This window comes from Phocoena sinus, chromosome 5 (genome assembly GCF_008692025.1).
Source record: "Phocoena sinus isolate mPhoSin1 chromosome 5, mPhoSin1.pri, whole genome shotgun sequence".
Lineage (NCBI taxonomy): Eukaryota > Metazoa > Chordata > Mammalia > Artiodactyla > Phocoenidae > Phocoena > Phocoena sinus.
Genome location: NC_045767.1, coordinates 73,225,078 through 73,369,256, shown reverse-complemented (window position 1 = coordinate 73,369,256; position 144,179 = coordinate 73,225,078). Strand labels below are relative to the sequence as shown.

General features: G+C 41.5%; 3 protein-coding genes and 1 pseudogene across 4 annotated transcripts; 3 read left to right on the top strand and 1 right to left on the bottom strand.

Moving 5' to 3' along the window:
• Nucleotides 1-49,134: 49,134 nt before the first annotated feature.
• Nucleotides 49,135-79,180, bottom strand: SPATA18 (spermatogenesis associated 18). The gene is made up of 13 exons (XM_032631979.1): nt 79,094-79,180; nt 71,540-71,645; nt 71,305-71,420; nt 69,773-69,885; nt 64,732-64,827; nt 62,871-63,125; nt 60,909-61,191; nt 59,249-59,407; nt 58,243-58,418; nt 55,650-55,773; nt 53,763-53,846; nt 51,100-51,145; nt 49,135-49,199 (listed from the first exon to the last, which is right to left on the bottom strand). The coding sequence occupies exons 1-13, from the start codon at nt 79,178-79,180 to the stop codon at nt 49,135-49,137; spliced, it is 1,710 nt and encodes a 569-aa protein (XP_032487870.1).
• Nucleotides 79,181-87,102: 7,922 nt separating this feature from the next.
• SGCB (sarcoglycan beta) lies at nt 87,103-109,442 on the top strand. Its single transcript, XM_032632950.1, has 6 exons — nt 87,103-87,195; nt 93,989-94,198; nt 100,946-101,131; nt 101,788-101,979; nt 102,313-102,444; nt 105,995-109,442. The coding sequence occupies exons 1-6, from the start codon at nt 87,130-87,132 to the stop codon at nt 106,196-106,198; spliced, it is 990 nt and encodes a 329-aa protein (XP_032488841.1). The 5' UTR covers nt 87,103-87,129; the 3' UTR covers nt 106,199-109,442.
• On the top strand, nt 109,367-135,806 carry LRRC66 (leucine rich repeat containing 66). 2 transcript variants are annotated; one of them, XM_032632949.1, is made up of 5 exons: nt 109,367-109,849; nt 112,598-113,098; nt 120,920-121,089; nt 127,794-127,983; nt 129,500-135,806. In XM_032632949.1, exons 1-5 carry the CDS (start codon nt 109,405-109,407, stop codon nt 131,224-131,226), a joined length of 3,033 nt encoding a protein of 1,010 aa, XP_032488840.1. In that variant the 5' UTR covers nt 109,367-109,404; the 3' UTR covers nt 131,227-135,806. The 2 variants fall into 2 exon arrangements, with proteins under 2 accessions (XP_032488840.1, XP_032488839.1); XM_032632948.1 differs by having other exon boundaries at nt 127,791-127,983.
• On the top strand, nt 123,802-124,519 carry LOC116754489 (annotated as a pseudogene).
• Nucleotides 135,807-144,179: the final 8,373 nt, after the last annotated feature.

The window sequence follows — 144,179 nt, the reverse complement described above, 5'->3', positions numbered from 1 at the left end:
TCTGGGGCAAAACAGGAAGGGCAAGAGGGTTCCGCAGACTTGAATGGACCACAGACAAACCCAGCAGGTACTCAGAAAAGAAAAACAACATCTCTCCCCTCTGACCAAGTCGCATTGCAGTCCTGGGAAGGCAGCCATCGTTTAGCAAGCACTCTCTCTCCCTAGGCTCTCCTTGGAGAAGGATCAAACCCTCAGCTAGGGAGCCCCGTGTCTGTGACCCCAGAGACCTCGAACGATCGTTTCCGTTTGTGCCTGGTGTTGTCACAGATGCTGCTGGCTCCCTTGCTGACTCTGGCTCAAGGACCCATTGCCATCCCTCCAGAATGACTTCCCTTTGGGGTCCCTTTCCAGGTTCTCTCAACTCTGGTTCCTGAAACAGCCTTTTGGTTTGTGGTCTTCCATTTTTCAGTAGCTGAAGGAGACACTGTCAGGAGGTGCAAGGAAATATGTTGTGGAAAGGAGCTGCTTTTTACTCGCCTCGGCCAGCATGAAGCCAGAAAAAGAAGCGTTCTTTGCATGGCTTCACTCTGGGTCAATGTGGGCCAGAGGGAAGCAGTGGAGTAGGCTCTTCTGTGGCCAAGGACAGAGGAAGCTGTCTAAAATCAATATATGGAGTTGTCTCACACCATCAGTTCTCACTTTCAATATTTTAACCAGACTTTCTGCCCCTTTCCTTCTCTGCCTGCCCTTTCAGCTGGAGAGCACCGTGGATTTCACAGAACAGCGAGCATCTGAGAAATATTGGGACTTAAGGAAGTGGTAAATTATGCAGATGCTGTTGATAAACGGGGTCTCTAAAGCCAGCTGTCTGTCGCTATGCCAAAGCCTTGACTCAAACCAATGGTCATAGCTCTTACAGCCAGCAGGAACCCCGGAGACCATCAAGTACAGACACCCTTCTTACAGATGAGGCAGAGAGAGTAAAGGTGCTTAAGTGTCTTGTCCAGGGTCATTCAGCTGCAATTGGCAGAGCCAGGATGCTGAGCCAGGTCTTTTGACTGGAGGTCCTATGTTGTTGCCATGATCCACATATGAAGTGACTGCAAATGCAACGACACTTGCAGCCATGAGCAACTGGCTGTCCATAGGCTGGGATTTTGTGAAAGGATTGCTGCACCCTTCTTTGAGCTAGCCTCAGCAACGGAAATGTCATACACACACACACACACACACACACACACACACACACACACACACACACACCCTATGTACAGTGCCTTTTCAGTCCTCAAGTCAGAAGGCAAACCCTGGACTTCCCGGTGGCTCAGTGGTTAAGAATCTGCCTGCTAACCCAGGGGACACAGGTTTGAGCCCCGGTCCGGGAAGATCCCACATGCCGCGGAGCAACTAAGCCCATGCGCCACAACTACTGAGCCTGCGAGCCACAACTACTGCACCCGTGTGCCGCAACTACTGAAACCCGCACACCTAGAGCCGGTGCTCCGCAACAACAGAAGCCACCAATGAGAAGCCCACGCACCACGACGATGAGTAGCCCCTGCTCGCCACAACTAGAGAAAAGCCCACGCACAGCAACAGAGACCCAACACAGCCAAAAATAAATAAATTTATAAAAAACAAACAAACAAACCCTTAAGCCTTTGGGCTTCTAACAAGTTGTGCACAACCTTCCCTAGCCAGTAATTGGGAGGTTTCTATAATATCAAACAATATATCAGCCATTCATTTGTCTAAGACAGTGAAAATTTTGACCAATCCGAAAAAGTTACCTTTACACGTAACTCCATTGTAATTGCTCAAAGGTGTTCTCAGGTTTTGAGAATTTCAGATGGTCTAATAAATACTTCTTGCTGTTTATCTTTTGACTTTGGTGACTCCCAGATGAGCCTTGTCCAAAAAGAAAAAAAAAAGATTTAGGGAAAGGAAAAATTATGGACTTTCAGCTAAAAGGCTGGATTTAAAAGTTTTATTTGGCTCACATCGTGTTTGGCCTGGGAAGCAAGGGTTTTCCCTCAATTCTGGTCTAGAATTACATGTCTTACCATTTTTCCAGATATCTCATCTTTTCTTACAGATGTCACTATAATAATAAATTTGTTGGAGTAAGACATAGGACTGGCTGGGAAAGGTCAAAGGGCACAGAGAATCCCATTTCTTGAGCAACAATCTGGTCAGGGATGGTCACTTACTCTTCATACATTGGTAGCTGGCAGTCAGTGCTGGCTGTGAGCTGAGACTCCCACTTACAAGGGAACTAGAAATTCATCATTTTCCTAGCTCCCAAGGAAAAAGCGGGGCTCTGCTGCCATTGAATAAGGGGAGTTCCAGTATCACCCACAGATGCTGTAGGCAAAATAAAATCAGATCTTACCAATCCACTACAGTCTTCCCTGCTGATGACCCTTTCTCAGATATGAAAGTTACCTGCCACGAGGGAAATGAGCTGTCATCCACCCCAGAGAGGCATTTCCTCTCTCTCCTTGTACTCAAAGCATTACTTGGATGGCAACGTTGGTGGACTGGCAGTTGGAGGATGAAGGGGAGAGGAACAGGTCAGTGGTCTGTGCAATTATCACCACCATCACTCTCTCAGCCAGCACTGATTGTCACTGGGTCCGCACAGGACCTTTGGCGACAGCGCCCTCCTTGATAAAAGCAGCCTCAAGGCTCAGAGGCTCAAGACCTCTCTGAGAAGGACCCCGTCTCTGAGTGCGTCTGACGACATTTTACTGATTATGTGATGAGGAACTAGGGAGCCGGGTGTCCTGTCTTCTGGCTCCTGGACACACCAGAGTAGTCTATGCACTGTGGCTCTACACTTACCTTTCCATTTTTACCTCTCTTCCCTCCTCCATGCAATCCAGTTAGAGAATCAAATCTTAAATCAACCAATCTGTACCTGGATAGGAAGGAGGGGTAGGTACAATCTAATGGTGTCATGATTTATCTGTTTTCTAAGTCTTAAAGCACTTTATTTCAACTTAAAAATATATGTGTACCATTTAAATTGTATACTATATATTGTATATTAAATATATAATACATAATCATAAAAATAGAAAAAAACATATAAATATACAAGGTATTTGTCAATGTGTAGTGCCAAGGCCTTTTCTTTTGGTGTGAGTACATTATTTGATGATCTGTAAAATCTGTCTGACACCAGCCATACCCATAATTCATTGCCTGACATTCCCAACTTCAATTTTTTAAAGATGAACAGAAATTTAAAGACACTTCCATATCAGTTAAAGAATAAAATTTTTCTGAATTTCTATTACTTTTTTTCCAGCCCTTGTCTAACACATGTAGTTATAGCTTATCTTTAGTTTGTGGCAATGAATATTTTGTGAGGTCTACAACAGTGGTCATAAAATAAATAGAACCATAACATCTTCTATCACTGATTTCATGTGTGATCATGTTTCATTTAACATTTGTAACTTTTGTTCTCTCTGAGAAAGGCACACTATAAAATGGGGAGAGAAATTCAAATAAAAACTGGTACACAAATGTTCACAGCAACACTGTTAAAAATAGCTAAAAGGTGCAAATTACCCTAATGTCCATCCACTGACGAATGGATAAACAAAATGTGGTCTGGCCACATGAGGGAATATTATTCAGCCATAAAAAATGAAATACTGATACATGCTATAACATGGAGGGGCCTCAAAAATACTATACTAAAAAGAAGCTAGACACGAAAGGTCATGTATTTTACGATTCCATTTATATGGTATATGCAAAATAGGTAAAGCCATAGAGACAGGAAGCAGCTTAGTGGTCGTCAGAGGCTTGGAAGAAGGGTGATGGGGGAGAGACTGCTTAAGGGGCACAGGGTTTCCTTTCAGGGTGATAAAATATTTGGGGACTAGATAGAGGAGGGGATTACACAACATTGTGAATGTACTAAATGCCACCGAGTTGTACACTTTTAAATGGTTCATTTTAGGTTATGTGAATTTTAACTCAATACAGAAAAAGAATGGGAGAGAGGGAATAGGTCCTAAGAACTTAGGAATAGGTGTCCCCCAGCACACACCCACTTTCACTCATGTGGTACACGTACATGTACATACATGAGTGATGTCCGTGACCTAGGGCTTCCTTAGCAGTGGGTCCTTCTGCCTTCCCAGAGGTTACTGCACAGTTACTCCGTCTTTCTGTACCAGGGGCCTGTTGATCTCTCAGACCCTTAGCACTGTAACCATCTTATGAGCGTCAGTTTCTCCCACCCAGACTCAATCCCATTCTCCTCTCCTCAAAGTCTGCACTAAAGGGACTGCCAGGATCCAGCCTTGATTGGCCATTTGGGACACTCTCCTGAGATGACCCCAAGAGATCTCACTGGGCCATTTCCCGCTCCATGAAAGTGACCAGGGACGTAAACTGCATATCCCTCCACCATTTGCATTCACTGAAGGAGCACAGATGGGCCACATCTGGAGATGAACACACCAACTGCTTCTCCCAAAACGTAGATGTCGTAAGCTAAGCCCTGATGGTGCTGCATACATTAGCCACACTGCCGTGCCTGGAATGTGCATCTCAGGATTGGGTGGGCTCAGCGACCTCTGACTGAAGCTGCCAAATGTTCCACAAGAAGAGGAAGAAAAAGAGCTCCAATGGGACAGCTGAGCTCTGAACAGGAGTTTCTCCCATCCTCATCTCTGGGAGCCCTGCATAAAGCAGATCCTGCCCTGGGAGCCCACCATGAGATGCGGTAAGCCTCGGAGAGGAGGATTGAGGCTAACAGAAAGCAAATGTCTTCTTTGGCAACATCCACAGCTGACGTCAGTGTATTTTTCTCTCCATTGTTAATGAAAAAAAGGCTATAAGAAGACAGCTCTGTGGAACACGCTAAATACAAAAATGTTCTGTTTGAGTCTGATCATTTGCACTTCCTATGATAAGCAACATATGGCAGCAACCCTATTGTGTGAATGTACTAAATTAACAATTTAAAGATCTTTTCCACAAAAGTTTATCTGCTGGGGAAGAAAATGGCGAAGGACTAAAACAAAAAGAATGACTCCAGCAAAGACACAAATATATGTTTGAATGTACGTAATGAGCTTGATTCTGTCTGTAACCTGGTGTCCCCAGATTCCCTAGGTTTCTGGTGTTACCCTTTAACATCCAAATGAAATGGCTGGAACCTCCATCCCACGTGCTGTGGGAAAGACTCTAACCCCTGCCAGGAATTGCTTGGGGGGCAGGGGGAGATTTTCATTCTGTAGACCTGTCCAGGCTGAGCCTTCTTTCCGGCCATCACATTCAGCTCTACAGAGGTCGCCCTCTCTCACTGTCCTATTTCATGCCTTGCTGAACACAACCCAATGCACTTTGTCCCCCAGAGAATCACGAACCCAGGGTTGTTGTACACCGCCTGTTTTGACTAAAAGTTGGGGACATAGGAGGAACTGACAACACAGTAAGGTAAATGGCAACAAATAAAACTGTATTAGACATCCCTTGGTTGTTCCCTGGGATAGGGAATTTTTTCCTGCTGGTCATGGTCTGTCCCCCAGACTGCAGCTTGGCACCAACGTCTTGCCTTCCTCTACCCTCCTGAGACCCTTTTCCTATGAACTCGAGTTCCCAGCTTCAACCGTCCTAAATAGTGCTTATTTTCGGACGTAATGCCGTTACCTACCACATCGCACGCATGCGCGCACACACACACACTCTAAACTATTCTCTGGGTCTAACTTTGCATCTCCAAATACCCCCAGTTAGTGTGCTCAACTAAACAAAGGATCTCCGCCTCCAAATCTCCACCTCTTGATAGCAGAAAACCCTCACAGAAGCTTCCAAGTTCCAGGATTTCCATCACCAACCTATATCACAGGTTATACCATTGGAGGGAGGGACAGGGTCAGTTTTTTGAACTGTGCAGGGAAAGGTGCAGGGGGGGTTTGCCTATTCAAAACTGGAATCATATTTGAGGGAAAGGGATGAAATAGATACTAGGTAGGCAACCAGTAGTTTCCCCTAGTTTTCTACCTCAGATCTTTGTAAATGGGGTAGGTGTGTGTGAATAATAACAGATTTGTTCCCCTTAGCTAGAACAAGTCTGGAAATATCGTGGGAGCATATTGCTCTGGAATCAAAGGAGATTTTATGGGCAATAGAAATGGATCATGCAGAAATATTAAGGAATCTCTAAACAGATCAAACAAGCTCCAAAACCCTGCATTCAAGCTAACATATGGAATGATGTTTATGCCTCAAGCTTGAGAAATAATGTGCTGTTTAACTCAATATGGAGGTGTACGATGAGAGTAACAATAATGAATTTGTGTGAATTGTGAACAGTAGTGAATTTGTAGTTTTTCAAAACTGCATTCTAATGTGTTGTCTCATTTGATCGTGCTTAAGTGTGCTACAACTAAGGGAATCATTCTGCCAGTTTAATTTTTAAAATATTTCATTTTCATTGATTAAGCCACCATTTTATGGAGATATTCAGCCTCCTCAAGTGCATTCTGACTTCAAGAAGCTGGTTAAGACTGCCCTGAGAGCCATGAGGAAGAAGCGATGGTTGATGATTTCAATCTGTAAAAAGGAAGAAAGATCAACCATTTTTATAGTTCTTCCTAGAGGAATCGCATTAAAACTAAATAATCTGGGCTTCCCTGGGGGCGCAGTGATTGAGAGTCCGCCTGCCGATGCAGTGGACGCGGGTTCGTGCCCCGGTCTGGGAAGATCCCACATGCCGCGGAGCGGCTGGGCCCGTGAGCCATGGCCGCCGAGCCTGCGCGTCTGGAGCCTGTGCTCCGCAATGGGAGAGGCCACAATAGTGAGAGGCCCGCGTACCGCAAAAAAAAAAAAAAAAAAAAAAAAAAAAATAATCTTATGTGAGTACTGGCAACAATTTTTCCTCTTCACGAAAGAGTTGCTGCTTCTGAAATTTGGGGGAAAGTCATAAAATATCTATTAATTAGTTTTATTTTTAAATATTACTTAATCAATCTAAAATGTTTTTAAATTATTGATTCCCAATATAGCCAAGCCAATCTTTTACCTTTAGCCAAAAAAAAAAAAAAAAAAAAATCAGATTAAAATTCATTAGAAACATCCAACTGAACAGAAATTGTTTATGAATATGATGCCACAGAAAATAGTAATCTCAGGGTCCTCCTACAGAAAATCCACAGTTCAACAGCTATATCTAACTTTCAATACATCAAATACATCAGTTTGTCAGAATGAAATTCTCAGAATACACATTTATGTCCTTTGAAGTATAGCAAATCCCTTTAGAATGTTTATTATACCTGTTGAAGGACATTTACACTAAAACAGGTCAAAAATTTAAATTCAGAAAGTCAAAAAATACCATGAATTTGTAATAGCCTAAGACAAATTTGGCTACCTAGAGTTCGTGGGATGTGCTCTGTAAGTTAGCTTCCATCTGTGTACGCTGTGAACACATTAAAATTTCCACAAAAGCAAATAATTTTGACATCTCCAATTCATGCATTCTCTTGAAAACTCATGACTCTAGCAGATCCAAGGAAAGAAACCACTGAGAAAAGGCTGTAATAATTTTAGGGAGAACATTTTACAGTTTGTGTTTCACTTCAATTATCTCTTTGCTTCTTGTGGATGTTTGATTTATTACTGCTGTCAAGAAAACTCCTCAGTTTCTAGTAAGAAGCTGAAGAAAGGCTGAGACGTCCACATCCCAGATGTCCAAGGTTCCAGACACATGGCATCTGTGCAAATATGAGTGATAAAGCTCTGGTTTCCAATCTTAGTTGATGAAAATCAAGCTTTCAATTTTTCCTATCCCTCTAGTGGTTATATTCCTTTTGAACTTTATATTTTAAAGTTTAAAACTCCAGGAATATTGTAAACCAATGAGCCAAAGACTTTATTTGAAGAAATAAAATTATTTTTAAAAGTATCATTCTTTTTAAAAGTATCACATAATAACAATACCCCAAATCTCTGTGAAGCAGATTTAGGAAAACAATCAAAATCTCAAATAACCCCAAATCTCCAGAGATAAACACACTTTTCTCAGGAAGGGAAAGACAGAAACACTGGAAAGCAAATCTATATTCAAAAAGTTTCAATCTGAAGCATTCAGGCTAATGAAATCTCAGAGGCTTATTCAGAAAACTTTATATCTACTAATAATTATAGCCATCAAGTTTCCAGAAGGTATACAATTTTGCATTTTGTCAGAAGTTTTCAGGTTTGTACATATTCTTGGGAATACTTAGTCTCAGTCTTACTTTGGGGGTCTTTTGGGGAGACTGGTTGGAGACCAATAAATATGTATCCTAAGGGGTTTTACAAGTGGTTCTGGGCTCTCCTTGTGCCTGTACTGGACACTGTTAGCTCCCTGCACAGAATCTTTCTTCCTTCTTCCTTCCTACCAACTTAGGTTGAGCTCCTGCAGTAGCAGACCCTGAGGCAGGGATTTGTGGGCTAGGAGTTTGTTTGAGAGGTGATATGAGGAAACACTGGTAGGAGTGTGAGGACGCGACACAGGAAGGGAAGGGAAGGGAAGGAAGTAAATACAGTGTGTTGATGAGCCGATTATCACTGTGAGCAACGAACTCGGTACCCTTGGGGACCTAAAGGAGATGGTGGAACACACTTAAGAGTTTTCCCTCCAAGGGACAACATAAATTCTCATCCATTGGTGACTGAGTGCTGCTTCCAGGAGAATCAATTCCTCAGCACTTTTCAGTCTGCCCCCACATGCAAGCCAAACACGTTCTTGTGAAATCCCTCAGATAGAGCAAATCCCAGAGAAATCCCTCCGAGAGAGAGAGAGAGAGAGAGAGAGAGAGAGAGAGAGAGAGAGAGAGAGAGAGAGAGAGTAACAGACACTTGCCTAGGAAGTTATCAGCATGCATCAAAAATGGTGCCTAACAAGATGAGGGCAGGTATCAGTCATCTCTGCTACACTAAGCAAATACCAATTTTGTCCAGATATCCACTGCTCCCCAAAACACTCTTGCCTCAGGAGAATGAGGCACCCATAGCTTTAAGGATGACTGAGACTGATATAAAATAATCTCATTTACATTTACAGTGATTTCAGAAATGGACCTGAAATTTATGGCAATTAAGTTATGGTTAGAGGTCGTCAGAAAGGAAGAAAGATTCTAGGGAAAGTTTCTTTCTGTTAAAACAGACTGTTAAAAGTACATTGCCTCTCTTTTTCCAGGGACAATGTCACATCTTGTGGTGAGTGCTGGAGCTGCTGCAGCCATTTTGCCACTTAATTGAGGAGGAAGCCAGCATTGAGAAGAGTTGTAAAGAACCTGTTCCTGACATTATTGGGCACATGAATCCACCGAGCCTGAATCCTGTCTTACTTCTGCACAGCTATTAATGAGGTATTTCCTTATGTTTAGGCCAATGTGTTTTAAGTTTTCTGTTTCTTGCTGCAAAAAGAATCTTCAACAATATTACCTATAGACTGAACAGGTAATATGAATTACTCATATAATTTCTACTACTTCCAGTGCTGTTGAGATTGAAAAATATTCATTCACAACTGTTACTAAAGTATTGAGAATACCTATCCCATTTATTTCCTCAACCAAGAGCTAATAAAAATACCACAATTTGTAAGAGGGTTCATATAAATTCTTTATCTTAAAGAAGGATCCTTGCACTTGAAAAAATAAAAAACCATGGCTGAAGATAATGAGAAATACGCTATTTTATGGTTACAAAAGACCAACCCATTCTTAACATTTATATAGACTTTATCATTTATAAAACATTTTCATACCCATGCTCTTGCTTTTACAGCAAAGTTGTAAAGAAGTTTAAGCTAGCATTTTTATCATTCCCAAGTTATAAACATGTATAGACATGAGGAAAGTGGGGCTCCAGGGTGGTAAGTGACCTGTTCATTGCCTTACAACTCTTAGGAACTTACTTACTCCAAGTCTCAAACCCAGCTCCTCTGATTAGAAGTACCAGGTGTGTTCTTAGCTGTGAAGCCTGATAGCTAGTGAAACCTTATGCATTCCATCCTCTGTCCTTACTGGCCAGAAAAATCCCCTACCGCTTTTAGTTAAGGAGGATGAGATCTATTAAGAAGTAAGACACCAGAATAGAAGTATACAGTACAAATGAATTTCCAAGCACTTCTGGTAAACAATTATGCTTAAAAGGGCTGCTTTGAGGAACACTGAACTGTTCAAAAGCCATCAACTTGCTTTCTGGAAATCATGTAGAGGGGGAAATGTCATGAAATTTTTCAAACAAACAAAAAACTTATACTTAAAAAGAGATAGTTTTCCTTGATTTAGGCTCACCCTGGGTTTACACTTCTGCATTGTTCTATATACTTTAATTCATTTGGTTTTATTCCCATTTTATAATTCAAAGAGTACGCACAACATGAAAAACTAAGAAAATAGTTTTTTGATTTTTTTTAAATGCTTATAATAACATAAAAGAAGGCATGAATATATGAAAGCACAGAGCGTGTTCCTGGATAGGAAGACAATATGGTTAAGAAGTCAATGCTCATTCAATTAATATATACATTTAATGTAATTTCCTTTGAAATCTCAATGGGATTTGTCTTTGTCAAAATAATTCTAAAGTTTTTATCAGTCAGGCTTAAGTTGAATTCTGATTAATAGAAAATCCCAAATAACAGTGGCAAAAACAAACTTAGACTATTTTTCTCTCAAGTAGGCAGAACCCCTAGGTAAGAGGCATAGGGTTGACCTAACCCTTCTTGTATCTGGGGATTTGGCCCTTTTCACCTTATTACTCTGTCATTCCCAGTGCGTGGCTTCCCCTCGGGTCCAGGATGGCTGCTCAAACTTCAGCGGTGACTGTCTGCAGGAGGAAAAAGGAAGAGGGGGCAGGGCGTGTTCCTTTCCTTCAGAACTCTCTCCAGAAATTGAACACACCACTTCTACTTAAAATCCATTGGCCAGATATCAATCATACAGCCACATTTATCTTCCAGGGAGGTTTGGGACTGTAGTCATTATTCTTGGCAGCAGGTACTCACCTAAAACCTGAGGGTTTTATTAGTATGAAAGAAGGTGAGAGTGGGTTTTTAAAAATATTTTATCTTTTATTATTATTGGGGTTTTTTTGGCATGGCATGTGGGATCTTAGTTCCCCAATCTGGGATCGGACCGCACCCCCTGCAGTGAAAGTGTGGAGTCTTAACCACTGGACCACCAAGGAAGTCCCAAAAATGGGTTTTGAAGGACTGTTAGCAATGTCTAGGTACAAATTAAATTATTAAATTATACCTACTGAAGAATTAAATAACAGATAAATTGATCAAAATATAAATCTCAAGAGTTTGTAAGAATTTAGTATATGATTTTTAAAAGGCAGTGGAAATTAAACTCCAGAGGAAAAATTCCAGCATATGGGATGGGGAGAAAAGGGTTACTACTTTTAATATTTAAAGAGCCCTTAAAAATTAGTGATGGTGGGCTTCCCTGGTGGCACAGTGGTTGAGAGTCCACCTGCCGATACAGGGGACACGGGTTCGTGCCCCGGTCCGGGAAGATCCCACATGCCACGGAGCGGCTGGGCCCGTGAGCCATGGCCGCTGAGCCTGCGCGTCTGGAGCCTGTGCTCCGCAGTGGGAGAGGCCACAACAGTGAGAGGCCCGTATACCGCAAAAACAAAACAAAACAAAACAAACAAACAAAAAAAATTAGTGATGGCACTATTTACAGATGAATCAACAGATGAATGGATAAAGAAGATGTGGTACATATATACAATGGAATATTAGTCATAAAAAAGAATGAAATAATGCCATTTGCAGCAACATGGATGGACCTAGAGATTATCATACTAAATGAAGTAAGTCAGAAAGAGAAAGACAAATAACCATATGATGTCTCTTATATGTGGAATCTAAAATATGACATAAATGAATGTCCATGAAATGGACACAGACTCACAGATATAGAGAACAGATTTGTGGTTGCCAAGGAGGGGGTGGAGGAGGGAAGAATTAGGAGTTTGGGATTAGGAGATGCAAAGTATTATATATAGAATGGATAAACAACAAGGTCCTACTGTAGAGCACAGGGAACTATATTCAATATCCTGTAATAAACCATAATGGAAAAGAATATGAAAATATATATATATTTATAATATATATACTTTTTCATATTCTTTTCATATTCATAAAGTATATAAAAAGTATATGTATATCTGAATCACTTTGCTGTATAGCAGAAACTAACACAACATTGTAAATCAACCATACTTCAATAAATAAATTTTTTTAAAATTACTGATGGCAGACCTCCACTTCCAGCTGATATGGAATAACAAGGACTAGATTTACCCTCTTACATGAAACAACTAAAACCCTGGACAGATATATGGTGCAGCAGTTTCCAGGACATTAGACATGAGGTAACAGTGATCCTTGGGAGACAAGAAACCAGCATGATAGGTTCTAAAATTGCCCCAGATTATTCCCTTGCTAGAGTTTCCAGGCTGCAGCAGGGTGGGGGAAACAGAGTAGAGCCCACAGATACCCTGGGTGAAGGAGGAAAAGGTGAGAGACCAGGGAGACCAAGGAAGCTGGAGTTCACAGGGCAGAGGACCTGAGAAAAAGAGGTACACAGAGGAGTCCAGAGATGTGTAGAAGTGTCCCCTCAAGTATCAGCAGAGTACTGATCAGTGTATGTGTTTGAGGAAACATCTGAGGCTACCCAAAAGGATTTCAGGGAATAGTTCCCAGAGCTCACAGAGGCAGGAGTGAGTGCCCACTCTTGCCAGCTACACTGAAAAATCTCATAATTCATGGAGCACCAAGTAGAGTTCTCCAAAGGGGCTTGCCTCAACGGTGATAAATAATGAACCCTAGAATAAACGATGCTCTCGTCCCTCCTAACAAATCTTATAAGCAAGACCAAAAGCTTCAAACTGTTTCCAATTAACTAAACTGCGTCTCAAAACAAAGCTTAAGAATGTTCACAGGAATATAAAAGTATCCAGCACCAACTGAATTAAAATCCACACTATCTGGCATCTAATAAAATGACCAGATATGCAAAGAAGTAGAAAAGTATAACCCATGGTGAGGAAAAAGAAATCAATCAATCAAAATTGACTCAGAACTGACACAGATGTGTGATGAGCAGACAAATACATTGATTATAAATACAATTATAAATACAATTATATAACTGTGTTCCATATGTCCGAAAGCCCGAGGAAAGACAGAATATGTTAAGCGGAGACATGGAAGATAATTTTAGAAAATCAAAATTCTAGAGATGAAAACTAAAATGCCTGAGATGGAAAATACACTGGATGAGATTCATGGTATATTAAATATTGCAGAAGAAAATATGAGTAACCATGGAGACACGACCCAAAATGAAAACTATAAAGCCACCAATCCAAGGCTCAACGAGCGTCAAGCACAAGAAATAAAACTTTACCAAGACACATCATAATAAAATTACTGAAAACCAATAGCAAAGAGAAAACTCTTAAAAGCAGACCTGACCCTTCAGGGCGGCAGCCCAAAGAAATCTGGCTGTCCGCCTGGCAGACTAAAATAGGTGACTCTGCTTCTGCCCCACCTGTGACAGGAACCAGAGAACAGGAATGACTTTAGCCAAGCTTCTGAGAGACCTTTAAAAACGCTAACTGCTCAGAGCAGAGCATCTTGTGTGGTTCATTCTGAATGTGTTGATGGATACGTGCTCATTAAGAGCAAGTCTTTGATGTGGGCTGATCTTGAGTTTACATTTGTTCATAATCTAGATCCAGTTTTATATTTAGATACATGAATGTTTTGGTCACTTTTTAGATAATATTTATTTCATTTGCAGTTTGTGAAAAGTCATTCGGAGGAGACAGCGGCAAGAATAGCAAACACAGACTTGATACAGATGTGTAACGTGTTTCCCCATCTGTTTAAGGTAAGTCTCTCCAAAGCATAAAAGTTTTCCTCCTTTCCCCTTGAAGGAGAACGATTGGGTTTGTCAGTATCTGGAGTGGAAGAGTTTTCTTTTCTTCTGGCGATGCCAAAAGAAATAGATAGCAGATGCGCCCGAAGGCTCAGGTGTTGCAATAAAACCTCTCTCCATGCCCAAGGCAGCAGCTGGATTGACTTTGGCCTGGACGTCGCCTCTGGACTTGGGTCAGGGATCCAGAAGAGAGGCCACGCCCTCTGAGTGCCGGCAGCTCCAGAGGCCCAGAAGAGGTAACACTGCTGGGTCTCGCCTGCTCGGGGGCCACATTGCTCTTCTACACCCTGCCCTAGCTCTCCTTCCTCAACCTCCAGCCAAGGGAGGAAAAGAAAGAGTCACAGAAGGGCCTCCCAGGAGTAAGAGCCACACGCATTCCCATTCATATGAGTTGGAAAGATGCCCCGCTTTCTCCCCTGCTAACCCCAGGGACCAAGAACAACCTATAAACACTTTTATGAAAATTTTCCTTTGGCCTTCAGTCTCTCACAGGCCCCACTGATTTCTGGTTGAGAGTGGAGCCCCAAATCCAAGCACTAGCTGTTTCACTTTGATTTTTTATTCATTCATTCAGTAAATATTTATTGAGCACCTAATGTGAGTCAAGAACTCTACTGGGAATTCAAGATGTGCAAAATCTGATATGCTCCCTCCCCTCATGGAGCTTATAGTCCAGTGCGAGAAAAATGCGTGAATCAAACTATTGCACAAGATGATGGAAAATGGCAACAGTGACAGGTACACTACAAATGTGTGTGGTGGTGTGAGAGGAGTTGACCAAGGGTGAGTGGGGATAAGACCAATATGGTGTATGTGCTTATTATACAAATGAGTACTTTATAATACATGGTTATTATATTTAAGTGGAAATTGTGGCACATACGGTTTACCTAAAACCTTGTAACTTTGAGTGGTGTGATAACAGAATAGCATAGTAAGAGATTTGTAGTCAGAAGACATGAGTTTGCGTTCTAGCTCTCTGTCAGATGTGTGCTCACAGACAAGTTTTGAGCTCCTCTTTCGCTATGTGTAAAAGGGAAATAATACTACCTATTCCTCCTAACTTACAGATTTCTTGAAGAAATAAATAAGATGGCATATGTAAAAGCAGCTGTAAACTCTATATAGATATAGGAAGATTCATTTTATCTTTATCAATGAGGCATACGTCCCCTGGCTTTGTTATTATCTAGGGACAGCATGTTGAGGTGATAAATTAGGGCTTTTCTCTTCCAGATTTTAGGATACCAGTACTAGCCCAGCATCCTTTAACATGAAGCTGATTTTCCTTTTTTTTTTTTTAATTAATTAATTTATTTATTTTTGGCTGCGTTGGGTCTTCGTTGCTGCACACGGGCTTTCTTTAGTTGTGGTGAGCGCGGGCTACTCTTCCTTGCAGTGTGCAGACTTCTCATTGTGGTGGCTTCTCTTGTTGCAGAGCACGGGCTCTAGGCGCACGGGCTTCAGTAGTTGTGGCACATGGGTTCAGTAGTTGTGGCTCACAGGCTCCAGAGCTCAGGCTCAGTAGTTGCGGCACACGGGCTTAGTTGCTCTGCAGCATATGGGAATTTCGCGGACCAGGGCACGAACCCGTGTCCCCTGCATTGGCAGGCAGATTCTTAACCACTGCACAACAAGGGAAGCCCCTGCTTTTCCTTTATGTAGCCCATAAAATCTGAATCCTTGGGGAAGGCCTGACTTTGTCATATGGCTCGAAACCAAAAGATGGGGAAGATGGGGCCAAAGGCAGTCAGGGAGCATGGAGACTTGGTGTCCCTTTACAGCGTCACCGCTTGCCAGGAGGGCAGGTGTGGAGTCCCCTGGGGCCCAGGTGAGGGTCTGAGACTCTGGAAGAGGAGGTGCAGGAGTAGAGGGGAACGTGAACACCAGGCAGGTCCCAGCTGGGAAATAAAATGGGTCAAACCAGGAGCACTTCTTACTCACAAATCAAAGGGAAAGTCTCGGTGGGCAAGTCACCAGGAGCGTGCTGGCCGCCCGTCAAAGGAAAAACGGAAAGGCTTATAGACTTCCATGAAAACACATGCCCAGGGCTTCCCTGGTAGCACAGTGGTTGAGAGTCCGCCTGCCGATGCAGGGGACACGGGTCCGTGCCCCGGTCCGGGAAGATCCGGCATGCCGCGGAGCGGCTGGGCCCGTGAGCCACGGCCGCTGAGCCTGCGCGTCCGGAGCCTGTGCTCCGCAACGGGAGAGGCCACAACAGTGAGAGGCCCGTGTACCGCAAAAAAAAAGAGAGAGAAAAAAACACATGCCCAGAAGTAAGCAGAGTTGTTTTCCCTGATGAGAAGATGGGAGAAGGAGGCAGTGCTGCCTCTGACCCCTCAGGAGCATCTCACTCATTGTAGCACATTCTGCAGGGCAACAGTGTCTCATCACACATGGCTTGCAGCTCCAAGCATAACAGCTCATACTTGTTGTAAGATTTTAACTGAATCAAACTCAAGGTGAACAAAAAGAAATCAATTCATAACTGTTTTCTGAGCACACAACATGTACAACGAACTCTGTCGAGCGTGTCCAAGGTGAGACTGTAAAGAAAGGAGGATGTAACATATTTTATTTGATACGTTGTTCATTGATTTATACCTTATTTATAATTTTTCAGTATTTAGACATATGGTACAGGGTCTCCATCTGTACCCTTACCACAAGTCCTGCAATGGTGAAGAGAAAGCTTGGCCTCAGAGAATTATTTTAAGTAGCACCATGATAAATTAGTGCTAGCGAGAGAAGTTCCACAATCTAGCAGGCTTACTAATTGCGTCCTTAATGTATATTGGTGAATTAAGTGTTTAGAAGCCAATATTTATGATAGCCTTTTTCTGACAAAATGCCCATTAACAGAATGAGAATTTATAGAAAGTACTTTTTCTTTTAAAATATTTAGGTATTCAATAAAGGTTTCTTGATATCGCCATTAAAAAAAAAAAAAGCAAAGAAAAGGCTCGGCCTTTGGTGCTAGAGGCAGAGAAACAGGCAAGCCCTCACCAGATCATTTGGGGCACAGTTTGCCAAAATTCTCTACCTGCTTAATGCCCCTGCTGCCCACGCTCTAAACCTCATTCTCTCACCTTGCCAGCAATTGCCTTTCAGCAATGTTCTCTTTTGCTTAAATCGGTCAGAATTCATTTCGGTGGCATGCAACTAAGTACACTAAATGCAGAAAAGACTCTTCAGCGACCTGTGAGTTAGCTGAATGGCACGGAACCATCTCAATAAAATAAAGCCCCTTCATCTGCTAGCAGCTTCTATTCAGGATCCTGATTCTCAGTTTATGAAAGCTGTAGCCTTTCCAGGGCTCGCATGATCCAGGGAGAGTAAACTGCTCTCTGAAATCACAGCCACAGTCAGAGGCCTCTGGGGATTGTAACCTGCACAGCTGTGGGTCTGGGAAATATTGTTCTGGCTGTTTCCAGCTAAGGCCTTAAGCCTGAGTCACCTTTGGGACTTATATGCAAAGGATCTCTCTCCAGTCACAGGTTCAGACATCCCATCTCTGGGAGGTCTCAAAAGTGAAAAGTTGGAGATACTTAGACCCAGAAGAAAAAAACAATTGATAAGAGCGTACCATGCCTTGGCAGGGCCTCTCTCACCCAGATTTCAACTAAGGTCTTCCCCATCTTGTGCCATGATCCCAAATACATTAGGGATCCCTATCTTACGGCATTATAAACTCTTCTAGAACTGTACATAAAAACACACACACTCTTAAATACACCCCACTCCACACACACACACACACACACACGCACATACATTTTATTTACATAAGAGGAAGGCAAAGACCATCAGGAGAGTCGCCCATATGTTCATTGTGATTATTGATTAGTGGTAAGATTATAGGTGATTTTTTTTCTCCGCTTATTTGTACTTCCTACCTTTTCAACAATAAACAGATTGTATTTATGTAAAATTCAAGAAGCATGAAAAAGAGAAAAGGGAAAAGGGAGGAGTTCAAATCCTAAAACGGAGAGTTTACGATTTACACGTGAGCACTGGATGAACACTCACGAGTCTCCTCAACTGATAAACTCGGGCAAAATCTTATTAGTTCCATTAGTTGAGAACTTCAGCATTCTAACAGACTCAAAGTTGCCCTGGAATCACCCCCTTGATTATGTGTCAATATTTCCCTCAAAAACACATTTAATAATCTTGTCTCTGTCATTGTGCCAGTTGTGTTGGCTTGCACGTGTTTTCATTCTATGGAGCTTTATTGAGGATTCCTGGAAGCATTATAAACATGCATCACTCGATCTCCCATACAGAAGCCTTTTTTTCTCTCTTCTCACTCTTCATTAACCTGAAGAATATGAGAGGCCCTTTGTCTTCAGCTAGAAATTACTTATCAGGTTGCAGAACAAGCAGAGGATCCTCACTTGGCGTGTTCTCACCTAAAGTTTGGAAGCTAACTTGAAATTCAGGCCTCAGTCTTCCTTCCATTCAACTTCAGGGGCATCCTCATGGCTCTCAGAGAGATTTTTTTCTCCCCTTCTATTTCAAAGAAGTTTGTAATCATTTGCCAAAGCTAATATGTTTATGATGGAAACATACGATAAGTTCTCAACCTAAATTTGCCTCATTGTTTGTAGGGACAAAAAGTCAAGATGCCAAATAAGCTGGTATTCTATACTAAAAGGAAATCTGAAATCAGTCTCTACAGTTATGGAGCCTATGGAGTTCTCCATGTGGGGCTCAGAGGGAGAATGAGAAGTCCAGAAGAATAAGTATCTGCAGAAGGTGGGCACAGGAAGAGGCAAATCATTTTTCACAGTTTCATTTAAGCAGCAAGAGCTAGATGTAGGAAGTATGGGAGGAGACTGGTTACAAGCATGATTCTGGCAATCAAACAGATATGGATGCAAATCCCAATCCCACCATACATCAGCCTTAGGATCTTGAAGAAACTACTTCATCTCTCTGTGCCCGGACTTCCTCATCTATAAAAGGGGAATTCTAATAGTATCTGTTTCAGAGTTCTTTTTTTTCCTGTTTGCTTTTACATCTTTGTTTTGTTCTGTTTTATTTTTAAGAATGCACTAAGACATACCACATAGAGTACCAAGCACCATGTCCAGATCGTAGTTCTCAATGAACATTGGTCTTTCAAACTCTATCTGGGGGATACTTCCAGTCGTCATGGATTAACAGGAATCAGGTTTACCCTCCTGCCTAGACAACTTAAAAACCAGACAAAATTTTTTTTCTTTTTTTTTTTTTTTTTTTTTTTTGCGGTACGCGGGCCTCTCACTGCTGTGGCCTCTCCCGTTGCGGAGCACAGGTTTGGGACGCGCAGGCTTAGCGGCCATGGCTCACGGGCCCAGCCGCTCCGCGGCATGTGGGATCTTCCCAGACCGGGGCACGAACCTGTGTCCCCTGCATCGGCAGGCGGACTCTCAACCACTGCATCACCAGGGAAGCCCCCAGACAAAATTTTTGAAGCAAAAATTTCAAGACATTGGACACAAAGCAACAAAGGACAATGATCCCTAATTTGATTATTCCAATCAAATTTCCCAGCTGTTTTTTTTTTGTTGTTGTTGTTAAAATTTACAAACTGATTCTCAAATTCACATAGAAACAACTTTGACAAAGAAAAATAAACTTGGAAGACTTCTACTATGTTACTTTAAGACTTATTTAAAAGCTACAGTAATTAAAACTGTATGTTATTGGTGTCCAAGTAAACAAAGATCAATGTAACAAAATATAGAGTACAGAAATAGACCTACACATGTATGGTCAACTGTTTTTTTCTACAAAGGCACAAGGGAAATTCAGTCTGGAAAGAATAGTATTTTCAACAGATATTTTGGGGTCAAGTGGATATCCATATGCCAAAAAAAAAGCTAACTTGAATTCATATCAGATCTCACACCAAATACAGAAATTAACTCAAAATGGATCGTAGATCCAAGTGTAAAACCTAAAACTAAAATTTCTAGAAGAATACCTAGGAAAAAATATTTGTAACCATGAGTTAGGCAACAATTTCTTAGGTAACATCAAAAGCAAGAGCCTTAAATGAATAAAAATGTATAACTTTTTTTTGATCTGCATCAAAATTAGGAATGTCTCCCTTTGAAAGACACTGTTATGAGAATAAAAAGAAAATGCACAGATTAAGAGAAAATATTTGCAAATCATATATTTGATAAAGAGTTTACATCCACAATTTGTAAAGAATCTTCAAAACTAAATAGTAAAAAAATAAGCAATCAAATAAAAAGTCAACAAAAAAACCAAGAAACTTCATCAAAGAAGATATATGAATGCAAAAAAAGAAAGAAGAGCATATCCTCAGCATCATTTGTCATTAGTGAAATGTGAATTAAAACCACAATGAGATACCACCACTACGTACCTACTAGAGTAAGAAAGACTGACCTTACCAAGAGTTGGTAAGAATATGGAGCAACCAAAACTCTCATACACTGCTCAAGGAATGTAAGATGGTATAACATTTTGGAAAGTAGTTTGTTAGTTTCTTAAAAATTTAACCATCCAGCTACCATATGACCCAGACGTCTCACGCCTAAGTGTTTACCCAAGAGAAATGAAAGCATATGTTCACAACAAAGACTTGTACACAAATGTTTATAGCGTTATTTGTAATAGCCCAAGACTGGAAACAATCCAAATGTCTAATAAGTGAATGGATAAACAAATTGTGGTATATCCATACAATGGTATACTACTCAGCAATAAAAAGGAATGCACTATTGATACACACAAAGGATGAATCACAAAATAATTATACTGAGTAAAATAAGCTATACAAATAAAAGAGAGAGAGAGAAAGATGCTGTATGATTCCATATATATAAAACTCTAGAAATTTAAATGAATTTATGACAGAAAGCAGATAATTGGTTGCCTGGGGGCATGGAGAGTGCTGTGATGGAGGGATTATAAAGGAGCACAAGGACACTTTGGGGATTTGTAGACATGTTTATTATTTTGATTGTAATGATAGTCTCATGGGGATTTACATATGTCAAAAACTCATCAAAAGAGGGAAGAGCTATGGGGATATATGTATATGTATAGCTGATTCACTTGGTTGTAAAGCAGAAACTAACACACCATTGTAAAGCAATTATACTCCAATAAAGATGTTAAAAAATTTAAAAATTTTTAAATATGAAGCAACATAATAAAGAAAAAAACACTCATCAAATTGTACACTTTAAATAACTTTGTTCATAGTTAGTTATATCTCAATGAAGTTTTTTTTTAAACTCGTCTAATCATTTTTTAAGAGTCTGTCTGTGAAACGATGACTGTGCGGTTTATTCACTGTAGCATTATTTTTAATAGAAAATTGAGAACAATCCATACCATTAATAAAGTTCTGGATAGATATGTTATGGTGCATCCATATATTAAAATATATATGGAAAGATCTCCAAGATGCTCTGATAAGGGCAAAAGGCAAGGTCAGAAGATTCTTCTAGAGCTCTGATCTTGAGTAGACATTCACACTCCCTTCCACGAGTACTGAATGGGGAAGTCTGGAGGCTCCAGAATACTAGGGAACTATATTCAAGTGTTTATTTAAAGAAGCCAATTGATTTGGGATCCTGACTTTTGTCCTCTGCAATTTAAATTAAAAGTTTATATTTACATGTGTGTGTTTAAATGTTAGAGATAAGAATCTGTATTCATTACCAATATATTCGATATATTATATATTTGCTCATATATATATAAAGATATTCTAGAAGGATTCCAAAAAGTGGGAAACCATGGAAAAGAAATAGGCAGATGGGGGAATAAGTACAGCAAGGAGCTTTTAAAAATTAACTTGATAATCTATATCAAAATCTTTCTGAATCTTTAAAAAAATAGAAAAATTCTGCCTAGGGACTGAGGAAAAGGAGAATTTCTAATGATAACTCTGAAAAGGTATATTTATTCAGAAATCTGGAACTAAGACCTCACAGCTTCCTCATCCAAGAGAAAAAGTACATAAAATAACTAGACTTCAAAGATGCAGAATCTTTTTTGGGACTTTCCCCCCTAGTTTCTTAGACCTTTTACTGAATTTCACAAAGCTTATTTCAGTTCCAGTTTTCTGATATATCCTGCTGAATTTTTAGTCTTGTAATACCTTAGTAAAATGGATTAAAAGTGCCAACAACTTCATAGTTATTGGTATATTCCTAATAATGACCAATATTCAAGACGTTTATCTGTTCTTCTCTTTTTCTGTTTTTCCGCCTCTTGCCAGCTCCTGTCTTACTTTCCTGTAGGTCAGATATTAAACAGTCAATGTCAAAAGTTACTTGCAGGCAAATAAGGAAATAAAATCATTGTTATTTTTTCAAACAATTGTTTAGTTCCAGAATCCATACGAAAATGAGTGGTTAACTGTGCTTAACCTTATTAAATGAAAAAAGAAAGGATATTGCAAGCATCACACACACAAAAATAAAGGAATTATTAAATCTCATTTATAGTACCATGAAATCTATACAATTCAGCTGAAAAACATTTGCCCACGGATGGCTGCCTCATTGTGAGCAGATGTTGCCTTCAAAGAATTTTAGACAACAGTGGGTGAAGAGCTTTCCAAATACAATTTAAATGTATACATCTATATTTATATGTTACCCAATGTCCAGTGGCATAGATACATTTTTTTATCTGGGATTCAATTTCTTCATGATTGCCTTAATCTGTGTAATAAGTTTCAAGTAATTGTGACCTTCACCATATCCCAAAACTAAAAGGATTTGGCAAGAAATAAATAAAAGTTTGGTTTTTCTCTTCATTCATCACTCATCAAGGTTATTATTTGCTATTTCTTTGGCTCAACATCTGTTTTATTGGAAAGACATGTGTGATGTAGAGAAAATTAAACCAGGATTATTTCCTGGCAATCAACAACCAAGAGTGAATACTAAATTTGTTGGTCGCTAAAGCCTTAAAGAGTATTTGGAGGAAAGAGTATTTCTTTCTCTCATTTCATTTACAGTGGAAAATCAAAAAGTGGATTCTGGAGGAATCAACTCCTGATGGTTTTTTTTTTTTTATGTTTTTATTTTCTCTGTGAATCTAGTGGAGATTGCACATTTCAGCAGAGATGGCCAATACACTGAGTTTTATAAAGGGACAGTTCTGAGTTTATTTTCTTAAATGGATTTATACTTCATATATAGTCCCCCTTTTGCTTTTAAGAAAACAAATGTCATTGGCTTTTCCCCATGTAGGAAAGTGTATAAGCTTATTCTGTACATAGGTTTTTTCTGAAACCTGGTTTCTATAACTTGGTTCCAGAGCCAGCTTCATGGGTGTGTGATCTGTCCAGTAACACAGGGCCCCTCACTCTGAAGGGCCCAATGCTTGAGTTAATGCTCTGCTGTCACCATCTTAGTTCTCTTAATAATTAGAACAAGGGACCTCACATTTTCATCTTGAGCTGGGCCCCCCAAATGATGTAGCAGGCACGCTCAGTCCATGTAAACAATCATCAAAGTTCTAGTGAAAGAGTATCCTGGGCCTTACGAAGTAAAATAGAGGACACTTATTGAGCATTAGGTGCTGTTCTAAGAACTTTATGGCTATTAATTAATTTGAGCCTTAAGAAAACCACTACAGGGTACGTGTGATCGTTGGCCTCATTTTACAGATGCAGAAACTGAAACACAGAGGTTCATGAAATTAATCACTTGCTGAGTAAATTGAGGGGCCAGAATTAGATCCCAGACAGCCTAACTCCAGAGCCTGCTATGTTAAAAGTAGTGAGAGCAGTTAAAGAGCATTTCAGAATAATGTGGCTTCCATAACAGAGTGCCAATCTTGTTTTGTGCCTCTATTTCCCATTTTGCTACTTTCAGACTTTATCTGGGTAACCAGTATGCTGTAGATGTTTGATTTAGCAGAATTTGTAGGATTGCCCCCATTTCTTTGATCCATGAGGTATCCCACCTGGAAGTATATCCACAGACCAAAAGATCACATTCTAATTCTTTTGGGAGCATCCATGTTACCATCAAAACACCTGGGGTGTTTAAGGTTAACTTCCTAATTCACATATTTGCTAATCCAGAAGATATTCTTACTTTTTACTTCTTATTTAAGATGGACTCAGTTCTTTGGCTGAACTAAGAATGCATATTGCCCCATAAAACTTGCTTCAGCAGACTTCTAATTAGTTTGCCTTCTGTCAGCAATGGGGAAACCAGCTTCTGGACACTAATATTTTTCCGGCAGGGAAGGTAATAAAATCTGGCAGTCAGCAACTATGAATAAAAACAAAGAAAGCAGAAAGGAAGTCCCATTTTGTGAGACATGGCAACGCAAGGCCAAAACATCCATGTGGTAAGTGATTTACTTAAAAGTATTTTCTAACAAAGAAAAGAAGACGTAACATAAATACCTCACTGGAGGGAACATGATTGAAGGTGATAAAAAAGATTGCCAACATACACCCAGTGAAGGCAATGAGAAGAGTTTAGCCTGGTGGCTATGAGCTCTATAGCCTTAAGACCCGGCTTTAAATCCTGGCTTTATCACTTAATAGAAAGTGAAATCTTAGACAAGGTTTTCTTTTTTTTTGGCTGTGTTGGGTCTTCTTTGCTGCACGGTCTTTCTCTAGTTGCCGCGAGCAGGGGCTACTCTTCATTGCAGTGCGTGGGCTTCTCATTGCGGTGGCTTCTCTTGTTGTGGCATGGGGGCTCTAGGGCACTCGGTCTTCAGTAGTTGTGACACGCGGGCTTCAGTAGTTGTAGCTAGAGGGGTCTAGAATTCAGGCTCAGTAGCTGTGGTGCACGGGCTTAGTTGCTCCATGGCATGTGGGATCTTCCTGGACCAGGGCTCGAACCCATCTCCCCTGCATTGGCAGGTGGATTCTTAACCACTGCACCACCAGGGAAGTCCTGGCAAGGTTTTCTTTTATGTAAAATGAACACCTACTATGTGCCAAGAGTTGTGCAAGTGTCAGGAAAAAAAAAGCAACCCAACATGGTGCCTGTTTTTAAGACATTTCCATCTAGAGTGATACTATAGTAGAATACTACTATTGCACATATATACAATAAGTATAGAAGATGGTGAGTTCCAGCATCACTCAGTATTCCACCTCTCTGAGGAACTGGTTATAACCTTACCGAGGGTTAATAGAACGACTTGCACTGGGATGTCCATTTCTGGCTTCTGAGACCTCACTTCCAATGACACAAAGAGCTCATTCTGCTCAAGCACTCCTCAGGAGTGCTTACCAGGGCAGTGGTAGACCTGACACTGGGCTTCAGCAGCTAATGGTGTTTAGGGTTCTTCCCTTGAAGCACCTGAAGTACGGGGTTCATGAAGATGATGTTAAATATTCTCTTAGGGCTAAGACCATAAATTCAACTACAAAACTGGAACATTTTCAACCCTGTTTCCCCATAATGTGAGTGTTTGGGGGTTTTTTAAAGTAGTTTTCCAGTAAATTGTACACTGCTTGTCCACAGAAGTAAACAGCAGCCCAAGGACAGATGATGAGCACCCATGGCCTTCGGTGCATAAGTTGTAAGAACACTTCCCCTTCAAATGTCACCGAATTTCTACAGCCAAGTTAAGCACCATATGTGTGCCACATTTATTCCCAAGGTAGCTGTTACTCTTATTGCCCCCAGCAAAGGTTATGAGTCATGTTTGGGTGACTCAAGTCTTCATAAATTGTGCTAAGTGGAGTCAAATTTTCTTTTTCCTATGTGATTGAGCAACAAAAATCACTGTTCTTGATAACACAAACATGAGTGTTATGACATATGTTCACAGGGCCTCGAATAGGTTAATAGGCCCCTTTCAGAACATCTCCCATATTTGAAGGTCCATATTTTTTCCAGCACAGACTTGGGTACGAGGCTTGAGTGATTTTTGTATTCCCTTGGTCTCTCCGCATTAAAATCTTAGGCTCTGGTCAAGTTCAGCTTTCCAATCCAAACCTCCAGCTAGATAAAAGAAAATGTGCTAGAGATGTAGCTAACCAAATCTGGAAAAGGGGTCTTAGGAGTGTGGATGAGGGGTGACCTCACTGGGATGGGTAAGAAGAAAATCTTCTTTATCATCGGTTTGGTGGATGTCTGGAAAACAAAACGGCTGCAGTTATTCCCCTCCCTGCATCCAGGCCCTCTGCAATGTGATGCTGCAGCCCCTGCCATCATCAAGATGCAGCCTGTTTCCCCAGTCCTTGGATCTGACCTGGCCTTGTAACTTGCTTTGGCCAATAGAATGTGGAAGAAGTGACAGTGTACAAGGACCTGCACTCTCCCCCTCTCCTTGACCTTGTGAACAAACCTGGGCAAACCTGCTAGAGAATGAAAGACCACTTGGTCCATGGTCAGCTGACTTGATTTACCAACTGTAATCCCAGCTGGTACCTATGGTACACATGGTACAGGGTCCAAGAGCCCCATGTGACAAAGTCCAGCCAAGATGAGCTTATTGATCTGCAGCTGACTGTGTACAGGCATGAGCAAGCCCAGTTGACAACAACCAACCCTGGCCCAAATCATCAGAACCACACAGGTGCCCCACTGACTTGTGGGCAATAATATGTAGTTATTATCTTAAACTACGGAGGTTTGTTGTGGCTTGGTATACAGCAGTAACTACCTGATACAAGCATAATCACCATAATCACCTACATCATCAATAACCATCATTCATTTTCACATTTTTTTCCATACACCTTCTCATCCCACCCCCAGTTTCCCTTGTTATTAACATCTGACATTAGTGTGGCACATGTGTTACAATGATGAGCTAATATTAATACATTATTATTAACTAAAGTCCATAGTTACATTAGGGTTCACTGTATTGCACCTTCTACGAGTTTTGACTAATGTATGATGACGTGTATTTCCCATTATGGTATCATACAGGATAATTTCACTGCCCTGAAAATCCCCTGTGCTCCTATTCATTCCTCCTTTCCTCCCCCACTGAGTCGCTGGCAACCACTGACCTTTTTACTGTCTCCATAGTTTTGTCTTTTCCAGAATGTCATGTAGCTGGAATCATACAGTATGTAGCCTTTTCAGATTGGCTCATTTGAACAGTTTCTATTTGTCTTGCACTGTGTTACTTTTCCTAAATGATCTCATTTAACCCCGTAGGGTGCTATTATTATGCTTAGTTTACAGAGGAGAGAACTGAACTCACAGATGTGTTAATTGGCCCAAGGACACACAGCTAATAAGTGCTGGGGCTCCAGAAACTCCATCCTTTCTGGTTTTCGAGCCTAAACTCTTAATTATTACAGGAAAAGTTGCAAAGTGGTGGTCCAGAGGCCACATTCAGCCTACGGTTTTGTTTCATCTGGCTCACCTGCTGTTTTAAATACCAGAAAATTTCAGCTTTTCTTTTAAATATTGTAGGGTATGGCAATTTTAGGCCTGAGTTCTCACACTGCAGCTGTCTCAGCTTGGACTGGGTGGTTTAAACAACATTTGTTCCTCACAGTTCCGGAGGCCAGAAGTCCGAGATCAATCAAGGGGCCAGCAGGCTGAGAAGTGAGAGCTCTCTTCCTTGTAAGGAGGATGGTCTGCCTAAAGGATGACAATTTCACTCAACCAAACACCTTGATGGATTCTGGTCCTGGGAAAATGGGCCTGGAGGTACACTGGGAATAGAGGCTGGAGGGAACAGAGCTAGAGGAGCATGGAGTCCCTATGGGTACCTTGGGCCATATGCTGGTGAAGGAGAAAGAAAGGAAATTGAGAGAGAGGAAGAGCTAGCAAAGTGGCATGAAGCCTAGGCATTATATGGTGTGGCAGAGCTAGTGAGAGGTGCTGGTGGTGATAGGTGTCTTAAAACATCTAAGACCAAGTGCTGGCAAGGATGTGGAGAAATTGAAACCCTTGCACACTTTAGTGGGAACTCAGAACGGTACAGTTACTATAGAAAGCAATATGGAAGTTCTCAAAAATTAAAAAATAGAACTACCATATGACCCAGCAATCCCACTTCTGGGTATATATCCAAAAGAATTGAAATCAGGATCTCAAAGAGATATCTATACCCCCATGTTCACTGCAGCATGATTGACAATAGCCAAGATATAGAGACAGCCCAAATGGCCAGATGAATGGATAAAGAAACTGTTTTATATATATATATATATATATATATATATACACACACACACACACACACATACATAATGGAATATTATTCAGCCATAAAAAACAAAGGAAATCCCACCATTTGTGACAACATGGATGAAACTAGAGGACATTACGCTAAGTGAAATAAGCCAATCATAGGACAAATGTGCATGATGCCACCTATGTGAGGTATCTAAAAATAGTTAAAATTTTAAATCAACTATACTCCAATAGAAATTTTTTTTTAAAAAGTAGTCAACCTCACAGAAACCAAGAATAGAATGGTAGCTGTCAGGGGCTAGGGAAGAGGGAAATGGAGAATTGTTTCTCAAAAGGTATAAAGTTTCTGTTATGCAAGATGAATAAGTTCTAGATATCTGCTGTACAGTACAGTATCTATAGCTAACGACATGGTATTGTGCACTTTCAAATTATGTTAATAGGATAGATCTCATGAAGTATTCCTACCAGAAAAAATAAAATGCAAAAGAACAAAGGAAATTTTTGGAGGTGAAACATATTTAGTACCTTGTTTGTGGTGATGATATCACAGGTGTATGCATATGTCCAAATTCATCAAGATATGTACATTAAATGTATGCAATTTTTTGTATATCAATTATACCCCAATAAAATTTAAAAAAAAGAATAAAACTATTTAATATGCAATTTCACACTGATTACTGTGCAGTGTGGTGTTATGGAACTCCCTCATACTAATTCATAGACCTTTAGTGAAAGTTCTACTACAGTCCACATCTGTGTATTCACAATTGTTTGGGGGAGAGACATCAAGAGGAAGATTCTAAGTTTGGAGTAAAATGGGGCAAAGAAAATAGAAATAACACTAAGATTCAGAATGTAAAACAAGACTTCAGAGGACACAGGAAATCAGAAGGAGAGACAATGAATTTCAGAATGTTGGGTGGACATTGAACTTTAGCTGAGGTCTTTATTTGTGGGCTCAGGCTATTTCTGTCTAGATCATAAGGGCTCAGGAGACTTCAGATGATATATGAGTTACACAACCATTGTGTTTAATCAAGAATTTCCCACTGAAATCTCCCAGCTGGTTCCATTTGCCCTGCCCCAGGCAAATGCAAACCACAGGTATTTGACTCTAGCTGGGGAACAGAGTGTCCGGACAGAATAAATGCATGGGCCTTGATAGTGTATTTTCCCAACAATCTCTGCAATTAAAGAAGTTTGTAATCCAAGATTTGAATAAGTAGTTGTATGAGAGAAGATGGAATCTGTTTGAGGTTTCTAGATGAAGTATAAATAACAGAAATCCTTAAATTGCACTGAGTTTTTTACTTTTAAAAGTATGTCTTCAGAGTACAGGACATTTTGCCATGTTGACCTAGTGGAAATTTTTATCCCAAGCTCTTGATACTAAAGACTATTTCTGCTCATGGAACATTCTCCAGGATAGATCATATCTTGGGTCACAAATCAAGCCTTGGTAAATTTAAGAAAATTGAAATTGTATCAAATATCTTTTCCGACCACAACGCTATGAGACTAGATATCAATTACAGGAAAAAATCTGTAAAAAATACAAACACATGGAGGCTAAACAATACACTACTAAATAACCAAGAGATCACTGAAGAAATCAAAGAGGAAATAAAAAAATACCTAGAAACAAATGACAATGAAAACATGATGACCCAAAACCTATGGGATGCAGCAAAAGCAGTTCTAAGAGGGAAGTTTATAGCAATAAAATCCTACCTCAAGAAACAAGAAACATTCAAATTAAAAAACCTAACCTTACACTAAAACAATTAGAGAAAGAAGAACAAAAAACCCCAAAGTTAGCAGAAGGAAAGAAATCATAAAGATCAGATCAGAAATAAATGAAAAAAATGAAGGAAACAAGAGCAAAGATCAATAAAACTAAGAACTAGTTCTTTGAGAAGATAAACAAAATTGATAAACTATTAGCCAGACTGGTCAAGAAAAAAAGGGAGAAGACTCAAATCAATAGAATTAGAAATGAAAAAGGAAAAGTAACAACTGACACTGTAGAAATACAGAGGATCATGAGAGGTTACTACAAGCAACTATATGCCAATAAAATGGACAACCTGGAAGAAATGGACAAATTCTTAGAAAAGCACAACCTTCTGAGACTGAACCAGGAAGAAATATAAACAGACCAATCAAAAGCACTGAAATTGAGACTGTGATTAAAAATCTTCCAAAAAACAAAAGTCCAGGACCAGATGGCTTCACAGGAAAATTCTATCAAACATTTAGAGAAGAGCTAACACCTATCCTTCTCTAACTCTTCCAAAATATAGCAGAGGGAGGAACACTCCCAAACTCATTCTATGAAGCCACCATCACCCTGATACCAAAACCAGACAAAGATGTCACAGAGAAGAACTTTACAGGCCAATATCACTGATAAACATAAATGCAAAAATCCTCAGCAAAATACTAGCAAACAGAATCCAACAGCACATTTAAAGGATCATACACCATGATCAAGTGGGGTGTAACCCAGGAATGCAAGGATTCTTCAATATACACAAATCAATCAATGTGATACACCATATTAACAACTTGAAGGAGAAAAACCATATGATCATCTCAATAGATGCAGAAAATGCTTTTGACAAAATTTAACACCCATTTATGATAAAAACTCTTCAGAAAGTAGGCATAGAGGGAACTTACCTCAACATAATAAAGGCTATATATGACAAACCCACAGCCAACATCGTTCTCAATGGTGAAAAACTGAAACCATTTTCACTAAGATCATGAACAAGACAAGGTTGCCCACTCTAACCACTATTATTCAACATAGTTTTGGAGATTTTAGCTACAGCAATCAGAGAAGAAAAAGAAATAAAAGGAATCCAAACCAGAAAAGAAGAAATAAAGCTGTCACTGTTTGCAGATGGCATGATACTATACTTACAGAATCCTAAAGATGCTACCAGAAAACTACTAGAGCTAATCAATCAATCTGGTAATGTAGCAGGATACAAAATTAATGCACAGAAATCTCTTGCATTCCTATATACTAATGATGAAAAACCTGAAAGAGAAATTAAGGAAACACTCCCATTTACCACTGCAACAAAAAGAATAAAATACCTAGGAATAAACCTACCTAAGGAGACAAAAGACCTGTATGCAGAAAACCATAAGACACTGATGAAAGAAATTAAAGATAGTACAAACAGATAGAGAGATATACCATGTTCTTGGATTGGAAGAATCAAAGTTGTGAAAATAACTATACTACTCAAAGCAATCTACAGATTCAATGCAATCACTATCAAACTACCAATGGCATTTATCACAGAACTAGGACAAAAAATTTCACAATTTGTATGGAAACACAAAAGACCCCGAATAGCCAAAGCAATCTTGAGAAAGAAAAACGGAGCTGGAGGAATCAGGCTCCCTGACTTCAGACTACACTACAAGGCTAGAGTAATCAAGACAGTATGGTACTGGCACAGAAACAGAAATATAGATCAATGGAAAAGGATAGAAAGCCCAGAGATAAACCCACACACCTATGGTCACCTTATTTTTGATAAAGGAGGCGAGAGTATACAATGGAGAAAAGACAGTGGTGCTGGGAAAACTGGACAGCTACATGTAAAAGAGTGAAATTAGAACACTCCCTAACACCATACACAGAAATAAACTCCAAATGGATTAAAGACCTAAATGTAAGGCCAGACACTATAAAACTCTTAGAGGAAAACATAGGCACAACACTCTATGACATAAATCACAGCAAGATCCTTTTTGACCCACCTCCCAGAGAAATAGAAATAAAAACAAAAATAAACAAATGGGACCTAATGAAACTTCACAGCTTTTGCACAGCAAAGGAAAACATAAACAAGACGAAAAGACAACCCTTAGAATGGGAGAAAATATTTGCAAATGAAGCAACTGACAAAGGATTAATCTCCAAAATTTACAATTAGCTCATGCAGCTCAATATCAAAAAAACAAACAACCCAAACCAAAAATGGGCAGAAGACCTAAATAGACATTTCTCCAAGGAAGATATACAGATTGGCAACAAACACATGAAAGGGTGCTCAACATCACTAATCATTAGAGAAAGGCAAATCAAAGCTACAATTAGATATCACCTCACACCAGTCAGAATGGGCATCATCAGAAAATCTACAAACAATAAATGCTGGAGAGGACGTGGAGAAAAGGGAACACTCTTGCACTGTTGGCGGGAATGTAAATGGATACAGCCACTATGGAGAACAGTATGGTATGGAGGTTCCTTAAAAAACTAAAACTAAAACTAGAACTACCATATGACCCAGCAATCCCACTACTGGGCATATACCCTGAGAAAACCATAATTCAAAAAACGTCATGTACCACAATGTTCATTGCAACTCTATTTACAGTAGCCAGGACATGGAAGCAACCTAAGTGTCCATCAATAGATGAATGGATAAAGAAGATGTGCCACATATATACAATGGACTATTACTCAGCCATAAAAAGAAACGAAATTGAGTTATCTGTACTGAGGTAGATGCACCTAGAGTCTGTCATACAGAGTGAAGTAAGTCAGAAAGAGAAAAGCAAATACCGTATGCTAACACATATATATGGAATCTAAAAAAAAAAAAAAAAAAAATGGTTCTGAAGAACCTAGGAGCAGGACAGGAATAAAGACACAGACATAGAGAATGGACTTGAGGACACGGGGAGGGGGAAGGGTAAGCTGGGACGAAGTGAGAGAGTGGCATGGACATATATACACTACCAAATGTAAAACAGATAGCTAGTGGGAAGCAGCTGCATAACACAGGGAGATCAGCTCTGTGCTTTGCGACCACCTAGAGGGGTGGGTCAGGGAGGGTGGGAGGGAGACGCAAGAGGGAGGGGATATGGGGATATATGTATATGTATAGCTGATTCACTTTGTTATAAAGCAGAAACCAACACACCACTGTAAAGCAATTATACTCCAATAAAGATTCAAATAAATAAATAATAAAGACTATTTCTCTATACGTTTCAATCAGAATGATATGAATATTGATAAATTTCCATATACTATGTTTCAGAAAACATAATTATCAGTTAGGCATTATATTCAGCTGTGAGTAAACTGATACCTGAAAAAACTAGTGTATTGATCACACAAGAATGTATTCTCTTTTGTAAAAGAAGTCTGGAGTGAGGCCCTCCAGGGATCACATGGTGATTCAGAGTTTATCGCTTCCATATAAATACAGGAGCTTTCTTTGCATATCAGACTAGGAAGAGGCCTTTTGTGACTTCACCAGAACTGCTGAACACTTTACTAATCTAAGGGTCCAAATGTTCTGCCTCCTTCCATAACTGCTGTCTCATGCGAGTCTCACCTGAGGTAGGTCTGGAGACATTACTACCTCCCTTGCACAAATCATGAAAGATAAAGGATGTGGGTCATGAACCAGGAAGTGGCAGTTCTCTTTCCACCAAGTGAATGAGTATGAAAAGCTCCAGATTTGCCACCAAAGACTGGACAAACAGCTTCTCTGGGACAATGGACACATTATGGGCACTGCTCTCAGGGCACACTGAGGTTTCTCACTTCAACCAAACAGTAAGTTCCTGGGCAGAGAATGCCCCCATCCAGACCAAGCAAGGCCTGGGAGAAAGAACCCAGCTGCCCTGGGTCTCAGTGTTCTATTCCCCCTAAGCGTCCACACCCTGTTAGACCCCACTTCTTATTTCATTGTGTGGCAAGGACAATTTATTTGCAGCTTTCTCAACTCTCACAAGGCCTCACTGTAGCTCTGTTGATCTGATTTAATTAAAGTAAATTCCTGAGAAAACTCATACAAAGGACTTGACCTATAACAATATTCATAGTTCTCTTTTGCTAATTTACTGGAAAAACCTACTTAAACCCATTGAACCCAACAGATTGCAGATCCAACTGTATGATCATCCAAAAACGTATTTCTCACTTCCTAAACTAGTTATATAGTCAGGTTCAGGTTCACAGGAAACCCCCAGATCTCATGCAACTTTTTCAGAGTCCAGAGATGTGAGCTGTGTTCCCTTTAAGATGGACTGGAAATCTAGCATGGAAATGATGTTTCTAAATCAGATTCTCTCACTCTGCGGGCTCCAGCTGCTCACATTTCATGAGGAGGACTTCTCAGGGCCTTCAGATCTCATGTCACATCAAGCAAAATCTGGTCTTGATTAAAGTAGCAGTGAGGAAAGCATACGGCAGTCAGAGATGCAGAGACTGAGTAATCAGCCCCTACAGGTTCACACTGAAGAAAGTAAGAGCCCATAAACTGTCTGCATTGAAGTTGGGCTCTGAATGAAACATGAGCTTGCACAGTCCCTGTGTTTATATATTTGAGTTAATTGAGTTTTTAATTATTAAAAGTGAGTCGAGCCAGGCAAGGGATTTAGTGAGCTCAGTATTACAATAACACATAGAGGCAAACTTTGTCCAACTCTGACAGGATGAGGGTCGGGACTCTTTGTTGTCACGTATTTTAATAGGAAAGGAAGGGGTTGGAGCTGAGACCATGCACAAGTTACTAAGCTTTTGCATCTGCAGAGTGGAAGGAATAATGCCTTTAGCTTTCGAATTCCGTTAGGACTAGACAGAACACTGCTTCCGGGAAACACTGCAAGAACTAGCCATGCCAAGAGGAAATGGAGCTTCTCTTCCGGTCATGAAAGCTACAGGCCAGACCAGACCAGAAATTACACTGGTTACTGCTACAGACATGGCATGGGGAGAGCATTTGCGGAGAGGTCTCATTACAGAAGGAATCGATTCACAGGTCTTGTCCTAAATGTTTGGAGTTCTTTATGCTCAGGAGAAAAGCTTTAGAGGTGAAGTTCCCCAGCTTCATAAATTGTTTGCTTTTTTATTTTAACGGTGTAGAATATTTCAAAACAGTGCGATAGTATTGTAGCAGGCTGCTCCTGTTTTTTAAGATGTCTGCATCCTTTCCTGCCAAAACAATGTGCTATTCAGTCCTCTCTCTTATGCACAATCCTTAACTATTCTCAAAAATATTAAGTCTTTCTAAAGAAACAGCGGTGATGTTTTTTCACCAAAGCCCAGAGCAGAACCATGTTTGACCTGGCCGCCTGTATACTCTACAGTGGGTTTTCCTTGGCAAACAGTATCCTGCCTTCACTGACAGCTTCTCACAAGTAATATCCCAGAATTCCTAGAAGTGACCCTGCCTGGGAACTGAAAACCAGAAAACTGAGAGCCTGGGAATCAGAGAAAGGGGCCACAGCACTGGGGAAGAAAGGGACGGGGCTGGAGTGGGGTGTGCAGAGACGGAATGCTGAGCGCCGTCAGCAAGAGACAGCTTAACTTCTCCAGCTGCTTCTTCAATGTTCTATGGAGATTTGGGTTCTCAACACATTTATCTAGTACCTGTTCTGCATTGTTTCAAATTTAGTTCTTAAAATATCCCATTTTATCCATCAGGAAAGTGTGTCTCTGGGAAGTTAAATGAATTGCCCGAGTTCACAAAGGAAACCACAGGTAGCATAGGGATTCCCACCGCCAAAGAACTGATGCCAAGCCCTGGGCACTAGTTCCACAGACCAAACAGCCTGAAAATCCTGCCCAGAGGGTCAAGAGTTGGTTCCCATTGAGTGATGGAGCTAGGTAAGTCTCAGCAGTTCTGGGGGATGGAGTGAGGGGAGGTAACAAGAGGGAGTGGACAGTTTGGCGGTCAACTCAGAGGGAGCCGCACATGCTGAGACCTCCAGACCTACCCGGTAATCTGCCACTCCTTTTATCCATGATTTTTATCCTACCAGTTTCTCTCCCTACCCCTCTCTCTCTGTGCTGGCTTCAAATACATCTCTTTCATCCACCCAAATCACTCTCTCCCTCCTCCTGGCGCCCAAAGGGAACTCCCACCTACTGGTAGGAAAGCCTTGTTGCAGCCAGGGATTCGTCTTGGTTAGGGTGAAGAAGGAGAGGGAGAAGAGGGAAGAAAGGAAAGGAGAGAAGATAAGGAACCCAAACTGTCGCCACATTTCTTCAAAATGGTACCTCAGCAGGGACCACCATCAGGGAGTCCCTTCTTGTCTTCCTTCTGTATTCTCTTGTTCCTGACAGATCTCCCTGCAAGGCCCGGCATTCCTCAACGGAAACCAGGCCCTGCACAGCTCTAGCTAGTGACCATCCTCCAGCCCCAACATAATTGCAGGAGGAGCCACCGGTGGATGAGGCCATTCCTCTAACACACCCTGTGGGGCAATGGTGGAAGTTCTCATCCATCCAATGTCTCCAGGCTGGAGACTCGGATCCTTGGGGTGAAGTCTCCCACCTCCCTGAGATGTGGGCTTGGCCTGAGACCTGTCAGAAACCTCCCAAGCTCCGGACAGGGCTGCCTGAGTATAACATGGTCCCTGAGCAAACCTCTGCTTGCAGCTGTGTGAGGCCCAGTGTCACTTCTCCCATCCTCCCAGGAGGAAGAGAACCACCAAGGACAGGCCTCAGAAAGCTAGAACACCCCCAGACACTTCATTTGACTTTGAGAGGGCAAACTCCTGGGAAGATTTTTTTCTCTCACAGGAATCATTGCAACCCACTTCTGAAGTTTCTGGACTGACAGTTATCTAAAAACTGGCATCAACTCAATTCTCATGCTACTCTCAGTAAGAGCAAATACTTTACTTCATGAGACATGAATTAATTTTTTTTCAAAGACTCATGGCCTGGGGTAGACTTTCTCTGGACACTTCCTCCTGAGGCAGGGTCCCAGCAGGCAGACTTTACATATTCAGAGTAAAATTGCCCCCAGCCAAGACTCCAGCCTTTATCAGCACACGTTTGCATGCAGTACAGGGTGTGTGTCCATGTGTTTGTGAGCAGTTGACAGAATCTCTCACTCAGCTGGCTCTGGAATGCCTGTCTGTTGGTCATATACCAGCAGAGGAAGCAGCCCAGTGAAAAAGTATTGTCCTCACGTCACCTCCCAACCTCCCTCGGTCACTCTGGCCCTGCGTTTTGCACAGGACATCGGCAGTCTACTGTGCTCAAAGCTGAGCCCGAGGAAAAGTGATGGAGTGGATAACCCAGCTCTCTTCTCTCAGTAAAACCTGGAGAAGTATTCTATTTATGCAAACGGCGCCACACCAGTCCCCATTCAGTGTCCACATTGGTTGGTGTGGCTCCCTCAAGGCTCAGAGACACCGTGTGCAAAGCTGCCTCTGTGGCTAGAATTCCCTCCTCAGACAAATGCTGTGGAGTTGAGGCTGGTACTGAAGTGAGTTCCCTGCCAGGGGTCCTGTGGAGAGGGCTTCTGCTGGCAGCCAGGACCATCACGTGGGCAGTAAAGAGCAAGAGCAAAGGGAATTGTCCAGACATCGGGAACTTCTTTTCTGGTCAGAGTTTCTAGTAACAAAACCAGTCCCCTCCCGTGTGGGAAATTCTGAAGAGAGGCGAGCACAGTAGCTGTGGGAAACGTGCAAGCTGACCATCTTCTCGAAAGCCTCAGTGGACAGATGGGCTTCATGTTTTGCCCCGTACATGTTATTTTGTCTTCAAAGACCTTAAACTTTGAAAAAATTATGACGCATCCCCTCCACCCATTTACAATTCAATGTTTTTCACAGTCTAAATTCTTGAGGAAGTCCAACAAAATTCTGATTTTTTTCCCCTAAAGCTACTTATAATACTTTTTGAAAGTAACAGACACTCAGTTATTTTACTTGGGAGGTGACCTTGCTCGGCTGATACCCTAGGCCATGGTCAGTCTGACTAGCAGCAGCCCAGGATTGGTCCTGGTTCTCTACATCCAAGTATAAAAATCAAAACAGGGCTTCCCTGGTGGCGCAGTGGTTGAGGGTCCGCCTGCCAATGCAGGGGACACGGGTTCATGCCCTGGTCCGGGAAGATCCCACATGCCGCCGAGCGGCTGAGCCCGTGAGCCATGGATGCTGGGCCTGCACGTCCAGAGCCTGTGCTCCACAGAGGGAGAGGCCCGCGTACCGCAAAAAAAAAAAAAAAAAAAAAAATCAAAACAGAGCATTCTTGTTGTCCCTTGGGGTTATAAGCAAACATAGGTCTGCAGGTTCATAAGAAGAAGGAAAGAATAAGCTTTCTTTTGCTTTCAATGACTCTATTGTCATAATTCAGAATATTTAGAAATTAACAAGTTCATTTAAATTTATTTATGGCTCTGGGGAAAGGGGTGTTCCAAGAGAGGAGGCTTAGTGGGACACGGGTATTATCTCCAAAGGGAATGACTTTCCAAAGTTTCTTTAGGAAGTTCTTATTGTTCTTCAAAGCAGAGATCACTCAAGTGCTAGCGTACTCTGCACCATCCTGTAATTGAGGGAGGGCTAACTCTTCTTAAGGCAACTCTCCAGTCCACAGAGACTAAAGCCAAACAAGATAAGTATTTCAGAAAGCCCCATCAAAGAACAGACAATGGGATTACATCCGGTAATTAACAACTCCCCCTTGTCTTTGACTTTTCCAAGGAAATGTCTCTCTTCCTGACACAAGATGTTCTCTTTCAGTGTGAATGTCAGAGATTATATTTTGCTCAAGTAACAGTTTCTATGTTGTTAAATGTCTTTAAATTTTTATTCACTGTACGCTTGATTAGAAATGCCTTTTAGGTCCACCAGTACGGATGTCCACACATCAGACTGGCACTTCCATCCCAATGTCCATATTGGTCTGAAATACGCCTAGGATTAAAAGGAAGTGTATTGATCAGACCTGCGTAACAAAGTTCATGTGATCAGAAACTGAAATTGGGCAAATCCTCATTATTTCTTAGATCTAGCATTTTTTTATTTTTGTGGCTACAGAGAAAAGTTGCTGATAAATGCAGTTCCATGTGATCCAAGAAACCTTGTTACTTTTGGTCTTGTTTTGATTCCAAACTGATTTCTTGAAAAGATACAGATCACAATGAGATTCTCTCATCAAAGCCCAGAGATACTAGCCATATTGAATTAATTTGCAGACAATTCAAAGCATGCATTCAGAATTCAAAAGAATGTATTATCAATATCATCCCTATCTTTATTTAAAGTGAAATACTTTGTTCGTCATGGATTTTTTTCATTAACTTTGACTTTTTTTTAATATTGCATTAAAATGTTATTTTATTACTGAGTTTTTGGTACCCAGTGCAACTGCTTGCCTCACCCTAGTCCAGAGCCTGTGCATACTTCTCTTCCTAAAGGATCTCAGAAGAAAGGGAGAAGCCCCGTTTGAAGAATATGGTTTATTTCCCCTCAGCAGGGGAACAGCAAAAATGGTTCTGATAATCTCTTCTATATGAGGCCTTCCAGGAACTTTGAAGATGCTACTAAACCAATACTAAAGCCACTTTCTCTTATGCAAGTTTGCTGGATAAGGTTCACTGTTGGGCAAAATGCACAATTCTAGGGAACACTGCTCTCATCATAGTCTAATTGGTGCTGCTCAGGACTGCTATCAGCCCATAAGCCATTGATTTTAGGTCCACCATTAAATAAGGAGCTTGCATCAGAATTTAAATCAACTCTATCCCTAAGCATGCTGTTTAGTGCAGCTTTTTTTTTTTTTCCATAGCAAAACTTTCTCAACAAAGGAAGCAGTTCATTGATTTACAAGCATCAGGTCCCAGCTCCTTGTTGATTGGCACTTTGAATAGCAGTGATCCAAGTGAGAGGTGCTCCCTGGGGTTGGGAAAAGCAAAATCTGCACAACTGAATGTGGACATCCTGTTTTCACCTCTCCTTGACTTCTTGATAGACACAGCTCCAGAAGCAAAACTAGTAACAAAGAGATGTCCTTGGAAACAGACCCCCTTCAACCTCTTCTTTAATCCTAACCCCTTTTCCTTATATCTTTAACACTCAAAACTTTTCCTTTCCATTTCCTGGATTGACTCTGGGGCAAAGTCACTATTACACTATTCTGGTTTAAGAGAGATAGGTACCTTACCCACAGTGACTTCTGTCCTCCTGGGACCATGCACAATGTCTATTTATTAAAATTAAATACTAAGTAGATGGATGCTCTGTTGTTAAAACTAAATACAAATAAGCTCTTGGCTTCCTGATGGCTTGTAACATCAATTAACAGCATCTTTGTTATTGATAATAAACACACACCAAGGAAGAGTTTCCTTTCCCAGCCATCAGTGACAATATCCTGAAACTGTTATATCTCTGAGGATAGTGGAAAAATTGGGGATTTGATCCCCTTACCCAAAAGTCTGACCCAGGTGATACAGAGCCTAAAGACCTGGATTAAAGCCTCAGTGAAGGAGGGGGATGTATAAAATCCTTTGTAAAATTTTGTTTGGAGACTAGAATTTTCACTTAAACTTAGGTGTGTGGTCATTGGCAGAAGGAATATTTAACTGATAAATTCACTGACCTTAAAGACGTAAATTTTAAGATCAATGCTCTCAGAAAAAATTATGTTAAAAAATAAAATAGAAAAAAAATACCAAAGCAGGTCTAGAGAAGCCAAAATGCAAATCTACATTTTTAAATTGAAGTATAGTTAATTTACAGTGTTGTGTTAGTTTCAAGTATACAGGAAGGTGATTCAGTTATGCATATATATTCTTTTTCGGATTCTTTTCCACTATAAATTATTACAAGATATTGAGTATAGTTCCCTGTGCTATACAGTAGGTCCTGGTTTATTTTATATGTAGTAGTATGTATATGTTAATCCCAAACTCCTAATTTATCTCCTCCCACCCCCTATCCTGGAAATCTACATTTTTGACAGGAAACATTTCTGCTTCTTCAAAATTTATTTTTTAAGTAAATAGTTTTAATTAATGCTATAGAATTTTCTTCCTTTCATTTGTGACCTTTTTCAAACACTCCCATATTATTCTTGTGAGTCCCTATAATTTCTTACGAGAGTTTCTCAACAATATTATTCCATCTTCCAGGTGAAAACTGAAATATTTGCTTGGAATAACCCTAAGCGTCTCTGAAACTGACCTCCCTGCTCAGGACAGACCTGGGGAGTTTGGACCATGGGAAAAGCTAACAATCTGAAAAAGTTTGGAAACCTTCAAGGATGATTAAACCTTCAGTTTCTCCTATTCCATGTTTAAAAGCAAAGAACTATATTCAAAATATTTATTAACAAACTGAATCATGCCTCATTAAGAGCTCCAAGTTAACAAGATGGTGGTGGTAGGTTGCATAAGGAAATTTAAAAATTAACACACAGAAAGCTTTGTTTTAGCAGAGGAATTTCTTCCCAGGCCTTGGGGATCAAATACATAAATATTAGGTATAATGATAGCTATTTAACACTTCACATTTTCTATCACACTTTTTGTATTTTATGCATGGCCATCCTCCATCAATTTAACTTATTCTCTAAATTTATGGAGAGCAGTAAAACTGGTAATTGTTATAGATTTTACCTAAGGAATTGCTATTTCCCAGTTTGAGTCTTAGTACTGAGGGAGAATAGCCTATTTCTTAAGCAACATTGCCATCTGGTGGCTATTCATACATTTCCCAGACCTACATGAACTAAAGAGACCTCAAGATTGGAATTGATGTATGTCCCACAATTTCCTTTAATTGTGTGGATCAAATTGGTTAAGGACAAAGGGATTATCCTGCCCCCCCCAAATTTTGCAACTTTTATTTCCAATAATCAGTGTTGTTTTTTTTACAAGGCCACTTCTAGCTATTCAATGAAGAAAAATTGAACCAAACAAGGAAAACATTAAGAAAAAAATTTAAAATCTATCATTATTTCCACGAAAGCACCATGTATTTCAAATACTGGCATATTCAATTTGAAGTTACATTTAGCCCCTCTGTATCAATATTTCTTTCTTGGAGCTTTTGAGAACCTAATTTTCAACACTAAGACACTAGTGATGAGAGATTATGTTGCGCTCTGAAAACAGAAAAAGTGCTTTAGATTTTAGGAATAGAAACTGAAACAGGTTCATTTCCAATCTTCTCTTTGGAACATTTGGTGAGTAAACAGAAAAAGCCAAATGTCTCTCCTCTAATATTTGGGAAAATTCCAGTTGAGGTGGGCCACCTGTGAGGTCTAATATTTGGATGTCAGTTTCACTCTAGTTTAGATTTTCTCTAGAGATTCATATGAATAATCATAAAGCTGTTCCAAAGTCTGAATCATCCAGGTGACAAGCTCCATTTGGCAGACAACCACGAGTAGGCAAACTGTGGCCAATGGGGACTCGTTATTCTGTGTTTCTAACACAGTTTAGAAACTGTGTTTCTAACAGGTAGAAGGGAATGACTTATGAGTTACGCATTCTGACAGCTCAACAAAGAGGCTATGCAAATACGAAACATAGGAAAGGACATTTTTTAACCTCTAGGGAAGAAAAATAAAATTTCTATTCTTTTTTGTCCTCCTCTTTCTTTTCTTGAAAATCTAATTATATAGCAATCTTTTTATATGTATGTACACAGATCAAGAATACATATACTAAATTTTCAGTAACTTACCTATTACTGGAGTATGGCAAATAATATTCTCAGAGGCTTTTAAATTAATATATTATTTTCCATTTAGAAATTTAAGGACAGCATAATACACGCAATAAATTATTTCTGCAATATTCTGCTTGTGAGTCATTAAAGCCAGATCGAGGGCAGTGCTTTTCAAACTTGTCTGCCGATGTTAAAAATACAGATGCCCCTGGAGATTCTGATTCAGTATGCTTGGAGTAGAGTCCAAGAATCTATCTTTGATAAGTATGCCAAGTGATTTTCATCATCAAACAAATTTGGGAAATATTAATCAACATTTTTATTGAAGTGACTTAAGATGTAAGTATAATCACAACTCAGACTTATTGGAAGTTACACGTAAGTTAAGAATTGTCATTTTTAATAACCCAAATATGCAAAAATTTAGAAAATAGTTATTTAAGAATTTCATAAAATGCATGCATTATATGAATCAGGATACAAATTCATCTTTATAGGGAATACTATTCAGTGGGTTCTAATTTTGAATAATATCCATTTGTCTCTCTCACTGATTCATAATTACATTAAAGGTTAGGTACCTGTTTTTAAGAAGTGTAAATAGATTTACATTAGAGAGACTAACTAGGAAAACAAAACCCTGATAAAGCAGAAGAGAACAAGAAAGAGAAAATAGAAGTAAAGATGCAAAGGCATAACGTGTGAGGGACTGAAGGAGAAACATGAATGCTGGAAAAGCAACACTGACATAAATACTGGGTTCAAGGGAATTTTATTTTATGATACACTTGATAGAAGGGTGAAGCAAATAAGACAAAAGGGAAAGATAAGCAGAAGTATAAAGAACAGGGATAAATAAGAGATTTCTATTTTGAGCCTTTTATTCCATAATGAATTTATTGAGCGAAAAGTCTGTTTATCAGAGTCAGAATTCTTCCTTCACTTGTAAAAGTTCATAAAATCTAACTCTCAGTGGTGAGCAGCATTTGTAATTCTAGAAAACCAATAGGTCTGAGGAAGAATTTCCTGAAACACGTCTTCTAGAACAGTACTTCTTCAAGAACTCCATGAAAAAAAAGGTTTCCATGGCAAAATAAATTTGGAGAGTCTGCACATGACATTCTCTTTGAAGTTCCCCACAAACAGTAGATTAAAGGCTCTGAAGTCCTATAGAGATTTGTTCGAATCACATTTAACACATTGTTTTCCAAACTTAGTTGGCCACAGGACACTTTTTTTCAGTTCACATCTTATTAACATTCTGTAGAATCAGGGAGAAGAGTGTGGGGCTCAACATCAGAAAACCTGGGTTGAACTTTTGCTCTAATATTTACGTACTTCGTGACCTGGGTCAGGTTACTTAATAACTTAACCTTAGCTTCTCCATCTGTAAAATGGGTTTAATAATGCCTAGCACAACATCTGGCACATAAAAAATGTTGGATTAAGTACTAGTTACTTGTATTCTGCAAAGGCTATTCTGAGAAACATCTTAAGCTTTCTGTCAAATTATCAATATGAAGCGTATGTATTAAATGATGCCATCACTCTTCTTAACATCAGAAGAAATTTATTTTTCCAGTGAAAGAAAACCTGAAAATTTTTCTTTTATTTTTCCTCCCTCCACCCCCAACCCTTTTTATTTTCAGTTAGGCGATTTCAAATCAAACCAAGAAACGTCAGAAATCAGTGACATCACATCCAGGCCAGTGATATGCAGCAGACAGTTGTCATAAACAACAGGATAGAATGGATACAAACGGGTCTTAGATAAAGATAACCATTATCTTAGTCTGTTCGGGCTGCCATAACAAAAATAGCATAGAGTGGGAGCTTACTCAACATTTATTTCTCACAGTTCTGGAGGCTGGATTGTCGAAAATCAAGGTGTCAGCAGCTTCAGTGTCTGGTGAGAACTTGCTTTTGGGTTCATAGACAGTCCTCTTCTTGCTGTGTCCTTACATGGCAGAAGGGCTGAGGGAGCTCGAGGGGGTCTCTTTTATAAAGGCACTAATCACATTCATGAAGGCTCCACCCTCATGACCTAATCACCTCCCAAAGCCCCCATCTCCAAACATCATCACATTGGGGTTTAGTTTCAACATATGGATTTTGGGGGGACACAAATATCCAGTCTAAAGCAACCATTTCTAAGATGAAGCCGCCTTCTGGAAACACAGAATTCTCACTGCCTAGTAAAACTCTACTGGTGCCAAACACAAGAGTGTAATAGGTGTAACTTGGTTTTCATGCCCTTGACCATCCCATTCAAAGGGTAAAATTCCACTATATATCCTGCCAACCCTAATCACATGCTAAAGGCCCTAATAGTCCTTCATCTCCCCCTCCAACCATATGACTTCCTGAAAAGACTCCAAAACCTCCTAACACCACGACTGGAACATCATTTAACACACATCAAGGGACTTCCCTGGTGGCGTAGTGGTTAAGAATCTGCTTGCCAATGCTGGGGACATGGGTTCAGTCCCTAGTCTGGGAAGATCCCATGTGCCATGGAGCAACTAAGCACAACTACTGAAGCCCACATGCTTAGAGCCCATGCTCCGCAACCAGAGAAGCCACCACAATGAGAAGCCCACGCACAGCAAAGAAGAGTAGCCCCCACTCACTGCAACTAGAGAAAGCCCGCATGCAGCAACGGAGACCCAATGCAGCCAAAAATAAATAAATTTTTTTTAAAAAAAAAGCATAGACAAATGCTTCCTAAATGAATCAATCATGAATGAACGAATAACTGTTTCCATTCTCATTTCAACTTTGTGACCCACAGAGCCAGGCCAATCCTAAAGTCTGTTATTCTGAAGACACAGCTCTGCAATTTGTTCCCTGGTCTAAGATAGAAGCAAGTAGGAGGGGTGTATAATGCCACATCTGCCCAGCATCCCAACACCAGAAATCAATCGTGAAAGGGTCCGATTCATCAAATGGCATTCAAGAGCTTCTGACAATTATCCGATTACTATCTTTTCCAAAATATATTTCACATCACATTTCAAGACATTATTTTGGTTGCATCCTAAAATTATGGCTTAAACTATACTGAAATAAAGCTATAACATGCCCATTTATCATATTTTTTGTTGCTCACCCAATAGCAAATAGAGTTACCTGCCTGATTTTTTTGTTTGTTTTTTGGGTTTTTTTACATCTTTATTAGAGTATAATTGCTTTACAATGGTGTGTTAGTTTCTGCTTTATAACAAAGTGAATCCGATATACGTATAAACATATCCCCATATCCCCTCCCTCTTGCGTCTCCCTCCCACCCTCCCTATCCCACCCTTCTAGATGGACACAAAGCACCAAGCTGACCTCCCTGTGCTATGGGGCTGCTTCCCACTAGCTATTTTACATTTGGTAGCATATATATGTCCATGCCACTCTCTCACTTCGTCCCAGCTTACCCTTCCCCCTCCCCATATCCTCAAGTCCATTCTCTACGTCTGCGTCTTTATTCCTGTCCTGCCCCTAAGTTCTTCAGAACCTTTTTTTTTTTTCAGATTCCATATATATGTGTTAGCATATGGTATTTGTTTTTCTCTTTCTGACTTACTTCACTCTGTAGGACAGTCTCTAGGTCCATCCACCTCACTTCAAATAACTCAATTTCATTTCTTTTTATGGCTGAGTAATATTCCATTGTATATATGTGGCACATCTTCTTTATCCATTCACCTGTCAATGGACAGTTAGGTTGCCTCCATGTCCCGGCTATTGTAAATAGAACTGCATTGAACATTGTGGTACATGACTCTTTTTGAATTATGGTTTTCTCAGGGTATATGCCCAGTAGTGAGATTGCTGGGTCGTATGGTAGTTCTATTTTTAGTTTTTTAAGAAACCTCCATACTGTTCTCCATAGTGGCTCTATCCATTTACATTCCCACCAACAGTGCAGGAGGGTTCCCTTTTCTCCACACCCTCTCCAGCATTTATTGTTTGTAGATTTTTTTGATGATGGCCATTCTGACTGGTGTGAGGTGATACCTCATTGTAGTTTTGATTTTCATTTCTCTAATGATTAGTGATGTTGAGCATCCTTTCATGTGTTTGTTGGCTGCCTGGTTTTGATACACTAATTGCCAGTAATACTGTGGAAAGTATGATGTTTATGCTGGCACCCAGGGGGAGATTTTTTTTTTTTTTTTTTTTTTGCGGTACGCGGGCCTCTCACTGTTGTGGCCTCTCCCGTCGCGGAGCACAGGCTCCGGACGCGCAGGGTCAACAGCCATGGCTCACGGGACCAGCCACTCCGCGGCACGTGGGATCTTCCCAGACCGGGGCACGAACCCGTGTCCCCTGCATCGGCAGGCGGACTCTCAACCACTGCGCCACCAGGGAAGCCCATGGGGGTCAATTTTTTAAGTGTGAAATTATCGCATCACACTGCATTTGAAAGAAAATCAGTTCCTGCTTCATTCTCGATGCCCCTATTCACTCAATGTATTAAGGCCAACAGCCTTCGCCGTTTTGGTATTTAAATGGCATATGCGGAATGTCACTTACCCGTATGGTTCCTGGGCTCACATTTCAATGACCTAATGCAGTTTGGAATACTAGCTTCTTAAAATCTCCATAACACATTACCCTTAACTATAGGTATGATATTATTCAAAGTCATACTACTAAAAGTCTTCCATTCAACCCAAACTTTATAGAACACTATTGGCAGCAATATGCCTTGTGAAGGATTTGCAGGTGCCTAAAAGTGAATTATAATGCTCTGCAACTTGTCATTTCTTAGGAATATGGCAGGTGGAGGACACAGGTGCGGTAATTGGAAGTATTAGATGGATCTCTGGGCCCCTCCCCCTGCACTCATTTTATGGTTGATGATGATCTTAGGATTATAGTTTCAGTAGATACTTGTAAAAAGACTGAGTAATTCACCTGTGGATGACATAACTGAGTTACTTTCTTTTGTGAAGTTCACCATATTTCTCCCATTGTCTTGCATAACTTTCTTATATATAGGTATTTGCCCCCCAAATTAATTCTTCAATTGATATGTGGCACTCTTTCTTTTAAATTTGCTCTACTGGCTGTATTTTTTTTTCTTTCTTCCATCATATATGCTCTCTATGACAGGAAAAACACAAAGGAATGCAACTGGACATGACATTAAGCTCCAGAAGAGCCCGAACCATGTCCATCGCTACATCCCTACCAGTACATACGGTATCTAGCACACGGGAGGTGCTCATTGAACTTGTGACTGTATGAATGAATGAATGAACAAACAAACCAATAGACAAAAGAACTGATGCTATAGGCCATGGAGGAACAAAAGAAAAGAGGAGAGAATGTTATTCTGAAATAAAAAGGCTTGGAAGAAGACCACATGGTGTATTGGAGGAACAGGTTCCTAACCTATTTTACATTGAAGACAACCTGGATTTCTCGTGGGGAGAAACTGAAATAATGTACATGAAAACAGTATAGAACTCCTCAGAGAGTGTCTTGAATATGAAGACAATGAATTGTGAATAAAATAACCTGAAGCTGATAATTAACCTGCAGCATGGAATCACAGCATCATGGAGTCAACCCCAGAGCAGAGGCACCATTGATATTTATTGAGGGAATTTGTGGCCCTTTGTTCAGACCTCAGAAAATGGAGATGGGTGAAGGGAATCTACAAGGAAAGCAGTTCATTGCAAAGAACCTACAAGTACAGAAGCACTTTTTTTCTTAATTTCATGATTAGATGTTAAACTGTTAATACAAAAACTAACATGTATCCAGGTTACAAAGAAAGAGTTTATCGCTTGTCAAAGTCACCAAGGTTAAGGTGCACACCCTGATGAAGTGAGTAGAGGTCAGCCTCCCTTGGTTTTGTGGATCCTTTCCAAGAATTAGTCTAGACTAACTGCCATGTCCCGTGCAATTACGGATCAAATCAGAGACTTGAGAAATGGCAAGTGGCCAGACAAGGTACAAAGCAAATAAACTGAGTGCATGTGACCTTTTTCCCAATCAGAGGCATTCCCATATTTCACTGATATGTAGGCATTCTCATTATTTAGTGAGATTTTAGAAAAGACCTTTTAACACATAACACATATAACACATTCTATGGTGTTAGTATACACCAGCTTCTCCAGGAATGCATTTACTATGTAAATTAAGACACAGCCATAAGTTTTTGTTCAAAACTTTACCAAGAGTTTTTCACCATTTCAGAAAACCCATGACATTAGTGTTTATGACATTGCCGGTACAACGCACGTTGATCGGCACTTGTAGCTAGTAATTCTACATAAAGGCGTAAGCGTCTGATGACTTTATCTTCCGGGATAGTCATACCCAAGCTTTTTTGTTGAAATACATTCTATTTTATTAAAAACTGCTTTCCTTTTTTCCGATTTACATTGCAGTTCAAGTACTATATTCGTTGTTTAAAAGTATATAGGCCTATAAATATTAACGTTGAACATCATTTCAGAATAGCCAAAATAAAATATTTGTTATGAAAGAGGGCATGAGTCTGGGAGGGTTGAGAGAACCACTGATCCCATCCACCCTCGCTATGCAGTGAAACTGAGGCTCAGAGAGATGCAGTAACTTGCTTAAGGCCACCAAGCAAGTTGATGACCAAGTCAGAATGGAGTTACCTGGGCACTGGGTTCTCCTTCCAGCACGCGGCCCTGCCTCAAAGTGATGACTACATAAACGGAGAGGGAGAACAATTAAGTTCACGCTTCAGAATAAGTTGGTGACCATTAGACCCAAAGGGTGGAGACTGGGGAGGTCTCTCCCCGTCCCTGTGTCCCAGCACAAGAGGCAAGATGCTTTAGAGAAGATTTTTTTTGGTTTTTTGTGGGGTTTTTGGTTTGTTTGTTTTCACCTAAAAAGCCCCAGTTGCTGGTCCTGGTGCTGAGATTATACAAACTGAGCTGTGACCAGTTCAGCACTTCTCTCTAAAAGGCACACAGCAAAAGCTGTCATTTGCAAAGCTTGTGTTTAAAACCAGCATTAAAGTGAAAAGAATTTTTAAAACAAAAACAGAAAGAACAGTATTCATCTTGAGAAAGCAACATACCATTATAATCTTGAATGTGAACTTTTTCAACAGTACTTCACAGCAAAGAAATCAAGGGATAGACATTCAACTTAAAATCCATAAATTGTACCCTTAGCTTTTAGCCTTGAGTTTAAGCGTTTTTAGTCAGATGGAGTTCTTACCCGGTCTGAGTTTGTAAACAACCAGGTGGAATAGGTAAAGGGGTTGTCCCAGGAAGCTTTTATATTTCACACGTACATTAAAACTGCCCGAAATATTCCCGGGAGATAAACACAAGGTAATTAACAGTTATCTCCAAACTGGCTTCTATCCAAATCACAGCTCTGCATTTATGAAGCAAGAGGATTCTCTCAAGTAAGTAGCTTCAACAAACAGTGCTCAACTCGGCCACACTGGGCACTTCACAGTAAGAGAAGAGAAGCAGGCCAATGAACTATATTCTCCTAAGTCATCATCACCTACCTTTAGCCTGAAGTCACTGCTATGCTATAAGTTCCCCAACCTGAGACCAGGGCTGTCTTCCAAACCCCCAAAGAAAATTAAAACACCCCAGATTGTTTTCCAGTTAAAGCTAAAACCAGCAATTATACTATTTATGATCAGTTTATAAACTGAAATGACTCCTCTTGTCTTTTGGACTCAGCACGGTAAAGATTTTCCACTTTAGTTCTTGTAGTTGCTATAAAAGAGCCTCGTGTTTCAGGATGAGAATCCTGAACCTGTGTAACGGACTTTGCTTCAAATGAATATGATCCTAAATACCCAGGCAATTGTTTTTTGTTGTTGTTGTTTTTGTTTTTTGCTGTACGTGGTCCTCTCACTGTTGTGGCCTCTCCCATTGCGGAGCACAGGCTCCGGACGCGTAGGCCCAGCGGCCATGGCTCACGGGCCCAGCCGCTCCGCGGCACGTGGGATCCTCCCGGACCGGGGCACGAACCCGTGTCCCCCGCATCGGCAGGTGGACTCTCAACCACTGCGCCACCAGGGAAGCCCTAGGCAATTGTTTTTTTATCAAATTAATGGGATCTGTATCTATAAAATAAAATAAAATGCAATATATCTGAAGTTACAAATGCACTAAGCCAAAACATTTAACTCTCTGTGTGAAGTGATACACAGAATTGCCTTTTCACATTATTTTAAGTGAGGTCTGAGGCAGACAGCTGGCAGGTGGAGGCACTGGGTAAGTTAGCCGTTGCAGACGTCCTGGGCAGAGGAACATGGCTGGTGGTTTTAAAACCCTAGGGAGAAAAGTAAACGGTTCATTATTATGGTCCATTTCTTTTGGGAAGACCTAAAAGAAAGGCGGATGGTTAATCTAAGTTTACATCAATCAAATCTCTCCATGAGAGCCTCTTCCGGTGTCACCCACGGCACCTGCTGTGGTACCATCCGCAAGAAGGCCCAGAAATAAAAGGTGTGAAGTGGAGGTGAGAAATGTTCTCCAAGGAGCAAAACATTCACTTTGCTGCATGATGCTGTGCTCTAAAAGCAACAATAAAAAGCAGAAACTTTGTTCCATCTAGACCATCCGACTTACTTGGCAATCCACACCTTACTGGAGAAGGACTCCGGCTTCGAGATATCTGGAAAATATAAAAGTGTAGTGCAAATTACACAGTAGATGGAGCTCAAAGAAAGAATCCTTTTGATGTGTTTTTCCTAAAACCAGCTAAAGAGTTTATCTGAGTTAACTAAAGAGTTAAACTATGATGGTTTCCCCCTAAGGTTGAGCGCTGTGATTCCTTTTATACTTCCTGAAGTAAATGGACACTCAACTTAGCTTAAATTATATTATTAACTAAAAGCTAAGCTCTGTGGCCTAGTTGTTTATTGGTTTTTGTTGCTGTGGTTGTTTTTAGTGGTTTCTAAACACTTTGAGACTGGATGCTCACTGGCCATACTGAAGTCTATGCTTTCCAGAAAATACTTACTATTATTATTAATTAAAGCTAAAATGATCCAATACTCTCTGGCACATCCTTTATATGAATTATGTCTTGTGTCCAAAATGCTGTCCTATTAAGGAGGGTCTCTGGGAAGCCAGAAAAGAGCCATTTTTCAAACCTCACCTTTGCTTTCACTGAGGAAAACCTACCCCCATACCTACAAGCCTGCGATGGCTCGGAAATAACTGACCACAATTATCATTTTTGCTGTGAGCTTTCAAGCACTTTAGATAAATAGACATTAACAAAGATGGAAGCTGTTCTGGATATGAGGTCTCAAACAAGTCAACCAGATTAACCAAAAATGTTTGTACCGGGCTTGTCGTAAAGAGATGATGCTGGAAAGGGACAGGATTTTAGCAGCAGTTTCACCTTTGAGCATCTACTTTAGTCTATCAAAAGCTTAAGTTTGCACTCCCTGGGCACAAAGTAGGAAAAAGAGAGGATGGGTTCAAACATACACAGGTACTTATTACAGAGGGACATTGCCCATTGCTAAGCTTTCCAATGAGGGCCCAGAGTTAAAATTTGCCATGGCTGTGAGTGCAACAGGTGTCTGATATGGCTCTTTCTCCTGACAGAACAGTTCCTCTTAGAATGAGCATTGTGATTTTCCAGTATAAAACTCATAATATGTCTTTTTCATTTATCAGCCCGTTAAATGTACTCTCCTTTCGCTTTTTCCTACTGTGAATACCTATTTGGCAATAAGGATAATTAAGTTATATTAAAATCAGCAAGAACTAAAGAACTGTGTCTGACACATGGCTTTCCATTCTCAGGCCATTTCTTTCATGTGGATGGTCGTCCCCAGTTTCCCAGCCCACAGAAATTCTGCCAGATCACATAACAACTCCACCGTGAACTAAAGCCAGAGGGAATCTCTACCTCCTCCGACAGCTGTAACATTCAGTTACTTTGTTGAAATCATACTGATCTTCCTATATTGCAACCCATTCAGGGAAGAAACCATGTTTTAGTCATTTCTGTATCGCTCACACACAGACATACACACTAGCATCCATCCGATAATGGAAAAAATGTTTGATAAGAACGTTATCAGGGCTTCCCTGGTGGCACAGTGGTTAAGAATCTGCCTGCCAATGCAGGGGACACGGGTTCAAGCCCTAGTCCAGGAAGATCCCACATGCTGCAGAGCAACTAAGCCCGTGTGCTACAACTACTGAGCCTGCACTCTAGAGTCCGCGAGCCACAACTACTGAGCCCGTGTGCTACAACTACTGAAGCCCGCATGCCTAGAGTCCGTGCTCCACAACAAGGGAAGCCACCGCAATGAGAAGCCTGTGCACTGCAACAAACAGTAGCCCCTGCTTGTTCCGACTAGAGAAAGCCCGCATGCAGCAACGAAGACACAATGCAGCCAAAAATAAATAAATTTCTAAAAAAAAAAAAGAATGTTATCAAACATAATGTTCTGTTGAAAGGGGTTTAGAAGTTTAGGGCTAGAGTTGCATCACTAGAGATAATTTCAGAGAAGTTGCCTTCTCTACCACTCTCCCTAGAACAAGTTTGAACAAATATTTAAAGAATTTTTATTTGGAGGAACAGCAAATTGTTAGCCTATCTGGTATCTTAACATGTCTTGGTCTAGATCTCTATTCAAAAGGCATTGACTAAATATTATGTGTTGAATGAATGAACAGTGGTGAATCATATGAATGTTAGTTTTTAGGGATATTATATCCACAGTTTTCAGAGATGTTTTTGCTGTTATTTTTTTCTTTGATATATGTGTTAGTAATCCTAAGGATGAATACACAGAGACTAATCTTAATTCTTCCTACTTGGAAGTCTGGAGGAAAATTAAGACCTGCAATGCCCTTTATACAGTATTAAAATCCAGACCATTTGAGCAATTTCTCCAAACTCATACAAGAAGTTCTAGAGATACCAGAGACTGACGTGTGCAGAGATCAGTTGACTAAGATATCCTGTTCCCTGCTCAGGAGACTCATAGCTAATAGCCCATTTTCATTTAAAGATAAAAATAAAACACAAAATAACTAAAGTCTATTATTCTTTCAACTAATGAAGGAAAAATCTACCTCTGCCTCCTTTCTAGAATGATAAATTCCTTAGCCAAGGTAGTATAAAAATCAATCTGGGGTGATTGTAGTAGGTTCTCTTTCTACCTACAAACTTATCATCGCCTCTTTTATAGGTGACTGTGGACAAAAAAAAAAACGTCAACCATAAGATGATTTTGTGTAAAAATGATTAGACAGATACATACCACGCTTAAACTAATACGGCTACGAGGGCAGATGGGACTTAAACTCCTGCTTCGACATCGACTTAGAGATCGCACTGAATTCCACTAGAAAAGGAGAAAGAGAAAAATAGTCAATAGTTTGTGAAAGCCCAGGTGGCTTAAAACAATACTCATATCCCATAGAACGAACAAGAGGTTTTCCCGATATGATTACACTTGCCCGTTCCTGGTCGCCAGTATAAGTACACTCATTTGCTATAGCTGCCCAATATTTGACAATAGCTCTAGGGTACTTCTCAAATAAAATCCCATTACAATGAACTTTGGGATATTCAGATTCATGATGCTAGTGGAACTTTGTTTTGATGAGTAAACTGTTAGAAATTACATTCAAGTTTGCAAGTGTTGGAGAACGTAAGCTCCATCTGGTCAGGGATTTGTGTTTGTTTTGTTCATTGCTGAATCCCCAGCACCTAAACACAGAGCTTGGGTCATAAATAACTATTGAATAAAATGAATTAATGAATAAGTGAGTGAGTGAATCACTACTGTGGCCCACCTACTGTCCAACTAAGTTAATGAACAAAAAGAAAATTTTATTTCCTATAATGAGATTTTACTAGTCAAAGTCTTCTCATCAATTCCCGTCATTCAACCCTTTCCCGGGTTCTTGCTTTTAGGGCATTTTCTTTGTTTTAGGAGTTTAAGCTTGGGTAAATATTGGTGACATACTGGAGGGGAGAGAAGAAGGAAGTTAAAAGGCATTGCTATTTGATGGAGAACATAGGAATAGTGGCTATTTCCTCTCCCTCCCCTCCACATTGCACTGCAGACAGTTTACAAGAGTTCCTTAACAGAGGGTAATTGTTGTAAGGGCAAGAAGCACGTTTTATGAGTTCATTCGTTGTAGAGCACGTGCGATTGCCAAGTCAACGCAACCCAGTTTCTATGGGCTCAACTCTTACAGCACAGAATATTTTCATTGAGATACTTTATGCCACAGTGGGATGTTTAAGCTTAAGTTCTTAAGTTCTTTTAAATACAGTATTCCGCTTCTCCACTTCATGTGTGAAAAGCTGCCATGAAGCACTTCCCCTATCCTCCAGGTCAAAGAGAACAGGAACTGAGACCACTCAGATGGTGGCTTTGCTCTGGACCTGGGAGCTCCTCTCCTGAATTCACTTAACTTCTAGGAAGGGCAGGGTAAAACTCCATAATGGGAACACAATATAGACTATCCAAGCACCCGTAGCAACGAGTTCCAACATCCTCTCCCCACCTTAACACACACACTTACACACTTGCATACCTAAGACTCCATTCTGAAGGCTGTCCAATTATTTAACATGTTCAAAACATTCTACAGCCAATGTAGATAGGAAGCAACCCTCCAAAACTGATTGGCTCTTCTCTCCCTACCTCCTCTGCCCTCTTTTTCTCCATCCCTCCCCTCCCTACACATCGTACCAAGGAGAGAAAAACAGGACACATTCATCATATCCCAAAATACAAAACTATCAGTAAAAATTGGGCCAATTGTTTTCTGATTGTTAATCGATCACTTTTAAATGCTTAGAACTGTAGAGGGCCTCTAAAAGTTGAGCTCAAGGGGCTTTGCCCTTATAATAGCATAATATTTCTAAGACAGAGGAGGCAAATAGGACCAGTTCTATCATGTAAATAAAGCAATAAACAAAGAAATGACTGGCAGGAAATGATGAAGACTCATGGAAGAATCAAAGAAAAGAATCTGTTCTTTCCCAGCCAGTCCCTTTCCTCTCCTTTGTACAAAATCTTATCAAATAACCCTTTATGAACTTCTTTTATAGAATCTCTGGGTTTATAAATGTTCTCGAACTTGTGAATCAAACACTTGGGATGAATTGTCATTATGCAAGGCCACCATACAAAAGCCCCTCTCTTGGTGACAGCTTCTCCCTTCATAATGACACAGTCCTTCTCCATGAGAGCAGGCCACACGTGATAGAAGACCAAGGGAGCCGTGAAATCGGAGTCATAGCTTCGACGGTACCTATTTTAAACACCCAAAAGAACAAGAAAGAGAAGATAAGCAGTTATATAACCTAACTGGGAGGGAAGCAGACATCAGTGTAAACTCTCATCTTTTATTCTGCTCACACTTAAATATGGATCCTCATTCTATTATTAAAGAGATAGTTGTGGGCTCCTAGAATAGGAACCACTGATAACAAGGACCCGACATGCGCTCACTAAAAACAAGTCATGTCATAGAGAACAGACTGGTGGTTGCCGTGGGGGAAGGGTTGTGGGAGGGATGGACTGGAAGGTTGGGGTTAGTGGATGCAAACTAGTATATTTATTTATTTTATTTATTTATTTATTTATTTATTGCGGTATGCGGGCCTCTCCCTGTTGTGGCCTCTCCCGTTGCGGAGCACAGGCTCCGGACGCGCAGGCCCAGCGGCCATGGCTCATGGGCCCAGCCGCTCCGCGGCATGTGTGATCCTCCCGGACCGGGGCACGAACCCGTGTCCCCTAAATCGGCAGGCGGACTCTCAACCACTGCGCCACCAGGGAAGCCCCAAACTAGTATATTTAAATGGATAAACAACAAGGTCCCACTGTGGAGCACAGAGAACTATATTCAATATCCTATGATAAACCATAATGAAAAAGAATATTTTAAAAAGAATGTATATAGAGATATGCATATGTGTAACTGAATCACTTTGCTGTAGAGCAGAAATTAACACAGCACTGTAGAAGTGCAATGTGCTATCACTGCACAGTGGAGCCACCCCAACACAATACTGTAAATCAATTATACTTCAATTTTTTTTAACTGACAAAACAAAAAGTCATGTCAGACTAGTCTTTTTCCTTCTCAGGATTACAAGAATTGTAATTCAGGGAAACGCTAGAGACAGAGACCATCTAAGTCCCACAGGCAACCTATAAGATTTCTCATGCTGGGGACTTCCCTGATGGCGCAGTGGTTAAGAATCCACCTGCCAGTGCAGGGGACACGGGTTCGAGCCCTGGTCCGGGAAGATCCCACATGCCGCGGAGCAACTAAGCCCGTGCGCCACAACTGCTGAGCCTGCGCTCTAGAGTCCGTGAGCCACAATTACTAAGCCCGCGAGCCACAGCTACTGAGCCCGCGTGCCGCAACTACTGAAGCCCACGTGCCTAGAGCCCATGCTCTGCAACAAGAGAAGCCACCATAATGAGAAGTCCGTGCACCGCAACGAACATTAGCCCCCGCTCACCGCAACTAGAGAAAGCCCGCCCGCACGCAGCAGTGAAGACCCAAAGCAGCCAAAAATAAATAAATAGATTTATTTTAAAAAGAAATTAAAAACAGAATTACCATATGATCCAGCAATTCCACTTCTAGGTATTTATCCAAAGAAAACTAAACACTAATTTGAAAAGATATATACACCCCCATGTTCATTGCTGCTTTATTTACAATAGCCAAGATGGACATCTAAGTGTTCATTGATGGATTAATGGTTTAAAAAGTTGTGGTATCTAAAAAAAAAAAAAAAAAGTTGTGGTATCTATACAATGGGATACTATTTAAAGAAAAGAGAATGAAATCTTGTCAAGTGAGACAACATGGATGGACCTCGAGGGCATTATGAAATAAGTCATACAGAGAAAGACAAATGCCATACAATCTCACTTATATGTGGACTCTAAAGCAAACAAACAAACAAAAACCAAGCTCACAGATACAGAAAACAGATTAGTGGTTGCTGGACATGGGGGCAAAATGGGTTAGGGAAGTCAAAAGGTACAAACTTCCGGTTACAAAATAAATGTTATGCAGACGTATAATTGTTAACAATATAGTTAATAATACTGTATTGCAAATTTGAAAGTTGCTTAGAGAATAGATCTTAAAAGTTCTCATTGGAAGAAAAAAAAGTTTTGTAACTATATATGGTGACTGATGGTGATAATCATTTCACAATATATACAAATGTAGAATCATTATTGTTGTAGACGTGAAACTAATACAATCTTGTATGTCAATTATACCTCAATTAAAAAAAATTTTAAACAATATAAAGCAATATATGTCTGTATTTCTACAGCACTTTTTTTTAACATCTTTGTTGGAGTACAATTGCTTTATAATGGTGTGTTAGTTTCTGCTTTATAACAAAGTGAATCAGCTATACATATACGTATATCCCCATATCTCCTCCCTAGCACTTTTCTTTTAAAGAGTTCCAAACAGACTCCAGGTACTCATTAGTTCTCCCCAAGACCAATATGTTCAATGGAAATCATAACATCACCTCTGAAGCACATTTGACCTAGAAGGAAAATGACCCCAGAAGAGGGCCCTGCCCTGTAGTACAGAGAAGTATATAGCTGGGCCTGAAAATCAGGTAATGTCTGTTGATTTCCCCACCCAGAGTTATTTTCCCTAAATTGTTCCCAGAGAATACAGACAAGATAATTTATTTATAAAGAATCCCTTAGCTTCTGCTCCTATGTCTCTTACTTGCAATCATTAAAAATTTCTCCATCGGCCCCAAATGCAATGTCGAGGGGTGGGTCTAAAGTCTGCATTGCAAAGGCAATGCAACATATCTCCTGGATGAAGTTACTGAGGAGGCAAAAATCAACTTCAGGAGGGAATGAAATCTTGGGATTGACATTCATGGCTCGGATCACATCCTGAAAAACAAAAAGATGGCATCACCTTGTTACCAACCTGTGAAATACACACTGACAATCCTAAGGACGTTATGACTGCTGGGAGGGGGAAAGAGCATGTGAGTGAAAACAAGGTAAACTAGAAGAGAAGTGCATGTGCTGAAACAGAGAAGGAGGAAAGATGACAGAGGACAAATGACATATGAAAGGCCAAGAAAGTCTCCATAAACAAAAAACTAAAGCAAAAACCCTTAGTAGCTTTTATTTATTATTTCCTTATTTTTCTGATCAAGTTATATAATCGCGAACACAGGACTCTGACTTGTTCATAAACTATAATAATAACAATTATAATAGCTTGCTCTTATTGAGAGTTTACTCTGTGCCAACTCTTGTGCTAAGCAAATTACCTGCTTCCTTTCATTTAATCCTCTCACAAACGCTATGGGGTCATGACCATTGTTGCTCCCATTTTAAGATTAGAAAACTAAAGTACAGAGAGGTTAAGTAAATGTGCAAGGTCACACAGCTAGTAAGTGGCAGAACCAGGATGCAATTCCATAGCTAGCTTTCCCAAAATCATTGCTCCTAAGCACTATGGTATTCTATCTTCCAATCTTAAGAGCCTGTCTGAAGAATAAAACTAGAAAGCTCAAAATATTTTCCTCATAATACGTCTAAGAAAGAAAGAGCCAATAATGACTGGTTCTACAAAATATATTCGATGCTCATTCCTGCTCTTCCATTACATAGATGCGACACTAAGCTGGATGGATTTCTGAGTTATTAGTATTCATTATAAACAGCAGCAGCAGCAGCAAACCAGTCCCAATAAAAGACCCAACACTTACATTAACACTGCTTTGGGAATCATATAGATCAAGATGACAAATGATATAATCCAAGACAGCATCCTCAAAATCATTTGACCCTGCATACGACGGTGTCAGCGATTTCCTCACACGGATCTTAAAGTGTCTGAATGCCATTTTAGCTACATGGAACGCCTCCTGCACATAAAAGTACAGCAAATTTATCTGGCGGGAGGAGGGAGGTAAAGAGGTCCAAAGCAAGGAATGAAGAAAGAATGCCCAACAAAAATTCAACATCATACTTGACTTCTGGTAACTAAACCCATGGTCAAAACTACTTTTAATCTGGGAGAAAATACATATCTAAATTTTGGAAAGTACATAAATACATATAAGACTACCCATATTCACTAAGTTCAAGACAGTTGACCACTGTTCTGGTAATCCTGATTGCAAGGAGCAGGACAATGCAGGCGTTCAAGGAAATAAAATCACCTGTGGTTACATAAATACTTGAAATATGCTAGTTGATGCTTTGATCCCACAGCAACATTATACTACTGGTCAAGAAATAAGAGAAAATTATAAATCTAGTGGTCACGTCATACATAGACACATATCAAGCGTCTGCCATGTTTCCTGGCATATATTAATTCAACAAATATTTATTAAATGCCTGTAATATAGCAGGCACGGGGAAAACTCAGTTATGCATGAAAGATATAGCCTCTACAATTACAAAACTTTAACCAACTCAGTACATGATTCTTAATTATATAAATTATATATAAATTAAATAATTCTTAATGATATAAATTCTTTTTTCTGTAAAAAGCCAGATAGTAAATATTTTAGGCTTTGCCGGTCACATAATTGTCTCTGTCTTTTTTTTTTTTTTTACAGCCCTTTAAAATGTAAAACCATTCTCATATGTTAGCTCTTGGGTGGCATTTCTCTTAGAATTACAGATCTGGGCCAGATATGGCCCAGGGGTCACAGTTTGCTGACTCCTGATATAAATGAATAAATATAGGATAAAGTCCGGTAGATTCTGATAATTCTGCTCTCACACCAATATTTTGTTTTGTTTGTTAATATTTAGCTGTTCTCATTACAGACTCTTAGTATCTCCGTATGGTACCCACAGAATAAACGCATTTGCTTTGGATTTTGAGATTATATATGAGCACTTTTTAATCTTGCCATACTCAAGTGGTTAGCAGTTCTAGTAACTACTCTTAGTTAACTAAACAAAAGAGTGAACACAATCACAGCCTTTTGATTTTTCTAAGAAGGGAAGGTAACCAATCAAATGATAGCCCTTAGCAATAATATATCCATTGTGCGTACATATACCCATATTACAATAGAAGATCCAGCGCGAATCAACTTCGTATATACCCATCTGAGATAGTCCTACATTTATGGATGCTTCAACAAATGTCTGGTCAAAATAGATATTGACATATATGAATAGTTATTGAGTGTGAAAAATAATTCATCGCAAATATCTGTAATGGAAGGCAGGCAGGGAGGGAGGGAGGGAGGGAGGAGACAGATGGAAGCCCACCCTCCTTCAGTGACCTCAGGCCCTACCAAGTCTTTTTTAAGCCGTCTTGTTCAGTTTACCCAAGCACTGCCTGGCCGCAGCGCCCTTGGACCGCGGAAGTGCAGCGGCGCGCGCGCGAGGCTCACGTACCACTGTCGCGATGTAGATGATCCGCTGCACCGTCTCGGCTTTGTGGATGCAGCGCCGCAGCAGGCACTGCGCATCCAGGCGGGTCTGGGAATAGGCGTCGCTGAACCGGGACAGCAGGGCGGCCTTGCGCGCCACGCTGGACAGTTTGGCGCGACTCGGAGACGGGCTCCTGACCTTCGCGACCGCGGTGGAGGGGCTGGTGGACCGTCTGCGGCTGCGGCTGTGACTGCGGCTGCGGCCGCGCCTGCGAGGGTCAGGGCTCGGAGACCGGCTCCTGGCGGACCTGTTGGTGAACAAGAATCAGGCAGGGAAGCGCTCTGATTCCCTTCACTCTCTTGTTCCTAGACTCGGCTGCTTCTCTCCCCATAAACCAGAAGCCATGGGAACAGGGAGAGCAGCTCCCTGTGAGAGGCGCTGTGTCACCATAAGGCCTCAAATAGGACCACGAACAAAAAACAATACTCTATATTTGCCTGGTGCATTAGAGTTTATAACACACTTTCACTCACTCAGCACATCAATTTATCCTTCAAGCAGCCAGGTAAGGTTAGCATTGATTGTTGGCCCTTTTACAGATGAAGAAGTTGAGGCTCAGAAATGCTAAGAAGGCTATCCTAGAGTAACACAGCTAGCAAGAGCGAGAGTTAAATAAAAAGTCAGATTTTCAGTATTTCTTACCCCAACCTTGGGCCACTAACACATCACTGAGCTTTCTGGTATAAAATGAGATGAACACTGATTGAACAATGAGAAAGAAATTCTGTGTTCTCCTTCCATAGCAATGGAACCGTTTGCAGTCATTTTCTCCTCCGCAGGTCCTCCATTTTCACCTACATAATTTGTGCCCTATTTCGGGATGGTGGGGAGGTTATCAAGTGAGCTAATACATGTGGAAGTACTTGGTGAATCGAAAAGCATTCCATCAGTGAAACGTATATTGCTACCAAGTACAAAGTAAATGATCAGACTAGCTAGTCCAAAGGGAATGGGCCACCAAAAAGAGAAGTTTTGTAGAAGGAACTGTGGGGCAAAAGGTAGTACAAAGCAGACTCTCTGAAGGTGGAAAGGGAAAAAAAGCCCTCATTTATAGTGTTCGCCAGTTTCCATGATGCAACAAATACTCTCACCATAGCCAATTTCAAACTATCAGTGTGACGTCACTGAAACCAGAGTTAGGTAGAAATGCACAGAATCAGTTCCCAGAGCTAGTACAAGTTGGCACTCGTACAACACTGATGGAGTGACTCCCCAAAATGAAAGCCTAAGGTGACATTTAGGGGAATGGAGAACAGGGTTAGGGGTGGCTTTGATAGCCTGAATCTGGGCACACTGTGGGGCTGGGGGTGGGGGGGGGGGAAGAGGGGAAGTGTTAGAAAGAACAAGGAAAATGCAGAAACTCCAAAGAGAGAAACACTCTACTTTGTCCTCACTTAACACTGTCTGAATGACCTGTCTTAACATTCTGTCCATCAGTAGAAGGGAATTTCACATTCCCTTACCTACTCATTCCATCAAACAAAGTGAGATGTAAAAAAGGCAATACCCTGTGAAATGACAGTTGGTCATCCTGGCGAGAGAACTCCTAGAACTCAGAGAACAGGACCCTCCCCCTATCATGGAACAGTCTTTCAACATGGGTACCGCCTCTTGCATTATAGCCGCTCAAATCTGGTATCAGGACAAAGAACCTTCCTTTGGCATGTCTTAGTTTCATTCCTTAAGCATCAATGTCAGTCCGAAATTAATTAGTGCCCAAGTATTGTCAATCCACGAGGTATTTTCTCTATGGAAGGGTGAAGTTAGAGAAAACAATTCAAAGTTTTCCATATTATTGGGGTTCGCGCTCAGGATATCATTTTATTTTTCTTTTTTCTTTTTCTTTTTTCCTTTTCCAAGCCAGGCTTTTATCACTACCTCAACAAAAGGAGCTTAAATGAAAAGATCTGTGAGAATTTGTCCGACCTTCCTTGGAGTACAGATTTTTCAGCGGACAGAATAGCTCTCTTGTCCTTCAGCGTTCGGAGCTGTTTCTCATAATCGCATATCGCTTCTGCCTTCCGCTGGTCTACGCTCCACCTGTCGGCGCCCATCTGCTCCAAGCCCTGGGGCTCCGAGCCCCGCAGCTCCTCTCTCCTACGCTCGGAGCCCCGCTTCTCTGAGCTCCTATGCTCTGAGTGTCTGTGGCGAGATTCCTCCTGGGCTTGAAGAGATGTAAGCCTGAACAGAAGAAAAGGTTTGAAAGAAAAGAGAGAAAGGGAGGGATGAAGGAAAGGTAATAAACCGCAATTGGCCTACTTAAGGAGGCTGCCTTATTTAGTGTGCCGTTATTGCCCTGGGAAACTCAGATGGAAATACATAGGATCAAACACAAATGAACAAAGAGCAGAATTGCCAGGGTCAGGGTGCCACTTCATGTCTGTAGCTTGCATGGAAAAAGGCTCCTGAAGAAGAGATAGGCATGCAAATCCTCTAGCCAAAGCAGAGTGGGCAGAGTCATGAAGTCTTTGCAGAGGCAAAGCAGAGACATACTATTCTACGTTGGACGGCTTCACTGCACAAAACTCTGGAAGCCTGTGATCTCCAAAACCTAGTCCAGAAGCTGGTCAAAGAGATAATCTATTCTCACTAGCTCTTCTATTCTCTGAACAGATGGAATGTGGGGGGAAACTGCAGTGGAAATTGAGTAACATCCACACCACCAAGCAGAAGTGTGGACCTATGAAAATAATGTACTACTATGGAAAGGAGTAAAGCTTTAGAAATAAAACTGGCATCCTCATTAATAAAAAGAAGTATGGCCATCATACAAGGGAACAAAAGCCATAAGAAGAGAACATGCTGTGATGAAAATAACAATGGTGTAAGAAGAGAAGGCAAGGCGTAAGATTAAGAAGGATGTAGAAAAGCTAAAAATGCAATAGCAGAATTAAAAGCTGCCCTAGAAACAGTAAAGAACAGAATTGGTGCGATAGGGAATTGCTGAGTAATATGCTCAAAGAACTGGAGAAGCTATATCAACTAGGATATGAGATTAGTGCTCCAAGCTAAAATTTATGGATGTTCCTGAAGAAATCAGAACAATTGGAACATGTATGAAGGCAATAGAAAGATATGTATGTACGTATGTGTGTGTGTGTATATATATATATATATATATATATATATATATATATATATTTTTTTTTTTTTTTTTTTTTTTACTGCAACTCCCATTTGCTCTTTTTTGGGGAAAAAAAAATCAAAGTTAAGATTGAAAAAAGCATACCCTTAAAGGATCAGTGTTTATTTTCCCCTTCTAGAAATTTATCTTTAGAGGATAATCTGAAATTTAAACTAAGATTGGCCACAAAAAATTATTTCCAATGTTGAAAATTGGCATCAAAGTAAATATTCCATGTTAGGGAAATACCCAAATGAGGAAATATGATGTACCTATTTAAGACTAAGCTCTGCTTTATTTTTTCTTAGTAATAGAGAAAAATAATGTTGAATGAAAAAATGGGGTCCACAATTGTATACTTACATTTTGTTGTCTTAACTTTATTTTTAATGTACTAATTGGAAGAAATAGCAAATTGTGACAGTAACTGGCACTGGAATTATGAGGGCTAAGGTTCCTTTCTAACATGTTGTACTTTGAAGATTTTCTATAGTGGATAAGTACTGTTTTGTAGTAAGAAAAATATATAAAACATTAATAAAAACATTGCTGCCTTTCCTCTTTATGGAGATTCTTTTGTATTGTAATGGAGCACCCAAAAAAGCTAAATTCAAAGGGTAATCAGCAGCCTGCAATAATCCTGTCATTTTTTTTTTTTCTTACTGCTTTCTTAGCTGATTTATTTCCCCCTCTGCAGTCAGAAGGGATATGGCCGATCTGTTCTTGGTTTCTTTAAGAGTCTTTTCAGTTTCAGCCATACTGTAAGAGAAATCAGTAACTAAAGACAGATTTTACAAAATTGGCAGACTTTCTAAATCAAGGCAGAGGTTCTCTTGGGAACTTTTGCAGTATGATATAAATTCAATATAAACAACATCGAATTATAAGACATCTGCATTCAATTAGATGATATTACAAATATTATGGCACACTAGTATGCAAAAACATGCTAGCATCTTTCCTCGATGTCAAACACAAAGAAATTACAGAGCTACTACCTCTAAAAGACTAGGTAATAATTACTGGTATTAGAATGTAAAAGACAAACTTGTTCAGTTTCTCCTTCTCACCCTCCTAATTCATCTGCTCTAATGACACTGAATCCCCAGGTTGCCTCTCTATAAAATCTCCATTTTTCTGTAATATACTAATACCTACTCTTATTACTTTGCACTGTAGAGTTGCATTTGACTTAATTTTCCCAGATTTACTAAATATAGAAAAATTATTTGCCCACCTATAAAAAAGTCCTCCACAATTACACTCGACTACCAAGTACTTCGTGTCTTCCTGCCTCTGACTTCCACCACTAATTGAGCACAGTTTTCCTGAGTTTTCAACTAGCTTAGTCCTTGTTGGTTTCAAGGACTCTCCTCGTTGTAGACAAATCATAATAAATCGTACTATTTCTTTAGGAAATGAGAATGTGATGGGTGCCATTGGATGAAGACCAATGGTTCTCAATGAGGTTGTCCTAGTACAGTGAGAGATTGTGGATTGGCAAAGGTTTTTGGACTTCTCTGACCTTGCATCCCTGGAACACCAAGTATCTTTCATCACAGTAGTTCTGAAGCTAAGAGATTGCAACTGCTATCCAAACTCACACCAGTCTTCCTCCCTACACTTGGATGGAAGAATGGAAGGTCAAACACTGGCCTCCCCTATACAGTGAGGCAGACTGAGAAATAATGGGACAGCAGGATCCCTATCAATTCCGCAGAGATCCGATAAGGCAATGCAGGAGGTGGTGTGCGTTTCCCCAAATTCCATCTCATCCCCTTCTCTTCTAACAAACGCCCACTCGTCCAATGAGTGCCTCTCCAAAGGCCACACCTGACTCCCAAGAAAAGTTTGTCTTCCCTTCTCCTGAGCTCCTCTGACACTTGTTCACATCTGTAATCTCATTACAAACACACTGTGAACTACTTGAAGGCAAAGATTTTATTTTATTCATCTCTTTATCTCCAGCTCCTAAAACAGTACCTGTCATATAGATTTTTTTAAAAAACGGAAAAACTGAATGAATGAATGAAATGTCTGAAGTCTAAAATAAAACCAGAGGAGCAATAACTTCATGATAGGGATGCTGGCTATTGTAAGGAAATTGCTGTGATTTAATTTCAATGTGAATACGTTGTAGATTTTTTAAAGTATATATGGGAAAATGAACATTTTTATCAAGAGGAAACAGTGGAAAATTAAAAGAAGAAAATAGACCAAGAAAGAAACAAGAGTGTGAACAGTAATCAGGTTTTTTTCTCTCGAGACATGGCATACATGTGTGAGTACATATATATACAAGCAAATATATATGCGAACTTGGCCCCCTTGGATGATATACAGAGAGAAGAAAGGAGATACCTTCATGTGACAAGCATTGTTTTAAGCAGGCTAACATATTTATTTTTTGTTATGGATTTATTCATTCATTGAGCAACTTATAGAGAATTTACGACGCTAGATGCTGGAGATACAAGTGTCAGAATAGCGATACAGCACAGTAACCCTTTGGAGCTTCCAGTCTACTGGATCATAAATATTCACACAAATTTTTCAAAGTTCCAACTTGCAATAAGTGCTATTCTTAGATGATTGTGAAAGAGAATTAGAGGAGAGGGAGAGGAAAGACCATTCAATGTACAGTGGTCGCAGACTCTGAGAAAGTCACATTTAAGCTGAGACCTAAAGGACAAGAAAAAGCCAGCCATGCCAAGAGCCAGCAGAAGACTTCCATTTCTCTGAAAAAGCACAGGCAAAGGCCTCGAGGTGAGGAAGTAGACAGAAGACTAGGTGAGGGGAACTTGGCACGAGATGAGGGTGGAGCAAGAGGTAGGGTCAGATCACGCAGGGCTGGGAGAGCCCTGGGAAGGAATTTAGAATTTTTTTCTAAGTACTAAAAGAAGCAACTAACAGCTTTTAAGCCAGGGGGTGACTTGCTACAATAAAAGTATATCTATATTTGCTGTGTGGAAAATGAGTTGTAGTACAGCAAGAGTGGACCCAGGGAAGCCAGTTGGAAGGCAACTGGCTGAGGGAAAAGGTAACAGCGACTTGAATGAGGGCAGTGGTAGTAGAATAGAAAGGAGCATGTGTGGGAGACGTTGAGGAGGTAGATTCCACTGGATGTTCTAATAGATTGGATATAGGAAATGAGGACAGGTGAGATTTCTAACCAGAGTCCCAACATAAAATCCAGCAGTCTTCCCTTGTCTAGGGCTCGTCAAACCTGAGCAGACCTGTCCCCATTCAGCACTCTATTGGAATTTGCACCTTTGCAACTGAGTCACAGCTAAACTGGTCTCCACGGGGTTAGACATGGGAACCTCCTGGGGTGGGCCCCTCATTCCACATTAGGTAGCATCCTGGATTTAGAGACAGGTAGGCAGAGTAGAGTGGAGGAGAGAGCTGGCTACCATAGAATGTGGGGAACAGCCTCCATCATTTCTGATGCCTTAAAAAATGGAACATGAACCACACGTGGGTTAAAAAACAAAAACAGGGAAAAGCAAAAGGGAAAAGCACCTTCCTGTGTGCAACTTTCAAAGGGCGAAGGGCAGTGTGTATACAGATAGGGAGAGTATACATACAAATGATAAAGCAGGGACTTCCCTGACGGCGCAGTGGTTAAGAATCCGCCTGCCAATGCAGGGGAAACAGGTTCGAGCCCTGGTCCAGGAAGATCGCACATGCCGCGGAGCAACTAAGCCCCTGTGCCACAACTACTGAGCCCGTGCGCCACAACTACTGAAGCCCACATGCCTAGACCCCGTGCTCCTCAACAAGAGAAGCCACCACAATGAAAAGCACGCACACCGCAACGAAGAGTAGCCCCCGCTTGCTGCAACTAGAGAAAGCCTGCATGCAGCAACGAAGACCCAACGCAGCCAAAAATAAATAAATTTAATTAATTAAAATATGATAAAGCAAACAGGACAAGGGGCATATGAAAGGGTATATGGGTGTTCTTAGTACTATTCTTGCAAATTTTCTGTATTTGAAATTATTTCCAAATAAAAAGCTTTTTTAAAACAAGCGTGCAGTCATTGTTTTTGGTCCATGATGCCCCTGATGGGTAACTACACAGCCATAGTGACAAGAGAGGCAGGTAGGAATTCCTGGCTCCTACGGATTCTGACCGAAGACAAGAATCAGCAAAGTCGTGAAGCTTTGCCTCACAACCAGAGGCAAATGGAGGCAGCAGCAGGGGCCAGCGAATGCCTGAGGAAACTTAACCAGATGAGCCACAACTCAGCGCCCATCAGCACAAGACTCCAGTGCCCAGGTAGAACCAAGGCAGCAAGAACCCAGAGGGCAGTACAAGACAAAAAACCCCTCTCCTCCATCACCAGGAGAGCACGGAAACAGCCCTTCACCCCTAGACGCCTGTCTAAGGAAGGAGGAGGACAATGAGACCCCTTGAAAGGGCAAACACAGTCCCAAACAGAGCTTGGAATTAACTGAATATTTACACAAAACGAACTACGATAAACCAGAAAAGACGTGGCAGATTTAAGGTTCCTTCTTACCCCTCTCCAAGTCAGTTGACGTTAGTTGAAATAAGTCATACGAATTCAGAGGAATTAGGCATTTTGCACAGTTCATTTGTAAATTTTGACTGCTGCAGCTGTAAAACTACACACTGACAGTGGTTCCAGTTGGAAAAATGAATGGGAGTGTGTAGAGGTAACCCTGCTACCGTGTGTGTGTGTGTGAGAAAGGAAAAATGTCTGGAGTAAAATATGCCAAAATGTTAACAGGCATGAACTAACGGTCGATTTTCATCTTTATACTTTTATTTGTTATATGCATTTTGACAAAGGAAATGTGTATTACTTTTATAATCGGACAAAATTAAATCAATCAATATAGATGTTTTCCTTAGAAGGAAATCTAATCAGAGAACAAGGCAGAATGCCATACCCTATTCCATCACAAGCCTTAACTAGTGACAAAAGAATCCCTTGCCATCCTCTACATGTCAGCCATGGAGCAATGCTTTGGTAGGAGAAACACCTTACTGATGGATTTTTATTAGATATGTTAAAAGCAGCTGCATCACATTTGTCTATCTCCCTCAAGTACAACCCAAAGTTTGCAATTTTCTTTGCAGTGATTCCTTGAACTTGCTACCCTGGCTTTGCACACAGCATACATCTGAGATCTGTTACTGCCAGACATTGCTTAACTTTTTAAAAATACATTTTTATATCTAAAAGTTATTCCAAAATCTTGAATGATTCTCAGTTAGGCATGTATAACCCCTAACTGACAGATAGATGCAGGCTGCTTCATCTTACTTTTTCTCTCTTTCTCTTAATTTTTCTCTTTACCTGATCTTTCACTCTTTAACCCTTCCTCTTCTGCCTCTTTTCTTATTTTCCTCCCCAAAGTTAGATTTTCATGCAACAATCTTTCTCTTTCATACATATGGACTGATAGTGGGCCTATGGAAAAGGAGGAGCCCCAGGAATGAAGCCAAGGGGACCAGGGTCTTAGGGATCATAATGTAATATAGGAATCCTGTCCCCAAATTCAAAGACACTGCCTCCCAACTCATACACACACACACACACACACACACACACACATCATATGACTTATTTGCAAATGTCTACATTTTACATGAGCCAGTATTCTCCTTTCAAACTTAAAAATTAAGAACAAGCAATTCTTTTTGGAAGAAAATAACTTGCATTCCTCTTACTCGTCTTGAACCTGGTTGAGTTGATTACGAGTTGCATTCAAATCAGCATCTAATTGTTGTATGTCCCGATCCCGAGCACCAAACTCTTTACATCCGTCCTTATCAAACGTGTCCTGGAATGGTACACAAATCAAAACAGAGTCTGAATACTTGAAACTGCATGGGCAGATTGCAAAAACACTACGCTGGAAAAAAGAAGTCAAGTACAAAACGGCACGTAATGTATAGTTCCATCTTCATGAATTTCCCATGCAGGCCAAATTAATGGAGAGTGATAAAAATCAGAAGAGTGGTTGCCCTGAGGGTGGAAGGAGGGGACTGGGAAGTGGCATAAGGGAATGCTCCGAAGTGATGGAAATGTTCTATATCTCGTTAGTGGTGTGACTTACAAGAATATATCCACTTGTCAAAATTCACCAACCTATGGTTTTCACTACAGGTAAATGATACCTCAGATTTTTAAAAAAGACAGTGAAATATCATCCTACACCTTTATACCCAAAATAACATCCACAGGGGGTAAAAATCTAAGACGCATATGAAAATCCCCACATAAAAAAATTTGTTTAATAACAGCTGATGTCTCCAGAGCCCTTACTACATGTAAGTTGTTTCGCAGGTTTATCACGTTTAACTCTCACAGTGACCCTGTTAGGTCAGCAAAAGCACTGTTTCCATATAACAGATGAGGAAACTGAGACCTAACAGGTTGGACAACCTACCCAGGACCATAGAAGATAGACTAGGATTCTGTCCAGTGATCTCTAAGCAGGAATCCTTTGGCCACTACCTCATAAGGCCCTCTTGCTTAGAACGGCCTGCTCTAAATGGTTCAGTTTTTGAAAGGAATTTATGTAAATCCATATAAACATTTAAAATCAAGGTTACAAATGTTTTGCCTATCCAGACATAGCGATACCAGCACCTTAAGCAAAGTATGCCTTCTGTTTCCAGTCTGGTCCTCAACTGTTAAAACACTGCCACAGTCGCATGGAAACCACCAATATCAATCACAAATGATGACACTTATGATCAATCTACCAGAATTGAGTTTTCTTCTTATCTTGGAAGTTTCTAATTAGTTTTATTTTACTCTTTCAGAATACTGAGCTTTCCCCCATCTAATGATCTCTTTCTCTTCTGACTCTGCCCGGTGGTACCCTGTCTGGGTGGCTAACTTGTTGTTTAAAAGTTACTATTTAGTGCCTAGTATGGGCCCAGCAATGTCCCAGATGCAGATCATCACCAGGACCTTTTCACAGCTGAGGAAGCAGGGGCTCATTGAGTTGCCTGAAGCCATACCACCAGTAAGTAGGCAAGGCTGAGATTTTAATGCCGATCTGTCTTAGGAGGAAGTTTAATCCATTATGCCACGTATTACTGTATATAGAAACTCACCTTTTCGACCCATGTCTCAATTCACTAACTAGAGTTGAGCCCCTCACTAGGTAAAAACCATGTCTTACATATGTTTGAGTCCCCAGAGCCTGATCAGGTGCTGAACACCTAGGAGGATCCTTTAGCATCCCTACCTGTAGAGAGGGGACCTTGCTGTCGACAGGTTTTCCTAGGGAAGCGGCAGTAAAGGAGGCCTCCAGCCAAGGCAAAAGGCGTGATTTGATTGTTTCCACACCATCATAATGTCCTCCTAGGAGAATCCACAAATCAGGTCAGTGAGAGAAATCCAACCACAGCAACCCAGTCAGAGAGCACAGAGAAGGGACAAAGAAAAGAAAGCAAAGACGGGGATGCATGGGCCATTCTCACCTTCTTGGGCTGCTGTAGTGAAGATCCCAAAGAGTTGTCCCTGCACTTTGGCGACTTGTTCAATGAGTTCGAGGCAACGATTTAGATTTTGATCACATGAGTTCGTCTGCAAAGCCAGAACAGTAGACATCAGTGCAATTTCCTTATTCTGGGACCCACTGCAGGTGATCAAGCACTTCACTTTACACAGGGCCAGCTGGCTCAGGTGTGCTCCCAGGGCAGAGACTGCTGTGTGCTCACAAAATGCACTTCCCTCTCCTCCTGGGCACCCACTAGACTGCTTTCCCCAGCTTCCCTAGTGGTCGGTGCAGCTGTGCAAACTGGTCCCTGTTAGGGATGGAAAGTAATGTGATTGTCCTGAATGATTGTCTTCTTCCTCTCTCCCCACGTCTACTAGCCAAATGCAGAGGACCCCAAGGGCATAAGAGATGGTGGAGCCACAGGATTTAGAAGGTTGCTAACTGAACACTTGAATTGAACTGTCATATCACTGAGAAAGTTTTTTGGTGGGCATTAGCCACTGAAACTTGGGGATTCTTTTTATAGCAATAACCCTGACTCCCTACTCAATGGAACCCTGCAAAAACTTCTTTTAAAAGTAAGTAATCCTGGGCTTCCCTGGTGGCGCAGTGGTTGAGAATCCACCTGCCGATGCGGGGGACACGGGTTCGTGCCCCGTTCCAGGAAGATCCCACATGCTGCAGAGCGGCTGGGCCCGTGAGCCATGGCCGCTGAGCCTGCGCGTCCGGAGCCTGTGCTCCGCAACGGGAGAGGCCACGACAGTGAGAGACCCGCGTACCAAAAAAAAAAGTAAATAGTCCTTTTGTAACACAATATAAATCACTGCCTCCTAACTTACCCACTTTACTGGTTCTTACCCTCTACCTAAGTTCAATACGTGCATAAAGGGCACTACTTGCTAACAATAAGAAGGTATTGCTGGTTTGAGGATACAATGGAGAATAAGACCAAAAAGATGGCCCAGGCCATACGGTGAGCCAGACAAGTGGGAGAGAGGAAAGTAGACAGTTACCCTGCAGTGGAATGAAGTCTTACTATAGGGATGAGCACAAGGTCTATTCAAGAGCCCATTGTCTTAGAAAGTCAGGGAAGGCTTCCAAGACAAAGTGAAATCGAGGTGAGAAGAAATTAGGCAGACTTGGGGAAAGTCTGTCCCCAGAAAGAAGAAGCTAAGAGGTAGACCTCTCAGCTCTTTTTCTGCTTTTCTCACCTCCTTGGTGACCTTTCACCAATTCCTCGTTAGCCAAACCTCTAACTGATTCTAACTCCAAAGGAATGAACGCAACTACAAGCAACCAATTGTGTGGGTGTAAAAATGCATAGATTTATGTGAGACCTCAAGCCATAATAAGGCACTAGCAGCGGGTACCTTCTGGGTACCATGAATCCCGAGGCAGGAAGTGGGAGCTAGAAACTGGAATGAAGAGGAAAGGTTCAGATGACCTCTAGGTAAAAGTTTACAAGTAAAATGCAGATCTGTGTCAACAAGGGAAATGGTTCAGACAGGCAGTAAGCTCTTGTGGACAGAGGATATGCCTGGCCTGTCCACTGTTGCATTCCTAGCCCTGCATTCTATTGTCTCTCTGTATTCAAACTCAATATGTATTGGGTTGATGAATGAAAATGAGGCGATTCACTCACTGTGGCTTTATTACATCCCCCACAAATGCCAGGCACTGTTAATGCTTTACATACGTAAACTCAGTTAACCCCACTACAGTACTCTAGGAGATTAGGAGGGCCTTTGTCATCATCCCCATTTTCAGATGAGAAAACTGAGACCCAGAGAGGTTAAATAACATGGCCAAGGTTACTTTAGTAAAATGCCGGAACTGAGACCTGGTTTCAGAGCCCATGCTCTTAACTACTAAACTATAGTGACTTTTGGGTCATGATTCGTGCCGGGAGGAAGAGGAGAAGGACTGGATGATGTGACAAAGTGTGAATGAGGAGGGCGCTCAGGGAGGCCTCTCTGAGGATGAGACACTGGAGCTAAGTTCCGGATGCAGAACACCAGGGAAAGAGCAGGCCAGGCTGTGGGAACAGCAAGGGCAAAGGCCCAACGGCAGGAAGGAGCCCGGCAAAATTGAACCAGAAGTAGGTACATGTGGCAGAGGACAGGTGGTCAGAGAGGTTGACAGGACAGATCCTGGAGGGCCCAGGAGGCCTGGTAAGCAGTCCAGTTGGAATGGACTTGTTGTAACTGGGAGGAAGCTGCTGGTTTACCTTCCATGCCTGGTTAACGGTACCTGGGGACTAGCTCTGTTGTAGCATTGATTTCTGTTGTAGCCATTTCTTCTTCTGTCTCATCTTTCTATCCCCTTCTCCTTACAAGACTAAGTATTTTTGTTTGGGTTTGGTTTGGGTTGGGGTTCTTTTGTTTGTTTATTGTTTGGCCTCGCTGCACGGTTTGGGGGATCTTAGTTCCCCGACCAGGGATGGAACCTGGGCCCCCTGTAGTGGAAGTGTGGAATCCTAACCGCTGGACCGCCAGGGAATTCCCTGGTTTGGTTTTGACTGAGTTTTTTTTTAAAGACTTTGTCTTTCTCATGTTTGTATCAATCATCACTAGTATCCATAGCAAATCGAAGGGCTCAAAATATTTGATGAATGAGTGAGCAAGTGAGTGACTTAGCATAATATTGACATGATCAGAACATATGGAACCCACAGTCTGAACAGCTCTCTCCATTCCTTCCTCATTGAACCAGCAGCTCCTTGCCCTTGCTGTTTTTTTCCTGCACTTACCACAGTGAACTTCAATTCCCCACTTACAGCCATTTGCCCTCTGGCTAGATCATGCCATGTGCTAAGTGGACAGAGAAGGGGCTTGGGAGTCAAGCAGACCTGAGTACCTCAGCTCTGCTACCTGCCACGGTCCTGTGTGATCCTACACAGGTTATTTAACCTCTCTGATCCCATTTCCTATCCAGGAAAATGGGATAAAGCCTTGCAGAGTGTTAAGAGAGGAAGAGTGGAAGATTTGCTTTGATTTTACAAGAATTACTCTGGCAGAAACAGACCAGATAATTTGGATTAGAGAGCGAGTCCTGTGAGATGGTAGTAGCTGTCTGGCTGAGAGATGCTGAGGGCTGTGGCAATGACAAGGGTCCCCTAAGAGTCCTTCCCAGCCCCCAAATTACATCTGTATCAGGCAAGGTCCCACTGATTCTAGCATTACCTGAGGAGGAAGTCAGGATGTTTGGAAACAGGTAAGAGGTATGAGAGGGAAGATACTGTTTTCAGAGAGTTTAAAGGGTTTGAAGGAGCTTCAGATAGAGAAGTCCAGTGAGAGTATGTAACCATTACTGAGCACCTACCCTTTGCCAGCCAGGCACTGTGCTAAGAGCTTTAAATACATGTTTAAACGTTTCACTTAATCCTCAAAACAACCCTACAAATTGGACACCATCCATCATCTCGAATTTACTAATGAGGAAGACAAAGCTCTTAAGTACTTTGGAAGACATGGTGGTTCAGCTGGAACCTAAACCCATCCTTGCAGCTTCTGGAACTGGAGCCGAGCTCTCTAACACGAAGCTTTACCAAAAGCTGTTGGAAAGTCATCTGGATCTCAGAAAAGAGGTGAGAGTTAGAGGTGCGGCTTTGGAAGCCTTCAGCAGAGGAAGAATGGAAGCCACGTGCACAGAGGAGGGCCCATCGAGAGGGGAGAGTGGGAAGGGGGCTGAGGGCGGGGCAGAGGGCAATTTGACTGTTTCAGAAGTGGGCTGAGGAAGAGGGACCAGTGAATGAAAAACAAAGCAAGAGCAGTAAGAAATAAGAGGACAGCCAGAAAGAAGGATGAAGAACGAGGAAGCCAAAGAAGATGGCTTATTCTCTGCTTCACTCATGCATTTACGTTCTCAACAAATCTTTATGGAGGAGGCTACGGTGTGCTGGGTGCTAGGGACCCAAGATAGTCTCGTGCCCCCAAGGAATTTATAGTCTCACATAAACATGTAAATGAATGCAAAATCGAGTACTGCCTGCTATAATAAAGGTAGGTCCAGAAATCAGAGGTGAGGCTCAAAAGAGGAAGTGGTAAGAAGCCAGGAAGATTCAGGAAAGCCTTCACCCGAGGAGCCTTGTGGGCTCCCACTCTTAAAAATTCTAATTGCTGTAGTGTGGGATCTGGGCATTAGAAAGCTTAAAAAGCTTTCTAGATGATTTGTAGGTGTAACCAAGACCACAACGTTAATGGGAAGTGATATTGATTTAGTAAGTCTCATCCAGCTCCCCCTAAAAAAATTAATGAAAAAGAAAACAGAGTATATCACAATTACTAAAGAGAAGAATTATTTATGAACCTTTACTTCAGTTATATAAGGGTGTATGTGTGCTATGTCGTGATGTAAAATGCATTCATTTCTATGGGTAAGTTTTAAAAACACTGTCCCAGGGCATAGGGCTTTGCCTGCGTTGAGAATCACTGGTATGGGGAATGAGGAGCCCCCGCAAAATGATCCCCTGTACAGCTTTATAAAACTTGGATTGGAGGGCTTCCCTGGTGGCGCAGTGGTTGAGAGTCCGCTTGCCGATGCAGGGGACACGGGTTCGTGCCCTGGTCTGGGAAGATCCCACATGCCGCGGAGCGGCTGGGTCCGTGAGCCATGGCCGCTGAGCCTGCGCGTCCGGAGCCTGTGCTCCGCAATGGGAGAGGCCACAACAGTGAGAGGCCCCAACAGTGAGAGGCCCACGAACCGCAAAAAAAAAAAAAAAAAAAAAAATTCAGTTCCTCAGTTTGCACTTGCCAGATTTCAAGTGCCCAATGGCCACCATACTGGACAGTGCAGATATAGGTATAGATATAGATATAGTTATAGATACAGAACACGTCTGTCATCATAGAAAGTTCTGTTGGACAGCTTTGCTCTAAGACTGCCAGTATTGCTGGAGTGGTTGAGCAAGGGAGAGGGTAAGAGATGACATCACAGAATTTAAAGGACCACAGTTGTATAGGAGCTTGATGGCCATTGTAGGAACTCTTTTTCTGAGACAGGAAGTTTGGAGAGTTTCGCCAGAGGAGTAACTTGATCTGACTTGACATTTAGAAGAATCACTTTGGGTTATTTTTTTAATGATTCAAACAAAAGATGACCAAAGGTGGACAAGGGTGGCAGCAGCAGGGGTGGTGGAAAGTGATCAGGTTCTGCACAAATTTACAACTGGTACCCACAGATTCTGCTGGTGAGAAGAAAGTGGAGTATGTCATGATAAAGACTATTAAGTTAGGAAAGAAGTTGGTGTTTGGGGCATGGGAGAGGCTAGGGTCAGTCTTAGGCTGATTTGACTTTGAGATGACAATAGCACAACTGAAAATGTCCAATGTACAGTTGGAGAAGAGAGAGCTCAGATGAGGATAGGACCTGAATATAGATATGAGATGATCAGCATAGGAGTAAGAGATGAAGCAGGAATGGAGGTAGAAGAGAAGATTTCTAAAGTCTGGCCCTTGAAGCACAGTTACAAGAGGGGAGTGGGTGAGGCAAGGAGACAAATTATTAGAGCCTTAGAAGAATAGGGGTGTCGAGAGTCAAATGTGACAGAGACGCCAAAGAGTTGAGGAGAAATGATGTTGCCCAGGGAATGGCCACAAAACTTGGAAAGCCATTGATCTCTTAGAGTGCAGTCTCTACTATTCATGTGTGTGTGTCTGTGTGTGTGTGTGTGTGTGTGTGTGTGTGTGTGTGTTTTAGGGGGTGGGGTGGGACAGGTGAAGAATCTAGATTAAAATGGTTTCAGTGAGGGCTTCCCTGGTGGCGCAGTGGTTGAGCGTCCGCCTGCCGATGCAGGGGACACGGGTTCGTGTCCCGGTCCGGGAAGATCCCACATGCCGCGGAGCGGCTGGGTCCGTGAGCCACGGCCGCTGAACCTGCGCGTCTTGGAGCCTGTGCTCCGCAACGGGAGAGGCCACAACAGTGAGAGGCCCGCGTCCCGCCAAAAAAAAAAAAAAAAAAATGGTTTCAGTGAGAACAGAGGAATGCGATGCACCAGTGTCAGTGAGAAGGGAAAGTGCAGTAAACTTCGGCGTTTCTCAGTACTTACAGGTATTTTCAAAGCAATCATTTAATTTGGTCCAGCCACTACTAGTATCATTTGTGTTAAATGTTGTCTGGTGACAAACTGAATACACTTTTTAATATTCCGAGTTAATTTAGACCACAAGCAAGAAAATCATTTTTTCTTGTAAGAGGGAGTTTTAAGAAGGGTGAATACATGTATAGGACTTGTTATTCTCAACCTTCTGAGACTAGGTAACAAGTAGCCACTTTTAAAGGTAGGTGCTAAGGGGAATCCAAGGCTTTGTGCTAGAGGTGAATTTTAGTTTTCCTGCAATCTCGGTGGAGAAGGAATAATCAGTGCTGGTTCTTTAAATGTGCGCCAAGGGGGTAAACCCTAGGAAGGAAGGCTAAGGAGAAAGCTGTAGCTATGCTTTGAACTCCCCTCGTCCCAGGAGCCCTGGTTAGAGGGTGGATAGGAAAGCCCAGGGACTCATGATAGCTACCAGTTGCATTTTTCCTGGTAGAATTTCAGAAACAAGCTGATCTAGACTCAAAACTTTAAGATCTTAGAAAGCAACTTTACCTATCATCTAATTCCAGTCTCCCATTTAGCAGGGGAGGTACTGAGACCCAGAGGTTAAATAAGTTGCCCCAGATGGTTCAGCTAGTTCTATGCAGAGCCAGACCTAGAAGCTAGGGGGACTGATTCCGTGTCCCCAGCTCTCTCTGCCTCCCTGTTCTACTTGCTGTGTGAAAATAGGACTCCCCTTTTTAAGACAGACCAACCGAAGCAAAATTCAGCTCTGGAGTTCTACTCTCTTGGTGGTGGAGATTAACTGGAGCTGGAGTGGGGGTGGGGACTGAGGAGATTTGAAGAACCCTTCTGGGTTTGATGAGAGAATATGGGCTTACACATGCCTTGGCAACAGGCCTTCTGAAATCTGCCCTGGTGTTGAAACTGTGCCTTACTTGCCATGCTGACCAGAACACAAGTGAAACCCGCAACATTAACAACTTCCCGTTTCACTGATTTCTGGGTACTAACTCCTGGGTGTATTTTTATAAAATTCCATTCTGATACAACCACAAGTTATCCCCAGGGTGGGAGACTTGAGGAAAGGCAAGAGGAGGGATGTAGTAAAAATAATAATAATAATAATTCGAGTCGGGGGTATGAGGGTAGACTGCTGGCGGAGGGGATAGGTGGGAGACTGGCAGGCTTGACCAGACCCCGGCGGTTCGCAGGGCTTTCGCGTTGCTAGGGCCGCCAGCGTCCTTGGCTACCGCTGGGTAAAATGCGTGCGTGCTCTCTTCCCAGACTCCGAGTCCCGCGCTCCGCAGGGAGAAAGGGGAACCCGCACTTTCCTTCCTTCCCGGCGATGCGGGTCCGACCCTGGGCCCCAGTTAGGCATCACAACCGCGGGACTTGGCAAAGCGGCCACCGGAGACCAGTCCTAAGAAGCCCACGCCGAGGGTCGTGCGAGGAACTAGAGGGAGGGGCGAGCCCCGGGGGTCTCCCACCCTGACTCACGTTGTACTGCCTCAGCCAGGACTCTAGCTGGTCCTGCATCGATCTTAAAGATTCGTTGAAGACCAGTTTCCTCAGGTTATCTGCCATTGCTCGCTTTTCCGCTCGGCCCCGCTCTGGGAGATGGGCTCGTGGACCGCGGGGCGATGTGGTGGGAAAAGTGTTATCTTCTTGAGGGACTCAGAGCGCGGCTGGTGTTTCCATCCTCCCTCTCCGGTCGGACTGGGCAGGGTTCGGGAAGCCGGGGGGAGGTGCCCTGGGCCACAGCCGCCGCACCTCATCCGCCGCCCCGCGCGGTCTCCAGGCTCGCCTGCGGCTGCCCGGAGCCCCGGCCAGAACACCCGGGTGATTGTGAAACAAACCTTGACGTGAGCGCGCGGCTGTTAGGTACGCGCGCCGCCCAGCCCCAGCCGCGCCCTTCGCCCGCCTGCAGCCCAGGCGCTCTCCCTCCGACCCCGGGGGTCCCGGGCACCCCGCGCGATGCCCCAGTTCCTCCCGCTGCTGATGGTGCTGCTGGTGGTCGAAAGCGAGGGTGCCCAAAGCCAGTGAGACTCCGGATTGGGCCGGGGGCTGGAAGATGCTAAGACTACGGACGGCGACTGCCCTACCTTCTGATGGACTGAGACGCGCCCGCAGTGTAGGATGGGAGGCAGCTGGAGGCCTCTTGTCTAGAAAAGCAAAGGTCGTTTCTCCCTAGACGTCTTTGGTTAGGCTCTGAAGAAAGCACCTGTTTGGGTCCTTCCTTTATTCTTTCATTTCTCAAGGCTTTAATTCTTCATTTGTTAACACCTAGGGTTTTGTGGGTGCCCACGTAAATAGATGTTAGCTCCAGGATGTTCACAAATTAATCAGGTTTAAACAAGATTTGGTCTATTTTTAGAATCACTAACACTCTAAAGTTTCATTTAATTATGAATTCCCTAATTGAGACTTTGTTCAAGTTCAGGGCCGGTCTGGCGCTATTTCAAAAGGGTGTATTACGCCACAGTGATAGTTTGAACTACTTAAGAAATGAAACCATTTCAACCATCATTAAGCACTTCAGAACCCTTACTTTCTATGCCATCAAATGATGTGCAGATTGCAAATCATCCTTATCTATTCATTAAAACAGTGTGGGTGGAGCAGGGCCTCAGCTAGCTAGTTTAATTCAGTTCTTTTTCTTCAGGTATATGAGAATATATGAACATTGCACATGTCCACCTACCGTAAAATTCAGAATTTTTGCCCCCTCCTTTTTTTCCCTTAATTACAATGGTTTTAATGTCCTCTAATAAAAATGAAAGGCTCATTTCTGGAGCCTATGTTCTTACTATCCTCTATAGACCACAAAATAAGAACTATAAAAGTTCTCATCACAAGAAAAAAAAAAAACCAAAACTTGTAACTATGTGTGGTGATGGATGTTAAGTAGATTTATTGTGGTGATCATTTCACAGAATATACAAATATTGAATCGTACATAATGTATTATTTTGATTATATCTCTACAAAAAGAGAAAAACTAAGGAATATAAAAAGAACACACATTATTTTATCATGGTGCAATAACAATTACTAAACTAAAAAAAACACTATTCATTAGAGACTTTCTTCCTTTAAAAAATTATAAAGAAGGAGGAAGGGAATGGAGAAGAATCTCATAGATTTCTTAATTTAGGGCCAGTAACTGCACATTTTAATAGGCAATTGGAATCTTTGAACAGTCGGATTTACTTATTCATAAAAACCAAGTTGGAATATTTTGCTTATATCAGATTGTGTTAAATCCTCTTCCTTGTTGTGGACACTTTAATTAACTGCTCATCCTTGTTTATATCATCTTACAATAGTTCTTACTTCACAGGAATATTACAGACTAAATAAGATCATTCATGTGAAGTATACTTAGCGCAGTGCTTGGCATATATTATAGCAAGTGCTTCCTAAATGCTATAATCACTATTACGACGAATGTACATCACAGTATTATATTAAACAGAGAAAACTAGGTTGGAAACAATGTAAATCAATGATAGGGTAATGACTGAGCAAATCATTCAATGAAATTTTCACACTAGAAATCTTGTTATTGAAGAATATCTAGTATCTAGGAATTCTTACTATATAATGTTAAGTGAAAAAAGCCAGACACTGAATTATATATATTGTGTTACATTATACAACATGAAACCAAGCATGACTATGGATGATTTTAATTTGTTCCTTTATAGTTTTCTGATTTTCCAAATTTCTACCATGAACACAAACTGCTTTTATGAAAACTTACTCAGAAACAAAGTTACCCAAAAACTTGACCACCTTCAGAAAAATGTTAGTCAAAATATCAATATTTAAGCCAACTCAAAACAGAATATGCTTTGACCAAATGTTCATATTACTAATTTAATAGACTTATAGAGTCTTAGGCTAAAATGGGTCTTTGAAATCACTTTACAATATGCTACCTGATGTTATTTATCTCTACAATACTGGAGCCCCACAGCTAGATTCAAGACCCTTCAGGCCTCCAGTCATTTCATACACTTCTTGGTTTCTGTAGAATTCTGGAGCATGGTTGCCCATAGCAGGAACTTGATACTTACTAACAACAAGCATAGTTCTTAAGGACTCAAAACAAAGGAAATGCATACTTATTCATTATTTATTCCCCCCAAACTTCCAAAAGAGAATCTGAGATGGCTTACAGTAAAAGGCTTGTGGAAAATATCATTGTTAGATTTAGAAATTTTTTTTTTTTTTTTTTTGGTGGTACGCGGGCCTCTCACTGTTGTTGCCTCTCCCGTTGCGGAGCACAGGCTCCGGACGCGCAGGCTCAGTGGCCGCGGCATGTGGTATCTTCCTGGACCGGGGCACGAACCCTTGTCCCCTGCATAGGCAGGTGGACTCTCAACCACTGCGCCACCAGGGAAGCCCCCTAGAAAATTCTTTAATGGAAAAAATATGCCCCCAATTTAAGCTTATGTACTAAGATTGAGCCTTATTTTACATTTATTTCTGGGCTTTGTAGTAGTCAAGGAAAATGGGTGGTACGATTAGTACTATTTGATTTTAAAAGTATACATACTGGGCTTCCCTGGTGGCGCAGTGGTTGAGAGTCCGCCTGCCGATGCAGGGGACACGGGTTCGTTTCCCGGTCTGGGAGGATCCCACATGCCGCGGAGCGGCTGGGCCTGTGGGCCATGGCCGCTGAGCCTGCGCGTCCGGAGCCTGTGCTCCGCAACGGGAAGAGGCCGCAACAGTGAGAGGCCCGCGTACCACAAAAACAAAACAAACAAACAAAAAAGTATACATACTAATTTTTTGAATGAAAACACATTTTTTCTGGTACCAGTTCTAAAATATGTTTATTCTTTTCCGAAGAGTATAGAACAACATAGATGAATTAAGATGTCCTTAATAACCGCCCCCCCTTTTTTTAGAAAATATAGAAACAATCCTAATTTGATTGTTTCTTGCAGTCACCTTTGATCAACGCTAAGGGGGTAACACTAGAACACATGCCATCAAAGAGAGGGCCAAGTGATTGACACCCCATTTCTTAGCTCTCTGGTGATGTTACTTGATACAAGCTTAGAATTTCCATACGTGTAGGAATAAGTGGATATCCTCATAAGTGCCCTTAATGATGATCCCCTCCTCAGAGCTTTTTATGGGTGTAGGATGGTAATCAATTTAAGAGAGAGCTAGAATCTGGAATGCAAACAGTCGATGTTGCTGATTAAAGAAGAATCCATATGCTTCAAACTACAAGTATGCACTCAACAAGTTTGAGATTTTGCTTTAAAAGCCTATTTTAGCCTGTGCTCCGCATCAGGAGAGGCCACAACAGTGAGAGGCCCGCGTACCGCAAAAAAAAAAAAAAAAAAAAAAAAAAAGTGCAACTCTAGTGAACCCCCTTGTTTATTTCCTGGAGGTTAGGTATATTAGTTATTCCAGAAAGTCTGCAGATTAAGTTGTATGCAAGAAAGAGGCTCAACTTTTGCTGATTGGCTAATGCTCTCAGAATCAAGGCTTGACCTCAACTGAACTGTGAACCAAAAACTGAAACAAAGGGCAAGATTTGCTCAATCCGAACCATAACCAATATGTTAAAAGAAAAAAAAAAAAGGAAAAATAGCATTAAAGAATGTGAGAACTGTAAGAGGTCTTAGAGCTCATCTAGTCCATGTTTTTCATTATATAGAATGGAAAAAACATGAGGTTCAGAATGATTAAAGACTTATGTAAAGTCGTGAGAAGCCACTAACTGGCAGAGTGTGAGATAAAGCAAGAGTATCCATGTTCCAAGTTCATTGTTCTTTCAACTTCTCCATGTTACCTGATAGTGTACCAAAAAGAAAGATTTGATTTTTATCTTTTCTTCCCAAATAATTGCCTACTTGATAATATCCTGAAATAATCGAATTGGAACAAAATTTAGAGCATCAAAAGATTCTCCAAATAGTACCCTTACTTAACTGATATTTTCTTTCATATATACACATAAAATAGACTTTTATTTATTTATTTATTTATTTATTTTATTTATTTTTTTTTTTGCGCTACGCGGGCCTCTCACTGTTGTGACCTCTCCCGTTGTGGAGCACAGGCTCCGGACGCGCAGGCTCAGCGGCCATGGCTCACAGGCCCAGCCGCTCTGCAGCATGTGGGATCTTCCCGGACCGGGGCACGAACCCGTGTCCCCTGCATCGGCAGGCGGACTCTCAACCACTGCGCCACCAGGGAAGCCCTAGTTGCACTTTTAATTAATTTAAATCCAGCTCAAACTGACAAAATCTTCCTAACTCCTCCAACCCCACAAAGCTCATTACTGTCTTCTTTATACTTTCTCTCTCTAACTTTAGACATGTTGATACTGTTAAAGTTATCATACTAGGGCAAGAAACATCCCTTGAGCTGAGTTTTAGTGGACAAGCTGAAGAATGTCTAGATAAAAAAGAGAAATATCCACATATGCAAAGGCACAGAGACATGAAGAACTTGATATGTTCAGACAAATACTTGGGAACTGCAGATACTGCACACGGCAGGAGTGAAGGATGAGTTTGTGGAAGGGGCAGGAAAGGAGGCTAAAAAGAGGTAGACAGGAACCAAAAAGTAAAGGACTATATATATATATATATATATATACATATATATATATATGTATATATATATATATATATTACCATAAAGAGTTTGATTTTTATCATGCAAGGTATTGGAGGGTTTTAAGCACCAGGGTGAGGAGAGACATGATCAGGTTTGAACTGTAGAATGATCACACTAGAAATAGCATAGAATGACTTTTGAGGTTTCTGACAGGATGGTGGTGTCATTCACTAAGAGAACACAGGAAAAGAAGATTGGGGGGAAGTTTTTGAGTTTAACTTTTGGATGGTTTCCTAAGGGCTGCCATAACAAATGATCACAAACTTGGTGGCTTCAAACAACAGAAACTGATTCTCTCACAGTTCTGAAAGTTAGAAGTTAGCAGAGTTGGTTCCTTCTGGAGCCTCTAAGGGAGAATCTGTCTCAGGCTGCTCTCCTAGTTTTTGGTGACAAGTCTTGGCATCCCTCGCCTTGTAGACACATGGCTCCAATCTCTGCCTCTGTCTTCACATCATCTTCTCCCATGTGTGTGTCTCTGTCCTCACCTCTTCTTATAAGGACATCAGTCATTACATTTACAGCCTACTCTAAATCCAGAGTGATCGCACCGTGAGATCCTTAACTTTATTACATCTGCAAAGACCCAATTCCCAAAAGATGTCACATTCGCAGGTACTGGAAATTAGGACTTGGATATATCTTTTGCGGGGGGAACACTATTTAACCCGCTGTAATGTGAATGAATGGATAATGGTCTCTATGTTCTGACTAGTACTCTAGCCTTGCGGAGCTCTGCTTTGCACTTCTAAATGCTAATAATATGTAACAGGCCAAAGGGAGTGCAGAATTAAAGGTTATGTGATATGGTAGAAAAAGCAAACACTTTAGTCAAGTGGACTTAGGTTCAATCCTGGCTCTTTAGTAGTTGAAAGCTGTGTTTAACCTCTACGAGCCTTGATTTCTTCATTTGTAAAATGGGGGAGAATTGGACTTAAAATATTATTTCAGGAAAAAAAAGCTTGAAGATAATGCGTTTGGGACTGACCTACATCAAAGTTGTGGTCTTATGAGTGAATTTAAAGACTATACAGGAATTGGCATCAAGGAGAGTAGTGAGGTGTCCTTTCACAGAGCTGGAGATCAGCAAGGAGGAATCCAAGAGAAGGTAATTTTTTTTTTCAGGTAGCCTAAGGGGAATTTGGCATTAGGAAAATCAGGTATCTCACCACCTAAGTGCGAGAGAGGTTGGCAAAATCAAGGCAGGGCTGCTGGTCTTAGAAACTGGGGTATCAGGCATATTTCTAAGACATTTTTTAAGTTTCCTTACTGTGTTAGGCATTGGAGATAAAAGAGTGAGTGAGATATGGGTGTTCCAGATAGAGCTTCCTGTTTTTTAGATGAAATTAGACAGGTTAACAAAATAGAATACAATGCAATCTAAAGTGCGTGTAGAAGACCAGGAGCAGAGTTAAGGGACGGACCAGCTAAAACTGCACATATGCCTGGGAAGGCTTTAAAGAGAATGCGACATTTGAATGGATTTTTGGAGGACGTATAAGAGTGTGCTTGCCAGGAAAAAAGAGAAGGATTTTCCAAGCAGAGGGGAAAAAGGCAAAGCATAGGAAGTAAGGACTACAGGACCAGAATTGGAGACAGGAAATAAGGATCAGTCAAAAACCCTGTTATCTGAATGGATAATTGGGACCACAGTCAAGACTATTCAAAGAGACTTACTGCTGACTCCCAAAGCATTGGGCTATAACTTATAGTCTTCCTGCCTAAGATGAGGTTTGTCCTAGAGATCCAGGCAGGAGTGAGCCTAGAGATGCAAATCAATTGGTTCCAGCATTTGGGAAAGGACAGGCAGAGACTGATGACCAGGTAGGTACTGACATTAGCCAAAACCAGAGGAGAGAAGGGAAAAGATTATGAGGGACTTACCACGTGACAGAGTGTCTAACTTAAACTTCACGGCAATCCTCCGAAGTAGGCAGAGAGCGAAACAACGGCTCCAGTCATCGAAAAGCAAAACTGACCTAGTTCCCAGAGAAAGGAAAACTTGGCCAGTAGGTAGGTCTCTTTGGTGCTTCCTGCTGAGTTAGGCAGGCCTAGGGCCCAAAGGTGCTTAGGAGAACTGGTTTCGGCTACCTGAGGAACAGTTCTTGGAACGGTTCTTGCACCTCGAATGCCACTGCCCTCTTTTTTTTTTTTTTTTTTAAACACGAGGATTATTGGATTATATTGACTCGACTGGGAACAAGGAATGTGTACTCGAGTTACTTGTGTGTCTGAGTGGCTTCCTGGTGTGCAGTAAATATCTGTTAAATCGGGTTCCCCAGGAGATACATCGACACTATCTCCAACCCACCTCCAATACTACAGAAAAAAGCATCAGACTTCACAGGCCCTCCAGAGCTAAGAAGCATCCCTGAAGTGATTGTATGTCCTCTTAAGGGGTCTCGGTTTTCAAGATTTTCGCTACCTAATCGGCAACTTGTTAACTTTTGCCACATTATCACCACCTCCTTCCTCGTCCACGCGTACTCTCCTCTCTCCAGGGAGATCCCGGCCCGTGCAGCAAGGAGGACTCGGGATGGCACCAGCCCCTCGTGATGGGGAAAGGAGGGCAAAGGGAGAGGCGTCTTCCGTATTTTGAGGGCGCCCTTTCGGAGGAATCCAGAGGTAGCCCGAGGTCGCGAGCAATCCCGGCGCGTGGGAAAACGCGCCCGGAGGCCACCGCCTGGGCGCCGGGCCCCCGCGGCCGCCGCGGGCTCTGAACCTCCCTGCCGGGGCGGGGCGAAGTTGGAGGTGGGGTGGGGCGGTGAGGGGCTGGGCCCCCTTCCCGCCCTCCCGCCCCTCCTGGGCGCAGGCGCAGGCGCGCGGGGTGCGGCCGCGGAGGGGAGGGCGGTGGCAGCGGCGGCGGCGGCGGTGGCCAGCGCTGGAAGATGGCGGCATCGGCGGCGGCGGCGGCAGCGGCGGCGGCTGCTGCGGCGGCGGCGGCAGCCGAGCAGGTCTGTGAGCCCCGCCGCGGCCGGGCGCTGGAGGGCCAGCGGAGGCCGGGGTGCTGCCGGCGGGGCCCGCCTAGGGCCGGCGGGGATGACTCCGCGCGGTGGGGCGGGGCGGGAGGAGCTGTCCGCAGTCCGAGATGCTGGCAAAGGCCGGGCGGGACCCCAGGCAGGGGCCCCGGGGCGCAGAAGGGGGAGCCGGCCCCGGCCCTCGGCCTGGCCTGGCTGTCCGTCGGCGAGGTGAGGAGGGGTCGCTGTTCTGAGGGCCCGGGAGGCGGCCGTGGCAGCCGGGAGCCTGGGCCAGGTCGTGCCGGGGACATGCCCTGCTCGGTGGCCAGCGAAAATGCAGGCAAAAATAACCCCAGCCAGCGATCCAAGAGCCTCCCCTGACACCAGCCAAGAAACACTCAGCTGTTGCCTGGGTGTCAGCTTGCAGCCCCTTCGTGTGTGCCATCCCCATATGCTGACATCCACGTTTCTCCTCCCGCTTTGGTTTTTGGAGACAGTCACCAATATAAAACTGTCTCGTATGCAGTTGGTTTAAAATCATTTTTTAAAATGCTTTATCAAGTATTTCCTGATCTGCATTGTAAACGGGTAACTTAGAATAATAGTGTAAAAGGCTATTTTCTTACAAAAAGCAAGCTATACATAGGCACACATGCACACACACATATATACATACCTGTAGTTCCTAGGGTGATTTGTTATAATAAATATAATTTTGGTAGCCACTTTTTCCCCTTAACTGTTATTTCCTTTTAAAAAGAAACTGTGGTATGATAGGTTTCTTTGGGAAAGTCTCATTCTTCAACACTGCTGGAAAAATACACAAGTCAAGTAGCCAACATTCTGTTTCCAGAACTGGAAAGATTTTCTTAGGCAATTAACAGCTTTTAGAGACATAGTAGATAGATATCACTGGAACAGTCATTCTGAGGGACATAAAAAATAAAAGACATGACATCTGCCTTCAAAGCTTAAAGTCAAACTGACAGATAAATGCAGAAAAATCAGCTAAATATGGTAGGCAAGCTACAGGTCCTAACAATAAAATAAAATCTAAAGGAATGAGTGAAATTGAAAGGAGACAAAGCTTCTTGAATTTGTTGAGATTAAAATTGTCCCTTGGCTTTCCTCCTGATTTATCAGTGCCCATTTTAGATGGTTCTTTTTTCATCTGCATCACCTGTTAATGCTCTTGAAGTTCCACTGAACTTCTTTTCTTGCTTTACACCTGCACTGGGCAATCTGATCCATTCCTCAATCTCTACTTCAGAGTTAGGCGTTTATGTTTCCAGCCTGAACTTAACTGAATTTTCCACAGGCACCCAAACTCAAAAATGTTGGATTGGATCATATGCACCATTAAAAGGGTTACAGCCATCCATTCAACTTGGTTCACCTCGCCACAAATTTGGGAGCAGGGCGGGCTCAAGGGAACTCAGAAGGGACCCACATTTGGTTTAATGCTCTGCTGTCCCAAGCTTGATATTTGAGCAAAGGGCCTCACATTTTCTTTTTGCTCTGGACCCCACAAATTATGTAGCGGGTCCTACTTGGGAGTCATCTTAGATGCCTCTAAGTCACACTCACACCCAGTCAATCATCAGGTCCTTTCGGTTCTACCTCTTAAGGCTTCTCCCCAATCTTCTCTTCATCTGCAGCTCCAAAGCTCAGTCAAGCCTTCATTTGGACTGTTAGAGAAACCTGTTGTTGAAATCTCCATCTCGAAACTCTTCTCTTCCAGTTCATCTCTTTTTGGTTTGATTTTGCTATAATGCAGATCTGATTATATCACTGACCTATTTGAAATCTTCAGTAGTTCCCCATTGCCTTCAGGATAAAATTCATCATTCTAGATGTGATACTTACGTCCACTCGTTTTCTAGCCCCTAACCACATCTCACCTCAAGTTTTGTCCCATTCCTATACTCATCCTCTTCACCATCCACATAAATCTACCAAAATTAGTTTGCAGAGATGACTTATACTCAAAGTTCCCATGCTGTTCCCTCCGCCTGGGATGCCTTTCTCTGTACTTTGCTTGGCTAACTCCTGTTTGTCCTTCAAGATTCAACTGAAGCCCCAACTTTTCTTAAAAACCTTCAACTGATGCCCCTGCTTGCTAAGTCGAGTGGCATTCCTCTTATGCACTCTTTCAGTATTGTGTGCATTGCTGTACGACAGCACTTGCCGTGTTGAACTGCAATTGCTAGTGACCCTGTCTATCTACTCTGCTGGCCTATAGGTAAGTTTGTTGAGGGTAGCCGCTCTACCTTGCTCATCTTGGTAGTCTGGAGCCTCTGACATATAGTAACTCCAATAAATGGTAAGTGCACCAAATGAACATGAATTGGCAGAGAAAATTAAAGAGTGCATCTCAGGAGGGTAAGTTTTGCCCTGGCTCTCTGTTATGTAGACCTATATTCAAACTCTGGCTAAGATTTTTAAATTGCCCACCTGTCAGCACTGTCGTAAACCCATACTGCGTCTGTGAACATTAGAAGCAAGCACGCTTCCCCTTAGATATTTTACTGCTTTCGGCTGTCAAAATGCATGTTCAACTCTAAAATGTTTGAGTATCGATGCACCCTCGTAGCTGTTGTACCCCATGCAGATATACAACCTACACAACTGTATTTGGCAACTTGTTTTGTGTTAAATCTGTTGAGTAGATTGAATTATCTTCTACAGAACCTTTCTTACCACTTTGTAGAATTTTAAAATTTTTGTCTGCCGCATTACTCACAATGATTATTCCTGTCTTTTTCCATTTTCCATAAGCCCTCAACCAGCCTGCTACCCCTGCCACCACAATACGATTCCAGCTGCCCTCTCTACTCTTTCTTGGCAGATGACCTTCCCTATTACATCCCCAGGGAAAAGAAGAATTTTTTTTTTTTTCTCTTCTTGGTGTGAACCATTTCAATGAGGTGGGAACCCACCCTTTAAGACTGGTTTCTCCTGTACTATCACTTTTCTTTCCTATCTCCTGAAAGATCTTATTTCCCTCATTATTCTGCCCTACTCTGAGATCTTTGACCTTTGCCCTTCTTGGCATCTTTCCCTCTGCCATCAAACATACAAGTCTTCCTGCAAATTGTTGTGAGGAGAGGATGAAGAGATACTAACGACAACAAGAACAAGCACAATTTTTCTCCGACAGTACATAATTCTTTAGTCTTCTGTCTTAACACTTCTGTCTTCCTGGACTCAAAAATAAATGCATACATGCTGGCATCCTTTCAGGACTATCCCTACTTACCAATTTGCTGCTCAAAGTTCGTATTTGAAAGTCACAGAGGCATTTCTTGACAAATTCAGCAACACTGCACATCCGTAGTTTTCTTGTATTTCTCATTTTCCACTGTTCCTGCACATTTAAAGTTTTCCACGGGTACATCCTTGGCTTTTTATTCTCTTCCTCTATACTGTTTTTGACAGCAAACTGATGTGGTCTCATAGATTTAATTTACCTTGAAGGTGAAGACTCTCAAATCTGTATTTCTAGTCCTGACCGACCTAATACCCCATCCCATCCTTCCCATTGCCTTTAAGGCAGGTGGTTATTTCTCAATCAGTTCAAATACAACATGTGTAAAATCTTCTCCCTGCTTCATTCCCCATATTTAAATAGTCACCATTCAGTAAACATGAGGGGCTTTTTTTAAAACCTGCTACAAATTCACTTAACTCTTCTCTTGAAGTATATTTTAAATCTATCCTTTTTCATCCCACCTTAGTTTAGACCCTCAATACTTCAGGCCTCCATTACCACAGCATCCCAACAGCCTACTTGGTGGTTTTCCTCTTTCCCGTGTCTCCTACAAATGCCCACACATTGCATCCTGAAACGTATGTCATTCATCTTCAGAGACTTCCAGTGACTCCCAAATCAGCAGACATAAAGACTAGAGTTTGTACCCAGATGTCCAAAAACTCACAACCTATTCTCCATTTCCAACTTGATTCTGCCTTCATTGCCAGATTTGACCCACCTACTCTTCCTGGTTTCCCTGACAACTCCAAGCCCTCCTGTCTCTTCTCCCATGAACTCCACAGGATGTATTGTCTAAACTATTGATTTTGGCATCTGAACATACAGAGCATTTTATTGCATTGCTAACTGTTTTGTGTACCCAAATCACATTTGTAATATCTGGAGGGTAAGGATCTTGTCCTATATTTCTTTTGTATTCCTATTTATAGTATTAGTGTTTAAGCATAAAGTGCTTAATAAATGCCTATTCAATAAATTAATTTTCTCAGAGCTCTGAAAAGTATGAAAATTGGGCAGTATTACATTCTACTCCTTCCTTTTGTGTTCATGATGTACCAGATTATTACCTAAAATGTCTTTCAACCATATTCGAAAGTCAGAGGTTCTCAAACTCTTTGGTCTCAGGTTCTCTTTATACTCTTTTTTTTTTTTTAGATTTTTTTTTTTTTTTAGATGTGGACCATTTTAAAAGTCTTTATTGAATTTGTTACAATATTGCTTCTGTTTTGGTTTTTTTGGCCTGAGGCATGTGGGATCTTAGCTTCTCGACCAGGGATCAAATCTGCACCCCCTGCATTGGAAGGCAAAGTCCTGACCACTGGACCGTCAGAGAAGTTCCCCTCTTGATACTCTCAAAAATGACTGAGGGGGCTTCCCTGGTGGCACAGTGGTTGAGAGTCCGCCTGCCGATGCAGGGGACGCGGGTTCATGCCCCGGTCTGGGAAGATCCCACATGCCGCGGAGTGGCTGGGCCCGTGAGCCATGGCCGCTGAGCCTGCACGTCTGGAGCCTGTGCTCCGCAACCGGAGAGGCCACAGCAGTGAGAGACCCGTGTACCGCAAAAAAAAAAAAAATGACTGAGAATCCCAAAGAGCTTTTGTTTATGTGGGTTATATCTGTTGATACTTACCATATTAGGAATTTAAATTGGGAAATTTTGTAAACACAGGAGTATACAAACACACATTCCATTAGCTGTTAGAGCAACGTCATCACATATGGTCATGTAGCCTCTGGAAGCTTCACTGTACAGTTGACCCTGGAATGACGCAGGGGTTAGAGGCGCTGATCCCCACACAGTCAAAAGTTCACGTATAACTTTTGACTACCCCAAAACCTAAACTAATAGAATGCTGTTGACCAGAAGCCTTACTGGTTACCTAAACAGTCAATTAACATGTATTTTGTATGTTATATTTGTTATATACTGTATTCTTACAAGAAAGTAAGCTAGAGGAAAGAAAATGTTATTAAGAAAATCATAAGGAAGGAGAAAATACATTTACAGTACTGTACTGTCTTTATCGATACCATAAATTTATGTCGTCTGTTTACAAGATGAATCATCTGTCAGCACCTACATCAATATTGTCTTATATGGTACAAAACACTGTAGATGTTATACATATTACTAACACTGGACATCAAAAATGAAAAGATAATGTGGAAAAGAAATTCATATTTATCTACGTGCATAACGATTCATGCATTGATAACGAAGAAGCAGCAGTATGGTTGCTTTACAGTAGCCTCGTGTAATCAGTACAATTCCTTCACAGTAGCCTAACCTATACACTAATGAAAGGATCGTAATAAAAATTTTTATGGCATAGAGTATCACAGTCATATTCATAATATCTTTTTTAAAAAACCAGTTACATGGGTTGATAGGCTGATACACAATTTCTCCAGTTATGAGAGAGAGAGAGAGAGACTGTACAGTAATGTAATTCTTTGAAAGCAAAGTTAAAAAACAGTAAGAAAACTAGCATTATTAATTTTATATTAAATATCACTAAACTTACGTATCTACATATATTTTATGCATTCATGACGCACCTTTTTCTTAATTTTTTTTGATATTTCTGGGCTACACAGTTTATCTGCAAGTTTTTTCAAATTGTTGCAAATCTCCAAATTTTTTTCCAGTATATTTACTGAAAAAAATCCACGTATAGGGCTTCCCTGGGTGCGCAGTGGTTGAGAGTCCGCCTGCCAATGCAGGGGACACGGGTTCGTGCCCTGGTCCGGGAAGATCCCACAGGCCACAGAGCGGCTAGGCCCGTGAGCCATGGCCGCTGAGCCTGTGCTCCACAACGGGAGAGGCCGCAGCGGTGAGAGGCCCGCGTACCGCAAAAAAAAAAAAAAAAAAAAAAAACCACGTATAGGTGGACCCATGCAGTTCAAATCCATGTTGTTCAAGTGTCATCTGCATATTCATGGGAGAAGAAGAGTAAAAAAAGAAAATAACATCTTAGTGTTATTTTGAAAATAATTTGCACCCACCAGACACTTGAAAGAGTTCAGGGGACCCCTCCAGGGCTTCCCAGCCGTATTTTGAAAACTGCTTGTCTAGGATAATGTTAACTTTAGCCATCTGGAGTGATGAATAAAGTATATTAGCCTTTCCAAATTATTTTCATATAAATGAAAAACTATATACAATTAAACAAATCGTTATAAATCATTAATTAAAACAAGATTACCCACTGTAGAATGTGTATGTTAACTCTTCCCCCACATGAGCTGGCTGTTCAGTTTACTGACGGTAGGACTATTCAAAGCAGACAGTGGAAATATGTTATCAGATGGTCACACTGAAGGTTCTTCTCTATGACCCTTCTCAGCAGTCATGTCCTTACTTGGAGCCTGCAGCTCAACACGACTTGAGGTTTATTGGTGGAAAATATATCACTAACCAATTCAGCTTTCTTTAGTTATGAATTTGCACCTAACAAATAAATGCATCAAAAAGAGAGGGTATAGCTGCTCCATTGTGTTGTATTTTGTTTTTAGCAAAGTTCCAATGGTCCTGTAAAGAAGTCCATGCGTGAGAAGGCTGTTGAGAGAAGGAATGTCAATAAAGAGCACAACAGTAACTTTAAAGCCGGGTATATTCCAATTGATGAAGATCGCCTGCATAAAACGGGACTGAGAGGGAGAAAGGGCAATTTAGCCATCTGTGTGATTATCCTGCTGTTTATTCTGGCTGTCATCAATTTAATTGTGAGTATTTAGTACAGAATATTCTTTTCTTAATTACCGTGGGGAATTTTTCTTCTGTCTTTTAGTCAAATCATGGACTCTCTTCCTATCATTTCTTTCAGGACCCTCTTTCTGCTTTTCTATACAGGCATACCGTGTTTTATCGCACTTAGCTTTATTGCATTTTGCAGATACTGCGTTGTTTACAAATTGAAGGTTGTGGCAACCCTGCATCAAGCACATCTGTCGGTGCCATTTTCGCAACTGCATTTGCTCACTTCAGTCTCCATGTCACAGTTTGGTAATGCTCACAATATTTAAAGCTTTTTCAATATTAGTATATTTGTTATGGTGATCTGTGATCCGTGATCTTTAGTGTTACTAGTGTAATGTTTTGGGGTTGCCACTAACCACATCCAGGTAAGATGGTGGATTTAATTGATAAATGTTGTGTACGTTCTGACTGCTCCATTGACTGGCCGCTCCTCGTTTCTCTCCCTCTTCTCGGACCTCCCTATTCCCTGAGATAACCCTACAATGGCCTCTAAGTGTTCAAGTGAAAGGAGGAGTTGCAGGTGTCCCTCACTTTAAACAAAAGATAGAAATGTTTAAGCTTAGTGAGGAAGGCATGTGAAAAGCGGAGATCAGCTGAAAGCTAGGCCTCTTACGCCAAATACTTAGCCAACTTGTGAATGCAAAGGAAAGAGTCTTGAAGGAAATAAAAGTCCTACTCTAGGGAACATATGAATGATAAGAAAGCAAAACAGTCTTATTGCTGATATGGAGAAAGGTTTACTGGTCTGGGTAGATCAAACCAGCTACCACATTCCCTTAAGTCAAAGACAAATCCAGAGCAACGCCCTAACTCTCTTCAATTCTGTGAAGGTTGAGAGAGGTGAGGAAGCTGCAGAAGAAAAGTCTGAAGCTAGTAGAGGCTGGTTCATGAGGTTTATGGAAAGAAGCTGTCTCTATAACATCAAAGTACAAGGCGAAGCAGCAAGTGCTGATGTAGAAGCTACAGCAGCTTATCCAGAAGATCTTGCTAAGAAAAGTAATGAAGATGGCTACACTAAACAACAAATTTTCCATGCAAACAAAACAGCCTTCTACTAGAAGAAGATGCCATCTTGGACTTTCATAGCTAGAGAGGAGAAGTCAGTGCCTGGCTTCAAAGCTTCAAAGGACAGGGTGACTCTCCATTAGGGGCTAAGGCAGCCAGTGACTTTAAGTTGAATCCAGTGCTCATTTGCCATTTGGAAAATCATAGGGCCCTTAAGAATTATGCTAAATCTACATCTGCCTGTGCCCTATAAACGGAACAACAAAATCTGGATAACTGCACACCTGTTTACAACATAGTTTACTGAATATTTTAAGCCCACCGTTAAGATATACTGCTCAGAAAAAAAAGATTTCTTTCAAAATATTACACCTCATGGACAATGCATTGGTCACCCAAGAGCTCTGATGGAGATGTACAATGAGATTAGTGTTGTTTTCATGCTTGCTAACACAACATCCATTCTGCAGCCCACGGATCAAGCAATAATTTTGACTTTCAGGTCTTATTATTTAAGAAATACATTTTTTAAGGCTATAGCTGCCATAGATTATGATTCCTCTGATGGACCTGGGTGAAGTAAGTTGAAAAGCCTCTGGAAAGGATTCATCATTCTAGATGCCATTAAGAACATTAGCAGTTCTTGGGAAGAGGTCAAAATATCAAAGTTAACAGGAGTTTGGAAGAAGTTGATTCCAGCCCTATGGATGACTTTGAGGGGTTTAAGCCTTCAGTGGAGCAAGTAACTGCAGATGTGATAGAAATAGCAAGATAATTAGAATTAGAAGTGGAGCCTGAAGATGTGACTGAATTGCTACAACCTCATGATAAAACTTTAAGGATAAGGAGTTGCTTCTTACGGATGAGCAAAGAAAGTGTTTTCTTGAGATGGAATCTACTCCTAGTGGAGATGCTGTGAAGATTATTGAAATGACAATAAAGAATTTAGACTATTACATAAACTTAGTTGATAAGGCAGTGGCAGGGGCTGCCTGAGCTGCTTCCAAGCCTTAAGAATGTTTGCATCTCCGTGAAGCCCTGCTGTACCTAAGTTTACCAGGAGATTTGGGTCGGAGTGGGGTTGACGGGCTTCATCGTTTATAAAATCAGGAGTGCTGATAAAAGAAGTAAAGCCTTGAAAGCTTCCATGGTCATCATTAACCAGCTTTACTTGGATGGGACATCGGTCGGGCTGTATTGTGGGAATGTGGGACATCATGCACACTTGTAGCAGTGCCGCTGTCCTCGAGCACGAATAGACATACCTGTGAGATACCCCCTACAAAAAGAAAGAAATTAAATAAAGCAGTGGCAGGATTTGAGAGGATTGACTCCAATTTTGAGAGAAGGTCTATTGTGGCTGAAACGCTATCAAACGGCATCACATGCTACAGAGAAACCGTTCGTGGAAGGAAGAGTCAGTGCAGCAGACTTCATTGTGGTCTCACTTTAAGAAATGGCCCCAGCCACCCCAGCCATCAGTGACCACCACCCTGGTCAGTCAGCAGCCGTCAGCGTCAAGGGAAGACCCTCCACCAGCAAAGAGATTACAACTTGCTAAACGCTCAGGTGATGGTTAGCATTTTTTAGCAAAAGAGTATTTTCTAATTAAGGTATGTACATTGGTTTTTTGGGGTTTTGGTTTTTTCAGCCACATCACATGGCTTGTACAGGACCTTAGTTCCCGAACCAAGGATTGAACCCCGGGACCCCGGCAGTGAGAGCGCCGAGTCCTAACCACTGGACTGCCAGGGAATTCCCTATACATAGTTTTTTTAGACATAATCCTGTTGCACACATAATAGACTACAGTATAGTGTAGCCATAAGTTTTATATGCACTTGGAAACCAAAAAAGTTTGTGTGGACTTGCTTTATTGCAATATTCGCTTTATTGTTGTTATCTGGAACCAAACCCACAATATCTCTGAACTATGCCTGTATATGTTTTATCTCTTACTGAATTTTAATGAATATTTTCTGTATGAAAACTTAGTATGTTAATATTGCCATGCACTAATTTTATTTAGAAAAAAATGTTCATAGACTCTTTCCTTTAAAAGACTTAAATTTTAGGGCTTCCCACAATGCAGGAGACATGGGTTCAAGCCCTGGTCCGGGAAGATCCCACATGCCACAGAGCAACTAAGCCCGTGCGCCACAACTACTGAGCCTGTGCTCTAGAGCCCGTGCTCCACAACAAGAGAAGCCGCCACAATGAGAAACCCGCACACCGCAACGAAGAGTAGCCCCCGCTCGCCAGCAACAAAGACCCAATGCAACCAAAAATAATTGATTAATTAATTAATTAATTTTTAAAAATAAAATAAAAAACAACTTTTAAAAGGTTAGAGTCAATTCAATAGAAGAGACCTTTGCCAAGATGATTTTACTGCCTTCATCTCTCCTAAAAATATACTCCTTCCTGTTTTCATTCAACTTTTCCAAAATTTGCTCTTGCCTGCTCAGCTAGATTTTAAAATTGTAAACCTTGGATGGCAGTAAAGCATTGTATTTTGTAGTCCTAAATCTCTGTTATAAAAGAATGAAAGGATATGAGGAGACTGGTTTACACTAAGGTGTGAGGAACTGGTGTGTTGCCTTTTCCAAAGATATTTGCTTTCTTAAAGAAAGGGGTTAAATTTGAACCCCTCTGGCATGTGTGTGGATAGATATTTTCAGAGAGTGATTATTGGTATCCCTGAGACCAATCATGAACATGGATGCAGCAGTTCTAACGTAATTTCACTTACTACTGTATTTTTTTACTTCTAATACTCTCAAAGCAGTCCATTGTATTTTATGTACATCCAAAACATTTGTGTCTAATTCTTCACTTAAATCAAAAAGAGCTGATACTGTAAATAGCTTTACTAGGAGCACATGTTCTGAATTTATTTTATTTTAGAAATTTATTTTTTTGGAAAGTTATGGTTAAGATGGCAAAAAAAAAAAAAAAAAAAAAAAACATTTTCATCCCCTTCTGCTTTAAAAGCTCATCCTTAGGTGACAATGTCAAGAATCAGAAATACCTTGGAAGAAAGTGGGAGGCAACTGAAATCCTGAACCGTAATATATGAAGACAAAAAGGAGGAGTGGCAAATAACTTACTAGAGAAGAGAAACTGCGTGTTGGGGGAGAGGGTTGCAGGGGGCATTGGTGGAAGTGTCCTGCAGAATCCTGAAAAGCCTTAGGAGCTGGAAGTACAAGTGCCTTGAAAAGTAGGAGTGAAGAGGGAACTGAAAACAGAGAGCTTGTTTGAAAAGTCCATAGAAGAAAGCATGCAATCCCCAGCCTCCCTCTCCTTCCAGGCAGCAGTTAGGCAGCCAGCCCTCCTAACCCCACACTGAACCAGAGGGGATTCTTTCTGCCTGAGGATATTGCCAAGAGGAGGGTAGGGATGGGTTTCCACACTGAAGGCAGGAAAGTCTGTATCCTGAGCACTGAGACTCCCGTATCCTCATCCTCCAGCTCCAGCTCCCTGTACCAGGCTTACATCCCCCAGCAAGAGATAAAATAGCCTGCTCTGAAGAAACTGAAGAACATAGAGAAAAGACCTGAAGATACACTTGGCAGGTCCCTGTGAAAAAGCCACCTAATCTCCCTATTGTGAAGCCTGTCAGTCACAAGTGCCACCCCACCCAGAGAACTTTCCCTGAACTTTTTATAACCGCTCTGTTAACTATGAACACAGAGCCACCAGGGATCAGTAGATTTTTATGGAAAGCTCCCAGAATTGAGAAATGATTGAGACCAAAAGCACCCAAACCATGGGGAAAGTGCGAATTCAGGGAAATGGAGAAAATGCAACAAATGACAGGAAACTTAAAAGAAAACACACAATCAATAGCTTCAGAGAAGTCAGAGGATACTGCATCCATTAAACAAGGATAGCGTGCCATTAAAAAGAAGCAATTAAAGAATATGGAAGAACTCATAGAAATACACATACATGGATGGATGGATGGATGGATGGATAGATAGATAGACAGACATTGGAAGATAAAATCTTCCACAAAGTTCAACTAAATTAAAGAATGAATCCAGGAACATTCTGTTAATTGGAGTTTTAGAAAGAGAGAAGAAAAAACACAATGGGAAGAAAGTTATCAAATAATTAAATCAAGAAAGATTCCTAGGACAAGTTGAAAACTACCATTCTGGATCCAGCATATGTATTAAAAAAAAAAGACTCACACCAAGGCTATTACTGTGAAATTTAAGAAGACCAGGAATAAAGAGATGATCCTAAACTCTTCCAGAGAATTAAAAACACGGGTTTTGTATAAAGAGCACAAAATCAGAGTGGCATCGGACCCTGTCAAAAGCAGTGCTGGAAACTAAAAGGCAAGAAAGCAAGGACCTTCAAGATTCAGAGAGAAAATAATTTCAAATCTAGAAATGCATACCAAGCTAAACTCTCAGTCAAATGTGAGGAATTATAGACATTGTTTTAGCCATGCACACTCTCAAAAAATATTTCACGTACATTCTTTTTAAAGAAGCCACGGGACAATGTGCCCTACCAAAAGAAGGTACTAAACCGAGAATGTTGAAGACAAGGATACCGGAAACTGGGTATCCTGCATGGGAGAAAGACAAAAGGAAGTTCCAGCATGAAAGTGAATGGAAAGCTCATGGTTATAGCCGTGCTACAGACCCAGAGGGCAGGAGCTCAGACTGGAGCAAGAAGATGAGGGTTCATTCCGGAAAGATTTCCTGGGAGAGGCAAATAGAGCTAATACATTTTCTGGGAGGTTTGGACTTTTAGAACATTTTATTGAGAGACATTTTACAGAAATGTTGGAGAGTTTGAAAAAACGTAGTCTGATTTTCAAAGAAACTAAGCAAATGAAAGAAGGACAAATATTAAACTCTGAAAGACACAAAGTACAAGAAGGGAACTGCCATCATAGTACAGCATTTGGCTTAGCAGTGAACAATATTTATATTGTTGTAATACTGAAAATACTGAACATGGATTTAACCAAAACTTGAGATTGGAGTTGGAGGAGAAGAAATATAAATGAGCTAAAATTCTCATCTGCTAAAATAGGAAATTGATAGATACAACCTAAAATTGATCAGTGACGAAATAACATACACTTATTATTTAGAAATATGGAGATAAATTCTAGACGAAATGGCTAAGATTGTTGAAAGTGGTTGTTCTGGGACGAGGTATAGGGGAGGTAGAAGAAATAAAGTAATCTTTTTTTTTTTAATTATAGAACCTTTAGCACTTTTTTTTTTGGCAGTATGCGGACCTCTCACTGTTGTGGCCTCTCCCGTTGCGGAGCACAGGCTCAGTGGCCATGGCTCATGGGCCTAGCCGTTCCGCGGCATGTGGGATCTTCCTGGACCGGGGCACGAACCCGTGTCCCCTGCAACGGCAGGTGGACTCTCAACCACTGCGCCACCAGGGAAGCCCACCTTTAGCACTTTTTGACTTTTAGTTATTGGTATGTAATACCTTGATAAAAATAAAATTGGTTTTGTTTGTAAGTGGAAACCCAATTGATGTGTTCATCTCATTGATGAAACATTTTAGGAAGTTTAATCCTTTAGCAACTACCTTTCCTATTTGTTTACTGATTATGTTAAACCTATTAACATATTAACAGTGGGCTTGATTTCTTTTTTAGGTAACACTTGTTATCTGGGCTGTGATTAACAGCCTATTAACAGTGGGCTTGATTTCTTTTTTAGGTAACACTTGTTATCTGGGCTGTGATTCGCATTGGACCAAATGGCTGTGACAGCATGGAGTTTCATGAAAGTGGTCTGCTTCGATTTAAGCAAGTGTCTGACATGGGAGTTATACACCCTCTTTATAAGAGCACAGTAGGAGGAAGGCGAAATGAAAATTTAGTCATCACTGGCAACAACCAACCTGTAAGTAACCACATTAATTGAGGAACATTAGAGAAAAATTCTTCGTAAAAACCTAGAGTTGATTACTGGAAATGGGTATTTTCCTTTAAAGAAAATTCATAATATATTTAATAATATTGTTGGCCTTCTCATCCATCTATTAATGTTAGATACTTTCCTAATATTCTAGATTTTGCCGCATGGTAGCGTTTTCTGGGATAGATATAATTACTGTAAGAATACATAGTTTTTTCTCCTCCATGTGAGGAAACCATTTTAAAAAGCACCTTCCCAGGTTAGAATACCCTCTACTCTCTGGGAGTCTGGAAGAGAATATGCCAGTCTAGTCAGTGGCAACCCCTGTCAAGTGGCTACTATAATGTGGGTTTTCAACTGACCAGAACCTCAAGGAGGCATCCTTACTGCCCCTGCCCATCTTAGCTCTGGGTCCCTGTGCTCTGCGACCATCTGTGTCTGCCAAGCATTACAGCAAATAAGCATGTTAAGCCCTCGTTTTAAAGGACTCTTCTCCCAAGTGGGTGGAGGGAGTCAGAGAGAGGCACTTAAAATTATTAGGAGTTAAGCCTGCTATTGTAGAGTTTTCTTAGAATGTTCTTGACGAATTTTGGATGCAGTCTTGTTCGAAAACGTATTCATGATAAAGTGTTTTTCTGAAGATTGTTTTTCAGCAAGGGACGACAAAGCTCAGTGTAGAAAAGAACAAAACTTCTATTGTAAGTGACATTGGTGTGCAGTTTTTCGACCCAAGGACTCAAAATATCTTATTCAGCACAGACTATGAAACTCACGAGTTTCGTTTGCCAAGTGGAGTGAAAAGTTTGAATGTTCAAAAAGCATCTACTGAAAGGGTATGATTTATTTTCCTTGCTTTCATTAATGGAAGAGAATTATTATCTAAAGTTACAAAGTGTGTGAGGTGGGGGGCAGGGGCAGCTTTACTGATAAAATGCTATGAATGAAGTGACTCCAGAGCAGCGGAAAGGATTAGTTCTAGATTTGTCACCAACTAGTTTATGTGACCATTATCAAATCACCTGTCTTTATCTCTACATGTGTGAAATGTGAATTAAAACACTTGCTTTCATATTTTGTCATTGAAACGCCTCCTCCTCTATCTCTAATAATAATCCTCACTTTAATTTAGAAACTCTTCATCACTACTTTTTTTTTTTAATCTTCAGATTACCAGCAATGCTACTAGTGATTTAAATATAAAAGTTGACGGGCGTGCTATTGTGCGTGGAAATGAAGGAGTATTCATTATGGGCAAAACCATTGAATTTCGCATGGGTGGTAATATGGAGTTAAAGGCTGTGAGTATTTTTTGATTTTAAGAGAATTATTAGATTCTTGGGTCCATAAGTCCTTATATGGAAAAAGAGTTATGAAAAATGATAATGTAGTTGTATTTTTCGGACGTGGAAAGATGTTCAAAATGGATTATGAAGTGAAAGAAAGTTATAGAACAATCTGTGAAATATCTCATCTTTATTTTTCAGATCATGTGTATGTTTATAGAAACCTAGAAGGGTATGCCAAAATGTCAACAATGGTTAGTTATGGGTAGCAGGGTAACAGATGATTTTCATTTTATTTCTGCTTGCCTGTTATTTTCTAAATTTTTTTTTTTTTGCATAATGATGCCTGTGTTATTTTAAAAGGCAAACAAACAAACAAGCAAAAAGCTTCCAAAAGAGAATTCTCAGTATGCATGCCCTGAAGTTGATAGGGTTTTTTTCAGTTAAAGATTTTTCACATCTCTTCATGGGTTTTGTGTCTAGTGATGTGAAAATCAATTAGCAAATATATTAAATGTATTTTTAATTATACATCTATTACTAATTGTAAAGGAAAAAGATTTTGCCTTTATTATACCTGTTGAAAAGTAAACTTTTCTTTGTGCCTCACAGATTATATCTGAACTTATTTAATAAGTAACATATTTCATTTAAGGGAGCCATAAGTTCGAAAACATTTTACCTGCTCACAATTCTGGTCAAAGTATATTTATTCAAAATGTCTTTGGGCATCTGCTCTATGCTACCTAATTAAAGCTAATTAAATTTGTTCTACTAAGCATTAAATGACAAAAGTTAAACCTAAGGACTTATAAAATAGTTCTTTCCTTTTAAAAAATTTAATCATAGTTCTTGAAGGAAAAAACTTTTAAAAATTAAGTTCTTTCACTTTCATAAATATCTCTTCCCCCTGAAGAATATGTTCCAATCTCTAAATAATAAACATGAACATAAAATGTGATTCTTGCCAGAAACTCAGTAGTAGTGCTGAGTATTGTTTGCATACATTGTAGAAAGAAGCCATGCCTCTGAGAGAATAATAGTGTTGAAGAATGGTCACAGTGGGGCTGTTGTTCTCTGCATCAGAAACTCAAAGCAGCAAGAGATGTGATTGATTTGTTTATGACCATTAGCAAGTCACCTAAATCTTTTAAGTTTTTCTACCTGAAAATTCTACCTGTTGTTACTATGACATACTTTGAAATACATATACACACATATCAGTTTCTCCACAGTTAAAAAAAAATAAACCAGTATTGAAAAGATAATTAGCTTTATAATTCAGCTAATATCAGAGGTTAGTTTTTAAGTGTATGGCTAGTCATTAGAAAGAATTTTATCAATCAAACTGCTTTTTTAAAAAAACTGCTAAGACAAATATTATATCACGTATATGTGGACTCTAAGAAACAGTACAAATGAATCTATATACAAAATAGAAACAGACTCACAGACATTAAAAACAAATTTATGGTTACCAAAGGGGAAAGGAAGGCAGGGAGGGATGAATTAGGAGAATGGGATTAACAGATACAAACTACTATATATAAAACAGATAAGCGGGGCTTCCCTGGTGGCGCAGTGGTTGAGAGTCTGCCTGCCGATGCAGGGGACACGGGTTCGTGCCCCGGTCCGGGAAGATCCCACATGCCGCATAGCGGCTGGGCCCGTGAGCCATGGCCGTTGAGCCTGCGCGTCCGGAGTCTGTGCTCCGCAATGGGAGAGGCCACAACAGTGAGAGCCCCGCGTACCGCAAAAAAAACAAAAAACAAAAAACAAAAAACAGATAAGCAACAAGAATTTAATAACCTATAATGGAAAATAACCTGAAAAAAAATATATATGACTGAATCACCTTGATGTACACCTGAAACTAACACAATATTGTAAATTAACTATACTTCAATTTAAAAAAAAAAAAAACTACTTTAGCAGCTTAAAGAAAGTAAAATTACATAACCACAAGAGGGCAGCGTTGGAACAAAACTTGAAAATTCCATATACTATCACTACATAGTCAATTAGCCATTTCCATTACTTCATAATCAACTTTCATTGCTTTAAATACCCTCTATAAGCTGATGACTCTCAACTTTGGAATTCCTTTCTCCTCTGAACTAAGTAAGATTCACATATCCAGCTGCCTTCTTACCTCTCCACTTCAATATCTAATAGGCATCCCAAACTCAAGAAGTCTAAAGTCTTCATATCCTCCTTCCCTCCCCAAACATGCATTTTTTCAGTGTTCCCATCTTGTTAAATGATACCCATTATTTCATCAGCAAAGCCTTTGGACTCTACCTTCAGAAGATGTACAGAGTCTGGCTGATTCTCACCACCACCACCGTGGTGTAAACCAGCATCGTTTCCTGCCTGCACTGCTAGAATAGCCTCCAAAGTGGTCTCCCTGCTTCGTCTTTCACCCCCGTATTCAGTTCTCTGTACAGCAGCCAGAGCGATCCTTTTTAAAAGATCGTCACTTCTCTGTTCAGAACCTTCCAAATGGCTTCCCATCTGATTCAGAATAAAAGCCAAAGTCCATTCCCTGGCCTTATGTGTCTGGCCCCTAGTTATTTCTTTGACTCATCTCCTACCTACCAGTCGACTCCCCCTCTCTGTCCTTCAACCACTCTGGCCTCCTCTCTGTTCCTAGAACACAAGGCACATCCTCACCTTGGGGCCTTTGCATATGTGCTTTCCTCTGCCCAGTTACCCACATGCTCTAGTCCCTCATGTCATCCAGTTTCCATCAGACTGTGACCTTATCAGAGAGGCCTTCCCTGTCACTCTCTCTCCGCTCACCCTGACTTGCTTTTCTCAGATGATGTCCTGTTTGTTTTACCTCTTCAGGTGTTTGTTGTCTCCCCCTCCCCAGTAAATGGGGACTTGGACTTTGCCTGTCTGTTGACTACTGCATCCCCAGCACCTAGAATAGTATCTGACACATAGGAGACCTTTAATAATTATTTGTTGAATGAATGAAAAGAAGAAGGGAGAGAGAGGGTTAGGAGTTCCAGAAAAGAGAGGGTCTGCGATACAAGAATGTTCCTGGGATAGTGGGCTTGAAGAAGAGAACTTCCAGGCAGTTTTCTTTGAGTGCCTGGGCTTCAAAATTGTATGGTTTGAATCTTCATTTCTGGTGTCACACAAAAACATTGGAAATTCAAATTACTTTTCTCTAGGAGAAAAACAGTCTTTTTCTTCTTAGCGTCAGAAATGTATCAATCAGCAAATTAGTTAAAACTCTCTTAGGAAATAATAAATGAAAATGATCTGAGACTTTATCAGTATTCGTCTTATTGTTCACTTAGGAATTTTGATATAATTTTTAACTAATTGAGAAATAAATTGTGTAACAAGTGTACTGATATACATTGTGAACAATCGCTAAGAGGTCACTAGGTGAATTTTGATTGGTTTTGGGTTTTCATTGTTGTTGTTTCGGTCATGACTTTTTCTTGCTGCCTGCTATTCTTGCTAATATTTCAGTGAGTGTTGTTTATTAATCTTGTTCTCGCCCTACTTGTGGATGCAAACAAGCCATATGTGAGTTTTCTCCTGATAGGAAAACAGCATCATCCTGAATGGAACTGTGGTGGTCAGCACAACTCGCCTCCCTAGTTCCTCCAGCGGAGACCAGTTTGGTGGTGGTGACTGGGTGCGCTACAAGCTCTGTATGTGCGCTGACGGAACCCTCTTCAAAGTACAGGTGACGGGCCAGAACATGGGCTGCCAGACCTCAGACAACCCCTGTGGAGACACTCACTAGAAGAACCCGAGAGGGCGTCAGTAGGTTCAGATCGTGACTTGACTTTTTTTTTTTCAGAGTAGGCATGCAAATCATGTTTTTACAGAGTTTGTGATAACTCGTAATTATTTTACCTGCAGAGCACTGCTGTTATCTATTATATAGTCTCCATGTTTAAAATAGTCTCAGAGAGCCTAAATTCTAATACATTTCATTAAGTTGCACTGATCTTCAATTTACAGTTCTCTAAAACGATTAAGAGAAGTGAATACAATCAATATTAATCTTTAAAGAAGTGTTTTTAAAATGCCACTTTTCCTTGTCTAAAGGCTAAAGGTCTGAAGCAACTGTTCAGACTCACTATAAGTAAGCGTTTGGTAACTAATGGGGATAGACCCACTTAAGACGTTTAAAGGTACACCATCAGTAAATGTTACATGCTCTGTCTTTTGGCTTCTAAGAGGAAAGACAGATTTTTTTTTTTTTTTCTTTGCGGTACGCGGGCCTCTCACCGATGCGGCCTCTCCCGCTGCGGAGCACAGGCTCTGGACACGCAAACTCAGCGGCCATGGCTCACGGGCCCAGCTGCTCCGCGGCACGTGGGATCCTCCCGGACCGGGCACGAACCCACATCCCCTGCATCAGCAGGCGGACTCTCAACCACTGCGCCACCAGGGAAGCCCGGAAAGACAGATTTTTAGTGCATTGACTTTCAGCCGTATTCTCACATGCAAGTGAGGTCATTAAAGAACTTCGCATATGGGAGTTAGTAAGAAACTATGGTTCCTCAGTTTTGCACTAGGAAGAAAATACTCTAATAGAATGTATACTCATTAAATATTGGTAAATATTGTGCTCCCAATGTGGTAGAAATTAAAGCACCATCTCAGCTTTAACTGTTAAATGATGATAGCTGTCATGTATTGAGCGTCTTAGAGTGCTAGGCATTGTCCTAGGCATCGCACATGGAATGTCTCTAATTCACACCACAGCTCCATAAGCAGGTGTTGTTATCCCAGTTTACCCATTAGGAAACTGAGGTTCAGAGAAGTTAAGAAACTTGCCTAATGTTACAGAGGAAATAGCATAGTTGGGATTGGAATTCAGGTGTGACTCAAACCTGGATGAACCTGTTTCTAAATACCGCATTCTTTTCACTATCTGCGCTGGAGTTTTAATTATTTAAAACTCTGCAAAGATGAACAAAGACTAATTCAGACTTACCTAGGCAGATAAGAAACAAAAAAACAGGTATGCTTACTCTAATTAAAAGGAAATAAATAAATCTCAGTCAAAAAACTGACCAATCACTGTCAGATTTTAAATTTTCTTAAGCCAATTCTAAAATATATTATAGAGAAATCAAATTGGCCTAGTTGTGGGTTACCCTCGTTTCCCAACTGGGGTACCTGAATGCGTAAAAGGGTTGCCAAGATATGTATACCCTCAGCCCTTGGGGCAGCACAGTGGGAAATGGGGAGGCCATGCCCCAGACGAGTCCTGCTGGCCCAGAATGGCTGGTGGATTTACCCCAGCAAGCCAGACAAACGTTACCCTTTTTAATATGTGCCATACCTTGAAAAAAAGTCAGGAAGCACTGGACTAAAGGGTACTAATGCAGGAAATAATATAAGTAATTTTCACATAAGTATGAGATTGACCTCTGCTCCTAACATCACCACCCGTTATAATGTTTTACAACCCTCAAGCCAGTTGATTTTTAAGGTGTTTTATATTTGACTTGAAAGGAACTCGCTGGTATTATTAAGATACACACAACATCAGGAAGAGAGACCTCAAAGTAGTGTGCTGTAAAATAGGCAGAAGAGATAAATCACAGGCCCCGTTCTGCATTCAAGTATAATATTCTGTCCTTGCCAGTTTGAACTATATACATAGGAAAATCGATACAAAAAAAAATTTGCATTCAGTATTGTCACAGTTCTCTCTGATAGAAAAACCAAATACTTTAGAGATTATGAGTAGTCATTAAAGTAGAGATTGACTGACTACCTACTACTGAGTGAAGTTTTTTTTTAAGTGAAGAAGAAAAGAGAGAGAGTGAAATTTATGACCTCTGGTTGTTATTTGTTGTAGTGATATTCAGAACCCATATGAATATATTCAGTATCATTTAATATCTGAATAATGTTCAGAAAAAATCCATTGGAATATTCGTTCAGATGCTCGGTGTATTTGTAAATTTTACATTCATTACTTGTCTGCTCTAGATTTGTTTTGAAAGTTTGTTTAGATAAATATTTTTACAAAAACCACAGAACACTCTGTTACAAAGTATTATTTATTGAATGTAATTCATGAAATAATCTATTTTTACTCCTCTTTGAGAAATACTTGTTTTTGATACATCTCCATTAAGTGCTTTGGATGTGAGAGAATATTTTGATGTTTTTACAGAACTGATTGTTAAGGTAACAGGTATAGTAATTTAGGACACTTCACAGGTAGCTTTTGTTTTTTCATTGAAATGTAGACCTGGGAAATTCCCTGGGAAGCAGAACAAGAACAAGCTGTCCATTTTACCTGTGACCTGTTTAGCGTAACAGTAAAGCCTCAGCTACTCATTCTCACCATCAGATGCTATTTTTCTATAAACTGAATTGTTAACTTTGCCTCTTCTGCTGTCATTCCTTCCCTCCATCAAGCGCTGATATGACAAGCAACAGACTTGGGGGAGGTAGAGGACAAAGGCAGCATCCCCAGAGATGGGGCAGACACATGCTTGTTTAAATAACTACAGTCCTTCAGAGGTGGATTATAATGACATGGGGGACAAATGAAATGAAAGCAAGGTATTTTAGGGGCTCTCTAATGGGCAGGTAGGAAGAATGCAAAAATTATACACAGTAGGGACTGTATGTGTGTTCCGTAACATTTAAAAATATACTTATTTGTATTCTTTTTGCATTGAGAAAACAAATTGTGTGTGATAGTTTTGAATGAAAAGTGGAAGTTCTACGTGATAGTTTTGAATGAAAAGTGGAAGTTCTACCTAGTTTTTGAGTGAATTTTTTTAAAGATCATGAGAATGTTACGGTGCTAAACTTGACAAAAAAAAAAGAACATTGAAATGCTGATAATTTTAGTAATCTTTTTTAAAGCACTGAGGGGGCAAAGATTACAAATTATGCCGTAGAAAAATAAACCTATGAATGTGTCGAGTTACCAATTTGACTTTCAGTTGATTCAGTTTGTAATAACTATTAATGACCTCTGTTTACAATAAAGATTCTGTAAAATTGTTTGCTGTTAATTTTTTAATTGTTAAAATATTAGCAGGTTTCTACTTATATAAATGTGCTGAATCTAAATACAGCTTGAGAATTGGACGCCGCCAGTATTTATGTAATCTCTCTGGAATCCTGGAGCTCAGAGTTAGAAGTTGTACAGACCCAGTCTGGAAACTCCTACCCTCTGCATTGCAGAAGGCCTCGCTCTGTTGGCTTTTCCCCCAGTATCCCAGGGGAATGTGCACCGCTGTCTGTTGCTGTCACCTCTGCAAGAGGCCAGAGCTTGGAGATGAAAGGGTTGAAGGTTTGCCACAGGGCAGGCTCCAGGGCAGATGGGTGGAGCCTCAAAGGCTCAAGTCTAAAATCCCCACCTGGCTTGATTCAGAGAGAGATCCATGTGAAAAATCCCTAAGGACCAAAGGTATGCCTTAAAAACAGTGTTACTGTTGTGTTCTTTCTACATCTTAGCAAAACTAGCCTCTCCTGCTTTTTTTCTTCCAACTGTTGTAACTTCTGTTTCTTTTATATAGGAATGAACTCTTCATTTCCTTTCTACTTTGTTTTTTCTACTGCCTTCTCCCTGTCTCACTGTCTGACACACCCAGTATTTCTGCTCCCTCATACTTCAGCTTGAATATGTCCATTTAAAGATTTACATTCCACGTAATTGTCTCCAATATCCTCAGAAAAATTTTCTAGAGTTCTCAGGTGTTCCTTACCTAATACATATGTTTGTTTTATATATATATAATATTTTTTTTAATTTACAAACGAATACCTTTCACTTTATGCCATAAGATTATCCTTATCCAGCTGTTTTGAACTCAAAACTGTTAGTTATAGATAAATCTCTTCAACTTAGAAAGAATCAGGTCAGTGAAAGTATTACTTAAGTCCCCTTAAGAAGAAGTTTTTTCCAACCACGTTTCTCTTCAGTATTGTAGTGTGCCTATGAATGATGAATCTTTTTTTGTTGCTGACGTTGTTACATTAGCTTGCTATATAATTACATATGTAATGATTGCAGCTTTGAATATGGTAACAAATATCTTTCTGACTCTACAAATTAATTGAATTTCTGGTATTGCATAAGAGGCACACTTTAAAAATAAATCACTCCTCCATGCTGTAGGGCACCTTTGCAGTTCATAGCCACGTGTACCCGAACTTAGATGCCCTTCAAAATATGGCAGATTTGACCTTGTATGAAACCAAAGTTTAAAAAGTTACATGGTAAATTTCATCCATTGCATGCATTCATTTATCCAAGCAGAGCATAACCCTATGACAGACTGCAGACTATTAAAAATATAAAACATGGGCGAAAATATATACATACATAGATGAGATAAATAGATGATAGATAGGTAGATAATACAGATATAGCCCTATATATAGATATATAGATAGCATAGTCCTATGACAGACTAAAGACTATTAAAAATATAAAACATGGGGGGAAGTTATATATATATGTATGTATGTATGAAAACATGGCCCTTACCATCTGGGAGCTTATAGTCTTTTGGGCTGTTTAAAACAGACACAATGCAAAGCAATAGCCATACAGGACAGTACTGATATTCTGTCAAACTGAATGTTACTAACATGCATTCATTCATTCAATAAATATTTACTGAAAGATTTCTGAACAAAATAGAGGCCAAAGCAGGAAGAAGGGTCTTCAGGTCATAGGATTTGTGATGGATCTGGAAGGACATATGTAGGATTTGGACTGAGGAGAGGAAAAGGCATTGGGCTTGGAATTGGAGTGAAGTAAAAGCTAATTTTTGCATGAGATCTACATATATACCGAGGTGCACAAGCCCCATCTTGTAGTTGCTCCACATGTACTTTTAAAACTAGTTCATGAACTTAGGTAAATAATACAAAGCCTGGGATGCCAACCTGAGGGATTTGGACTGTAGGCACTGCAGAGCCCTTTAAGGATTCTGAATGAGGATATGATATGGGAAAACAGTACTATTGGGAAGCAATCCTTTGGAATTTCATTGGATGAAGCAAGAAGGAAAATTGAAAGGCAGTGACAGGAAAACCAGTTAGCCCATTCTAGTATTGCAGATTAGTGATGAGAACTAGAGTGGTGCCATTTGCCATTGGAACAGAACAGAAGGGACAATTTGCTGTAAACCTATGTGCCGAGTAATGTGGTTATTTGTACACACACTGATTTTTTAATGGAATTTAGTAATTAAAACAAATAACAAAAAAGTTATTCATCTACTCTTTTGTTGTTTTTTATTGGAGTATAATTGCTTTACAATGGTGTGCTAGTTTCTGCTTTATAACAAAGTGAATCAATTATACATATACATATGTTCCCATATGTCTTCCCCCTTGCATCTCCCTCCCTCCCACCATCCTTATCCCACCCCTCCTCATCTACTCTTAACATTGTTTTTTGTGCATACATTCAGGCATTGTGATTTGTAGATACTTGTTTTAAAGCTTTCAATTGCTTCTCAAGAATCTTTGGGGAAAAAGATACTTGAGTTTCTGTATCTAATTATATCTTCATGGGTCCTAGGGAGAGCATCCTTTTCATAACCCATTTTTTTTTAACGTAGATATCTAAATGGTTTCAAGTGGATTTGAAAAGCCGCAAAGACAAAGCTTGTAGTTCTTCTAGTCATTAAAAAAAATCGAGTCTCTTTCATGAGTTGAACTTTCCACCGATACAGTTCCACGGTTTGGTGTAACTGTATGGCTTGTCACTCATGTGATAAAGCACATGGCTGATTACCGTGCTGTAAAATAAGGATAATAGACTTTGCTCGGTACTGAAGACCAGGAAGGAAGCAGAGAAGTTTTTAATCTTGGTAGGTTTCCCTCATTCCAAAGCAGACTGCAGGGTGAGTAATCCTGGAAAAGCAGACACAGGTGAGGCCCAAGTGAGTACACATTTTCTGACAACTCAGGAGGGGTTCTTTCTTTAAAACTGTGGCATAAATGTAATTTTACACTATAGCTGTTCACCATTTTGGTAGCTACATTTTGCCCCACTGTCTAAGAAATCAAACATCCGTGTAAATTGGCAATCAAGGCAAGATAACTTTCCTGAATCTTAAATTGAAAATTAAAATTTCTGCTTATTTGCTATTAGTTTTTACATAAGTTATTTTGAATAAGTCAATTTTTCTTTCTCCAGGCATTATGAAAAACCTACGTCTCAGAGTCGTTACCATGGTTATAGGTCTTTATTTTACTGACACAATGACAAACCCATCAAGAAAAAGCAGTATTTTATTCAATTCCAAGTGCCAATGGAACGGATATCTTCTGACAAATTGTTCTTTTGCTGGAAAGCATGAAATACCTGTGGACATATCACAGATAGCAGCCATAGTGGATGTAAGTTCCAGTTTCTTTAGGGTTCTCTTACAAACTCACATGAAAAAAGAAGAATGGAATATAAGACACCTGGACCTCAGTAACAATCTCATATCGAAAATAACCTTAAGCTCTCTTGCACATTTTCATGCTTTGGAAATATTAAACCTCAGCAACAACGCCATTCACTCCGTGTCATTGGATCTACTCAGTTTCAAGTCCTTGTGGGTGAAACGCCACAGAGGCAGCTTGAGAAATGGGCTTCCATTTCTAAAGTTGCTCATTCTTCAAAGAAATAAACTCAGTGACATTCCCAAGGGTAAGTACAACTTTAAAAGATGGACTAGACCAAGAAACAATGAATATGTGGAGAGCTAATGTTTTATGTCAATAAGAATTCCAGGTTTGTTTTCAGTTTCAAGGAAAGAGCTGAAAGTAAAGCAGTTGGATCAGAGCAAATATAATAAAAGGAGTTTCTTAGTGGAATTTTAAGTTATAATATGTGGAATTTAAAGTCAATGTAATTTAATCTCCCATTGCTATAACTTACATTAATCTTATATGGATTTGTCAAGAGATACTAAGAAGTATTTAAGTACTAAATAATAATGTGTGATTTTAAATTACCTACTTTGATTTATATTTTTTTTACTAATTACAGAAAAGCACTGAGAAATAAGTAGTTCAGATACTTTTAATACGTAACAATGCAAATTAAGTGTTGCCATATTTATAATTTTTATTTTTACAGAATACATTTTACATCTTCTTATCTGGTTTTCCTCCAAATGTAGACTACATATATGCTAATATTATATATAAACTTCCTTATTATCAAATCAAAGTAGGACTCCTTATCAGAACTCCACATACCCTCCTATTATAATAAATTCTCATCCATTCCAACACTCAATAATCTACATTTTGGAGTTCCTTAAGTAATCCACCAATGTTTTATTTAGAAAATGTATCAGATTCATAAGCCAGAGCTTCCTTTTTATATTCAGGAGTGCTAGACAGTTTCCTTTCCCTGTCTATTTTCAGTCTTGGTCACTCTTTGCTAAGTACTTACTTTATATAAGATCTTATGCTAAAAATAGAAAGTGTAAGGATTTTGTCATTTTTCTCCATCTCAAATTATGCATATTTAGTTTTTCTCATTTTCAGTTCTTTCATTTCATGCCTTTATTTTTTTGTTTTTTCATTTATTTTTTGCTCTTTCTCCAGTATCTTGTTTTAAGCATAATTTTGACTATAATAGCCTGGCAGGTGAAGGGACTACTATTTCAGTCACCACAGCAGCAGAATTGTGTGAGAAGGACAGGAGTCTTCTCTCCCTGAACTTTCCCATAAAAGCAGTGTATAGTATTTTCAGTGCAAAGTGTAAACTAATTGCGTTTTATTTTATGATTTTTATCATATTGTTCTTATTACAAAAGGAATGCCTGTTTTTTGTAAAACATTAGGAATTAAAGAAAAATGTAAAGGGAAACATTAAAGTCCCTCATGTAATATGTATTCTTCAAGTTTATTCTTTATGCCTACATATATATTTTTCTTTCAAAATTGGATTTACTGTCCATAATATTTCATAACATAATTTTATATCACAGAATATTTTGAACATCTTTACATAATTAAGCAATCTCATAAATAATATTTTAAATAGTTGAAAATTTTAATATATTATAATCTGTTCAATCAAACAACATTTAGATTATTTCCATTTTGTTTGCTATAACTCTGACGAACATCATTAAAGCTACACATATCCACATGATATAACTGTGTTTGCTAACTAGTATGGTAGATGTGAATCTCAACCCACAAATTCAAGTGTACTAGAGATATAACCTTCTACTGTTTATAACTCAGCACAGTTTCTGATTCTGAGCCCCCATTTTGCTAGCGTCAGTTGTGGTGGGATGTACGGGTACTTACACTTAACATCAGTTTTTCATGGGCTTTCCTTTATCTTTTCCTAGATTTATACCGCAGCTCTAGAATCTTATACCCTGACAAGGCTTCAAAGTGTGTGTGTGTGTGTGTGTGTCTGTGTGTGTGTGTCCCTTACCGCCTCTAGCCAGAGAATGTTTCTTTTCAGTCTTTCAGTTTGGAGAAAATTCTTACCTGCTTTTGTTTCTTCAAAACTCTCTATCTAGATCTAGAAATTCCTTTTCTCTAAAGATTCAGGCCTTTGGAAAACAAAAGCCAAAAAGACTTGTAGTCGCCTCTGCTTGCCTCTGCTTTCTACCTTGCCATGTGCCTCCCCTGGAACAATTAACATAGAGCTTTTACTTTCTGCTTGAACGGAAAGGACACAAGGAAAATAGAGACAGGTAAAAGCTTAATATGTCAAAATATTATTCCACCATAACAGTGGATAGAGAAACGCTGACTATATCTCCTTAAGGCAGATGAATTCTCTAGAGCTAACTGGAGGTTAGGAGGAATACATTCATTTAACGACCAAATATCCCTATAAAATGCAGATGTAGTCCCATCCTCCTTTCCCAAGTTAAACTTCTACCTCCCAGAATATCAGGAAATATGTTAAGCTTGCCAAGGAGGGGATAAAAAGATGTGAAATGAGTAAATCCTTTATCTGAAATTCTGATGGAATTCTAGCAAATAAAACCATGGAGAGATGAATGAAACAGATTGATGATGGAGGTCCACTGTAAGCCCTGAATCTATTTGGATGTAGTTCAGAGTTCTTTTCTCCATAGCATTTTGGGGTTTGTTTTCCTGTAATCATCATACACTTTCAGTTCTTATTAGGGACTAGAGTCCCCTCTGGCGTCCCGTCCCATTTTATGATTCTGTGACTATGGCTGGGTAACTCTGACGTTGAAATCCCATTTTCGAGGGAAAAAGCTGGTAAGAGAGGTGCTCCCTGAAGTGCCATCCTATTCCTGACCTTTGTTCTTTTTTGATTCCTTTATCCTATGCCTTTTTAAAGGAAATGTCTAGATAATGTAATATTTACTCAGAACTGTGAGGATTAAAGGAAAGATGTATCTTAAGAACCTAACTTAACACAGTATTTGGCATCATAAACAGTAGCTATTAAAATGTGAAAAGTACTTCATAAACTTCTGAAGTACTTTGCAAATATTAGTTATTATTACTCTTGGCACAAATTGAGAATAACAGTCTTTTAGAAACAAATGATAAATTTGTTTTTGTCCGAATCTCAAGCTATCTTTTAAAATGTTAAATAATTATTGCAGTAGATGTGACTCCTAGCCCACTATAATTCATAAGCAGAGAATCATTTGTATCTATTTACACAGGTGTTTGCACTCATCTAAAGATAATGATTAATTAGAGATTTCTCAGAAAGCGGCAATCAAGCAATTGGCCTATAGCACCTTTATAAATCATGTTTCACATATCTTAATATGGTGACAGTTTATAGAGCCAGTGAAAAGTTGCTTTGACTGTGGAAAGCCCATTTTTGTAAGGGTGAAAGATCACATTGACTAACCAGCTCAGTGTCAGCTGATTTCCTTTCTTGATGCTGATCATCTGTGATGTTACCAATAAGCTTCATGTTGGGAAAACACCCAGAGGAGGTACTGGCCAGTGCAATTCACAAAACAGAAGCCAGCCATGATTTTAACCTTCATGACCATATTCCTCCCATATTCTTGGAGTACAGCATTAATAATGGAAAAATCAGTTTTAAAAAATTGAGAACAAGGGGATTGGTCTCCAGTTAAACTATCCCACTTTCATCAAACAGTATTTCTGGAGTGCCCACAAAGTGCCTGAAAACGTATCAGCACCAACATCTTACTGAGTTTCCAGTTAGGTTGAAAGACCAGATGTGACAGCCTCACATTAACATACTAAATTCCAGAATCCAAGAATACTCCTCAACATTGATTTGCCATGCAAAATATGTAAAAGAACATATTCTCTTATTGAGAAACACAGCCAAGTGTCATAGAAGAGTTTACCCAAATTTTCCAACTCCATCTTGAGAGACTGCCAAACAAAAAGGTCATTTGCAGGACTCCACCAGTTCTCTTAATAACATTGAACCTTAATTCTCTAAAATTGGAAGTAAAAGGAAAATCTTCATGTGGGAGGAGTAACTGAACTTCACAGTCTTAATTCCCATGTGCAGAAGTTTCCCTTCTTCTTGGGGATCTTAGCTTGATATTAAGAAGGGAATCAAATAAGAGGATATTCTTATAACTCTCCATGTTCAAAATCCCCCCCATGCTTGGGCATGTTCTGGTCCCACTCTTCCTATTTACTCTTTTACTTTATCTTTTATACGCCTTGTATTACTCTATTTGCTTGTTTATTGACCTTAAGCAAGTCACTTAACCTATAAAACTTCCTGGTCCTTATCTTTAACTGGAGATAGTGATATATACAGGGTTGATGTGAGGGTTAGAGATAGCATTTGTAAAAACTATAACACACAGAGTGATGACATATATAAAACATCTCTCATTGTACCTCGTACATAACAGGTGCTCAAAAAGTGTTAGTTCTCCTTTAGGGCCATTTGATCAGCCTGAGATCTAATTCTGTTTCCCATCCTAGTCTTTGCTATAATAGTCATCACCTCCTTGATTTCTGGTACAATGAGTAACCGAAGGTGATTTTCATTCTCTTTCTACAACTGTTCAGAGTTTGTATAAAGTTCAGAGTGCTCACCAACAATCTTACACTACAGTTCATACTTCTGTAGGCCTGTATAATGATGGAGGCCCCTGATTCTCCATGTTCTGAGTGCTCTGGTCTGTCCTCTGAACCACACTGACTTGTGAGACCATCACCACTATCAAGATAACTATCCACCACCCCCCAGAATTTCCTCATGCCTCTCTGCAATCGATCTTTCCCACCCATCATCTCTCCCCTGCCCAAGTAGCCACTGATCTTCTTTCTGTCACTATCGATTCATTTGCATTTTCTATAATTTTATATAAATGCAATCACTCAACACATTCTTTTATTTTTGATGTATCTTCTTTCATTCATGTCGTTGTATGTATTAAAAGTGCATTCCTTTTTATTTCTGAGTAGAATTTCATTGTGTGGATACTCTCATTTACCTGTCAGCAGACACTTGGGCTGTCTTTTTTGGTATGACAAATAAAACTGCTAGCTAAAGGGATGGAGAAAGATACGCCATTAGAGAAACACTAATCTAAGGAAAGGTGGAGTAGCCATGTTAATTTCAGACAAAGGAGACTTCAGGGATAAAGAAAGCACTACTTAATGATAAAGGGATCAGTTCTTGAAGGGGATATAATAATTCTAACGTGAATACACCTAACAATAGATTGTCAAAATATGTGAGGAAAAACCTGGCAGAACTGTACAGAGAAGTGAGCAAATCTGTTACCAAACCTAACTTGTGTCTGCTGGCCCGATGTGCAACAAAGCCGATCTACGGACACCGGGTTGTGGTGAAGGAAAGCACAGACAGCATTTACCTCAGGAAGGAGAGGAAGGAGAGGAAGGAGAACAGGCAACTCACGCTCACATGGCCTGAACTCCTCGACGGTTTTCGGAGTAGAGTTTTTAAAGACAGGGTGAGGGAGAGGGTCACAGGGTGTGTGATCCGCTCACGCCCAATTCTCTGATTGGTTGATGGCAAAGAAACAGGGTGATGTTTCAGGAATCATCAACCTTCTGGTTCCAACCATGGAGTCTATGTGCTCATGGGGTCAGCATGCAGTTAACTTCCTCCACCCGGTGGGGTCTTAGTATCTGCAAAACAGCTCAAGGCTGTGACTCAGGGTATTATCTATACCCTTGAGGAAGAACTAAAGGTCATTGACTTTTTTTTATAGCTAAACTATTATTTTTCTTAATTGAAGTATAGTTGATTCACAATGTTGTGCCAATCTCTGCTGTACAGCCAAGGGACTCAGTTATACACTTATGTACATTCTTTTCTTATGTTCTTTTCCATTATGGTTTATCACAGGATACTGAATATAGTTCCCTGTGCGATACTGTAGGACCTTGTTGTTTATCCATTCTAAAGGTAATAGTTTGCATTTACCAACCCCAAACTCCCCCAGTCCATCCCTCTCCCTCCCCCACTCTCCCTGGGCAACCACAAGTCTGTTTCTGTTTTGTAGATAGGTTCATTTGTGCCATATTTTAGATTCCACATATAAGTGATATCACGTATTTGTCTTTCTCTTTCTGACTTACTTCACTTAGTATGATAATCTCTAGTTGCATCATGTTGCTGGAAATGGCATTATTTCATTCTTTTTTATGGCTGAGTAATATTCCATTGTATATATGTACCACATCTTCTTTATCCATTCCTCTGTCAGTGGACATTTAGGTTGCTTCCATGTTTTGGCTCTTGTGAACAGTGCTGCTATGAACACAGGGGGGCATGTATCTTTTTGAATTATAGTTTTGTCTGCATGTATTCTCAGGAGTTGGATTGCTGGACCATATGGTCATTCTATTTATATAAACTATTATTATTTTGTCTTGCTTGACTGTTTTCCTTTGTTTCTACATTTTGTCACTTCTGTGATTGAATTTGCTCTTTGGAACTTGGGGAAGCCCTAGGAGGCTAAAGCTTTTCTACAAATGAGAGGCCAGGGACACAGGGGTCTATCCCTGAGAAGGCCCTGCAAGGTCCAGCTCCATTTCAAATCCACTGTTACAGTTGGAGATTTCAACACCCCCCTGTCCATTGATAGAGAGCAAACTAGGCATGGTCTCCCTCTCCACTGAACTCCTGGGGTACTTATTCAATTCAATTAAGTACTAGATATGATAGGGACCACGAGCTCACATCCCTGTACAGGTCAGGCAATTATCATGAAAATGTTAAGAAACTTCTTTCATATCAGCTTCTGTGTTGCATTTTTTTCTCAAGACCCATACATTTGCATATTAAAACACGTAGGAATAACTTTTTCTTGTGTGTTTATCTTATCACGCAACCAGACACAAAGTTTCTCTGCTGTCTTTGTCCTCAGCACTAAGTACCGTGCTCATAATATTTTGACTGAGCTGTCGTCCTTGCAGTCTCTTGCTTAGTCTGTACAGCTGAAATGAGCAAATGAGAACATAGATGTGCAGCCATTTCATTTAGGTCATCATGTCTCTGCATAATTAGTCTTACGGTAAGTACTGATAGTTTGCAGATAGTAGACAAGGAATAAACCCTTCTGGAATTGAACCAACCTGATCTGCTATGTAGTAGTTTGTTAAAGACACAGACTACGTGTGAGAACAGAGCAGAAGGAAATGTAAAAATTCAGGGCTTCCACATGAGACTCATATGGGAACTCAGATTTGGAAGACTGCTATGGCTGGCATATCATTCTCAACCTTTACCTTCAGTGCCAAATGGGCCTCATGGTTACTTCTGGAATCAAGTGAAATACAAAGGCAGAGACCAAAACTCAATTATATTATTTTGCCAGAAACTGAAACCTCTAGCTCTAACATATTACCTTTGAAAAATATAAAAAATAGTTATAATATCAACGATAAGTAGTTAAAGGATACAGCTACAAAATAGAATGAGGACATCTTAAAAGGGGAAGAATTCATCCATGTAAATAAAGCATCAAAACAACTTTTTCCCCTATAACGATAGCAAGATCATCCAGTTTTACCCATAGTTCAATCAAATAAGCAAGTATCATATTTACCGTTTCATTCAATCAAGGTTAGATTTTTGATTGATGCTTTTATTATAAAATTAGCACATGTTAATTCAAAGGAAGAATTCAAAAGTGTATAAAATCGAAGCATAGTTTCACCTCCCTCCACCATCCTACTTCTAAGTGTAGCTACCACTGGTAGCTTAGTTCATCTCCTTCCAGGCCTTCTTCTCTGCTCGCTTGAAACATATGTGTATGTTTGCATGTGGCCTTTTTTTCCCAAGAACATTGGAATTATACTCTACTTTCCTGCAACTTAGCTTTTCCTTCCTGTTTAGTTGTTTCACGTTGATCCATCCCATTCTCTTTTAAGACTACGCAGTATTGTGTAGTATTGATATACCATCCTTTGCCCATTTCTCTGTCGTGAACCATTTAAGTTGTGTCCAGTTTTCCACCATTACAAACAATGCTGCAGTAAGTACCACCAACTGATATTTCAAGTTGCTTTTTAATTTTAACAGGGCTGTGGAAACTGAAGTCATTACGGAGTTTGGATCTATCATTCAATGGGATAACGCAAATTGGTTTGTCTGATTTTCATAACTGCCTGCAACTAGAAAGCCTCCATTTAAAGAGCAACAAGATATTCAGAATTCATCCAGAAGCCTTCAAGGACCTAAAAAAATTACAGGTTAGAAAATAGTGTTTATAATATTTCTAATATGCAGAACTATAGGCAATTCTATTAGAAGAATACTTCCATTGAAGAGTTTCTTCATGCCCAGTAGTACTGGCTACCAATCAAAAAATATAAGTCTATTTTAAGATGCCCCTAAAAGAGCTGAAGTCTCTCTCTTGCCTCAGAAATCCAAGGCCTCAGTAGTGGACATGAATGTGGACATTTTATTTGAACATGTATGCTCAGCAGCAAGGATTGGTTCATTATTTTTCCTAAATCTAATGAAACCCAATTCCAAGCTTCCACTTACCAGTTGGCAAGAAATTAAATCTCGGTTATTAGCAAGGCTCCCTCCCTGAACTACAGGGTCAATCAAAGGTCCCTGGGGTTTTATGCAATTTGGGACTCTATGGGCCTAAATGGGCTCTACACCCCATAGAGCCCAGGACCACATGGGCCTCTGAAGGCCAGTGACCCTGATGCTTCCACACCAAAATTGGGCACAGAATAATACAAATCATAATGATATCAACTCATCTTTGCATCCCACTTACCACGTGCCACACGCAGTTCTAAACATCAGAGCCAGGTTGGGGGGATCGACGTCACATTTTGGAGGCATGGTGCCTGTCTCTCGGGCACCTTGCAGTGAATCTCACCGAGGTCCTGCCAGCTGGGAGTGTGAGTAACCCCTAGGGCCCTGCTCCAGCTTTGGCAGCTTCAGCCCCTTCTCCTCCTAGCCCCTTCCTCCTCTCTCCTCCTCTATGAGGAGATATTGTAAAATCTCCCCTCAGTGCTCCTTTAGAAACACCAGGACCTAGAGATGGCTTAGGAGAAGCTTGAATCCCCTGTCCCCATAACCTGCACCACACCCCCCCATTCTTTATATAGGCCGGTATCATCCAATAAAGCATAATGTGGGCCACATATGTAACTTTAGATGTTCTCGGTAACTAGATTTAAGAAGTAAAAATAAGCAGGTGAATTTAATTTTACTAATATATTTTGTAACCCAATATATCCATATATTATCTTTTACACATGTAGTCAATGTAAAAATTATTAATGAGATATTTTCCATTCTCTTTTTTCATACTAAGTCTTCAAAGCCCTGTGTGTATAGCTGATGCTTGGTATCCAAGGGGATTGGTTCCAGGACCCGCATGGGTACCAAAATCTGTGGATCCTCAAGTCCCGTATGTAAAATGGCATAGTACTTGCGTATAACCTAAACACATCCTCCCATATACTTTAAATCATCTCTAGATTACTTATAATAATACAATGTAAATACAATGTAAGTGCTATGTAAATAGTTGCCTGTGCAGGACAAATTCAAGTTTTGCTTTTTGGAACACTCAGCATTTTTTTTTTTAAACTATTTTCTGTCCATGGTTGGTTGAATCTGAGAATGCAGAAACCATAGATATGGAGGGCAGACTGTATCTTACCCTTACTGCACATCCCAGTTTGGACTAGCCATCGCATAGCTGCAAGACAAATGCCCAACCTCGCCCCCGCCCCTTTCAACCGGAATGGCCCTCCAAGCCCGTCCTCTCTCGGAGACTAGTGACGCAGTGGTGAGGGAGGTCGACCCTGCAGCCAGCTGCCTGAGTTTAAACCCAGGCTCTGCCGCTCGCCAGCCACACGATCTTGGGCAAGTTACCAGATCACTCTGTGCCTCAGTTTTCTCATCTGTAAAAGGGAGGTAAGTTGCTTCCTTTTTCATAGAGTTTTGTGAGAATTAAATGTTTTAATCCGTAGACTGTGCTTTGAACAGTAGTTGGAATACAGTAAGCCCTTTATAAATGTAGACTACGTATAGAAATTCTAAAGTGGTTGCGACGCCCTACTCTTTTTTTTTTTTGCGGTACGCGGGCCTCTCACTGTTGTGGCCTCTCCCGTTGCGGAGCACAGGCTCCGGACGCGCAGGCTCAGCGGCCATGGCTCACGGGCCCAGCCGCTCCACGGCATGTGGGATCTTCCCGCACCGGGGCACGAACCCGTGTCCCCTGCATCGGCAGGCGGACTCTCAACCACTACGCCACCAGGGAAACCCAGCTCTACTATTTTAACATACAAATCTGATTGTAAGCTTTCACGACAAGGGCCTGGCCCCTGCTTGCCCCTCCAGCCTCATTTCAAGCCACCCTCCCCTTGCTGACTGCATTCCTGCCTAGTTTTCACCCCAAGCCCTCCCCTATTGCTGATCCTTTTGCCTGGAAGAGCTAACTCTTACTACTCCTCAGGAAGCCTTCCCTGGGTCTCCAGATTGAATTAGTTTCCCTTTATACACAGGTATAGTAGACTATGCTTTTTCCATACTGCACGTATGGAAACTGAAATTATTTCATTCTAGGTATGGTTTAGCCATTAATGCCTATATCCCCATAACCCTTCTACCAGACGGTGAGCTCTTTGAGGACATACATCATGTCTATTTTGTTTTCTAATGCTTAACATATGTCCAGTACATACCATGTATTTACAAACACTTGTTGAATAAACAAAGGAACGAACGGCTAGATGATGATCATGGATAGGTGTATTCGTTATCTATTGCTGAGGTCAGCAATCCAGGCAAGGCTTGCCTGGGGCCTCTGCTGAAGGTGTCTCAAGAAGCTGCAGTCAAACCACGGAGGGCAGGTGGGCGACGAGCAGGCCCAGGGGCCGGGAGGCTGCGGGCAGTGGCGCTGTGCCCGGCGTAGCCAGAGAGGCCCCGAGATGCCGAGCAAGAGGAGGTACAACGTGTGGCTCCCACCGGCCCGGATCAAGAAGATCGTGTAGACGGATGAAGAGATTGGGAAGGTGGCGGCGGCTGTGCCTGTCATCCTCTGTCGGGTGCTCGAGCTTTTCCTGGAGTCACCGTGGAAGAAGGCCTGCCGGTGACCCAGTCCTGAAACGCCAAGACCGTGACCACATCCCACTGGAAGCAGTGCATTGAGCTGGAGCCGCAGTTTGACTTCTTGAAGGATCTGGTGGCATCCGTGCCTGACATGTAGGGGGATGGGGAAGACAACCACATGGGTGGGAACAAGGGTCCCCGCAGGGGCCGGAAGCCAGGCGGCAGCAGCCGGAAGAATGGTGGGATGCGAAGCAAGGGCGAAGACAAGAAGCTGTCAGGGACAGGCTCACAGCAGGAGGATGTCTGAGGGTGCAGATACTGACGGGGAAGAAGAGACACCACTGCCCCCATCCCAGGCCAGCCACCTCCCTGCCCACTTCCAGAGCCCCCCTGACACCCTTCATGCCCTTCACCTCGACTCAGCCTCTGCCCCCCGCACCCCACCCCCTGGGCCCCTCAGCACCTGAGGCAGAGGATGAAGAGGATTATGACTCCCAGCGCCCTTTGCCCCCCAGGCCACACCTGCTTTTAGCTGGGTTTAGTTGCTCTGGGGGAAAGAGAGAAGTTAGAGCTGTTCTTAAGTTTATTATCGGATGAATGGATAAAGAAGATGTGGCACATATATACAATGGAATATTGCTCAGCCATAAAAAGAAACGAAATTGAGCTATTTGTAATGAGGTGGATGGACCTACAGTCTGTCATACAGAGTGAAGTAAGTCAGAAAGAGAAAAACAAATACCGTATGCTTCCATATATATGGAATCTAAGAAAAAAAATGTCATGAAGAACCTAGGGGTAAGACGGGAATAAAGACACAGACCTACTAGAGAATGGACTTGAGGTTACGGGGAGGGGGAAGGGTAAGCTGTGACAAAGCGAGAGAGAGGCGTGGACATATATACACTACCAAACGTAAGGTAGATAGCTAGTGGGAAGCAGCCGCACAGCACAGGGAGATCAGCTCGGTGCTTTGTGACCACCTGGAGGGTTGGGATAGGGAGGGTGGGAGGGAGGGAAATGCAAGAGGGAAGAGATATGGGAACATATGTATATGTATAACTGATTCACTTTGTTATAAAGCAGAAACTAACACACCATTGTAGAGCAAATATACTCCAATAAAGATGTAAAAAAAATTTTTTTTAAGTTTATTAATAAAATAATAATAAAAGGGGGGGAAAGGCTGCAATCAAGGTGTTGGCCAGGGCTGTAGTCTCACCTGAAGGCCCAACTGAAGAAGGATCCACTTCCAAGCCCACGTGGTTGTTGGCAGGATTCAGTTCCACGTGGGCTACTGGGCTTCGGGTGCCATTCCTTACTGGCTGTCAGCCTAAGCCTGCCCTCAGTTCTGTGCCGTGTGGACCTCCCCACAGGGCAGTTCACAGCCTGGCAGCTCGCTTCAGAGCCCGAAGGAGAGAGCCTGCTAGCAAGAACATCACAGTCTTATGGAATGTAATCGTGGAAGGGACATCCATTGCTTTTGCCATGGTCTGTCGGTTAGAAGAGAGGCACAGGTCTTGCCTATACTCAATGGGAGGAGATGACCCAGATGGTGTGAATATGGGGGCAGGTTATTGGGGACCTGTCTGCCATCGTAGTTATCAGAGCAGACGAGAAAGTCCACTTAACTTGGCAGTGCTCTCGGTTCACCACAAACAGGCCGTCAGATTGCCTGGGAACCTCATTTAGCGTATTGTATACAGATGATATTTGTATGTGTAATTTCCCTATGCCTGTTTTATTTCCTGTGCATTTTCATTGTGCTTTATAAGTCTTCTGCAGCTCACAGGTGATAGATGCTACAGGCAAACTAAAAAACAAGCCCAAGAATGTTCTGAATCATCTGTAATTCTAAATTACCTGAGCTGCCCAGAATCATACAATTTCTCCTTCTCCATTAACCCTTCTGCCTGTTCAGCAGTAACTCTAAAAACTTCTTTGGGAACATGATGAGCATATTTGGTACCAGAAAGTCGAATATTAAAATGGATGTAGTTGGGTTTTTTTCCAGGAGACGTATTTAATACTTGCATTATATATTACGTGTCTTTCCACGTGGGCATCTTTTCAGAAACCAGATAGATTTCTCAAAGCATAAATTCATCCTCTTGTGGAGGTAGAATGAAATGTTTCATTGGCATTTCAAATAAGCATTCCTTTTCCTCTGCCATTCTTCTTAGAGCAGTGACTTGCTGGCAACACTATATGCTTCTCCCAATCTTTCTATATCGTACACTCCTTTCAAATGACAGTGGATGGCCACTTCTTTAGCCACATTGGACTATTCTGTTTTAATCTTTTCTCAGAAATTATTCCTCCTGAATCATTTGATTAGCTCTCTGTCCTCTCTTCTGTTTTGCTTTTAGTTTCGTGATTTATAATATAACAGCTGCTAGGATGGGGAAAAAAATGCAGACATGCACTAAGAAGAAAATACCCCCCAAAACATTAGAATATTTCACCCTTTTGTTGGGGGGGGGGTACATAGAAAACTATTGATCCTAGTCAAGGCCAGGCCAAAGCAATGTTTTGTGGGGTTTTTTTTTTTCCTTCCTGGTCCCAGTCTCCTACTTCCTATTTTTGACAGCCTTCCCTTGGGAGTCAAGAGTGCTTGGTTACTCAACAGTGCAAAGGTCCCCCTCACTACTGAGTCTTGGTTATGGTGCTGTTTGAGTGTTTGTCTGAGTAAAAGCTCTTCTCAGGAATTTATATAACCCAAGATACCAGTGCTGCTTTTTCCCTGATGTTTATTAAACAATGGACCTGAATTACATTCAGCCTCCATGGTTTTCATCCATGGCCCTCTTTTTTACTTTTCAGCAAGCTTTGCATTTATGATTTTCTCCCAAACCCCATGACCCCACTCTGGTGACTCAGGCTCTGAGAGGCTGTGTTCTGGAGTGGAAGGCACACAGCTACGGAGCCAGATCAGATCTCAGCTCTGCCATTCACTCATTCATTCATTCATTCATTCCTCCCTCCGTTATTTTCTGCGCACCTGGTACCAAGCCTTAGGAGTCGGGATTATATGGAGTATACTGTGACCTAGCCCAGTTTCCTCCTCTGTAAAAAGGGGGAAATGACAAAGTTGTTGGGAGGAATAGACATACTGGTAAAGTACCCAGTAGGATGCCTGGTACACAGCAATGCTCTGCAAATGGTAGCTAGAGCTACACCTAGCTATGCTGTCCTGGCCACATCACACCACCGCCATATCCAGCTTCACAGATCCTACTCTGTGTTTTTAGAGTCACTGAATCCTTTTTGTTCCCCAGTTTCCCCTTCATTTCTGATGAGACTAGGAAAATTAGTCATTTTGTTTATACTGAGTAGCCATGGATGCAGAGAAATGTACTATTACCTTTAAGGTAATACTTGATGCAAAAGAACTCTCTCTGCCATTTTTAGTCAACCACAGTTCTTCTGGGCTCTCTGTCCTCATCATCCAGTATCTCCTGCCACTTTCAAGATCACAGGGCTTCTAGACATTCGAGACCTGCTCTCTAATTCCAGACCTTGATAACAACTGGGAGTCTAGGTTATATCGAACAGTACAAATCACAGTTCATAGGAAAGAAGGAAGGAAACGTGATTGGGCATCTAATACAGGCACCATACTTAAAGTTTTCACATACATTTAATCCTCAGAACAACCCTGGGAGGTAGGCTCATTGAGAGTCAACAATTTGCCGAGTCTCACAGAGTTCTTAGGGACAGAGCAGAGAATTAAACCCAGTATTCTGACTCCGAAATCAGTGCTAAATTCATATGGCTTCCATAGAGACATAGACAGTATCCGTAACTAGTTTATTTTGTCTCCAAATGTCTTTATTCACAGACTGTCCTAAATTTGTTTCTTCTCAAGCAGGTTGTAGACCTCAGCAACAATGCTCTGACCGCCATTCTGCCGCTGATGATCATGGCTCTGGAACTTCCCCACCTGGAGGCTGACTTGGCTGTTAACCGTTGGCAGTGTGACTATCGCGTGGAAGTCTTCCAAAATGTTATTTCTGAACCCTGGAGAAAAAAGTGGAATGCAATTTGCAACAAGTCTATTGGTAAGTCAGTAGTGTCTCTTCTCTCAGAAATGGTTCCATTTAAACAGAAAAGAGACATGAAAAATTTAGTCTCACTTGAAACAATGACAGTCCCCCCAGAAGCAAGAGTGCTGATCTATGGCATTAATCATCCTTGGGCTGTATCACAGAAAAATCATTGGTACCTAACTGTTCTCCTCAGTTCATGAACGAGTTTCTTCACGTGGTGAGAAACCTAGTTCAGCTAGCTCAGAAAGCACTGGCTTTGGTCAAAACCAGAAATTTCACAAAGAATTTTTCCCTAAAGCCCCAAAATGTCATATTTTTATCCCAAATATTAATAAAATAACTGATCAAAGAAAGGACTTCTAAAACTTGAAACATAATTATTTAAAATGCTGGCTAACCCTCTGAAAGTATAATCCTACACATACACAAAACACACATATTTCAAAAGTATATTTTTCTTTGATTTGTTCCCTGCCACTCTCCCAAACTGCTAGAATACGTTACTGCAACTGAATATTTTGGAAAGCTTCTGCCCCCCCCCCCCCCGCCCCCACTATTAACTATCTTGGCTAATTCTCAAACTCTTAACTGGGGGAAAAAAAAAAAAAGAGTCATTTTTTTAAAAAATGAGTCCTGGCCTCTGTTCTATTCAGGACTGCTATTAAGTAGAGACATGGCCATGCTTACCAGGTTTAGGAGAAATCCATGAAGATTAGAGAGAAGTCTTAATGGTGTCAGCCACACTTGGTTCATTGCCCTGTAAGAGCCACACGGGCATTCTGAGTGTGGAGGGCAGAATGTCAGGAACCAGCAGAGAAACCCGAATATTTTTTGCTGTTTGCCAGCACCGAGGAATGGTGAGGAAATGCTATAGCAAACACAGGTGTGGCCAAGGCAGATTTTTGCAGAGGGAATGTTCTCGTAAATGTGCAGTGAGTAAGGGAAGGCTGTGGAGAAAGGAGGAACAATGTGGCTGTCCCTACAGACTGGTTTCCTTTCTCCTGTGGGCAGCAGTCAGCCAGGAAGCTTAAGAAACACAGTCTCCCGGGCCTGGGAGCAGCAGGCCCGAGCCTGAGAGCCTCGTGTAAGTCTGCACAGAGCCTGACACATGCTGCTGGCATCGACAACCAATCAAGCAATCAGTCAGTAAAGTTGCTCATCGTGTAATACCCACTTTAAATCTAGCTAGACGAGGACTGAGGACTCACAGATGCTTTTTATTTATTTATTTATGGGTTTTTTATTTATTTATTTATTTATTTTTGCGGTACGCGGGCCTCTCACTGCTGTGGCCTCTCCCGTTGCGGAGCACAGGCTCCGGAGGCGCAGGCTCAGCGACCATGGCTCACGGGCCCAGCCGCTCTGCGGCATGTGGGATCTTCCCGGACCGGGGCACGAACCCATGTCCCCTGCATCGGCAGGCGGACTCTCAACCACTGCGCCACCAGGGAAGCCCACAGATGCTTTTTAAACCACTGGAATCTCATTCCCGTGTCAACTCTGCGTGTGCTTTTACCCCCACTCTCAGGGAAGGAGGAGGCATACTGGTGGACGCCCACAAGGCGCGTGTCCAGAGAGACCCACCTTCCTCGCACTGATCTGAATCATACGAAAAGCCTCGCGACGAGCACAGCTGAGAGGCCCTGGGAAGTGCGCTTTTCCACTCTGCGCAAGAAGGACCCTGCGGGCTCTGACACCAGTGACAGGGAGAGGCGGCTGCCAGGAAGGGTTAGGAGCACCGGGGATGTGCAAGCTGCTGGCAGAAGGGAGGACGCTTCCCAGGACCTGGTCCTGGCCGTCTGTCTGTCAGTGTCCATCACGTTCTTCGTGGCTTTCTGCCTGGGGGCTTTTGCGAGGCCTTATGTGGACAGACTGTGGCAACAGAGATGCCGGAAAAAAAGTCCAGGTTCAGGGAACGTGTACTCAAACCAGGGCTTCTACGATGAAATCGAAGCTGTAGGGAACATGGAGCAGACAAGGATGGATCTGCGCCAAACTTTCCACGATCCAAACCTCTGTGAGAACCAAGCCCCACACGCGGCCGTCACTCCTGCAAGAACGCTGGCACCGAGCAGAAAGGAGGCTGGCGGCGGGCAGGGCGGAGAACGATGCGGGGACCACACTGGGGCAGGAAGCGGGAAGGAAAACGCACTCCCAAATCACGGTGCGGCCCGGCCCGTTCTCCGCGGATGGCTGAATGCTGATGACACCCAACTAATGCCGGCGGGACAGGACTGCATCTACAGGTATGATATTCCTGGAGAAGTAAATTATGACACTGTGGCCGGGGAAGGTTCCCTCGGTGAGCGATCAGTGGGCATCCCTGCCGTGGCTGCCACATTACAGACAAGCCCTGGCTCAATCTGTAAGGATTCCAACGAATTAGGCCCACCCATCCCCAGGGAAATGACCACGCCTCTCTCCCAAATGGTGGCGCCTACAAAAGCGCTGAGGGCTGGAGAGAAGGAGGGGAGAGGGGGCAGTCCACACTTCCCTTCGGAGTTTTCTAAGGAGAATGTGATGAGCGCACAGCAGCAAAGGCTCGAGGGCGCCGGTGACGAGGAAGAGCCCCTCGCCCACTACGGAGCGGCCACACTCAGTGACCCAGGAGCCAAGGACCCGTCCCCGCCCGTCTTCGCTCCGGGGTGGGGTCATGACCTGCATGTGACTCCTGCTAGCAAGGAACTAGCACAAAAGGACACGCCTGACGCTCAGTACGAGTTGGACACCGATTCTGACGAAGGGTCTTTATTTACTCTAAGTTCAACAAGTTCAGAAGACTGGAGAAGTGTGGCTGAAGCAGGGGCACATGGTGAGGAGAGCTGCAGAGCCAACGAGCCCCCGGGGGACGAGGACTCAGGGGAGAGGAGGGACAATGTCGTGTCATTAGAGAGTCTTGAGGACAGCATCGCCTTCCAGAAGATTCTGGAGAAATGTGAGAATCAGGAACCTCATTCTGGAAGAACTCTCATTTCTGATCCAGACGACGGTTTGTACACGACTCATCCGGAAGGTGGCTCTAACAGCAATAAATTTCAGGATCCACTGACCTTGCCCAGGTCACTGGGCAACAGTCCTTGCAGTGATGAGATCCCAGGCCTGTCCATTTACGACTGTGTCACAGCTCTTCAATCCAAGGCAGCAGAGTGGAAATGTTCACTTAGAGACTTGGAGTTTTCAAATGTAGATGTTTTACCACAAACGCCAACATGTTCTGCTGAAGTTCCCTCAGATCCTGGAGAGTGCCTGTGGTGAAGGAGATGCAGACATTTGTAAATATGAACCTTACGTTCAGGGAGTAGACACAGCTCAAAGCAATATTCCTTCCAAGATCGCTGTGGGGAAAAACTTAAGACCCTCACGACAAGTTTCTGAAGAGGACAACATGAATGGGCACTGATGAGGGGTTCGTGTGTCCTCTTGAGGACAGTGATTCCAGAAAGGTTATAAGCCAAACACAATTGTTACACTCCTGTGGTGACGAACCAGATCTTCAGTGTGAAAGGGGGTGGGGTGGTGGGAGGGGTATTTTGAAAATGGGGTCAAGAGCCAGGTACCACTATTACAGATGCTTCCAAATGAAACCAGTTCACTAAGAACACGGGAGCCCTTCAGTGACAGAGACTGGGGTCAACATTCAGAGCCGAATCAGTGAATTTGATTCTCTAAATTCTTCCCTATGTTTAATTAATTCTAATATAAAACTACCATTCACAAGACATCGATCATTTAGGTAGGAAAGCACTGAGGTATTTGAACATCAAAGGTTCCAATTAATAAATTTTACATTAAAACTTAACACTGATGATGTTGCAGTTAGGAAAAGATGATTCTAATTTTTATACCCAAATGCAGACCCAGAGAAACCTGGTGGTTGTTGGCTGTCTATAAGCATGTTCAAGTCCCTTCAACGTTCACACTGAAGAATGGGAACACCACCCTGCCGCTCCCTCAAAATACCACCTTCTTTTCTCCTTTATAGCTAGGCTTCTCCAAGGAATAGTCAGCAACTGTCTGTTGACACACCAGCGCACCGTGGTCTGGTTTCAGCTCAGCGTTTCTTTAACCCATGCCAGTAGAGGTCACCAACAACCTCCCATGGGACATGCATGGACTCTTCAGTCCATCAGGTAAAAAACCTCTGCAGCTTTGGACACTGTCGGCCACTCCCAACTTGACATTCTTTCTCTGTAGTTTTGTGACACAACTCTGTAAAGGTGAGGATCCCAGCAGGACCCAGACAGCAAGAAACAGGGATGACTAGAGAGAGTTTAGTGAAAGAACCATTTGGAAAGAACCGGACAGGATGAAGGGAAATTAGTAAGGGAAGGTGAAGGACCTAAAGGCTAGTAATAAATAGGGGAAAGCCTTTCCCACACTTAGGCCTGAAGAGACAAGGGGAATTGCAGCTACGGGTGCACAGCAGAAGCTATGGCCTTTGGTAGACGAACACAGCCACCAGGAATGCATTGTCCAGTAGGAGGAAGCCAAGAGAATCACCACCTGAACCCTCTCCTCACCCTCCAGCCTCCCAGTGGCTGACCTCTGCAAGCCAGAGGGCAGTCCACAGCGGTCAGCCTTCCAGGCCACAGAGCAGGACACGGGGGGAGAAAGTCAATTTGGAGAAGAGATTTGGGCAAATAGGGACCATACAGCACGTACTTGCTTTTGATTCTTCTATGACTCTGGTCACTCTCAGGCTCCTTCTACCTCCTCTTTCTGTGTTTGCCTGGTAAATACCTACGTTTCCCAGGGTTTGGTCCCAGACCTCCTTGTCTTCTCACTCAGTGTCCTTTCCCCATGTGAGGTGTCACTTGTCATGGCTTTTCCACCATCACCTAATTGCTGCTATTTCCTGCTTCTGTATCTCCAGCTCTGAAATCTTTCTGGAGCTTTACACTCACATCCAGCTGCCTGTTGGATATCCCCATGGGCACTTCTAACCAAGCAATGCCTATGCCTACAGTGAAACTCAGCAGCAACCCCTAATCCTCTCCATCCACCCAGTCTGATCCCCCGAGTTCCGTTTCACTATCTGCTCCATCCAGAAACCCTGGAGTCTTCCTCTCTTCACTGCCCACATCTAATTATTGGCCACTGAGTGCAGCCACTTCTGGCCCCTCAACATCTGTCAAGTCCATTCCATCCTCTCGGTCCACACAGCCCCAGCTTCAGCTCTCACCTTGACACTCCGCCCAGATCTGTGACGACAACACACCAACTGGTTTCTTTACCTCTAGTCCTACGTGCCTTTATTATCCCCACGCTACAGCCAGAGGGGTGGTTCCTGAAACCCAAGTGTGATCACGTGGCTCCCCTGAGTAGGGTCTACATGGCTGCAGGCTTCTCTGTTTTTCTAAAGCACCGCATAACTCCCTGTCTCCAGACCTTTGCCCACTTCACATCTGCCTGAAATGCTCTTAACAACCCCACCCAACAAGCCCACCCAAACAAGCCCCCCTTTAGCTCAGTAGATCCTACCTGGGTCCCAGCCTTAACTGTCACTTCCTCACGGAAACCTTCCCAGACCCCCTAGACTAAGTTAGACTTCCCTGTTGCAAACTCTTTCCTTACACAGGCATTGTCCTTCTCAGAGGAGAGCTTATCACGAGCAAGGTTAAATAATTGCTTGTGTGATTATTGATTTAATGTCTGTCTGCCCCTCCTATACCCCTACCTCCGTGAGAGCAACAACAACAAAAATGTGTCTTGTCTCCTAAAGGCCTGGCATTTAATAGGTTCTCAATATATGGATTTATTAAATAAATGAATGAAAACAAACTCTTTAGTGTGATACACAAGGGTGTCGGTGACCTGGCCCGGCTTTCCATTCAACTTTCCATGTGGCATTTATCTCTCTGTGCCCTACCTCCTTCCTGAAAGCCACAGTTACAGACACACCAGACTATGTCACCCCACCACGCCTTGCCCACCTGCTCCCCACATCTGGGGGCATGTCTGGCCTCTCTGCTAAGCCCTGCTTCACCTGCCTGGCAGATATCTCTGCTGTTTTCGAGACACTGTTTAAGGTCACCTCCTCCATGAGCCTTTCTTGGCTTATTCCACCCAAGTAGAACAGACCACTTCCTTCCTTCCTTCCTTCGGCCCCCACTGCACTGCTGTGCATTATGGAGAAAACAAGGTTTCACGTGGTTTGATTGAGAGCTACTAGAAACTCTTCTATGGGCCAACATCCAACTTCTGGGTGAAGTTCAGTGCCAGCATAGAGTCTACGAAGCCTAAAAATCATCTCAGAGTTAGCAGTTACTTTATAAAGTGAAAAATTACTTTCTATTTCAGCAGCACTGAGAAAAAAGTATATACAGTTGTGACTATTTTTGTTTGTTTTTGTTCACACTTCCAAAACAAAAGCTTCTGGTAATGTGGCATAAACATCGCAGGCATTGCAGTTTAGTAGCTCTGTGTCTCAGCAAGCACTCATAAAAACAAAACTTTCAAACCCCTCTCAATACGCCTTGCTGTAGGCTTGGCTAACACGGCTTGATGTGAGTGAGATTTGAGGCCTGCTAATTCCAGATTTCCAAAATGTCTCACCTTTGGGGTCTGCCCCCAAATTGACTCAAACTTTAAACTACCTAAGTTCCATAGATCTCCTTTACCCCAATTTCCCCCTCTGTTTTAGTTTCACTTATTTGGATTATGTCTCTAGTTCTATTTTTACACAAATGACCTTTAAAACATCACACTTTTCATTAAGATAAGTCTTTTTGCATTTCTTTAGCAGAGTAACTCAATTTTTTATCAGCCTAACAATTCCATAATAGCATATTTTCATCTAAGAAACATTCAAAAAACCCCTGGCATAATTTACCTCTACACGTTGCTAAAACTATTAAATACAACTTAGACTAATGGCTGCAAACCCAACATATGAAACATTAAAATCTTTTCTTTTTTGAAGAGCAACTAGTGCCACATTTAATTGTCTTTTTAATGTTATCTTCTACCCTTCAGGTTCAATAAAGTCAGTTTTCGTTCATGTTGACAAAATTTTCCCCTAACCCTCTAGAATGGTTCAATATGTAAGGCCTCAGGCCTCTCCCTCACTCCTCAGGAAAGATTCATCCAGTTCTTTTCAGTGGCCATGCAGGGCAAAGGAGAAAATCCCGGGAGTAAGAGCCAGGAATAACCGCTTGAACCACCAAATGGCAAAAAAATGCAAGCAAAGAGATATCGCCATATTTCCAGTCTATTTGAAAGACAAAATCCATTCAACTCAAAGCTACAAGTTTTCTCTGAAGTACCTTCAGACCCAAGGGAGATGCAGGTGAGAGGGGGAGAAGGGGTTCCTATAGCCTGTGAATTTCACCAGTGCTTTATACTAGATGACTATGCCATCAAATAAAGTAAGTGGCAGGCCACAGACTTAACAGCAGGAGGGCTCATGAGCCTACCCACTAATAAGTAAAGGGGAGAGAGTGCCATCTTTCTGTTGCCTGAAAAATCTTATATTCATGAGAACTTGAGGGCAAGAACTGTGGCTGTCTGAACATTGTTTCTGCATAAACTTCAGCCGGTTTATATTTTTCAAATGTTCTACTGCTATCTGAAAATTCTAGGTGATGTGGGCAATGAAAGTGTTCATGAGTTTTAAGGCTCTGTGGACTCTATAATTTAACATATAACAAATGTACTTCGGTTGCCAGAATGAACAAGGACATCCCGAACCTGGACTAGAAATCTTTTCAGTCTTTTGCCGACGAGTATTTCACCTGCCTTTGTGTGTCTATGTATCTGCAATCCTGAGGCAATTCGTACGCTTAAACATAATAACATCTTTGCTCCTTTGAATAAATATAACACGTTCCTTGAAAAGAAAATTCTTATTATTTTTCTTTGAATATCGTTATTGACTCTGGCTTTTCATGACTCAATATGTTGTAATTACCATAATTTTTTTGTTTTATTTTTATTTTTTGATACTCAGATTGTTGCAATTTGGTCAATGCATCCCCCTTTAAGCTGGTTTCTGTGTCCTTCTTCAGAATTTCTAAAGCATCATTACTTTCTGGCTATAAATGTTCCAAGTCAGCCTAGACTATTACCCCAAGAATGGAATTAGCTTCTCTCCAAGGAGACCTGCCTTCATTTAGTGGAGAATAAATAGTTCTGGTTTGTCTGCTATAAGGTGAAATGTGCATTACTGGAAAACCTCACATTCTACAAAATCGCACATTAAAAGTCATGGGGCTTATGGGATAAATAAAGTTGGGGAGGGCTTCCCTGGTGGCACAGTGGTTAAGAATCCGCCTGCCAATGTAGGGGACACGGGTTCGAGCCCTGGTCCGGGAAGATCCCACATGCCGTGGAACAACTAAGCCCGTGAGCCACAACTACTGAGCCTGCACTCTAGAGCCCACAAGCCACAACTACTGAAGCCCGCGTGCCTAGAGCCCATGCTCCGCCACAAGAGAAGCCACCGCAATGAGAAGCCTGCGCACTGCAACAAAGAGTAGCCCCCGCTCATCGCAGCTAGAGAAAGCCCGCGCACAGCAATGAAGACCCAACACAGCCAAAATTAAATAAAATAAATAAATTTAAAAATAATAAAGTTGGGGAGACCACTCAAAATAGGCAACCTTGTGACGAAAGGACTAAGGAAAACAATCACTGGTACCTTGGAAATCACCTTGGACCACCCAGGCAGGCAGCTAGACATGCCTGGAGGCTACAACAGTAGACATTAAAAATTCACATAAACATTGAGTGGCAATGCTGGCCACAGTTTAGTTAGAGCAGAGCTTGGGGGTGGGGGTGGGGGTGCTGGGACAATCCAGCCCAAACCAGCTCCAAGCCAGGAACTTCCCAGGCACAGGAGCCAAAAGTGGCACAAGGCTGGGGTGCACCTCTCTGGGCCTCCCCAGAGAGCCCGATGCAGGTGCTCATTTTCAATGTTCACGAAACACAGCTAAAGGATTCCTACTCCCAGTACAGCACTGAATTGTGGGATTGTTTTCTTTCCTGCTGAAGGTTCCAATTCTACTCCTCCTCTTCTGGCTCCCCTTGCCTAGAAAAAATCTGATATGATCAAACTTGACTTCTAGGTTAGACTGACATCATTCTTTAATTGAACATGAACTAATTCATATGGTAGAAACATGCTTTGTGAAACCATCCATTTCTTCTCTCTTTGTGTATGCAGGGTACATTGAGAGGTGGAGACTATTCTCCCACCTCCTCGAATCTGAGCTGACCTGTGACTGCTTTAACCAATAGAGTACAGCAGAAGCGACACTGTAGGACTTCCAAGATTGTCATAAGAACTTTTGCAGCTTCTGCCTGGGTGCCTTGGAATGCTCGCTCTGGGTGAAGCCAGCTACCACATAAGAAGTTCAGTTACCCTAAGGCCAGCATACTGTAAGGAAGCTCAGGCTAGCCGTGTGGCGAGAGAGATGCCCAACCAGCTCCCCACTGTTCCAGACTCCCCATCGGATGTCAGATATTTGAAGATGATGACTTCAGGGAGTTCCCTGGTGGTCTAGTTGTTAGGACTCAGCGCTTTCACTGCTGTGGCCTGGGTTCAATCCCTGGAGGGGGAACTGAGATCCTGCAAGCCTCGTGGCACAGCCAAATTAAAAAAATAAATAAATAAAAAAATAAAATAAAGATATATATACTTCAGCCACAGGCCACACCTGACTGCACCCTGTAAGACCCAAAGTCAGAACAACTCAGCCGAACCTGTCAACCTCCAGAAATGTGAGAGATAATAGTATCAACAGATTGTTGCTTTAAGCCACTAAGTTTTAGGGTTGTCTGTTATGTTATTGACCAGAACATGGAGGAATACACTATACTAGCATATGAAAATTAGGCATAAGAATGGAGAATAGATTACCTGTGTTGAGTGTAGTATTGGGGTAACTGTAGCTGGGCTATTTAGAGGCAGAGTTAGAAAAGGTCTCCTTTGTATACGTGAGTTCACATGAACACTTTTAAGGTTTAGTTTTACATTTGCTCTGTGACATACCTGCTAAAACTTTTAGCTTCTCTTCCTAACTTTAATTTTAACTCCTTTTCTTTCATAATTTGCTGTCATAGCTTTATTTATAACTTAAAATCAAATAATATAACTACTTGTTTTATCCTTCCACACAAAATAAGTCTAAAGTAAAAATGTTAAAATTAACACAGATAATAAGGCTACTGGATGACTAATGAGGTTTAACATTGCAGTGTTCGGCAGCTGTATTTGTACATATCCCGTCACTGATTGCTACTCAGCAAACAGTTTGATTTTGATTTATTTTGTTATCTTTGTTTTGATTTATTGGGGTTGAAACATAAACAAAGCTTCCTGTTGTGTTTAGATTTTGAGATTGTTGAAAGCCTTATCTTTACCATGCTACTGTTTCAAATACCAGAAATTATAATGTACTTCCTAAAGTATTAGTAGAAACAGAAACAGCTTTTAGTAGAGAAAGGAGAAAACATAACTTGTTTTAAGTTTATTTACATTTGCAGTCATTAACAAGTACCATTTTTTTCTATTTACTATCTCTTACCTGTATTTTGTGACTTTTTAAACTTCTCTAAAATCTGTTCCATGATTATTGACATCCAAATGAACAATACAGGTTTACATTTCACGTGGGTCAAAAGAAGCTTTTATCATAAAACAGTCTGATAACAAGAGAGTTCTGATGGCTTTACACTGAATGGCTGGGAAACAGCCAAAAACAGTTATCACCAGAGATAGGCAGTCTCACTCACCTGAGACTTTGTCTCAACCCTATCATTTAGCAGATATGTACTGGTGGCAACACCTTCTCTTTTCAACAAAGGTATTATTTGCATATGATGCCCAATTAAACAAATGGACATTTAGGTGCAAGAACATCTGCTCACAGTTCCCTTTTTCTGAGAGAAAAAAATTTAAATACATCTGATAAAGGACTTGTATCAACAATATATAAAAAACTCCTATAACTCAACAATAAAACAACAAACATCCTGATTTAAAAATAGGCAAAAGGGCTTCCCTGGTGGCGCAGTGGTTGAGAGTCCGCCTGCCGATGCAGGGGACATGGGTTCGTGCCCCGGTCCGGGTGGGTCCCACGCGCCACGGGACGGCTGGGCCCGTGAGCCGTGGCCGCTGAGCCTGCAAGTCCGGAGCCTGTGCTCCGCAACGGGAGAGGCCACAGCAGGGAGAGGCCCGTGTACCGCAAAAAAAAAAAAAAAAAAAAAAGTCTTCCGGGACTTTCCTTTCCTCTCAGGACAGGAATTGTCTTTCACAGTTCCTTTAAACTAAAATATTTTCCTTTCTTAAAGAGACTTAATTTTTTTGTTCCCTATTTCTCTCAAAAAGGGGCTTATATTACTCTGGGGTGTATAACATTCTATTTGTCTTTCTTGCCATGTGACTTCCCCACATGTCTTACGATTTTTGTCTGTGAGCTCTCTTCTATGGAGCCCTTTCCGTGAAGTCCCACGCATCTGCCCTCCCCTGGACAGATGGCCTCTGTCCAGGCTCTGTGGGATTTGTTGATTCCAAATCAGTTTTCACCTTAGCTTTACAGGTTGTGGAAAAGGTATTGATAGAAGATTGGCGGGAGAGGAACTGAAAGGACCAACTGGAGAGGCAGCATGAGGGTAGGATCCACAGAGTTGATTGACTAACCCAGCGCCTGTCGCATAGTGAGTGCTGAATGAATATTTGTCAAATACATGAACGAGGGGATGAAGGGAGGAGGGAGGAAGGGGGAGGCAGAAGAAAGAAGGGAAGGCAGAGGATTCTGCTCTAATGAGGTGCAGTAGGTCTTTTTAAATCTAGATGAATCCTCACTCCACTACCACCTCTTTCCATACCCTTGACTCGCTGAAGACACAGGGTAAATTTCCTGCAGAGTGACCTACAGTCCGGATTTGGCTAATTGCTTCCTCCTAGTATCATTTTTTTTTTTTTTTTTTGCGGTACGCGGGCCTCTCTCTGTTGTGGCCTCTCCCATTGCGGCACACAGGCTCCGGACGCGCAGGCTCAGTGACCATGGCTCACGGGCCCAGCCGCTCCACGGCATGCGGGATCCTCCCGGACCAGGGCACAAACTCGTGTCCCCTGCATCGGCAGGCAGACTCCCAACCACTGCGCCACCAGGGAAGCCCCCTAGTATCATTTTATTCCATCTCTGGCTGTTCCTGAGTGCAAGAGTTATGTTTCTCCATTACTTGCCTGTGAATATCCCACCCACCCTTCAGAACCCACCTCGAAAGCTGCTCCCCTCTTTATGAAGCCTCTTCTCATTGTTCCAGAATCGACCTTCCTCGTTTCTCTCTCTGTGTTCCCCAAACACATACCTTATAATTCTCTTTAGCCTTTATTCCACTCTGCCTTGCACCGCATGGTTTTTCTGACCCGGCTGTGTCTTGGCAGCGGTCCCTGGATTGTCTCCTTCAGGAGCTTCCCTAAAACACCACGTTACAAGACTTCAGATTTGCTTTCTTTAGTCATCATTTAGTTCTCCAAATGTATTGAGACAAAAAGCTGGCTGATGAAACTCGATTGCTAAATAGCAGCTTAAATTTAGGCCCCAATATTTGTTTGAAATGTAAGCGTGGGGCTTTTAGCCATGTATTTTTATAGGATTAGTGGGCTACGGTGGCAACACAGCCCAGGCCCTGAAAGCTGGCCTCTCTTGATACGGTCAGGACTACATCACTGACTGCAGTAAACAGAGGGCCCTCTGACTTTCTCTGCAGGGTAGCCCAAGGCAATAGGATGTGCCCTGGGTGGTGTACTGGGTACCACCCGGAGACTCCAGGCTGTCAGAACTAGTCCTTCTTCCTTTTCTTTGACAACAAGCTTTGCTCTTCCCAGAAGGGCTGGAGATGGCATTGAAGCTTACTGGTGTTTTACCTGCACCTCATGGGGCTGCGTAAAGATCCACTCTAATTTAGAGAAAAAAAGACCCTGCTTCCAATTCCATCCCCAGAACTAGAACGTCAGTCCTTATGCAACCCGTGTCCTATACCGTCTGGACTGCAAGTTCACTGAGAGCAAGGGTCATGCTTTATGTGTAACTCCCACCCCTACGTTCCAGCATTAAATAGTGAACAGAAATTAAGGAAAAGGCAGATTTCAAATAATCCTTACTTGGTGAATTATTTCATCAAAATAATTAAACACAGAGTTGATGCTTCCGTTTTTTTTTTGTTTTGGTTTGGTTTGGTTTGGTTTTATTTATATACATCTTTATTGGAATACAATTCTTCACAATGCTGTGTTAGTTTCTGTCGTACAACAAAGTGAATCAGCCATATGCATATGTATATCCCCATATCCCCTCCCTCTTGAGCCTCTCTCCCACCCTCCCTATCCCATCCCTCTAGGTCGTCACAAAGCACTGAGCTGATCTCCCTGTGCTATGCGGCTGCTTCCCAGTAGCTACCTGTTTTACATTTGGTAGTATATCTATGTCGATGCTTCTCTCACTTCGCCCCAGCTTCCCCCTCCCCACCCCATGTCCTCAAGTCCATTCTCTATGTCTGCATCTTTATTCCTGCCCTGCCACTGGGTTCATCAGTATCATTTTTTTTTCCTTTTTTAGATTCCATATATACGCATTAGCATATGGTATTTTTCTCTTTCTGACTTAGTTCCCTCAGTATGACAGACTCTAGGTCCATCCACCTCACTACAAATAACTCAGTTTCGTTTCTTTTTATGGCTGAGTAATATTCCATTGTATGTATATGCTACATCTTCTTTATCCATTCATCTGTCGATGGACACTTAGGTGATGCTTCAGTTTTAATGAAAAGTAATCTGGTGTAGCTCATAAACAAGAAGAATTAGCAAGGCCTTGACCAATTCTGGGTGGAGCATTGTAACCCATTCATTCAATAGCAGATGTACCTAGAAGGAGTGAACCCATGGGTCCCTGAAATTTTTGCCTAAGATGTGATGTAGAAATTAGCAATGTTTTCAAGTCAAATGTAAAGTTACAAAGTGAACAAAAATGAAAAATAAGACTAGATATTTCCCATAAATTCTTTTTTTTAATAAATGTATCTTTTATTTATTTATTTTTGCCTGTGTTGGGTCTTTGTTGCTGCGTGCGGGCTTTCTCTAGTTGCTGTAAGCAGGGGCTACTCTTCGTTGCCATGCGCTGGCTTCTCATGGCGGTGGCTTCTCATTGCGGTGGCTTCTCTTTTTGCAGAGCACGGGCTCTAGAGCACAGGCTCAGTAGTTGTGGTGCACGGGCTTAGTTGCTCCCTGGCATGTGTGATCTTCCCGGACCAGGGCTGGAACCCGTGTCCCTTGCATTGTCAGGAGGATTCTTAACCATTGCACCACCAGGGAAGTCCCTTCCATAAATTCTTTACATTCATGTAAAGCCGTCTTTCTATATACTTAATGCCCTTAATAACTAATGTAAATATTGCAGTCATTTCTTATATCTCATTGATTTAAAAGCTCGTTTTCGTGAAAAACCTAGAGCTACATACACATTCATTGACTACTTTTAGATTCACTAATTATTAATATTTGCCATATTTGCTTTTTCTCTCACACGCATGCACACGCACACACTAAATACATACATACATATATATACGTTCCAGAAACATGGGTGAATAATATCACAGATATCTTCAATCTGCCAAATATTTTTAAAGTATCATCTATGATTCCAGACTCTACGGACATCTTTAGATACCAAAATCACTATAACTATAGTTTTGTTTTGCCTCAGCATCACGTTCAGAATGCCATCCCTCGGCAAGGGGAATAAACTTCTGATGCTGGATGATAAGAAATAATGTTGATAATTATGCAGGAAATAACAAATCTGCTTCCCCTCTTTTTTTTTTTTTTCCCCCAGCTTTGTCATTCTCTTGTTTCTAATAGCTGGCGCAGGTAACTGACTGACCTGACTTTGGGGAAGCACTGTTCCAGTTTGGAGCCGTTTCCCGGTGAATAACGGATCAGAGCTGGCAGAGTCCATAACCTTATTCTGTAGAGGAGAAAACTGAAGCACAGATTCGTAAATTGATGTGCCCAAGGTCACCCAGCTAGTCCTTGTTTCCAACCAGAATTCACTTTGGATGTCCCGCGCCATTGAGGACAATCCTTATCCTTGCCTCCCCCGCTGGCTGGGTTGCTTGACCGGGGTCTCTGCCACCCAGAAGATTTAGAAAACATTCTTTTCAGGATGTCACACATCTTCCAGACGCTCCTTCCCAAGAAGACCGGCCGCCTGCTGCAGCAGACGCCACGCCTGTTGTCCTCGCTGCTCCGGGCACGGGGAAACGGGGTGGTACCCAGCAGCTGGGTGTAGCCCTGGGCTTTCCACAGTTCCAGCCCCGAACTTCACCTTCCTACGTTCTGCAGATGAGCAGACGAGGGTCAAGGCTTCCTCGTACCCCCGTTCCATCGCTCCCTCCGGATCCAGGGGAGCCGTGCGGTTCTCCCCCTCTGGATGGTTCTCCCTCCGGATGGATCCCTTCTCGCCCCGCTCCTTCCCTCAGGTGGGCTGGGCGCACTCAGCTTTGGGGCAACCGGGACACTCTACAACCCCAAGAGCGGTAAAATCTAAAATAGCCCTAGGTTGCTAAACCGCTCCCCACCCTCCTTTTTTTTTTTTTTTTTTTTAAACTCAAGCAGTTGATTGTGTTTGTGTGTTCTGGAGTTATTCCTGCTACAGACAGCCGCGACCCGGCTGGCAGAGGCCTTCTGCTCTGAGAGCAGCCTCCCTGCCTCCTGCCAGCCCCAGGCGCGGCTGCCCACGCGGCCTCGCTCCCAGCACGGAGGGACCTGGTGCCGCAGGACACCTTGACGTGAGATCAACTCACCACTCAGCGCCTCGCTTACAGAAGGAGCACGTCCGTCCGCAGAGCTGGCTGGGACTGTGATTTTTTTTTTATTCTCTTTTTTAAAATTGAAGTAAAATTGATTTACAACGTTGTGCTAATTTCTGCTGTACAGAAAAGTGACTCACTTATACACATATGTATATTCTTTTTCAATATTCTTTTCCATTGTGGTTTATCCCAGGAGATTGGATATAGTTCCTTGGCTCTACGGTAGGACCTTGTGTAAATAGTTTGTATCCACTAACCCCAAACTCCCCCAGTCCATCCCTCTCCCTCCCCAATGCCCCTTGGCAATCACAAGTCTGTTCTCTATGTCTGTGAGTCTGTTTCTGTTTTGTAGATAGGTTCATTTGTGCCATATTTTAGGTTCCACA

Bases quoted from the DNA above. Each gene is read 5' to 3' on its own strand.
- SPATA18 (XM_032631979.1), bottom strand. From the start codon at position 79,180: ATGGCAGATAACCTGAGGAAACTGGTCTTCAACGAATCTTTAAGATCG. The intron at 69,886-71,304 runs GTAGGGATGCTA...GTACCATTCCAG, and splicing joins GCAAGGTCCCCTCTCTACAG to GACACGTTTGATAAGGACGG. The intron at 55,774-58,242 runs GTAAGAGACATA...TGTTTAAAATAG, and splicing joins GAAATTTTTAATGATTGCAA to GTACCGTCGAAGCTATGACT.
- SGCB (XM_032632950.1), top strand. From the start codon at position 87,130: ATGGCGGCATCGGCGGCGGCGGCGGCAGCGGCGGCGGCTGCTGCGGCG. The intron at 94,199-100,945 runs GTGAGTATTTAG...TTTCTTTTTTAG, and splicing joins TGGCTGTCATCAATTTAATT to GTAACACTTGTTATCTGGGC. The intron at 102,445-105,994 runs GTGAGTATTTTT...TTCTCCTGATAG, and splicing joins GTAATATGGAGTTAAAGGCT to GAAAACAGCATCATCCTGAA.
- LRRC66 (XM_032632948.1), top strand. From the start codon at position 109,405: ATGACCTCTGTTTACAATAAAGATTCTGTAAAATTGTTTGCTGTTAAT. The intron at 121,090-127,790 runs GTTAGAAAATAG...TTTCTTCTCAAG, and splicing joins AGGACCTAAAAAAATTACAG to CAGGTTGTAGACCTCAGCAA. The intron at 127,984-129,499 runs GTAAGTCAGTAG...CCCCACTCTCAG, and splicing joins AATTTGCAACAAGTCTATTG to GGAAGGAGGAGGCATACTGG.